Here is a 144,179-nt window from a genome sequence, read left to right as displayed (position 1 = left end):
ATAGCTGATGTTTGTGTGTCTGTTTGCAAGTGTTTGTGTATGGCTGTGTGTTTGCTTTTAAGTGAAAGAGAAAAGGAAAGGTAGGAAGGAAGGAGTGGAAGGGGAAGGTGAATGCGAGAGTATGGTGGCTCTGTGACACAATTTTTTTTCTTTTGTGTGTGTATCAACATTCAGAGTTTGTTGTGATTGTAAACTCATACATGTGTTTAAGTAATGTGTTAGCCTGTGAAATGTGTGTTGTAAGTGAACGTGGGAGTGTGTCGGCTTATGAGTGAAATAGAGGGATAATCCACAGGGGGATGGGCAGGCATCACTCTGTCTTCCGTCCCTCTATACTTACATCCCTCCAACATCCAGGCTTATAGAAAAAAAAGAGGAAACACATTCACTCCATCTCCCCCACTGTCACTCCAGAGGGGAAGGAAAGCCTACTGTAGCTCTCGTTTCTCTCCTTCTCTTTCACTTTTTCTCTCATAACATATAGTGAGTCCCAATACCGCGATTCACAAAAATACACAAACACACACCTGCATTATGCTCTTTCTGCCTGTAGGTAATACTGAATTATAGATTCATATATAAGCGCAGCTAGTTCAGGCAGCGCAAGCGTCATCTGCTCATTACCACACCTGTGTTAGCCAGCACAAGCCCATTGGGCCACGTACGATAAGACAGCATTAAAAGGCCGTGCGGAAACGCACACACTCAGCCCATTTGTTGTATGATCAGTGCTCCTGCCCCCCTCCACCATCCCCCTCTCCCCCATGCTGTCTGTATGTTCTATCCGTCAGGGGGATTATACTATCTCTATTGCTCCCTGCCTCATATGTCATGTATGTATGTGTTGCATCGAGGAGGCAGGGAGTGCTTCCCTTAGATCATCCACTCCGCCAAAGTCAAACCTACATGTCCATGTCATGTAACTATAAATGCTCAAATCTAATACGTGATTGTCTTGACTGAAATATATATACTTTAACGGTTTAGGTTTACTGGGGTGATTTACTGGGTACCCACACAAAAGCCATGGGTGATGTTACTGGGGCGACCTAGCTACAGTAAACCCACACTCCATGGCAATGACTGGATGGATAGTTCAGTCACACACCAATATAATTCCCAGTAAATTAGATTAAGGTGCCGTATATCCTGTGTCCTCTTTCCCTGTTCTATTTAAGTTGGTAGATTTCGGTTTTCATTCCAACTAGTCCACCTAGTCACAGTAGCCTATTGGAGACGTGTTCTACACTCAAGAACTGAAACCAGAAATTTTAAGAACCAGATATTACTCCATGGGCTCAATGGAAGAACCCATCTGGAATCCAATACTAAGAGTCACCCCAAGGGAGCACCCCTCTCATCCCCATAGCAATGCCATAATCCTACTTGAGAAACATAGCATTAAAAATGCAGAGTGGTTAACAGGTTTGAGACAGCGTCAGAGACAAAGGTGTGCTATATAATAACATTCCAAATTAAGCATTACTGTAGTTCTCTCTCACAGTCACACATACACATCCGTTCAATTGAATTGATGTGTGTATGGGAGAGAAAAAGACCTATTAAAAAACTATGAGGTGCATCAGAGATACAGCTTGAGTATGTCTAAAGAGGTGGATTTAAAAGAAGAGATTAAAATGTTGAAAGTGAGACAGAAAGAGTAAGCGGATAGGTTCGCTTTTTTCTTTTTCTAAGGTGAGGGAAAGGGATTTAAATTTGCCTCTGTAAGTCTGGAGGATGTATTGGGGGCGAGGGGGGTGGTATGACGCAGGGATGGAAAGATGCCTGACCAATGGGGACTATTTCTCTGTGCCACTCGTAAACCCACACACTCCCATGCTCACACAACACAAACAATCCCACCTTAACACACTCATCAAATATGTATAATATACACACACACACACTGGAAAACCGTTGTGTTACATTTAGCCACCCTTCTTACAAAGGGAGTCAGGTGGCTTAGCGGTAAGGGAGTCGGGCTAGTAATCCGAAGGTTGCTAGTTCAATTCCCGGCCGTGCCAAATGACGTTGTGTCCTTGGGCAAGGCACTTCACCCTACTTGCCTCGGGGGGGGATGTCCCTGTACTTACTGTAAGTCGCTCTGGATAAGAGCGTCTGCTAAATGACTAAATGTAAAATGTAAATTCTCCCTCTTTCTTCTACACCTCTAAGTCTTTCTCTCTCTTTTTCTCCTCTCTCCATGCAACCCACACCCATCCTTTCCTCTCCACTGTCACCGTACATTTGTTTCCCTCTGCCAGTTGGAAAATTGGTTAACTGTGTTTTGAAGCCTAAGAGAGTGTAAGAGAATGTAAATAATTTCACAATTCACAATACCTAAAAGTTATCTTCATTCCTTGAAATCCCCCTCTTTCTTGTTAACCCCCCCCCCCTAACTTCTCCCACAGACTCTCTTTTCTGTGACTCTTCTTTACCCTTCCTCAACCCTTCTCCAACTGTATTCTCTCAACCTTATATCCCTGCTTATATACATTGATGTGTATGTGGTCGTGTGTGTGTTTGCACATGAGGCTGTGAGAGCACGTTTGTATGTGCTGCCACTCGTGTGTATATGTGTTCCAGGGCGGTGAAAAATTGCGGACAAGCCTGCGAGTCCAGATTACTCTAAATTAATAAGATTAGAGCCAAAATCCCAGATGGTGGAGGTGAAATTTAGCCCAGCCCTTATAGCCATACAAACACGTATGCGCACACACACACTACTCCTGAAGAGGTCTGTCCTTAAACCACTGATTAGTTAACAATTAAAGATAAGGATTACTTTATTATTTCTACACTGTTTTAAATGTTCTGAATATAATATACAATGTTTGATCTATACCTTGCACTATTAAGCTCATGAGCACATAACCCTTGATTATGTTTAGGAGATAAATATGCCTATCTATTAATTATGTTTCTTGTATCATTGATAAACTGTTATTATTCTGTTTTATTATGCCTGCATAGCCATAAGTTGGGTTTTTGTAAGGTGTGACTATGAAAGGCCTGTGTCGCTGATGTAAGTCAGAGGTCACAATATTACCAAAGTGTATAATGCCATGCAACTTTGAATGAGGAAAATAGAAGGAGCGACAAGGCCATTTCTAGGAGCCCTATCTAAAGACCTAAACAAAAGCTATCTGGCATACAGTGTCCTTTTTCAGTGCCGGCAAAGGCAATGTTAATCATCTTGTATCCTCCCATATTGTGATACTATTTAACTCCTGATTTGATTTTGATTTGATTTCCTGTATTCATTGTCCAGTCTTCTGTGATACTCAACTTGAGTGTAGCAGACACCTGCACCATACATTTGTAATAAATACATTGATTTTGTCTTGAAGTTGTCTTGAACTCATCTTAACTATTCCTTTCATTGACTTGGCACTTTCAGAGCAATTGGGTATTATCTAATACGTCTTCACTCCCCAGCGCTCACTCTCACTGCATACAAACACAGACATACACTCAGAGAGAGACCTTATAACATGCAGTGCATATATAAAAGATTCACAAGAGATTGAGACAAGTGGGTTTCGGCTATTTTTCTTGATTTTTGTATCCTTCCCTCTCTTGCTCTGCACGCCCCTTGTCCTACCCTTACCCAATCTTTCCGCTTTTCTCCCCTCTCTCCCACCTTTCTCCTTCCGCCCACCGCTGTTGAACACTGTAATCACAGTGCTAATGGATGCACTGCAATTACCGTCCAGCACTTTCCATTATGAAACGGCTTCTTGGCGACAGCCACATCAGAACACAGAGAAACGGAGAGAGAGCTGCAGGGGTGAGGGTGGAGAAGGTGATAAAGAGAGGAAATGAGAGAGACACATGGACAGAAGCTACAAGCTGATAAGAGGTCAAAAAACCTTTGACCTCTTATTATGGTGTGACAGCTCAAAAACCTTAACCACAAGAGACTTGAATGAGTGTGTGTGTGTGTGTGTGTAAACTTTAGTGTGTCCGTGCCAGGTTACAGAAGTGCAGTGCTTGGTTTACTATAAATAACTGAATGCACAATGCAACAGAGCCCCAAGCCTCAACTACTCCACAGCACTGAGTGGACATTCAGACATGCCAGTCAGGCCATAATTAAAACACACATATGTACACACACACTCAAATACTTATATGAACATGTCCATGAATATATGCACACACACAGAAGGAAGTTTCCCATTCTGATGGCCTGTTCAACCCAAGGCTGTTCCTACTAAGTGCTCCATCAGACACACTGGTACTGGAAGGGATGGATACCCGGGGATGGTAGAATGGTGGTGGGGATGGCAAGAGGGTTGAAGGAGGGCAAAACGGTAGGAGGACAGGAGGGTAGGGTGGCACGAGGGTGTGGTTGGGAGGGCAAGATAGTTGGTGTGGGAGAGCAGGAGGGTGCAGTTAGGTGGGCCATTGTCCCCACAGTTTTTAAGGGCCATTTTACAAAGTAGCTTTAAACATTTGGGTGTAAAACCGAGAAAAAATGGAAGAGAGAGCAAGTGTGTGCTCATGTGTATGCGTGCATGTGTGTGTGATTGAATGAATGTCTGTGTGCACGTGCATGTGTGTGTAGAGAGCCAGTAAGTGCTTGTTCAGCACATCAGGGAACCAGAGTGTGTGCTTCATTACCCCTCAGTGACTGCTAACCAGCCATCTGGCCCCGGGTCCTTACAACTACATACTGCAAACCAGAGCCACATGCACACACACACAAACAACAGACCCTGCACCAATCCCAGGCACCCAGCAATATGTAATCTATCATCATGCATGCATCTTTGTACCACAACCACAAAACCACAGATCCACGGCTGTCTCCAACTAAAAAAATACAAACAAAACTCACTTATTCTATCAAACCATGAACTTGCAGAATGCAGAGCCAGTAATTAACACCGGTAATGCTTGCGTGCACAGGTATCAAAATGATGTATGAAATGTATGATAAAAATTGGCTAGCAATTTCGCCAAGCACATACCAAGAAATAGGATGCAGCAGTTTGTCTTCCGACTACACTTGCAAAATCTGCGATGTAGTGATGGGTCGTTCGCAAATGAGCCGGCTCTGAGAGCTGGCTCGCATATCTGAAGAACCAACTCTATTTTTAATTGATTAATATAGCCTATAGAAATTAAATGATTATGTAATAATGAAATAATGAATTATTTTAATTGTATTAAAAATAATTGACTAATTCAAAAAACAAAAAAATTATTATATCAGAATCAGAATGGGTTTTTATTCGCCATGAAACAAAGAATTTGCTTTGGCAGGAAGGTGCAAACATTAAACATATAGGAATAAAAAAAAAATATATGAGGACTAACTATACTAAGGGTACATAACTAGCAATACTAAGCGGAATTAGAATTTAAATAAACAATAAACTTTACAATATACAAAATATACAATAAAATCTAAAATAAAATATAAGTTGCAGTAATTTACAATATAAAAATACAAATATTACAAAAAATACAAATGGTACAAGATTGTGCAGTGCAAAAAGCAGTGTTTTAAGGACATGAAGTCAGTGTGAACCCTTGGCCTTGTTGAAGAGGCCTACAGAGGAAGGGAAGAAACCTTTTTTGTGGCGTGTGGTATTGGTCCTGATGGACCGCAGCCTTCTGCCGGAGGGGAGTGAATGAAACAGGGAGTGACCAGGGTGGGAGGAGTCGGCCACAATCTTCCTCGCTCGCCTCAGGGTCCTCGAGGTGTGCAGGTTCTCGAGGGTAGGCAGATTGCAGCCAATCACCTTCTCAGCAGTGCGGATGATACGCTGCAGCCTGCTCTTGTCCTTGGCAGTGGCAGCAGCGTACCAGATGGTGATGGAGGAGGTGAGGATGGACTCAACGATGGCTGTGTAGAAGTGCACCATCATTGTCTTTGGTCGGTTGAATTTCTTCAGCTGCCGTGAAAGTACATCCTCTGTTGTGTTTTCTTGGTGAGGGAGCTGATGTTCAGTTCCCACTTGAGGTCCTGGGAGAGGATAGTGCCCAGGAAGCGGAAGGACTCCACAGTGTTGACTGGGGAGTCACACAGGGTGATGGGGATGAGTGGGGCTGTATTCTTCCTGAAGTCCACAACCATCTCCACTGTCTTAACCCTTGTGCTGCCTTCGGGTCACATGACCCAAAGGTTCATAACGAACCATTGTTGTGTTTACCCAATTTTACCCAATACAAAAACAAATAAAAATAATTTTCTTTTAACCTTTGCAATGTGGGGGTCTGAGACAGCCATAGGGTTAAAAGAAAATGCTTCACTTTGTTTTTGTATGCGGTAAAGTTGTCGCAATACGACGGTGGGACACAACGACTGATGGGTCAGAATAACTCGAAGATAACACAAGGGTTAAGAGCATTGAGCTCTAGGTTGTTCTGGCTACACCAGGTCACCAGGTTGGCCGCTTCCCACCTATAATCAGACTCGTCTCAACCAGAGATGACCCCAATGAGGGTGGTGTCGTCCACAAACTTCAGGAGTTTGACGGACGGATTACTAGAGGTCCAGCTGTTGGTGTACAGGGAGAAGAGCAGAGGAGAAAGGACGCAGCCCTGAGGAGATCTGGTGCTGATGGACCGGGAGTCAGAGACTTGTGTTCCCAGCTTAACGCACTGCTTCCTGTCAGACAGGAAGTCTGTGATCCACCTGCAGGTGAAGTCAGGCACGTTCAGCCGGGAAAGCTTGTCCTGAAGCAGGGCGGGGATGATGGTGTTGAAGGCAGAGCTGAAATCCAGAAACAGGATCCTGGCGTAGGATGCTGGGGAGTCCAGGTGCTGTAGGGTGAAGTGGAGGGCCATTTTAACAGCGTCATCCACCGACCTGTTGGCTCTGTAGGCAAACAGGTGGGTCCAGGAAAGGGTTGGTGATGGATTTGAGGTGTGCCAGCACAAGGCGCTCAAAAGACTTCATCACCACAGAGGTCAGGGCGACGGGTCTGTAGTCATTAAGTCCTGTTGGCCTTAGCTTTTGGGCACAGGGATGATGGTGGAGGACTTGAGACAGGCTGGCACATGGCATGTCTCTAGGGAGGTGTTAAAAATGTTTGTAAACACCGGAGACAGCTGGTCAGCGCAGTGCTTGAGGGTGGCAGGAGAGACAGAGTCCGACCCAGCTGCTTTGCGGGGGTTCTGCCTCTAGAAAAGTCTGTTAACTTCACCCTCCTGAATGGAGAGTCGTCACTGTAGAGGGGGGGAGGCGGGAGGCCACATGGGTGGGAGGGGGTAGATCAGGACAGTCCAATTGTCTTTCAAATCTACAGTAGAACTCGTTCAGGTCGTTGGCCAGGCGGGAGTCGTTAGTGGAGTGGGGGGCTCTGGGCTTGTAGTTGGTAATCTGCCTGAGCCCTCTTCAGACAGAAGCAGAGTCGTTAGCAGAGAACTGGCGCTTCAGTCTCTCTGAGTACAGTCGTTTAGCCTCTCTCACCTCCTTGCTAAACCTCTTCTTCTTCGACTCCTTGAATCTGTCTTTATCCCCACTCCTAAATGCTTCCTCTTTCTCTGACCTCAACCTTCTGAGCTCTGCTGAGAACCAGGGCTTGTCATTGTTAACGATTGGTTCACAATCTAGTCCAGCTCCGAAGTGGTGCTATTTGCGAACCACGTACGAACCACGTAGGAACCACTTTTCCGGTTCTCTGCCTGTCGAAAGAGAAAGAACTGGTTCGCGATTAAGCACCGGCTCCAAACCGGCACCCAAAATGCGTTGGTGGAAAAGGGGTATCTGAAGTAGCACAAACAATTTCACCTTGGTGTATCAAAATATGATTGAATTAGAGCAGTTTCAACGTTGGCTGAATCTAACAACGCTTACCACAAGAGAAATAGCTTACTTTTTATACAGTAACTAGGGATAGGTATCGAGAACCGGTTCTTGTTTAGAACTGGTTCCCAGTGAATCGATTCCTTTGAATCGTTAGCAAAATTCCTTAAAGATTCTGTTAACGATTCTCTGTGCCGTTAAACAATTAAAATGCTAAGTTTAATAATGGATTAAAAATCGATATGCTCAGTTTAATAATGGGACACGCGAACGTCTGTCTGAATAAACTATAAAAGTTTGTGCATAGACAGACTGCAGCAAACATGGCAACTAGGAAGAAGCGTTCTAAAGTTTGGTTGTATTTCACACGACAAAATGACAACAACGCCACTTGTAACGCGTGTACAAATTATATTTTGTCAAAGGGAGGAAATACTACAAATATGAAGAAGCATTTGAACACACAGAATGGAATGAAGTTACTGGAACGTCATGTGTTCGATGCGTGCAGCAGCGCAGCTAACGTTTGCGCTTCATCTCTAACTATCTAAGGTAGAGCTAAACTGCTCAAAAGTGATCACAACCACTTGTTACTGTGTGAAGCAATTTGTCTTTATTGTGTGTAGTCGATCTAGTTATCTTCTGTCCCGTCGTTTGAAGCATACATTTTAGCTCCGGCATTCGTCTCCCATTAGTATTGATCTTATTGATCATTTCACGTTATCGGGGCGGCGTGTGTTATCAGCAAACGTTCGCGTGTCGCATTATTAAACTGAGCATATCGATTTTTAATCCATTATTAAACTTAGCATTTTAATTGTTTAACCTTTTAATAGTCCTGTTAAATGTGCCTGAAAACACCTAAACAACATGCCCAAAGTACATTGAAAGCTGTTGTTGAACCATTTGGAGTACTCCGCGACTGTTTGTATTATTCCCCTGCTAGCTAAATTGCACATGTCTGTTGATTCGATAGCGATTGCTGCTTTTGCTTACGTTTGTATTTTCGGTGCATTACAATGCAGAAGTAGTTTTAATTAATAAATAGTGGGTTTATTGTTATTATTTGCTACAGAATGCTTAGCCTATCAAGCTAAAATGAAGCAGACAGTGTACATGCTTTCGAGTAACTTAATCGATAGGCTAGGCTACTGACCAACGTCAATTATTAATACGTCAATTAATAATTGGCAGCATTTATGCCATTTAGAACATACTTTATGAGTGGAAGGTCTCTAAGTAGCCTAACCTTATTGCTTTAGGGGAAATAGAACGAAAATATGTGCAATATTACATTAGTTATTAAACTAGGCTATTACATTAACCTGGGGGGGGGGACAGACAGACAGACTTATGTCGTTGATGTAACATTCATTCATTCTTCTACAAATGAAAACACTGATCAACCATAAAAACAATCGTAATGAAAAATATGAAATATGATATATAAAACTGTACAAAACAGAATAAGGAATAACAAATTAAGGACACTCAGTCCTCAGTGTCAGGACATTTATCTTCCAGTTCCTCAGTTTCTTTTGTGTTGGCACAATTACAACAACGACATAAGTCTGTGCAACACAGTCCTGCAGAAAAACATGAACATCTGCCTGTCTCACACGCACTTTTGCAGCTGCAGTGTATCACATGCAAAACACTGTCAGGGGCCGAATTTCTGTTACGTGCAAGGTCCCATCCTCTATTTGCCAAACATATCCATCCATGTTGACAAAAGGCAGCAACCTTATTGGTGTACAATGATCACGTGTCGAACCGTGCCACCAAAATCCTATTACGCTCTGAAGAAACTAGTTCTGCATAAAACATTGATAATCGACTGGAATTTCAGCGACAAACTTTTTTTTGGTAGGTTAGCACGACTCTTTCTTTTTATGAGCTAAAGATTGTGTAAATGCCAGACTGTGGAGCGGGTTGAAACGAGAAGAGGGAATCATTTTCTAAAATACTTTTCGTGGTTCACCTTGCGGCCTACATGCCTCATGCCTGCGATCACCCCCAGTGGAACTTTGGTGGAACTGCAACCAAATTTGGTACAATGGGGCTTAATAGGGAGTGGACAGGCTCTCCCTATTAAGCCCCATTGTACCAAATTCATCATTCAGTCTCTAGGAGTGACTTACCTGTAATAAATATTTAATGGCAGTTTTGTGATGAAAAGTGCACTGATATAATGTACGTTAGCCAACGTTATAGCTGACCGGTGACGAACGTTACAGACTAGCTAACGCTAACTAGCTATACAAGTTATAACAAAGACTGCATTAACGTTACACATAGCAATTTTTAGCCGGTAGATGTCAAAGCTGAATATTCATCACTAATCCAGCTGATTGCGTCCATTATATCTATCCAGGCTTTTGTAGGCTTTCAAAGACTCTACAGAGTAGTACGAAGGAAAGTTGATCAGATAGTTTTAGCTAAATATCTGGATACTTAAGGTTGGGGAAGCTTTCTGTTTCACTTGTAAAGGTTGTAAAAATAACTCCGGGAGCATTATGATCACTAATGTTTAATCGATCAAGTTTTGCTTTATAGCTGCCTATGTCTTTTGAATTAAAGTGCGCAGTGAACTCGGACGGGTTTAAATCCGTGCTGGCGCCGTTCATTTTTTCCACTACTTTCTTGCCAAAATAGCTCTCCTACCTTATTCCTAGCTCCCATCTATATATATCTATGGCTCCCATGTTCCATCCTGAATTATGGGCGCGACTTCCAGAGCCGGCGATTGTCATGGTAATGCTCATAAACAGTCATTGCGGTAAACTAATTCTGATGCGAAATAAAACATGTGGGAACACATGTGCCTGTTACACCTGAAACAGGATTTTTTTTATCATACCTCTGCCTTCTACTATCGAGGAATGGCAGGAGGACCTGAAAAAGTGGCCTCAAATAACGTACACTAACATATTTAGCTACTTTATTAACTCTGCTGCTACGGACGGTGAAGCGATGAATAACCTGAAAAGCTCTGTCTTATCAGTACCTCCACAGCAATAAAGTTGGTCGCGTTTTAATAAAGGAGGTGGGACACAACCTTGTCTACCTTAAAGCAGACATAGAGCCTAGTCAGAGCCTTACAATCCCACATCACCGGTCCTGGGTTTTAGTTTCATCGTCAGGTGAAATACAAACGGTTGGGTGCTCATGTGTTGCGGATTTCCTCCGTTGGCTTTTTGTCAGTACACATACGATACAGTGTTTTGGGTGGTCTCTTCAAGACTAGGTTTTTCAGCTACATTCTTTTGTATTCATATGTTGGCAGGCGATGGAAACTGTACCGTTTGTCACAAGAACAATCCCTTTTTGTTGTGGGTGTGTGTTCAACACTCTGTAGTTGAAACCACAGATTTAGCTAAGTCTGGTTGTTAGTACAGCCCAGGGTTGCCAGGTCTGTGTGACAAAACAAGCAAAGCTGGTTCATGCAGGGGACGTGAGACCTAGCCCGTCATTAGCAATCGTCATCACGCGTCAAGGCACACCCTCCTACAGGGCAAGGTATATAGCAGGGATCCCGGCACCTGCATTGCTAGTGCGTCACAGACTCTCTCGGTCTCCTGCGGCCTCCGCCGCCCCGGCCTCCTCCTCCTTTCAGGTTATTCATCGCTTCACCGTCCATAGCAGCAGAGTTAATAAAGTAGCTAAATATGCTAGTGTACGTTATTTGAGGCCACTTTTTCAGGTCCTCCTGCCATTCCTCGATAGTAGAAGGCAGAGGTATGATTAAAAAAAATCCCGTTTCAGGTGTAACAGGCTGTGTTCCCACATGTTTTATTTCGCATCAGAATTAGTTTACCGCAATGACTGTTTATGAGCATTACCATGACAATCGCCGGCTCTGGAAGTCGCGCCCATAATTCAGGATGGAACATGGGAGCCATAGATATATATAGATGGGAGCTAGGAATAAGGTAGGAGAGCTATTTTGGCAAGAAAGTAGTGGAAAAAATGAACGGCGCCAGCACGGATTTAAACCCGTCCGAGTTCACTGCGCACTTTAATTCAAAAGACATAGGCAGCTATAAAGCAAAACTTGATCGATTAAACATTAGTGATCATAATGCTCCCGGAGTTATTTTTACAACCTTTACAAGTGAAACAGAAAGCTTCCCCAACCTTAAGTATCCAGATATTTAGCTAAAACTATCTGATCAACTTTCCTTCGTACTACTCTGTAGAGTCTTTGAAAGCCTACAAAAGCCTGGATAGATATAATGGACGCAATCAGCTGGATTAGTGATGAATATTCAGCTTTGACATCTACCGGCTAAAAATTGCTATGTGTAACGTTAATGCAGTCTTTGTTATAACTTGTATAGCTAGTTAGCGTTAGCTAGTCTGTAACGTTCGTCACCGGTCAGCTATAACGTTGGCTAACGTACATTATATCAGTGCACTTTTCATCACAAAACTGCCATTAAATATTTATTTCAGGTAAGTCACTCCTAGAGACTGAATGATGAATTTGGTACAATGGGGCTTAATAGGGAGAGCCTGTCCACTCCCTATAAAGCCCCATTGTACCAAATTTGGTTGCAGTTCCACCAAAGTTCCACTGGGGGTGATCGCAGGCATGAGGCATGTAGGCCGCAAGGTGAACCACGAAAAGTATTTTAGAAAATGATTCCCTCTTCTCGTTTCAACCCGCTCCACAGTCTGGCATTTACACAATCTTTAGCTCATAAAAAGAAAGAGTCGTGATAACCTACCAAAAAAAAGTTTGTCGCTGAAATTCCAGTCGATTATCTATGTTTTATGCAGAACTAGTTTCTTCAGAGCGTAATAGGATTTTGGTGGCACGGTTCGACACGTGATCATTGTACACCAATAAGGTTGCTGCCTTTTGTCAACATGGATGGATATGTTTGGCAAATAGAGGATGGGACCTTGCACGTAACAGAAATTCGGCCCCTGACAGTGTTTTGCATGTGATACACTGCAGCTGCAAAAGTGCGTGTGAGACAGGCAGATGTTCATGTTTTTCTGCAGGACTGTGTTGCACAGACTTATGTCGTTGTTGTAATTGTGCCAACACAAAAGAAACTGAGGAACTGGAAGATAAATGTCCTGACACTGAGGACTGAGTGTCCTTAATTTGTTATTCCTTATTCTGTTTTGTACAGTTTTATATATCATATTTCATATTTTTCATTACGATTGTTTTTATGGTTGATCTGTGTTTTCATTTGTGGAAGAATGAATGAATGTTACATCAACGACATAAGTCTGTCTGTCTGTCCCCCCCCCAGGTTAATGTAATAGCCTAGTTTAATAACTAATGTAATATTGCACATATTTTCGTTCTATTTCCCCTAAAGCAATAAGGTTAGGCTACTTAGAGACCTTCCACTCATAAAGCATGCGTTCGCTGCTCTCTGCCCGGATGTCGAGACGGTGTCCAGGAGACGGTGTCTCCGTTGGGTGCGGCATGGAGCCGCCGCAAGCACAACCATACGCCAAACCAAATATTACAATGATGTATTGTATCATGTGGAATAAAGTATCGGTAACAAAACTACTCAGTCCTCCTGCCTGAACCAGTCCAATGGGCAATCAAAACCAGCCCAAAAGCCAGCCCAATATCAGAACTCAAAATATGCCCCTGCCAAATCATATACACTGCTTTTAAAGTCCAACAGCATTGCTATCATTGCCAAATGTATTGTAATATCTACAAAGTAACACCAAATGTTTAGTATGCCAGCATTAAAAGCAGCTTTCAGGAGGTTTTCTCAGGAGACTGACAGCATTAGGCACACACGCACAGTGCGTGTGTGTATGTGGGCATGTCCCATGTCCATGCGTGTAGGTGCTGATCTGGAGTCAGTTTGGTAGGATTTGGGTATAAATAAATTATTTAATTTAAAATATGGATTTTTATTTAAAGATATTCATGTAATTTGCATGCAAAATAGGTCTACCCGAACCAGCGGACAAAAAATTCAACCAGCAGCAACACTTCAAAAGTAGCCCAATTCCGCGGGAAAACCGCGGACTTGGCAACACTGGTACAGCCGCGAACAGCTTAACAGGTAGCCTACCAGAGGTCTGCAATTACATTTTATAAAAATAATAATAATATACAATATAAATGACAACATATGTTTAAAAACAAAACAGTTTTAGTTCAATTATAGTTGAAATTACTTTAGAAAGAATCATTGTTGACGGCTGGCTTGGACTAACGTATAGCCAGAGCCTGTTTTTTCTATATTAAATATTCTCTGGTATAGCAAACCGCAACTTCCGCTATCTCACCGGAAGTTGCACCCATAATCATTTCTACAGTAGACCCCCTGAGAATAAGGTGGCAGCCATATGCCAACCATCCAAATATACACGTATTTGCATCTAACACTTCATCAAGCTCAAGTAAAGTTAAACACAAGAATATACAGGTATATTAATTATGGTATTTTTTGCCATAAAACACATCTTTATGTAATCGGTTTGACATAGTTTGTTGTGTATCGAGGTGACCGACTGCAGTGGTCGTAGTGATTTAAAGTTACCTAGTTACTGTAGCTCAATAGTTGGGTTGTTGTGTTAGACAACTATACACAAAATGCATTTAGAACTAGAGAGGGTACAATTTCTGGGGAAATTGTAGGGTGTGCTTGCTTGCGTCGGTTGCACAGGGGTCCGTTTTTGAATGACATTTTTACAACTGATATTTCTGTATATGTTATATAAAAATGCATACTTATTATTTATAAAGATTACATAGATTTAAAAGCATATTTTTTTTGCTGCTCATTTACAACTGAAAATACGAGTGAAGTGTAGAATGAAATAGATGTCTTCTCATTTCCCCTGCAAGAGGCAGCCTCATCGTTGAATCAAAACGAATACATTTGGCAGACCGGTGTAAAAATTGACCTAACCTCTATGACTTAAACGTCCTTTTAAGTTTTTCCCTTCTCGTGATATTTTCAAGCATTTAGCCTACTCATATTGCATTCATTCATGAATAAAGAACCCCCTTTGAAGATTATTCTACGACGTTACCGGCAGTAGAAGATTGAATCGCGATTCAAACAGTACCACCTGCTAACTGAAAATATGCCCCCCAAAATGTAAATAAGCTTGACATTTATTTAGTGGAAAATCGCTCATTCATAAAAAGCTCACTGGTAGCGACCATTGTCAGTAACAACGCAAAATGCGATATAGGCCTGTGTGGAGAAGCTGCCCCGGTAAATTGTACTACTACGGTACAGTACTAGACTACTGCTGTGTTCGTCTTGGTAGCGATTGCGTTGGTTGAATTGGATTTAACGTTCCGTTGTACGGTTTAGGCTGAAATTAATTATTTTCATGAACAGATTGACAATGTTTAGGCTGTGGCAATGAAGTTCAGGTTAGTAGTTAGATAGACTTTTGATTTAAGTAAGGAGAGTGCCGAACATGTTCTGTCGCTGTTTGACTTCCTAAACAGCTGTGTAGTGTACATGTTTTTGTAGTGTGTCTCGCGTAAGCTACAGCGTTGCACTGAGCTACACTGGTTTGAAACGACAGGTAATGGTAATTTCACCAACAAATCGTTTACTAATGTCAGAATAAATCCTACAACGAAAATGTATATGTGAGGAATGTTTATTTTAACGATTGAAAACAGATACATCATAGACCACTGTAGTATGTGTTGCCCGGGCAACACAGGCTAATGTCATGATGCTAATACTTCAGTGAAATAGTAGACTACTGTTTCCGAAAGTAGATGTACTTCCTTAATAATATCAGCTTATATTGTACATTACACATCACAATTGTGTGTCATATCACAAAGTAAAATGAGTAAATAGTTATCACCCTGGCCTCTTTTCTTGTGGCGTTTCTGCAGCTGCCTTGCAGTAAAGCTATAGTTAGCCTAGCTATCCCCCAAGTTAACAGATGCGAAACGAATGTTCTGCCAAAGGTAGTCACGCGTGTTTTCGTGACGTTAGTGACGCAGTGACGTTAGTAACGTCAGTGACTGTGGCTAGCAAATTAGCCACCGTTAGCTTCACTTTTCGCCACAAAAACTTAACTTAAGCCTAAACCATGCAACGGAACGTAAATTCCAATAGAAGCAACTCAATCGCTACCAAGACGAAACTTTTGACACCTACGTTGTCTATGTAGGCCAAATATTGACTGAGTTTTAGGGGGGCAAAAATAAATAAGAATAATAATATATATGTGAGAGAACAAAGGTTGTGTCCTTGCCGAAGGCAAAGCACACCCAATTAAATGATTTGGAAGTCCCTTTACACCGATATTCAACTGAATGTAAAACAAAGACAATGTCATACTCATTTGGTCCTTTGTTTTTACACGGCATCCCAACTTTTTGGGAATTGAGGTTCTAATAAGTTAAAAGTTGACTTTCCGTTTGAATAGTTAGCAGTTGTTTAACCCGTTAAGCAGTAGCGTCACACATATGTGATTCTGAACATTCCAACCGACTATTTTCCGATAGACAAAAACTATAGGACAAACGCTATAGTATGGCTTCAAAATTTACAATTAGGAGGCTAAGTAACACTAGCAGGTAGTAGCATTGCTACGAGTATTATGCTAGGTTGCTAGGTAACGGAAGCTAACTAAAACTAGCTAGCTTCCGTTTTGGAAAAATAACTCACTCCTTAAAAGGAGAGAGAGGGGTTACCTAGTTTACACAAATGACATCACATAGTCATCACATATATAAGAACTTTGCGGTTTTTAGGGGCAGAAATACGGCAGCGGGTGCTGTATATGGATTGCAAGTGCCCAACACTTGCAGAATGTGTCCATATCTTTCCTTTTCTTTAGCTAAGAGGTGATCCAAAGAAAAAAAGTAGAGGTGATACAAAGAAAAAAGGTAAATTGGCCGGCTTTTGCTGCGTCTCAACGGTGAGCCGCCATCGCCAGCAGCTTTTTGCCCTCCAGGTCACCGCGGATGTCACGTAACTGAAAACTATGAATAGACGGACTCTGGCTACGCTCTGACCTAACCATAGACAACGCAGTGCATAGCCTACCGGAAAAAAATATTCGCCCTGGCAGAACAGATTGCCTGCATTTTTGCAGTGACATGAAAAAAATAATAATTTAAGACCCATCCAATCTGAATTTACATTACAATGACAATACAATTTAATATGCTAGTCCAAGCACTTGTCCTCTCAAAGTTGGACTACTGCAACTCGCTGCTCGCCGGTCTCCCGGCATGCGCAACCCGCCCTCTCCAGAGGATTCAGAACGCGTCGGCCCGTCTGGTCTTCAATCTACCCAGACACTCCCATGTTACCCCGCTTGCTCTTGTTGGTTAGTTGTAACGGTTTCAAATTCTTGTACTCGCTGTGAAATATTTTACTGTTGATAGTTTTTTCTACAGGTACACTCTTGCACTCTTGTGGGGAGTTTCATGTTGTTCAATTGTAACTTGTTTAACTGCTTGCTCTTATGGTTCTTCCCTTTGGCACTTATTTGGTTTTCCACCATGCTTCATGTTTTGGCTGCTCGCAATGTTTGGGGCTATCTCGTTGTTATGATCAGTGACCTATGCTCTTTTGTAAAGCTCTCTCTTGGAAGTCGCTTTGGATAAAAGCGTCTGCATAAATGTAAATTATATTTACATTTAGCAGACGTAAATGTAATACTTTTTAAGGACCCGCGGCCACCCTGTCCTTTACTGGTACCGTATTTCTTTGAATAAACGCCGCCCTCGAATAAACGCCGCCCTCAAATAAACGGCGCACCAAAAATGAACGCCGCACCAAAAAATCTGAAAACGGTTATTTAATTGGTTAAATTCAACCCAAGTATTTATTACACATGTACATAACTTTCTGTTTGAAAGCTAACGTGTATGAACATTTAGGCATGCTGCTTCAGATTTCTACACAATGTAGAACACCTGTATTTGAGACAGTTGTACTACCTACGCACAACTAATTGATGATGAGAAAGGGAGTTGCCGCACTCATAGACAAACAAAGAATAGACAAGGAGGTCAGCGGTAGTAAATGAAACCTGCGTTTTTAGCAGCATGATTCATTTGTCACAATGCCAGCAACTAAGTTGTCTATGGCTGCACTGCAGCTACAATTCACGAAATCACCCTTACTAATTAAACGCCGCCCTCGAATAAACGCCGCCCTCGAATAAACGCTGCACCAAAAATGAACGTTATTTAATAAACGCTGCAGCGTTTATTTGAAGAAATACGGTAACTTGGAATACATGAGATTACATTAAATTCCACAGTTCCTCATGCAGAATTCACCTGCCATTAAATGAAAATCTCACTGTGTACAGCATCCATGCTCTGTTCAACAGGATCAGAATGTGCAAATCTTTTTCTATTCATTTTTCTTATAATTTCAGTGTAACTGAAAATTCCACACATGCCTGTAAGAAGAATCAGAATCAGAATGGGTTTTTATTCGCCATGAAAGTTTGCACAGACAAGACTCCAGTAGCTACCATACTTAGGCATCTCTTCATCCATCTCTGCGGCAGCAGTCAACGTCTCTTCATCATCTATAATCATCATCATCATCCTGTGATGAAAAGCATTCTGTTGGGGGTTTCTGCTATTGCAAGAAATAGGCACCAACTGATATTTACTTTGTATCATGTCAAATATGATTAAAACCAAAGTGATGTATAGGCTACAATCACAGGCTTATAGGCCTAAGCAAAATATGCCTTACTTGTTTGTAATATGTTTTTTTATTTAATATAACATTTAACATGCTATTTTATTTAGTCCGCCACTATTTAACCAGTAATATTAACGGACAGTGTGGTTAAATGTTCAATGTATGGACTGGCTACTGCATTCAAATGTATGCATTGACTCGGCCAGCAATTGTCTCCCACCCCAATTGTCTCTACGCTGCTACAGCCGTATTGCTTTAAACACGTATAAACACTACTATCTGAAGTGTGGTGTAGGACAACGTTTTTTTTGTTGCCAGGTGCCATGGTGAATCGTAGTATCGGAGCTCCATTGATGATGGCTTTCAATGCCTCATGCCTGCGCTTAATTCAGAGTGGACATACTCCGAGTTGATTTAACAAATTCAAATCAGCTTTTCTGGAACCGAAACGTCGGAGTATCCCATTTTAGGGTAAATCAACTCAGAGTTCCGGGTTAGGTTCACAGTTTGTTGAACCCGATTTCTGGAATACCCCCCTGTTCATTGTTATCGTCCTCCTGTTTATTTAGTGTCTTGTTTCTGTTAGTGCCGATGCGGTATCGTGCTTTTCGTTGTTTCTGTTTTCATTATTAGTTCATTCACACAGAGGATTTGGAACAGGTAACCTGCCCATGGGCATACACCCCATCACGTAGCTAACCTCTGTTAAACACCCTAGGTAAGGAACGTGTGCCACCCATGTCTGTTTAGTATAGGGACGTTCTTGGTTCGGTAGATAGGACACTTTTGTTAATTGCTTTTCTTTTTCACCGTTCATAGTTCCATTGTTCCCTGTGTCTTCTGTTTTGTGTTAATAAATAAATAACTGTACCACAGTGTCCTGGTGTTATAGGCTTTTTGAGCAGTGTTACGGCCTTTCCCTTAGAAGAGGTTCATAACAGGTAAGATAAGACAGAACCCGTGCCCTCGTCCGAGGGAGAATTTTTGTTCTAGTTGAAACCCTCATTTTCATCCCCTCCCTGAGTCACCACCTTACCGCGGTGGAGGGGTTTGCGTGTCCTAGTGGTCCTGGAAGCTATGTTGTCGGGGGCTTTATGCCCCTGGTAGGGTCACCCAAGGCAAACAGGTTCCAGGCTAAGGACCAGACAAAGCGTGGCTCAAAAACCTACCATGAAGAAAACAATGGTTCTCAGTTGCCCCTGCCCGGAAGCGGGTTACCCTTGGAGCCAGGCCCGGGGGTGGGGCTCGATGGCGAGCGCCTGGTGGCCGGGCCTTTTCCCATGGGGCCCGGTCGGGCACAGCCCGAAGAGACAACGTGGGACCCCCTTCCAGTGGGGTCACCATCCGCAGGAGGGGTCATGGGGGTAATATTACTGGTTAAACTTTTCCGAACGGCTTCGAAAAGATTCTGGACCACCATCCGGCGACTCAGGAGAGGGCAGCAGTGCACTGTCAACGCTGTATATGGTGGGGATGGTGCGCTGCTGGGTGGGGGACCTCGATGGGGGACGTCCTGGATCGGTGGAAGGAATACTTTGAAGACCTCCTTAATCCCACCAACACGCGTTCCGACGTGGAGGCAGAGTCTGGGGACATTGGGGGGGGCCCTTCTATCTCTGGGGCTGAGGTTGCCAAGGTGGTTGAAAAGCTCCGCGGTGGCAGGGCCCCTGGGGTGGATGAGGTCCGCCCGGAGTTCTTTAAGGCTCTGGATGTTGTAGGGCTGTCTTGGTTGACACGACTCTGCAACATTGCGTGGACATCAGGGACAGTGCCTCTGGACTGGCAGACCGGGGTGGTGGTTCCCCTCTTTAAAAAGGTGGACCGGAGGGTGTGCTCCAACTTTAGGGGGATCACACTCCTCAGCCTCCCTGGGAAAGTCTATTCAGGGGTTCTGGAGAGGAGGGTCCGTCGGATTGTCGAACCTCGGATTCAGGAGGAGCAATGTGGTTTTCGTCCTGGCCGTGGAACTGTGGACCAGCTCTATACCCTCGGCAGGGTTCTGGAGGGTGCATGGGAGTTTGCCCAACCAGTCTACACATGTTTTGTGGATTTGAAAAAGGCGTTTGACCATGTCCCTCGGGGGCTCATGTGGGGGGTGCTCCGGGAGTACGGGGTACCGGACTCCCTGATCGGGGCTGTTCGGTCCCTGTACGACCGGTGCCAGAGTCTGGTCCGCTTTGCCGGTAGTAAGTCTAACTTATTCCCGGTGAGGGTTGGACTCCGCCAGGGTTGGACTCCACCAGGGCTGCCCTTTGTCACCGATTCTGTTCATAACTTATATGGACAGAATTTCTAGGCGCAGCCAGGGCGTTGAGGGGGTCAGTTTGGTGACCTCAGGATCGGGTCGCTGCTTTTTGCAGATGATGTGGTCCTGTTGGCTTCATCGGGCCGTGACCTTCAGCTCTCACTGGAGCGGTTCGCAACCGAATGTGAAGCGGCTGGGATGGGAATCAGCACCTCCAAATCTGAGGCCATGGTTATCAACCGGAAAAGGGTGGAGTGCAATCTGCGGGCCGGGGAGGAGATCTTGTCCCAAGCGGAGGAGTTCAAGTATCTCGGGGTCTTGTTCACGAGTGAGGGAAGGATGGAGCGTGAGATCGACAGGCGGATCGGTGCGGCGTCCGCAGTGATGCGGGCTCTGCATCGGTCCGTCGTGGTGAAGAAGGAGCTGAGTCGAAAGGCAAAGCTCTCTATTTACCAGTCGATCTACGTTCCTACCCTCACCTATGGTCACGAACTGTGGGTAGTGACCGAAAGAACGAGATTGCGAATACAAGCGGCCTAAATGAGTTTTCTCCGCAGGGTTCCCCCACTGGGAAGAGGCCCCGGGGAAGACCCAGGACACGCTGGAGGGACTATGTCTCTCGGCTGGCCTAGGAACGCCTCGGGGTCCCCCAGGAAGAGCTGGTGGAAGTGGCCGGGGAGAGGGAAGTCTGGGCCTCCCTGCTTAGGTTGCTGCCCCCGCGACCCGACCCCCGGATCCATCCATCGTCTTCCCCGGAAGACGATGGATGGATGGAAGAAACCCTGATCTGAGGAAGACCTTATTTGTTTTCGTTTAAAACTGGAGAATGTCGGTGCAGTGCTGTTGTCCCCCGCGCATGTGGTTGTCACAACCATCATACCATGTTGCCAAGCAACACACCAGAAAGTGCATATATAGCTCCACAACACTCAATGTGAGAAGGCTTGTTCCCATGCCTTATTTGCTGGAATCCCAGTTATGGTAATGTTTGCGGCTTTCCAACTGCTATAGGTTTGTGCCGTGAGAGCAAACTCTCAATTAATGATATCAAACGTTCATTCAGCTAATACCTTTCATTTACAGCTGACCACAAAAGTTCACACTAGGGTGTCTCGTCTTTGAGGTTGGAGCTGACAGGAGACAATTCGCAATCAGCTTTGCAGGAGTTGGTCATTGCAACTACGGAAGAGAGGGGCGGGACAGTTTCGCTTCATGTTGATAGCTCTTGCTGTAATTTTCTTATTGTATGTAAATTTATGTTGTTAATTTATATTGTTAATTAGTAGTGTGGGCCTTTATGTGGGTAACTGTGTAGGGTGTGGGAGATGCTGTGAACATGTGTCTCCTGTACCTTCCTTCCCCCCTTTTTTTATGGGTACATGGTTTGGTCTCCAGGTAGATAGGGAGGTCTGGGGGTATAAAAGTCCTTTGGGATTTGACAAGAGAGAGAAAGAACCGCCCTATGCCAGACTGGTGAGCAGATGTACAGCCAATTTTGTTGAAGTATTTTGCATTGATTCATTTGGACATGTTCTTGGGAAGACCTTCCTGGTTTATTTCTTCATTTTGAGAAAATTAAACATTATTCTTTTGCACCAACCCTGGCATTGGCCTGCCTTCCTTCTCTGCTGGTGCTCCAACAAAGGAGTACACTAGTCCCTCAGGTGGTGGCGCTAACAACGCCTTATTAGATAAAATAACAGTTTGAAATGGCTATCCTGTACATCAAATTAGGCACCTGTTGTGATTGTCAATATTTGGCCATGGAGGCAAAATAGAGAAAATACCTTCTCTTCAAAAAAAACAAATAAGGGATTAAAAGCAACACTGGTTTAATAAGTAATTTAATTAAAATTGTTGAATTTGCTATGCATGAAAATCTATTTTAAACTCGGATTGAAGATTTGAGAGTAGAAAACACCTGTTGAGATTATCCTTCTCTGTAGCATGTAACAGTATATATTTTTTTTTACTAAAGCAATCATTCGATCAGGACACAAGACCTAGCTAGAAGGGTTGGGTGTCGCTTCAATTTTATCGATTCCGATTCTGGTTTTTGAATGTACCAGAAAGTCGGACTGAAATGTCTCAGGGTGATAGAGGAGCTATTTGTTCAATAAGTACGTTTCATGGAACAAATGTAGATGTGTTGTGGTCCATTTGAAACCAGGTCCTTGAAGTCCTTTAGCAGTGCTGTATTGACAGCATGCCATGAAGGGTTCAAACGTGCACACACATGTAGGGAAGCTCTGAAAACCAACCTGGACACACACACACACAGACAGTCTGTGTGCACGCTTCCCCAGCAACATATTCCATTAGAAAAGTTATTTTACATTTGTGTAATAAGTGTATTATCAATGTAAAACTTTCCACCTTTCTATCATTTTTATTCTAATGTTCCCCCTTTCTCTCGCATCCGGTTCAGAGATGAGGCCTACTGTTTACTCTGAAAGAGTGCTGCTGGAAATTATTTAAAAAAATAGTTTTGGTACAGTACATGTACACTATGCTCTGTAGAACACCAATAACACTCAACAACACCAAGATCAATGGTCGGACTAAAAAACATTTTGTTAGAATATACGTTTTTAAGCTCATAGTTTCTGCACACATTTGAAAAACAGGATCACTTCATCCCCCTGTATATTTAGCATTTTAAAGGAGCCAAAGTCATACGGTTTATTGCAGAATTTCTTTATTAAAGCACCGACAGCAGACCTGCCATGCTGGTGACACAGTTAGACCCTTCTTGTGATAAGCGTGTGCCATCAAGCATGCCTTGTAGACCAATAAGCCTCAGTTTTCACAATGGAGCATCAGGAAGTCATAGCGTCACGCATCATCGATGCCCAATCGGGACAGCTCAAGTTAATCCGCAGCTAGCCCTCCACAGTGTGTGTGTGGTAGTGAGCACTTCCAAAGGCTACTGTGTGGAATGTGGAGGTTGGGGGTCAACACAGGGAGGTATTGCTGGAGTATACTGTGGCTATAGACACAGGAGTCTGAAATTCACCTCTGCACTTCGCATGTTTGCGGTAACAAAAGTCTTGGAGCCTGTGCTGATAAACTCTAGGTTTGTGAGCATACAGACTCGCGACCAACTTTTCCTACAGTCCAACATGGAGGATTGCATGTGAAGGGAAACACATTCCTGGTAGCACTATGCTCAGAAGAGTCATACATTCCAAACTCAGAAAACACAAATAGACAGATATTGAGGAAGAATGTGGGGTGAACAGGGCTGTTGTTGTTTGGATGTTCTGTGTGATGAAGCTAGACTGCAGAAGCTGGATAATTGTTCTTCCAAACTGGTTCAGATTCTTAATTAAAAGATTATATTGCTATAAATGAATCTAAATATTATCCTTTATTTTTTGAGTTTGTCATCACAGTATAATTTAGGATCTATACAAAATAAGTAAATTAAAATACATTTAGTGAATACACCATAGGGTTAGGATAGGATCTAAATGATCCATCTCTGCTGCAAATCAACACAATACAACTGTAATGTATTAGTCTATCTGTGTCTGCACCTAGACCTGTAACTCTCAGCCGGTATTAGGGAATTAGTGGAAGCACCACAAGGGCTGTAATCTGCTTTGACAAAGCCTGTTACCAATGTGTCCTGGTTGCTATTCTGGCCCTGTGGCCAGTCAGCTCCTCCCAGTTACATCCCTTCTACACAAGAGTATGGATAGAGAGTGACTGGAGTATAGTAGTGTGGGAGACTTGCGGGAGATTGGGAATAAAGGTTGTTGAAGTGGGGGAAAACTGGTAAAAAGGGAGGAAAGAAGGCAAAAGAGAAGAAAGAGATTTGTTTGTTTGTGGGTATGTGGGTAGATAGTAAAGTTTGATAAGTAAAGTGTATGTCCTTACATGGATTATATTCTGTCACAGCAATGAGAGATGAGAGAGTATTTATTTGTGAAATACTTTTATATCTCCTTTTTAAACACTCACAGTTAGTACATGGAAGCACACACAACCGTCATGGGGTACAGTATGTCACGCTCAAACCTCAGTTTGATTAACAGTATATATGGATGGGAATACCAATAAGAATAGAAAATTACGATCAGACCAACTTGTATAAGACAGATAGCTCAACATTTCATCTACCTCATCTATTTAGTTCTACATTTGTCCCAAAGTAATATTTGTGTTGCTTAGTTTGTTGACATAGCTGTCAACAGAGTGTCACCAGACTCAAACAGGGTGCTATCAGATTCTAGCAACATTGAAGAACACATCTGTCAGATGTGCTGCCAAGCTATTTTGGATGATACCTGACATTGCATCTCAAAGACACCACAGAACATCCCAAGCAGGCTCTAAAACGAGAGAACCCCACCTTACCTGTTCAATATTCAGAGTTTTAATAACCATATTTAGTGTCTATAATATATAGTCTACACAATAGTTTAGCAGTTTATTGTCCCAAGAACTTGACTGTGCTTTCATCAACTCCAGGAGAATGTGTGCTTTGCTATGAAGATAATTGTGTTTTTTTTACTGTATTTTTTGAATACACAAGCTGTCTGGGCACCACCCCCACTCTCTCATGCTGGTAGTCTCCAAGACAGCCACTACTAAGTAACCTCACAGACTACCCATGCAAACCACGCACAAAAACTAGTCTCACAAATAACGTTCACAAACCGTTACCATATTAACCCTGTTTCAGATTCAACAGCGTGGAGTCGAAGACTGTGCTATAACTGGAGTGGAATTCCAGAGTATCTCAGGGACATACACTTAGTTAATGAGATTGATTAAATATGCAGCAGCTTAGAACTGTGATACTGAGCTAGACAGTAACATTGAGTATGAATAACATGGAGTTCTAATTTTCATATGGGCCACTATTACTAAATTGCTAGTTTGACTTCTGGTAAATACTCATCAGGTTAGTGCCACATTCCTCAAACAACTGCCCTGACCTTGCATAGGCTAGTACATAGCCCAAGATACAGTATCTAGAAGCTGTTTTCCCTTGACATTTCTTGCCTGTGTTCTCACACACCTACAGCATTCAAGTATCTACTCATCTACATAAGCAGAGTGCTAGACAGAGGTTTCCTCTCCACACCTATGTCTGACTTGCTGATCTCCTGACCTACAACTGTGGGTTGTCAAGTAGTGAACTCACCACCCCTATAACTGCCGGGTCCTAAACGGGTGTTTCTATAAAAACTGAAAGTTGACTTTTGTTATCATGCAACACTTGTTCCTTGCTACCAGGCTTGCAGTCTTCAAGGTTGCTCAGATCCAATATTTTGGTAGTTTAGTTCAGAAACACGCAAGCAAAAGACACAGAGAGAGAAAGAGAGAGTCAGTTCTCCTGTAGTCAGTAAAATCAGTACAGTACAGAGGGAGTCTTCCCAGCCCTTGCAAAACCCTGTGCCTGAACACAGTTACACTGACAAGCAGGAGCTTCAAATGTCAAAAGAAGCTCTTTAAGTACATTGTGATGCTTTCCCAAAGTAGGTATATAAAGAGAGCAAGAGCAAGGCAGTTTCCAAATAGGGGGTCAGGGTCTGGAGATGGGTGGGGTGCTGGGACAGAGACAGGAAATATGTGATATTGACAGGGGGGCTGGGGCTTCAGAACTGGAGACGAGTGAGGCTGGAAATGTGGAGTCAGGGTCTGCTGTTGTGAGATCCCAAGGCTGGGGCTCAGGGGTGGTGGGGGACAGCGTAGGTCAGGGGGCTGTGGGGGTAAAAGCTTGTGGACCAGGAATGTTTCTCTGTAGCTGGGAGCCACAAAGAAGGTCAGGACTACTGGTGGTCACAGATCGAAGGGGAGGATGCTGGAGAGAGACAGAGAGAAAGATGCAGGGAGAGGAACAGAGCTGATTGCAGGTGTGAAGCATCTACTGGTCCTCTACTGGAGCAGGGAGGGACGTTGGAGAGGGAGGGGCAGTCGATTGGAGATCAGGGTGGACACAGGGAACTGATTATCTCACTCACGGTAGAATACATATTCAGTGTAGCTGGTCCAAATTTTGTCATCCGTCTGCTCATGTGCGAAAGCGCATGTGCCCGTGGAGTTGCAAGCCACCATGTGGAACCCTGCATCAGCCAGCTTGTCGAAGGCCTGCTCCAGGAATGTGAACTTCAGGTAGTAGCGTGAGGTGTAGCGCTCCGGTGGACGGTCAGGGTCACGGCTCTCATTCAGAGTCTCCCCAAACACCTCCTTTGCCAGTGAGGTCTTCCCACACACCATGATGCGTGCCACACGCCGGAATTTGGCGTCAGTTTGGCTATCCCGCCCTAGTGTGTACGAGCCCCGGTAACCAATGGTGATGAAGCCTGAACGTTTCCCGTCCCCTCCCTGTACAAGACTAGCACAGGCAGCGGCGGCAGCACCCACCGAGCCCAGGTTCCGTGAGGAATCGATGCCTGGTGAGGAGTCCTCCGGGTCGCTTTGACATCCTTCCTCCCCTAGAGAGTTCTGCTTGCTGAGTTTGGGTGCCAGGAGTTTGACGAGCTCTGGAAGGTTAAAGAACTCTGCCTCACGCTGCAGCCTGCCTCGCTCTGGGAAGTGGTCTGGCAGCACCAGCTGCTGGTCTCTCATGAAGTCCAGGATGTAACGGAACAGGAAACCGTCACGGTCTACGAAGAAGCGTCCCTTGGTGTCACGGGCCAGCCCTTTAGTGGACTTCCTGCTGAACATATCCCAGAGAAGGGAGTCGGGGACACTGGTGAGGGTGGAGTATCGTGTAATATACACCTGGCCACCCACGTTCAGCTCTACAATCTCTGGAAAAACTAACTCCTCCCCAGGAATACCACTGGTGTTATCTGGCAAAGCCATGCTAGAGTCCAGTCCAAATTATGGGGTTAGCGAGAAAAGCAAGAATAGGCAAAGGATGGGCACAAACAGAAGCGCTTGTTGTTTGATAGCTGATTGGAAAGATTCCTTCTGAATTTAATTTAAATATTGTTGATAGATATAGGTGATAAAATGTAATTAAATAGTTGCTGACATCTAGCGTCAAAATAAGTAATATAAACGTCAGTCCCGTCCTGATGATGCAGACTGATAAGCGGCCTAATGGCTCTGCGGTTATCCTTTAAAAAGCGCTTAACCGTTGTAAAGCACCATCTGTAACGCCGCAAACATTTAACTCATGTTAGAGCATTTCAGCCAACTAATGCGACATGTACGATGTAGTAATATAATACAAGCTATTCTAACTACAAAGGTCGTTCCTACTAACTAAAACATCGTAGGGAACTTCAGATAGCAGTCAAAAGGAAACATGTCTGTTTACGCGTACAAAAGGAAAGGCTACCATGTCCGGATTGTTACAAAGAAGAAATATACGCCCTATTTGTTTTCTGTAAAACTCCGTTCCCTCTATAATTAAGCAATCATGGAGGAGGAATGCTCCCGGTGTCCATAACGGTTTCTCATAATTCTGCACGGTTGTCTTGACGCCCAAAATTTTTTACTTCAGAACAATCCATAGTTCGAGACATTAGTGGGTTTTCCGACCAGGATCAAAATTCCAATATAGCAGCTGGTACCAACAATGTGTGAGCCGATCAACACAGCCAATACAACCAACGACCGTTCCATTTCTGTTCGCTCGATTCCAGTAGGCTGTCAGTCTGTATGTCTCTCCTCTCGACGTAGTATTTTATCAGTCTATTGCCACACTAAACTCTGCTGCGACTGTGCCGTATTATCCATTACCGGTGTAACCCCACCCACTGACTGATGACGTTGCAAGGCTTAGAACCAGCACAATGTTTACAGTTTTTTCCAATTGCTTAAGCACAATTTTGAAAACAGGGCTCACTGTCAAAACACAACACACGATTCACACAACTAGACACACAAGTAGCAGAACACTTCCAATCTTTTGCTAAATGAAACACGTCGTTCAAAACTATACAATCATGTATAAAAAACCATTTCTGTCACCATATCCCACACACATGGTTCATAAAATTGGACTGTTTGAACCAGTTACACACTGTAGTGCAAAATGTAAAACACTTTTACACTAACTATTCTTTTCTAATGATATAACCTGCTTTATTTTGTCAGAGATATTGTTCCAGTAGAGTACGTACAAGTACATGAATATGTTGACCAAACACAACACACAAGACCGGTACTGCACACTGCTGAAAATATTTACTGTATTTTACGTAACGTAATTCTACGTAACGGTTGCATTTTGTGCAGAAAATCAGAACATATTTCGAATCAAATATTGTAGTAGGCTACATATTAGTCTTTAAACACAGCAAATACATTTGTGGAGACAAAAGAATGAATACAGCAAATGAAATACAGTACATTATTTCAATCATGGACTGCAGTAAATATGTACAAAAAAAGTACTGATGTAGTGCATATAGCTGTAGCTACATGTAGCTACATTTTACTGTACTGTACTGTAGACAGTAGAGAATAGTAGTTTTCACCTGTGCTCTTGTCGAAATGTCCAACTTACTGTTGCAACACTAACTGTGTTATTTGACATTTTTGTGTCTAAGTAATTGGAAAAAACTGTATTATATAGCAGTAACAGTTACACCAACACCCCTATTACAGTTTTTTCCGATTGCCTCAAACACTGTGTCAAATAACACACAGTTAGTGAAATCTGACACTCAAGGAGCACAACAGAAGGCTAGACCTGCATAACTATAAGCACATTCTGAGCCTCACACTATTTGCAAAATACTACAGTGTTTTGCAAATCACTAAACACACTTTTCTACCTTAGACACAGAAATATAAGATTATGTCACTTAGTACAAGTTCAAGGAGATGGTGGTGCTGTCTGTCCCGCCGAAAACCATTCAAACAGGTTGACAGCAGTGGGGTTTTTGTTTACAACAGGGAGCTACAGGAACCACGTGACAAAAAAGCTCTAGCCTTTTTCCTGTGTTTCACTGGCAGTGAGTGTTCACAATGTTGTATTTCACTCCATTCTACACCAAACACGTCAGGGAGGACTGCCTTTTGTAGATAGGAGTCTGCTGAAGATAGCCAGAATATCGGATTTCTTTAACCGAGCCTGTTTCATTCATCATTTGCCTGAGAAAGCGACTTCCGTTGGCCAGCTTCATTGAAAACCATTCAAACCGGTTGACAGCAGTGGTTTTTTTTGGAACTACAGCGAGCTACATGAACCACGTGATCACGTGTCGGCGAGATCAAAGCGTGTCGCAACTCTTTTTCTATGGCTCTGGGTCAGATGTGTCGCGAACACTTCCGGTGAATCCTTGCGAAAAAGCCAGGTTTGCTTGTGCGTCAGGGTTGTATAATCCTTGCGAAAGGGGGGTATCCTTTTGGAGGTGAACTCTTTGATTGGTCAGTTACTCCCACCTGGGCGTCTATCCTGAGATTGACGTATGGGTGTGAAGTGGTTGATAACTTTTCAGAGTTCAGCTATTTCAAATGTCCTTCTGACCCCATGCTGGGCCAGAAGCTTTGAAGCTCCTGCTCTGGAGATAGGGACAAGGGGGAAAACCCCCTTTCTCCTTGTCGGGGGTAGGGGAAAGGTGTGATGGTACATGGTTTGTCTGTTGGCTCTGCTACAATCCTTTGTTTCATAAGAGAGAAATAGAAAAAAACTGGAGCAAATGGGAGTTTTTGGAAATACACACAGACGATGTACTACAGATATTTCCTCCCCTGACTTTGGCACCCCCTCTCCGAGCATCATGACATAGCTCTTTCCCAGAGGAATTGGGATTGCTCAGATGGGTTCACATGGATGCCAGCAACACCAATTCATTGGGAATCAATGAAGTATGCAGTCTCTCCTACTCCACTATAATCACTCAATTCCAATGCATCTATTATCATGGATGTATTTTCAAGCTAACTATACTGTTTTACTTTTAACACTATGACCCTTTAGCCCAATGTTGACAGTGATGCATGTTTAACCCTTGTGTTATCTTCGGGTCATTCTGACCCATCAGTCATTGTGACCCACCGTCGTATTGCGACAAATTTACCTCATACAAAAACAAAGTGAAGCATTTTCTTTTAACTGTCGGGCTGTCTCAGACCCCCCAGATTGGAATGGTTAAAAGAAAATTATTTTTATTTGTTTTTGTATTGGGTAAAATTGGGTAAACACAACGATGGTTCGTTATGAACCTTTGGGTCATGTGACCCGAAGGCAGCACGAGGGTTAAGGAGAGAAGACATGCTGCAGTTTTAGGTCTATAAATAGGATAATGCTGATAGCAGCTGTACCTGGTTATAAAGCAAGGGTAAAGTTTGCTTTTGAATCCAGCATTTGAAATATATGCTCCAGCTGCCAGGCTAGAAAAGGGAGGATATTGTTTTTTAACCCTTGTGCTGCCTTCAGGTCACATGACCCAAAGGTTCATAACGAACCATCATTGTGTTTACCCAATTTTACCCAATACAAAAACAAATAAAAATAATTTTCTTTTAACCTTCGCAATGTGGGGGGTCTGAGACAGCCATACGATTAAAAGAAACTGCTTTACTTTGTTTTTTTATGCGGTAAAGTTGTCGCAATACGATGGTGGGTCACAACGACTGTCATTGTAAAGTTGTCGCAATACTTCATCCAGACAGCCGACTCTCTGTAGCTGACAACACACGCACACACACAGCCCTGTCTTTGACTTATCAAGGCCCAGTCAAGATCACACTCTCTCGCAGCCATATTTCCCTCCAGTGTTCTCCAGTTGGTTCCAAAACGGTCTTATCTCTGAACAATCTAGAATTGTCATGAGGTACCACCATTCCCGTGTGAGAATGAGGCTCTGGTAAAAAAAAGCCAAATCAATGGGGGTGACTCGGCTGCCACTGAAGCACTGGCTCCATTTGTCCTACTTGAAATATGCAGGATTAATAAGCGCCAGCCTGGCACACGTCATAGTCTGTTGGCCCTAATAACTCAGTGAGGTAAAGTTGTGACCCACCGTCGTATTGCGACAAATTTACCTCATACAAAAACAAAGTGAAGCATTTTCTTTTAACTGTCGGGCTGTCTCAGACCCCCCACATTGGAATGGTTAAAAGAAAATTATTTTTATTTGTTTGTGTATTGGGTAAAATTGGGTAAACACAATGATGGTTCGTTATGAACCTTTGGGTCATGTGACCCGAAGGCAGCACGAGGGTTAAGGAATGAGTCACACTGAGTTATTAGGGCCAACAGACTATGACGTGTGCCAGGCTGGCGCTTATTAATCCTGCATATTTCAAGTAGGACAAATGGAGCCAGTGCTTCAGTGGCAGCCGAGTCACCCCCATTGATTTGGCTTTTTTTTTACCAGAGCCTCATTCTCACACGGGAATGGTGGTACCTCATGACAATTCTAGATTGTTCAGAGATAAGACCGTTTTGGAACCAACTGGAGAACACTGGAGGGAAATATGGCTGCGAGAGAGTGTGATCTTGACTGGGCCTTGATAAGTCAGAGACAGGGCTGTGTGTGTGCGTGTGTTGTCAGCTACAGAGAGTCGGCTGTCTCACTCATCTGAAGAATAATGATAACTGCTAGAGGAGTCACAATTAAATACACAATTAATGACCTGCAGTATTTAAATGATCACGAGGTACAGTTCAGAAGTGCTGAGGCTCCTGTACTCCACTAGATGTTGCTGTTGTAATAGCGCACAGGGATTATTGTGAGAAGAATACTCTGCAGTCTGCACAAATTCAAACAATTTTTATGTGGCTTTAGTGTTCAACGCAAATATGTTATTAGCAGCGTGTCAATAATTCCAATGAATTGTTCAAATATATTTGTATTAGGCATTGGCCTTCAATAAATCTAACCATTACCTTAAATTCCTGCTTGTCTGTTTTACAGTTTTTTTCCAATTGCTTAAGCACAATTTTGAAAACAGGGCTCACTTAGTCAAAACACAACACACAATTCACACAACCAGACACACAAGTTGCAGAACACCTCCAATCTTTTGCTAAATGAAACATTTCGTTCAAAACTATACAATCATGTATAAAAAAACAATTCTGTCACTGTATGCCACACACATGGTTCATGCAATTTGACTCTGTTTGAACCAGTTACAGACTGTTGTGTTCAATTAAAACACTTTTACAGTAACTATTCTTTTCTAATGATATAACCTGTTTGATTTTGTCAGATATTGTTACAGTAGAGTACGTAAAGTACATGAATATTTGACCCAACACAACACACAAGACCAGTACTACACACTGATTAAAATATGTACTGTACTCTCCACATTGTCTACGTAAAGGTTGCATTTTGTGCAGAAGATCAGAACATATTTCAAATCAAAGATTGTAGTAGGCTACATACTGTAAACACAGCAAATACATTTGTGGAGACAAAAGAAAGAATACAGCAAATGAAATGCAGTACATTGTTTCAATCATGGACGGCAGTGAATGGGTAAAAACAAAATACTGATGTAGTGCATATGGTAGGCTACATTTTACTGTACTGTACTGGAGACAGTAGAGAAAAGTAGTTTTCGCCTGTGCTCTTTGTTCTTTGTTGACAGTACTTTTGTGATGGTTACTGTTATATTTTCAAATCTAATTTACAGTATTTGTATAGCCCTTTTTACAAGCAATGTCATGTTCTATCGGCTTCACATACGGCGATAGAACTGCCCCTCAGCCAACCTCAACCCTCAAGGAAGACAAGGAAAAACTCCCAGATAAACTCACTAGAGGAGAAATAATGGAAGAACCCTTAGGAGGAGCAATTCAGTTAGGGATCCCCTCCTCCAGAGACAGTTGGCAAAAGAGAGGTGCAGAACACAGGCTAAACATAGGCATACATCAGGAAAGTGTCAATGGGTGTTGAAACACCAAAATCCAGGGTTTCAAAATCCAAAATCCATTTTCTTTATTCCTACGTAAAAGCATTTACTGTGTATACATAAACAAATTTGTCTTTACATGTTAGGTTACATACTACTTGGCCTGGATGCTGTGTTCTCCATTTTTTGTGTTGTGTCTAATGATTGCTCCTTAGCGTTTATATATTTGATTTGCTGTGTTTATGATCTGACAGCATTGTTTGATTTTGAGCACAGGGTATGGTTTAGGAGCGAGTGTTTGATTTTGCCAGAAGAGTCAGAGGTTTTGGAAATTGAGTTTGAATATTTGGTTGTGTTTATAGTTTTGAGAAAATGGTTGACTTTTCAAGATTTTTTTTTTAGCAATTGAGAAAAACTGTAAGCACTATGAAAAGACCACACCTGAGCACCTTTCCTTTTACAACAACAATGGAAGACGTTGCAGGAAGAGGGAGGGGGAGAATGAGAGGGGGAGGAAGAATGAGAGTTAGAGCTGGTAGAGTTCATGGTCTAAGAAGACAACAACTTTCAAATGAAATAAGAGCAACCGTAGTTGATCATGTCATCAACTATGGCAGGGGTCACTAATTGGCGGACCGCAGTCCGGGTCCGGACCCAGGCGGTTCCCTATCCGGACCCAGACCTATAACCGATATATTATTATGGAATTAATTCATTTTGACGGAACGTTTCCATTTTAAACCGCACATCTTTTTGTTCCAACTAAATTTGGTTTCTATCTTACTTGTCCAATACAAAGGTCCAATCAGGAGCTTTAATAACTGTAATCACCATGACAACTCACTCACTGAAAGTTGGTTGCAACCTCTGTGGTGTGGGTCAGGTTGTGTGTGTCAATCGCAACAACGCAGGCTAATCGATTTGCTAACAGTACCTGTTTCTTCCTTAGCGAAAAACATGGCGTGCTCTAAACCCGTCGAAAAGTTGATTCCAAAAATACCTAATTTTAGACAAGTATGCATTTGTGCTGCCGGTGGGGCGCACAAACCCGATGTGTTTAATGAGACGGCTGCCCTTGTCAATAGTGGTAGCTAATGTGAAACGTCACTATCATGGCCGTGGGAACTAGGAGTGCTGTAGCACCCCCTGACAGCACGAGAATTTCCAATGATATGACTTGAAAATTCACCACCGCGGCACAGCCCAGCCCCGCAGTAGCGGACTGGCCATCGGGAGCACCGGGAGAAGAATAACAATGGAAAACCAGGCTAAGAAACGTAAGGGTGGGGCTGAAAAATTAAGAGACAAAAAGACATCACCTTCACTAGACAAGGTTTTACCAATTGAAAAACGGCTATGTTCATTTTACTTAAAGCTCCAAAAATTATTTTGTGCTCAAATAAAGGCAAAAAAAGAAAAGATCTTGCGTGCTATGCGCGCTCGCATTAAGTATCCTAGCGTTCTCACGAACTAGCATCACATCAAACAGAATGTGCATGACCTATTTTTACTCCCAGTCCATCCCTACCGCCCCGCAACATTAAGAACCCCCCCCCCCCCCCCCCCCCCCCAGCAGCACCCCCCTGATATAATATCCTATGTCCCCGCGGCCCGGTCCTATGGTCACTATCAGAGCCATAGAAAAAGAGTTGCGACACGCTTTGATCTCGCCGACACGTGATCACGTGGTTCATGTAGCTCGCTGTAGTTCCAAAAAAACCCACTGCTGTCAACCGGTTTGAATGGTTTTCAATGAAGCTGGCCAACGGAAGTCGCTTTCTCGGGCAAATGATGAATGAAACAGGCTCGGTTAAAGAAATCCGATATTCTGGCTATCTTCAGCAGACTCCTATCTACAAAAGGCAGTCCTCCCTGACGTGTTTGGTGTAGAATGGAGTGAAATACAACATTGTGAACTCACTGCCAGTGAAACACAGGAAAAAGGCTAGAGCTTTTTTGTCACGTGGTTCCGGTAGCTCCCTGTAGTTAAACAAAACCCCCACTGCTGTCAACCTGTTTGAATGGTTTTTGGTGGGACAGACAGCAGCACCATCTCGATTCACGGACATTTTCGGTATATTAACACATAATGTCAATTGGTTACTAGTGTGTTGTATCATGTATGTCTGATACTTTATTAACATGTATGTATTACATGAACTTATACATAACGCAATATTGTGAAGCAGAGCTAGAAATGGCTATGCTAGCTACCATACTGTACAAACGGTACTGTACCATACTGTACATACCAAACAGTAGCCTAATGAGGACTATATTGTTCCACTTAACGTTTAACCTTAGACGGTTGAAGTAAATGGGTCTTGTTAAACATTTTTTTATTCATCAGCCCACTTACAATTTAGCCTACCACATTAACAACACTTATATTTGTAGTACTTGATGCAAGTTGAATCTAACCATTATCACCAGCAACTGCTCAATTTAAGACAAGAAAGGAGTTTGGTAAATAGAACATAATAAACAAGGCAACCAACTGCATTCAATAAAACATTTTATTGTACAATATGTCCTGTGTTCTTCCACTCCTTTTGTTTGTAGTGATCCGGTGATCTTCTGGCTATGATACATGCACATAGCCTGACGTTGTCATACTCACAATTCTAGTCAGAATATGAGTCTGAGAACTCTCCGTTGGGCTGTGACTATGGGGCGTGTTTCAAACGAACCTGGAAAACAAATGCCTCTTCGCTCAATTGGATAGATCTACAACCAATCAGAGCAACGTAGTATGTTAACTTTGACCGAATCCCGTAGGAAGGACGGCAAGAACATATTTTCCATCGACAAATGCCTTGATTGCGTTTCTCTGTTCCTCTTTCAAAATTAATGCGCTGTCAATGTCTTCTAAAACAGACTCGATGGCAGAATCATAACATCCCAGATCTCCAGCGGTAGCCATGTTTGTTCAAAACAAATTCAACTTAAGCGCTCTTTTGTGACGTGAGTGATTACGTTACTGTTGATCATCTGTCCATCATCGTATAAAGCCCGCCCTGGCAATTTCATTGTTCAGCCCAGATTCTTGTTTTCTGTAGTTTTCCCCAATACGAGACCCTCCAGACCCAACTTCCCGACCAAATTTTGTTGTGGGCGGGACGAAGTTGGGCTGGCAGCCAGGCTAATAGTGATGGGCATTCCGGCTCTTTTTCATGAGCCGGCTCGTATGGCTCAGCTCACTAAAAAGAGCTGGCTCTTTTGGCTCCCGAACGGCTCTTTAAAAAATACATGTTTTAACTATGAATTTGACTATGATAGGTGTGAAAAAACAATTTGAATTAAATTATGAAATGAAATCATACTCGACCGTAAACACATATCTTAAATAATGCATAAAAAATGCATTCAAAAATTCTTTGAATTAGTCAATTATTTTAAATACAATTAAAATTCATTATATCATAATTATTTAGTTTTCATAGGCTGTATTAATCTATTAAAAATAGAGTCGGCTCTTCAGATATGCGAGCCAGCTCCCGACGTTCACCTTCAAGAGCCGGCTCTTAGAGCCGGATCGTTCGCGAACGACCCATCACTACAGGCTAACATGTACAGCTAGCTAGAGTAAAAGTGTTACTTATGTAGACCTACAGTCTAGCTCCAACTGCATTTAGAATCTAACAAGCCTACGATAAACTTAACTAAAGCTGGTTATATAAAATAATACTAATAACAATTGATATGTGGTGGTCGAAATATGAAAAATGCAGGATTTTCGTGAATTTACCAGCTAACTTGCTTCGGACCACTTAATTTGCAATTCATTGTTGCTAGCTCTACTAACTAGGCTAATAAGAGCTATATATAGAAGACTTACTTTGTATGCCAACGAACACCAATAATTAGAACTAATTTGACAGACTATAAGCCAACTGACTTCTGGTTATGATACACGTGCTCTCTAGCTAGCGTCAGTAAAAGTGTTGCTTATGTTAGATACTAGCTAGACCTAAAGTCTAGCTCTAACTGCGTTTCGAATCAAACAAGCCATAATCTTACGATAAACTGTATCTAAAGCTAGCTATATGAAATACTACTACTAACAATTGATATGTGGTGGTAAAAATATGAAAAAAATGAAGGATTTTCATCAATTTACCAGCTGACTTGCTTCGGAGACACTGAACATGAATGGGGTTGAACAGTGGAAAATGCAATGTTTGGAACTACAGGTCGCATGTGACACGCTTTACTTCCGCATTCCTCGATAACAATGGGAGTCTATGGAAGTGTCGCAACTCTCTTTTTCTATGGGTCTGATCTGACCTATCCTTCTCAATCAGCAACTCACTGGACCATAGGAAGTTGAACGAAAGATTCCTTTGCTCTAACCGTTTGACAACGACGAACGGAACTTTGACTCTTCTTCTTCAAACTGACAACAGTAACTGCGATATTGCTACATTTCTTAATTGTGAACATTGGCATATTGTGATTTAATTTGTTACGTTTGATTTTAGTTTGCAAATGATTTAACCTAACTTTCGTTAGGATTAGTTAACATACTCTCCCATTGTTCTCCAGAAGCCTATCTCTCTCCCTTCCCCACGAGCTCTCAACCTACCATCTTGTACCAACCCTCATCATAGTTTTGGACCTACTGTATACAGTTCAACTCAACTCTCTCAACTAACCTATAACTTCTCTGGTATTTGTTCATTATAATTACATTTCCTTAAATAAATCATTGTTTATAATACTCGCGTTATCCCTCACGTTATCTGATCTGCTCTACTTTCATAGAATTCACTACTTAAGATTAGACTGATTATTACGAAGGCTATTATTCAATAAGGTTTCCTCTGTCCCTTTAACAAATAAGAGGTGGTGCCCCTAAGAACTACATACTTAATTATAAATTAAGTATTGCTAATCTTAAACGAGCAAACCCCGCTACACCTGCTATCAAAAATGTAATGTAAAGTGTCCAACATTACCAGTTGTTCTATGTATCTTATCTTTATACCGATCTTCAGGTAGAGCAGAAGTTGACTTTGGTGTTGTGGTTCTTTATATAACTAAACTGCTGCTTGTCTCCTGGCATTGTCAGGCTTCTTTCTGATTGACTATGGATAGCTCAGGGCTTCAGCAAAAATTACAGACTGTATTTGTTGCATCTCTGCTGTTGGCTGTGATCATACCTGTATAGAGGCCCTACACTTTTTAGCCAGAAGGTAGTGTGGAAGAAATTGGGATTTCCTGTGTGCTTACATTATTCACTAATCAATAGAACTAGTCATTGGATACTAGTTAGTATTTTCTCATGTAAGCTTGCTATTAATAAGAGTAGATTGTGTCTATGTGTCAGGGTTAATAGATGTTTGGGGTCAGGAGAAAGTACTGGCTAAACATCCCTTGTCATGACTACCAGGAGAGCTCCAACTATGATCTCTCTAGTCTGAGAGTGGTCATGTGTTGGGAGCTGTTAATCTCTTTCTCTGAGACTGTTGTAACGTCATTATTGCCTGACTGTCACTATGTTTCCATTCTTGTGCCCTATTAAAGATGTTCCTCCGGCCTTCAGAGCGGAGAGAGACATGATTGAGACCATGATTGAGAAGCCTGGTGTTGTGTTGGCATTTATTGTCAGGGGTCTGGTTTTCTCTCCCAATCTGCAGATTGATAATACTTATTAAAATCCAGGACTCAACTGAATTTAGTCACTCCGTTTATGAAGAGACAGACAACATTCTTCATCAGTAGGAAAGGAGATGATAAAATGTGTTAATATATATTATATATATTTGTATAGTAGAGCAAAATAAGATTAAAATATGTATGGAAAAAGGAGAAACAAGAGCTTGAGCAACTTGATTCATTCTAGCCAAGAAAATGCAGATTACTGGAACAGAGCAAAATATGGCTGCCAACACTACTGAATAAATCCTAGAGGCAGCCTTGGGTTGGTGGGATAGTCATCAAATGTTCTGTAACCTCTTATAAAGTTGGAGGGGAAAGCATGTTGAAGATTGAGTCGAAAACGCTAATATTGTAATTAACATAAAGCCTCCCTTTTAGCTTTGGTCTTCTCAGCCAAACATCTCTTCTAAGGCCTCCTGATATACTTTCCATGGCTACCCTTTAGATTGACTTTCTACCCAGATTAAAACGATGTCACTGACAATGCAACAATGGTTAAGATCTGCAATGACAGATATGAGTGAGACTGGACACTAGGAAATAAAAAGATATTTGTTTATTTTGGTTCCTCCCCACCAGTAGTTTGTCAACAATCATACTGAAAAAAACTTGACAACAGAAGGTACATGAAGAAATGCATTTTGTGGATTTCTTTTCTTCAAACACTAATTGAATTGAATGGAAACAGCATTATGTGGAATACTTAAAAGAAATATACCTCATCAATATATCTTAACCATTCAATGTGTGAGAATGGGTAGTGGTGGAGGTGTGTGGGTTGGGGAAGTGAACAGGAAACTAAACACAAAGCTCAACCATTCACGAGTCAGTTGCATACCAGGGAACAAAACAAGGATGACCAACAGCTTGTTATTAATAAATGAATAATCTTTCCTGCCATCCTGAGGCTGCATCCAAACCAAACACGATCCACTCATGAAAGCCCAGTAATTGTCTTATTACATCCAGGGAATACATATATCGCCCCTTCTTGTAGTGAAGAATAACAGTTAAAGTGCTTCCTACAGACATAAACATATATATATAATCTCACTGAGAATGCTGCTTTCATCACCTGACAGGATTTCATTAAGATGTCAAGCTCAATATTTCGGCTGATTTGAGTTCAGTGCAGGAGAACAGAACGTATGTAAGGCATGACCAACAGATCCCTTGGTTGACTATGGTAAACATGCTTTTTTCATACGTGTTTATACTGCATATGAACACATACACAGAGTACAGTGGCATTCACAAGGGACAGAGGTGAGACTGGTTTGAGTTCGAACCAAACTATAACGTTTTCCAGCCATCAAGCTTACATTGACATCAATACATTGAAGGATTAATAATAATCGGCACCAATATTTTATACATTAAAAAGATTTTCCAGCAGTTTAACACACCTCATCACACCTAATTTTCCACTCACCCTGGTCCTTTGTGATAATTTCCCCAGAAACATCATAGGTCTGTTTTTAACCCTTTTCCATTATATATATATATATATATATATATATATATATATATATATATATATATATATATATATATATATATATATATATATATTAAATAGGCTAATCACTTAGCAAACAAAACAAGACAAGACCTCTTGTCAGACTTCCCCAGGGTCAAACAGAAAATGAGCAGTAATCGTTCAAACTGCTGGAGCATCCCTTCAAGGTGCCTTTGTGTTTGTAAACTTGGTTCCACATTGTTCCTGACCTCACTAACCTCTCCACTGACATGATTGCAATTGCATTTAAAACTAAATGTTAAGGTAAAAGTTAATGGGTGGGGGAGGGGAATAGAGGGATAATGGGGTCATCTTTATCAGTCTTATATCTGGAAAGAGAAAGTGTGAGATGGTCACTAAGCACCACGTCCTGTCTTGAAGGACGTTGTTTTCTCAGCTTCGCAGCCAAGCAGGTCACTCTGTATAAAAATAGACATTTCAAAACCCTGAATAAATGTTCATATGCGATTTCCTCTGCAGCAAAAACAAAACATTAACAACAACGACTAGATATATAGTCGTCCCACCACATGGATAAAGTCTTTACACACCTTGCCTCACCCCATCCCACCCACATATATTCTCCCACTGCTTTTAAGAAGAGGGAGAGGGGGTGTAAGGTGATGTTGGGTTCATTAAGAACTACTTTCACATCACCACAGAACAGAGATTGGTCAGCTAGAATATTGTTCTAATCATGAGCTTCATCGTTTACAATGGTCGAGGTTTTCCATCACCTTGTTTAACTGTCTCGTGAAGCAGATCGACAATAGAGAGGAGCGTCTGTGTGAGCTTCTAGCCTCTGTGGTCTCCTCGCCAGGTCTACATCAGCATGTCCTTGTGGTGGCGAGCTATGTGTTGGCTTTTCTCAGAGGGCCGCCTAAACCCCTTGAGACAGTAGTCACAGCGGTGGGGGTACTCCTTGGTGTGGATGGAGATTACGTGACGTTTGAATCCCGAGGCGTCTGTGCTGTTGTACTCGCAATACTGGCACTGATACACCTTCCTGCCGCTGTGAGTCTTCATGTGCTTCTTCAACTCCACTGGCTGTCTGAAACCACGCCTGCAGCGCTTACACTTGAAGGGGAGGTCCTTTGTGTGCACTGACAAGATGTGCCGGCTTAGGGTGAAGGGGTCAGAGGTGGTGAAGTTGCAGTGCCGACACTGGTGCACCTTGTTGCCCTTGTGGGACTCGGCATGCTTCTTGAGCTCGGAGGGCCTGTGGAAGCCCTTCTCGCAGACATCGCACTGGTGGGGGAAGTCCTTGGTGTGCACAGAGATGATGTGGCGTTTGAGGTCAGAGGAGTTGGTGCTCTTGTGCTCGCAGTGTGGACACTGGTGGGTCTTGTGGCCTTGTACCACCTCCATGTGTCGCTGCAGCTCCAGCTCGTCGGCATAGGCCTGAGGGCAATGGCTGCACTTGTAGGGGAGGTCTGCCCCATGCTTGCTCTTAATGTGAGTCTTTAAGTTGGACTGGTCGGCGCACCGGAACTCACAGTGCGGACAGTGGTAGGGCTTCTCTCCTGTGTGCGTGCGCATGTGCTTCTTTAGCTCTGATGGATGTCGGAAGCCCTTGGCGCACTCCACGCACACGTGTGCAAAGTTCTTGCTGTGCACGGCCAACAGGTGGCGGTTGAGCAGGCCCTGCTCGGCGGTCTCATAGTCACAGTATTTACAGTGGTGGAGTTTGGGCTCCTTATCTCTCAGGATGAGCTTGTTAGATCCTAAAGGACTTGCCTCATGGTAGCGCCGTGTGTACTCTGTATACTCCGGGCTGCGGTCGCCACGCTCGCCTCCACCTCCACTGCTGCCACCTCCTCGATGGATCAGCAACTTGTGGCTCTCCAGGTGGTTGTGGAAGTTGACCTTCTTGTTGGTGGTGAAATCGCAGTCAGTACACTGGTATTTCTTCTTGAGCAGATGGTCTGGGTGGTTTTTCATGTGGCACTTGAGGAAGCCTCGTGAGCGGAACTTCTTGCCGCAAACGTGGCATGGGTAGACGGTGAGAGGCAGGCCGTCGGGACCAATGATCACTGCTGAGAAGCACAGAATGACAGGGAGTTAGAGCACACAGCTTTCTGAGAAATGTTTACGGGTTGCGCAAGCCTGTCATTCATCTATGACCCCATTCACGCCTTGTAACATCAGCTACTTTCATACCGGTCTGGAATTGTCGAGCCTCCCCTTTCTTCTTCTTCTTGGTCTTTTGTTTGAGCATGCGGTTGGCCGCAAGGCTCTCTCTGATCTGGAGGTAGGGTGTGGCTGCGCCGTTCTTCAAGGCGTCTGGGTTGTTTCCTACACCTGTTACACCTGTAACACAGAGATACACACATGCCGTTACCTACAACGGTCACATCAGCAACACAAGCTAAATGATACCTTTGACATAGAGAAAGAGGTTTTCAAATATATATGTCATACATATACAAGACAGTCACACATGTTTATCTGTATACAGGGCACTAAACTGTGACTGAAATGGTCGCATTTGCGACCATTTGAAATGCCATTGCGACCTTAATTTTTTATGGGTTGCAAATGTATCACTGATTATTTTTGTCCTTACCTTAAGTTTTAGGCAATATGCTATGATGTATTATGAGCATTTGTTAAAACAGTAATGTTTATTTTAAGAATAAGTTTTAAAACGTGCTCTGAGCGTTCAACACATCAGGTTAAAATGTTAAAATGAAGCGGACAATTCTCCATGTACAGAGCATGTGAATGAGAATGACATATGAATTTCAACACCAGTGGCTCAAAGAATACCAGTGGTCATAGATGCCATCACCAGCGTATAAATAGTATTGCCAAACTTTTTCCCCAGCGCAAGGCGCAACGTGTAGCCTATTGAAAAGTCAAATGTTTTCGTATCGCTTCAGATTCCTCACTACATAAAATGTGGTTGTCATTACAGTTTACTTAAGTCTTTTAAATTAAATAAACCTTGGTCTGTGAAAAAGTAGTATTGCCAGGCAAATGAGGCAATACTTGTTTCAAAAGTAGTATTGCCATGGCAATACTGGAAATACTGACGGCAGCGGCAATGGTTAAGGTAGCCTACCAAGACGGAGCAATGCACTGTGTCTTCTGTAAATTATGTGGACCTTCAATTGAAGGACTGTCCAAATTTGTAACAGCATCAAAACAATTAAAACACGAAACATAGAAGCTTCACAATGACGGTATGAAGCACGTTAAGTGTAGAGACAGGTCGGGCCTACATATCCCATAACATAGCAGCACTCCCGACTGCATTTCGGCATTATTTTTCCTTAAGAGTTCAGGAGTCTGCCCATATGTGCCCCAACCATAGCATGTTGAAATCTAAAATAAATTCATTTTGCACTTCATAATGTAGGCCGACTGTATTTTCTATTGCAGTAAATCTATCCCAATCAATATTAAAGAAAACAAGAAGGCATGTGGTTTAAAAGATTGCAAGTCATTAAAGGTCTGCTTTTATATAGGCCTTAGTGGTCCCCTAATACTGTATCTGAAGTCTCATTCCCGAAATGTAGCCTTGGTGCATAATTACTTCCCTGGTCCTAACCAGACTCTTGTACATTTCATTTGTACAGAGAGTCTGGCCTCGCTCCATTGACAAGCGTTGACTTCCTTGTAGGCGGGTACTCTGTTGAAGTTTAAAACTATTGGATCTGCCCAGAGCCACTCTGATCTGCCATAACCAATCGCTAGCGTTCGCCTTAGCCAATTCCTTCACCACTACTGTAACAGAGCTAGCTGCCGTAGCTGGAAAATCAAACGGTTCCCGAACCCTGTGGGGAGGAAGGCCACAACATCATGGCCACCAACAAAACATGTTCTTGCTCTGGCTTTACCTTATGGATATTCGGCAAAGTTGCTACAACGGACCGAATGGCTTCGCTCGCATCTTTCTCCGTCGCCATTACGGAAATACAACACAAACTAGCGCACAACATCAACTTCATCGTTCTCAGCCACTCCGTCTGTTCGCTGATTGGCCGGTAGAAAATTAACCGGAGACATCTGACTTACGTACCTCATGGCCAGACAAAATCCAAATTGAGCGTAAGTACGTAGGAGGGCAGAGCCAGGTTACATAATTACAGCCACTAGGAGCAGTCCCACAAAAAGCTTTCTTTAGGACGTGCCATTTCTGTGTCTGTAGCTTAAAATGCTGGAGGAGAGAGGCGGGGCTAACTGCCATTACAAGCCATGATGTCTCTTGAGGAAAAAACAATATCGCGCTCGCATGGTCGTAGCTCATTTTCTCATTGGTGGGCCAAATTCTATGTGCGGGCAAAGCAGAGAAAGGGGAGGTAACCTTTTCCCTTATGATGTCATAAGGGGAAGATTTTCAGATTGGAGAATTGGAGCTTTAATTTTCTCAAAGGCGGAGAAAAATACCCAGGGCTTGGTTTACACCTATCGAAATTTCTATCCACTGGGGGACCAAAGGCAGGCTAGGAAAACTCATATTAATATTAAATAACCTCATAAAGTGACATTTTCATGCCATGGGACCCTTAAAGTGCACATCTGTATGCAATACAGGTTCATTATTGTTCATTATTATCCAGAGCGGCTTACTATAAATAATTTGTGCGACCAAATCATGTTTTGCGCCAGTAACTAAAAAAGTTAGTAGCGCAAGTGCCACCAGTGGAAAAGGTTAGTGTACAGCCCTGATATATTTTTCGGAAATAAAACCGGTTTATAACCCCATTTAAAATTGTTCTTGTGGTGGTGCGGTTTATATTTCAAAGGGGCTTATAGAACGTTTTTATAACAAAACAACAGTAGAAACACTTTTTTCGTGAATGCTTTAACCCGTTAAGGAGTAGCGTTGCACATATGTGATCGTTCGAATGCGGGTCTCACAGCGTAACGTCGCATATATGCGTTGCTGGTGAAGCCACCTCCCTGAAATTACTTTTTGCAGGTTGGGATGTCTGCTAGCATGGTAGTAGCATTGCTACGAGTATTATGCTAGCTAATTTAGCCCGGAAGCTAACTAAAGCTAGCTAGCTACCGTTTGAAAAATAACTCATATGTCATAAAATATTTAGAACTCACGCGTCTAAAAGGTAAATATTAGTTAATTCCCGGGCAATAGAAAACATACATTATGCACTTACTTTCGTTTTCGAAATGGCATGCTGTACTGCCTATGTGCATTGCTTGGTATCATTGTTCCCGTATCAAGTGCGGCATATATTCCAGTGCGGTTTATACTTAGACTTACAAACACAAAGCTCCCATTCTGGTGGGGTGCTGTTTATAGAAAATGCGGCTTATTTTCCCAAAAATACTGTACTAGAAGGTTGGTATTGAAATCTTGAAGACGTAAAAGTATACAAAAAAGGAGTACAGAATACTGCTAGTGCAGCAATGTTGCTAGCTACTCTAATAACAGAGAATGACAGTCTACTACAGTCATTCCAGCTATAGCTACCAGCATATTATAGTCATAACAGCTACAGGCAGGAAAGATTCTTTTTCGACCAATATTAGCTTTCATCTGTGTCTGAAACTAGCTCTTCATGATATCAAAAATGAGCGCTGTGTGTCATCCAAGGAATGTTCTGGATTAATTTACCACAGGCAGCAGCCCAGGACACGGGGACGAACATCTTGTTGTTGGGGGATTCATCCAAGTGGGAGTCCTGGTTGGCAGCCGACTCATCCTCTCCTACTATAACCTCCATGTACACCTGCTCAGCCATGTCTGATACGTCTGCTACACACACACAATCAATCATTTAGATATGTTACCCCCTCCCAAGTCCACAGTTACCCCTTTGGAGATCAATAAAGTATCATGTTTTGATTTGAGCACCATTTTGATCCATACTTACTGAGTTCCTCCTCATCTCCCTGGGCAGTGTCTTTGACAGCCATGTAGACCATCTTCTCTCGTCCCAGCCGGGCCCCAGACCCAGACTCCAGCACTGCATGGCCGTTCTGGAAGTCACACTCTGACACCACCTCTGTGCTCCCTGAAGACCCAGAACAGACACAAACATGGTTACAGATCTTTTTAGATCATTCATTTTAAAGGCAGGGTCGGTAATGTTGTTGAGATGCACTTTTTGTCATATTTGCTGAAATAAACTTCACATAAAGTACAGATTCATTCGTCTGCTTGCCTATCTCCACGTCGTCATCGGCCTCGGCTTTGAAGATGTAGACCTTGATGACCTCAGATCCATCCTGCTTGTTCTCTTCTTCCTCTATTCCTTCTGTGCTGATCTCCAAAGGAGTGTCTCCGATGTCTAGCTTCTCCCCCACATCATCCACTAGAAACACACAGACACACACATTAGCTTCACATGTTAAAATGTCTTTACAAAAAAAAACATGGCATGTTGATGATTTGGTTTATTGCTTTTATACAATGGTTACGTAATATATAGCTTTTAAAAAACAAACAATTAACATTTGAGTGTATAAAAATAAAAAAAAGATTTCGCTTGGTCTTCAAACTAGTCCTTTTAATTGTTGCCTGGTTGCTAGAAATAAACAATAACTTCTGGAGACAAAGGGATTGGTGGACAATAATTTAATAGGCAATTTGTCAAAACTAATTTCCAGAATACTACTCACGTTAACCAGTCGCCCCCCTCCCCACCCCATAGCAGGTGCTTATTTTAATATCACTTTACAGCCAGAAGAGCAGTGCAACTCACAACACTGGGATAGTAGTCTGAATCAACTTGCTTCAATGGTTTCCTTTAGGATGCAAATGCTGGCTAGGCAACCAGCAGCAAGACAATATTAAGTGGATACTTTATTTTCAGTAGAGATGCAGGGTATTTTGGCTATTTGTTATTGAATAAATATTTCACAGTAACATATCTACTAGTACTGCGAAAAGATTTTACCCATGGTATATCATCAATATACCATGACAATCAGTCAATCTGATTGCAAGGTCAGTACTACCCATCACTTAATGAAAATACTACTACTTTTACTCAGTCTAAAACAGAGGTGTCCGTCAAACTCACAGGAGATCATGAGGTAGTCCTCGGAGTTGCTCCTGACATCCTCCTCTTCCTCGTCTGTCTGTAGAGCCACAGCCTCCTCACCCAGCTCTTCCCGATCCTGGGCCTCTTCCTCCTCTTCCCCTAGCACCTCTTCTTCAGCCAGTTCCTGATCTAGCACCCCCTGCTGGTGCTCTGACAGCAGTTCTGCCACAAACACTTGGTCTGGCATGTTGTCATGGTGATGGACAAGTTCAGAGGTCAGGACGTGGTGGTGAGAGTCTAGGGCATCCTCTATCGCAACCTCTGACCCCAGGATGGACTCTGGCATCATCACTCCATCCGAAGATATGTCCTCCTGGTCAAGGTCCTGCTCCTCTTCTTCCACCTCCGTCTGAAGGCCTTCAACCTCTACCTCTGCTTCCAGGCTTTCTATAAACTCTGCCTCCAAACCCTCTTCCTCCACTTCCACCTCCTCCTCCAAGCCATCCACCACTTGTGCCTCAAGCTCCACTACCTCTGTTCCAAGGCCTTCCACCACCTCTGCATTTAAGCCCTCCACTTCCTCTTCCAGGCCATCGACCACGTGTGCCCCCAAGCCATCAACTTCCACTTCCGTCTGTAGACTCTCCACCTCTAGGCCATGCTCAAGGAGGATGCCTTCATCAGTCATCACGTCAGACAGCAGCATGCCCTCGGGCACAGACACTACGATGTGCTCCCCGTCAATGTGAGCCAAGCCTCCCATCCCTGCTACTACAAACACACATGAAAATACATGTAAATGTATTTTTACATGTAGAAGAAAGGGTGGCAGAAATAGAGGTTTCACATGAAGGCCTCCAAAGAAGCAGTATAGCCATAAAGCACACCCTTATCATTCATTACAAACATTCCTGTTAAGGACTAACTGCTATAGAAAACTACATACCAAAATCCTGCATGATCATCGTATGGGGCATCTTCAACTCCTGGGTGTGCAGCTCCAAGACCCCTCCACCGTGGTCCATCTTTAGGGTCTAAAGAAGGCTTTGATAGACAGGCGTTAGATCAACAGTTCACCAGTCAACCATGTTTTTATTTTCATTATTTTATTTGAACATTTCTATTACAAAGATTTTAAGAAAGGATTGGACAAGAGATGCACCGATACTAGTCGTTGGTACTGTATTGGCCCGATATAGCATGGTAAACACTCATACCTGCTATCTGCATCGTTTCCAATTAAATTAAATGTATAATGACATAGCCTGTAGACTTGCCCTGAAACTGGGGCCCTAGCATTGCTCTTGAATACTGGAGAACGAACGCAGTCCGATTCCCTCCTTCGGTTTCCACGGCTAGGAAATTTCAGCAGCTCAAGCTCAAGTTGTTGGCTAGAGAAGAAACTGTGGGTGTGAGAGTGGAGATTCTTCTCTTTATTAAGATTATTCCCCTTACGTTTACTCAAGCGAAAATAAGATGTTTTTTGTCAGTTAGCCAGACTGTTTGTAGCTGGCTACTGGCTTTGTGGAGAAGGCACTTACACACTTCTACATTTCAAATATTAAACAGTTTTGTTTGAGTAACTATAAACACTATCTACGATACTTTCCTCAGTATCGGCCAATTCTCTCAAACTTAACACTTGGTACTCGTACCATACTCGTCTTAGTATCGGGGCACCTCTAGATTGGAGATTTGAAACACAGTGTATGTGATGCGTACCTTCACATTTGATGCAAAGATTAAAATAGCAACAATGTTCTGTCCCTATTCCCTTCTTCCATTGGGATGGATAGTCCTGTGTTCAAAATTTAAATATTGTGTTATGGAACAACAAATCACCCTTGAAACATTTGTCTACATGAACATTGTCACAGTGAGATATTACAGAAGAATGCAATAGTACCATGCATTACACAATGTACTTTGTTGCTGCAGTTAGTAGCTAGCTACACAGTATAAATGTAAAACACTTGTAGCAGCTTGTCTACAGAACAGCCACCCACAGCTGCTGGTAGGCTCAGATGCACCGTCCAACAAGCTGGGAAGTAGTACTGTGGAAGCAGGACATTTTATTTCTTCATTTAGATGAGAAATAGATATCCCCAGTTGCAAATCTACCATAAGATCAACATTTTCACTTAATGACTGAATACGATCCGACCAGGTAGAAATAGTTACAACCGCATTGAGGGAAACAAAGAAAAGACGCGTCGTTGTTTGCGCTTTACTACACGGGTTTAATTTCACATTAACGAATCCCTTGTTTGGATGGATTGCAGACAAAAATGAAAGGATGTCGACCGGTACAGTACTGTTGTGCAATTGTATGATGGCGAACTAGTTGGTTGTGACTGCACACACTCCCTCCTGTCCTTAATAACAAATGCATTAGTAGCTAACATAAAACTAGTCTAACTAAATTGGCAGTTTGGGGCTTTTTAGCTAAACATGCTGAAATTGAGTAGGAGGAGGGACATATATGGACATAACCGTGGTTTGAGCTATCTAGCTAGCTAGTAAGTTCACAATATTCATGCTAGCTAGCTAGAGCTAGCTCTGTCAGGCTTTGTAGAATTATGCGGCAGATTCAGACATCTGGATCCAAAATACATAGGCTGAGCATTTAAGCAATGATGCACACGTCTAGATATGTGAATAATAGAAGATATTGTGCGATTTCCACATTTGCTCTCACTCTGGAACATCTATTTCTATCTGAATCTCTGCGCCCACAAGCAGTAGGGCTAGCAAGTAGGCGAGGTCTTTCTCCGATCTGCCATTTTCATTAGCCAAGTGCTAATACGGCTAGGAATCGTCCACCGATAAAATACTGACGATTTTGCATCAATAGTTGCATTGCACAATAAGTATCAAGTTACAAAATATACACAGACTAAATTGAAAATACTGATTCCGTGCAAAATGCGTTAAAGATGTTGTACGGCGACGATTTAGCTGACTAGTAAGCTAAAAAGCTAATAAGCTAGTGCATGCGGCATAATATTTTTTCGCAAAAGGCCCGCAACGGCCGACTGGGCCCTAGTCTCACGTTCGGTTTACATTTTCAATCAGTCTGAAATGATTTACCTGCTTATGAACTCCTTCAAATATATCGCAGATTTTTATCCTTTCTTGATTTAGTCTGTTATTGTTTTGGTTTATTTTTCGACAGTAAGCTAAATGCGGCCTGTACTTTTGGATCCCCGGGCACTCTTTGCAAGGCCTCGGCCAATCAGGTTCGTCGCTGACAACCAGAGGAAGGCGGGGGGGAGGGATGGGGGGCAGACAAAGCGTGGTCTCGTTTACCGCTTATCCTGGTGAATTTGCGTCACGCAAAGGGAAAAGGGTATGGAGACCCAATTGATGTTTTCAGGTTATTGACAATTTGAACAATGGTATGGACATCGCCGAGCATGATTACAATAGAATTCAGAATTAATGAATGTGAGAGTGCACGTATGCGGTTGGGCGTGGCTGTGCAGTGTGCACCCAGTGGATAAAGAGCTGAAATACAATTCAATTGTGTACTTGAATCTTAAGATAGTGGTGGAAACAAAAATGAATCACATTCAGCATAATGCTAAGCTCAAGTAGGGGATGTGTTAATTGCCTCATAGAATGTTAGACTACATTTAATTAGGCACATTTACATGTATACAAAGGCCAACATCTACATAGCCTAATCCTCAGTATCACAACGATTTGCGTAAAAAATAAAATACAGTAACATTCTTGGTAGTCTTTATTTGTCATTTTACTTCTAATTTCTAGAGGCACCTCTTCAACATAAGAGTGCATAGCTGATTAAAAGCATGTTCATTCTAGCATTGTGCATGAACAATTTCTTTATTGTTACAGTGGTATCCTTAAGCAAGACTCAAGTTTGGCCTATCAATTTGTCATAGAAACAACTGGTAAATGCACACACCATTTAAGTGTACTTTAGAATTTAGAAACATTGGTTCAGCTAGGATTATATTTTAAAGTAGTTGTAAGGGAAGTATGTGGCCCAACAATATTGCATTGCTAAGTCAGCAAAACAATACAACATTAATATATAAACGCAGGTAGCTTGAAGATCAAAAATACTAATCACATTTTAACCGATTAGTACATTTGCATGAGGGGTGAACGACTTAACTATAACAGAACCATGCGACACTCAGATCACCATCATTTGTTAGGGTCACACAGTTAGAGATACAAGACACTTCATCCCATATCTTAATTCCAAGTACAACTACAAGACAACAGCAACAAATGACAACTCTTACAGGCAAATTCCAGCAATCTCCCATTGAAAGAATAATACACAATACACTGGAAATAAACTAGTTTAAAAACACAAGATTCCTTTGGAAACTAAAATTCTGTACGGAAATTTGCAGTGTGTCAGTGAGAGGACTCTGCTGCTGGCCACTGATGGGTGCGCAGTACAGTTCCAGTGTTGTAGCCTGTCTGCGGGGGAGTGTTCTGGCATCCCAGTTACAGTACATTGGTGATTGTTGCTCAGGCTAGGTGAGGTACAGAAGAATATCTGTTGTGCGTTATCACTTTTAGGACTCAGTAACAGCCCTCTTTCCATGACTCGTCTGGCATAGGCCCACGACTGGATATTCCCAAAGACCTGGAAATGACAAATTAGCACTCAAATCAGCACTGAACACAAAATAAATGATGCCTCATTTGTACTTCTCCCCCTAGTATGGGCTGATACTTAACACACCGGTAACATCAATACTGATTAACACTGTTGCAGTGAGTCTTTTAAACAATATCCTGTTCCAAGCTGCCTCACCTGGGTGTCTGTGAGACTCTTCCCCCGGGGGTTGGTGTAGTTCCAACTTGTCCCCGGGCTGTCGTCGGCCTACCTGCCCCAGACATGGCTCTTCCACTTGGGTAGGCTCCACTGTTAGTTTGGCCTGGAGACTGCACCCTCCGCATTCCTCCATTAGGGCCAGCATTCTGCACCATGGGCAGGCCCCTGGAGGGCTGTCGCACCCCTGTCATGGAGTTCACAGGGCCTATGGCCTTGACTGGGGCCCTGAGGGAGAGAGGGGACTGGCCACTGCGGCGTAGCCTGCTGGAATTAATACCTAGACAGCGGGGCACAAGGAAGGCATAGAGCTAAGGTTAAATCTCTGAACAGATTATAGTCCAGGGTATAGTAATGTTTAGAAGTTAGAAAGTAAGCCTTCTCTCCTCCTCACCATCATGGCTGAATGACTTAAAACAACATATTACAAAGAGAGCTGGTAAAAATGTGTGGTTGGTAAAAAATTGGGTATCTGCCAGGAATTTTGTCTGGTGAACTAAGAAGTTCATTTTTATTCCTTGCTTTAGGCTCTGATCCCTGGGTTGGTGGAGATAGGGGGTGATTGAAGGGGTCTGGGGGGTTAAGGGTCAGTAGAGGACTGAGGATATTGTAAGGGGAAGTTCAAGGTGCTAATTGTAGAGGTTAAAGAAGGGGTTACCTAAAGATGGGGAGGAGTGAGGACTGGGTTACGTGTGGAGGGGAGAGTGGGAGGGGTTACCTGAGGAGGGGAGAGTGGGAGGGGTTACCTGAGGAAGGGGAGGAGTGGTTAAGGCGGGACATGCGGCCGCCAGAGCTTTGAAGGTTAGCCTCCATGCTACGGCTGTTCCTGACTGCCTCCAGGGTACGCAGACTGGTACGGGGGGCAAGGTTAGGCATGCTGTGCCTCAACTCCTCTGGAACATCACACAGGCAGACACACACAGAATATTTAAAAGCAGGAATTGAACCCTACACAACCTTGTCAGTAATACCCATGAGTACTAATGTACATATACTGTCCTAAATCATATTTGCTTTCAATCCAGGGTAGCAGATCCAAGCATGTGGCTGCAATGAATATCAGACGAGATTTATGAATGTTTTTTGAAAGTCTTTTTGTGTGTGGAATACATATCTATGGCAAGCTAGAATACTAGAACATATACTATCACTATATAATCCATCATTCATTAATATAACCAAATGTATGTACTATATAGTTTATATACACACTTTATATTTGGACAATACTCTCAAGGTCTGTTCACACCGAGAATGTAAAGAGGTCTGTCATTAACCATTGATCAATTAACAATAATAAAGATTACAAATAATGATGGCTATATTACTTTTGTACTGTTTGTAAATATAATAAACAATGTTTGATCTATACCCTGCTATATTAGCTCATAAGAACATGACACTTGGTAGTCAGTATATGTAATCTTTATTATTGTTAATGACAGACCTCAGAACTATAAAGATAGTTCAAAGAATCGTTCTATATTTAAAACAATAGCAGAGTCCACACACAACGATAACGACAACATATATATCGGAACGATATTATTGGGATCACAAAAAAAAAACAGTTGATTAACTATAAAACACTGACAACCAATCAGAATTAATCAGAATTTAAAGTTCCCGTGCATTTGAAATGGAAAACAACATTGTGAGAAGCTAATGGTCGAGGTTGGTGTGGACGCAATCTAGTTTGACATGTTTATTTCAAAATCTCCATCTACCCTCACTCTTGGCGAACTTCAGCAACTCTGGACTGGGTCCCTGTAGTGAGCGCCGAGGAGCCCTTGTTCTAGTGGCCCCAAGCCGGCTTTGGTGGTATTCCCCCTGCCCCTGTGTAGAGGGGGACAGGCAGCGGGGAGAGCCCAGAGGAGATGGGCTATAGCGGGGCCGACGCTGGGGCAAGGAGCAGCATGCATCCTCCTCGTCTTCTAGACTGTAGCTGTCAAATTCCTGGTCGCTGTAGGTCCCACCCCTACGCAGTGACTGAAGGGAGGCGGAAGAGCTGCGGCGAGACACAGAGGCCGAGCTGGAGGCATAGTCCTGGCGCAGGCCTGGGAAAGCACAAACACACACAAAAGCACATGAAAAAACATACTATTAAAGAGCCCATCTTATGTCGCAACTCTCTTTTTCTATGGCTCTGGCCCAGACCTAGTACAGAAGCAAAATGAAAATTGAGCGTAAGTACGTAGGAGGGCAGAGACACGCTAATGTGTCCCCTGGTGCGAAGCGAATCAAGCAAAGCAAAGCAATGAACGGTGAAGCAATTCAAGTAAACTGAACAGAAATATTTTTTACTTTATTCGAATGAGAATTTGCAAGGCGGTGGCCAAACTGCTGAGGTTTCTACTTCACAAGAAACATTCATCATGATAAACATTTCTAGCTAAGTGCTAACTACAATAAATAAAAACTAAAAACTTATGACTGAAGTCTGCCTGCCTGGCCATCAGTTCGAACAGCCGTGACATCTGTGAGAACCACAACTCTGCAGTCACCTGTCTAGGGCTGTCAAAATTGCTCCAAAATGACGTTCGAATATTCCCTTAAAAAAAACACATTCGAATACGTCAATAACAGGACAAATTAATACAACGAGATACAACTATTTGTATACTGTAGGTAGGCCTAATTTATTTAAGTTTAAACATATTTAACAACATATTACCTACACAAATAGAAGTAAATGAACTAATGGCCAAGACCGCAGACCTTGGCCTCTCGTTCGCACACACGCACTCTTTCTTTCTCTCTCTCTCCCGCACCGTCGCGCTCTGTGCGCATAGCGGTGTAAAATGAACGACAATAATAAACAAATGCTGAGTTCTGATCAAGAGTTTTGTGCAAGCAATTTAAGGTCGCGATTCTTGTCCCAAATATGGCAGGCTACAGGCACCATTAATTGAAGTTTTACAGTATAGAACCGACATTGAACGCTCCGAGCGAGCTGTGCTGTGGTAAACATGGAGATGTAGCCTCAAGTTGCTAGTTGTTGAATGGTAAGCTAACTTTATCTTACATAGTTTACACACTACTTTAGCTGTAGGCTCAACAAGTTTACCATCAACTGACCAAAACCCGAAATATTTCCAGACATCACTCTAGATTTTTTGGGGTTACAATCACTTTCTCTGCTGCGGTCCAGCTGGGTTCTGCACATTCTGCCATCTTCCACGCAAGTCATCTGTCAGCAGTGACGCTGAGGCGCGTGCCCACCCGCAAAGCAGACAGACGCGCCGCTGCTGCCGCGGTGTTTTTTTTTTTTTTACATTCGAATATTAATTTTCACATTTGAATTTCAGTTTTTAACCACTATTCGAATATAGAATATTCGTTGACAGCCCTACACCTGTCTGACACCCCCAGACAAAGAGCATGTCATGGCTCTGGCAAACTGTTAGTGATTTTCTTTGTGCCAGTGGTCACACACCGTAAGGTAGGGGTGGAACGGTACACTGAAGTCACGGTTTGGTTCATACCGCGGTTCCGACATCACGGTTCGGTACGAGTTCGGTACAACGGAGGGAAAAGCAAAACAAACCAGGCTCCTCTACGAGTAAATACGAGGCGCATTGAAGATGACAAGTAAATTCCGATTGCGTCAGTAATGTTTTGGGCCCTATATGTATGTGTATCTAATGGCTGGTTAAGCACTGTAGGGAGGAGAAGTTGGACAGTTTTTTGTCTCATTCCAGTTATTGGCACACCTGGGTGATGGCGTCGGATATTTGTAGTCATTTAGCACACGCCAGATGCATTATATGCGTTAGCATGTTAGATGTACTATTTCCACTCACATACCCCACAACCAGTGACGTGCGGTGATGTCAGTAAGAGGCTAGGCACTGAGTTATGAAAGCCAGATTACCTAATTACCAAATTTTTTGAATAAAATCGAGCTTGGAGAAATTCCACAACTCCGTGATATCGGCAGACACCGCTGCTGTCATTTTGACTTCAATTATGCGAGGATTATGCTTACAATGTAGCTGGTGTAATGACGTTAGCTGCAAAATGTCCAGTAATATTTTGATTTTAATTGGTCCATGTCTGATACGTAACGTAGGTGATTACTAGCATAACATATTTATGTGCAAAGGCACAGCAGAGTTGTGCTTTTCAACATGTTGAAGAATACGGATGGAAGTGCGCAAGTGAGTTTTTTGCTTGTCGTCCGCAGTGAACGGGCAGTAAAAGCACTGCTTATTCTACCATTTTTTTGTATTTGATTATGCGTAACTGCTACATTTGTCATTGTAACGTCTAAACAATTGGAATAACACACATATTGCATATATAAATCACAAGAATAAAACAGTAAAAATACAAATACAAGTTTATTAAATAAAATGATTTAATAAAAATGTTTACGTTTGAATTTTGGCAGGGTAGGCAGTGCCTACCTTGCCTACCCAGACTGCACGTCACTGCCCACAACTGCTGAACAACGCCGACGCCTCGAGGACCTGCACAACTCGAGGACCCTGAGGCGTGCGAGGAAGATTGTGGCCGACCCCTCCCACCCTGGTCACTCCCTGTTCCAGCTACTCCCCTCTGGCAGAAGGCTGCGGTCCATCAGGACCAAAACCTCACGCCATAAGAACAGTTTCTTTCCATCTGCTACTGGCCTGTTCAACAAGGCCAAGGACTCCCATTGACATTCATTCACTATTTAACTATTATAAGTCCATCTAATGGCAATTCAGTATGCATAAGCCACTTTATCTCCGATTGCACTATGTTGACCATTCACGCTGCTCATTCTATTCTTATTTTTATATAATTTATTTTATATTTAAGTTGTTGTATTCTTAGATTGTTTAGTTCTTAGAAATAGTTAAACTAACTTTTGTACTTTTACTTAATTTAAGATCTGTATATGTTTAGTGTTTTGCACCTCCCTGCCACAGTAAATTCTGTGTTTGTATAACATACATGGCGAATAAACCGAATTCTAATTCTGATTCAAGTTTAATTTATTTTTATACCGTGTATTTTCTGTGTAATTTCATGCACCGAACCGTGATGCCTGTACCGTACGGTTCGGTGCGAATACATGTACCGTTCCACCCCTACCGTAAGGCGATAATGTGTAAAGTTGAAGGAGGCTGGAAGCTGTACTCACTTTCTTCCTGCAGACGGGCCATGATCTGGACGTCTGTGAGGTCCTGCAACTTGTAGCCCATGGATATGGAGTCATCAGAGGTGCTTAGCTCACTGTCTATAGAGGACTGGGAGCTCAGGGCCGAATGAATACTCATGTATCCTGCAAATAACACCACAACCACCACCACGAATTAAGTTCAAACCGACAGATCACCTCTGAGAGATGGTAACTGGCCCCACCTTACTCTACGTTTGCTTTCACACCTAGCTCTATGAGTCAATTTGACTGGAACATTTGTCACTTCAGTTCATTTGGTGAGGTTAGAACACAACAATTGCAGCCGGTTGTGAACCAAAGAACCATGGTCCGTTTGAAATGGGTGGTCTGGGGCCACTTCCAAGTGAACCATGGCAGGGGTTCTCATTGAGAGTATAATCAGACCCAGACACATGACAAAAACCCCAAACTCTTTGTTATTGATTAAATATGCTATACTATAGGCCTAGTACTGTACAACTATCAACATTATTTAACTACAGTTAGCAACATACACAGAGTAGTAAAGGAAAAACGCAGCCTGTCTTGACAAGTGTGAAGTCAGTGGTGTCATCAAATGTACCTTGAACATGGCTAATCAAGGTTCCATGATTTCCAGGGATTTGGGTTACATTTTAGCATTGTCAAGGGGATACTTATGCATCTGATGCTTCTCTTTAAGGCTGTATGTGTGAATGTGTGTGTGTGTGTGTGAGATGCATCACTAAGTAGGCGTAATTGAGCCTAGACAAAAGTAAAAGTGTCTTTAACAAATGTATTTGGGCTGTTAAGTAAAGGATCTTGCATTAGATAGTCACCAATTGGAAGCCAAGCATTCACATGCATAAACGGTTACTTAAAATTCAAATCAACAACAGGGCATTGTTGCTTTGCTCTGGGGGTTTGTTGTGTATGGGACACATGGGGGATGGGAGTTACAGTATGACAAAGGTGCAAAGTAGCGTAATTTTAAACCACTGGAAGATGAGCTGGTAAATACTTTATTGCCAAGCCTGTAGATGTCGGACTAAAATTCCTCCATTCCTTTCTCACACATGCCATACAAGATGCAACCCTCTGAAAAGTTATATTGTACAGTTACTCAAGTATTCACCACAACAGTGAAGAATCCTACAGTACAACCCCAATTCCATAAAAGATGGGACACTGTGCAAAATGTAAATATAAACAGAATGCAATGATAAGAAAATCTCAGAAACTCATGTCATTCACAATAGATCTTTGAAAACATATCAAATGTTTAAACTTAGTAAATGTACAATTTTATGGAAAAAATAAGGTAATTTAGAATTTGATGGCAAGTATTACTAAAAAATAAACAGCTGGAGGAACATTTGCAACTAACTAGGTTAATTGCAAACAGGTCAGTAACATGATTGGGTATGTAAAGAGTATCTTAGAGAGGCAGAGTCTCTCAGAAGTAAAGATGGGCAGAGGTTCACCAATCTGCAAAAACCTGTATCTACATACTGTAAAACCATTTCAGAATAATCCTCAACATAAAATTGTGAAGACTTTGAATATCTCATCATCTACAGTACATAATAAAATAATTCTGAGAATCTGGAGAAATCCATGTGTAAGGGACAAGAGAAAATACATTCTGCATGCCTGTGATCTTCAGGCTCTGCATGAAGGCATGATTCTGTAATGGAAATCATTGCATGGGCTCAGGGACACCTCCAGAACTCAGTGAATAGTTTGCCGTGCCATCCACAAACGCAGGTTAAAGCTCTATCATGCAAAGAAGAAGCCATATGTGAACAAGATCCAGGAACACTGCCATCTTATCTGGGCTAAAGCTCATTTAAAATGGACAAAGTGGCAAGAGGCAAAGTGTAAAAACTGTTCTGTGGTCAGACAAATTGAAATGTGAAATTATTTTTGGTCTTCTGCACTAAAGAGGAGAGGGACCATCAGGCTTGTTATGAGCGCTCAGTTCAAAAGCCTGCATTTCTGATGGTATGGGGGTGCATTACCGTATTTTTCTGAAATAAAACCGCGGCTTGCACCCCGATTTTCACTAGTTTTCTTGTGGCTGTACGGCTTATATTAAGAAGCGGCGTGTATCCAGGTTTTAGAACAAAAAAGTTGCTTCGTCCCAAGATCTCTATAGACCATGCAGCTAATTTAATGCTCAACACTGGAACGGGGGCTTATTGAAAGAGGAATTGAAAGAGGAATTATTTACTGTGTCGTCTCAGTTACACGATCAGGGCTTGGAAATACAGTGACTTGTTAAAGTAGGCAAATCGCTAGAAGAACATAACATTTCATAATAATTTCAGTAAATCAAACAGCTGCAAGACCCAGTGAAATGTTATATACAGCTAGCAAACCAACATTAGCTAGCATCGCTAACGACATTGGGTAATTTAATTTCGGTAGGCTATCCTCAGGATTTGCAAGCTAGCTAAACTTATACTATATCTAAAATAATTTTGTGGACATAACAATGGATTTTGCCACGCATGGACATACTATCCACAACCGAAGTGTGTTACGGCATGCTGTAAGATCGCCTATAGCCTACTCGTGCATTGCTTGGTAGCTCTATCATTGTTCCCGTATCAAGTGCAGAATATATTTCAGTGCGGGTTAAAATACGATTTACAAACACAAAGCTCCAATTCTGGTGGGGTGCGGGTCATAGAAAATGCGGCTTGTTTTCCAAAAAATAAGGTAGTGCTTGTAGAATGGGCAACTTGCACATCTGGAAAGCCACCATCAATGCTGACAGGTTTTAGAGCAACATTTGCTTGCATCCAGGCAACATCTTTTTCAGGGAAGGCCTTGCATATTTCAGGAAGACGATTTTAACCACACCCTGCATCTGTTACAACTGCATAGCTTCGTAATAGAAGAGTTCGGTTGCTTAACTGGCCTGCCTGCAGCCCAGACCTTTCACCAGTTAAAAACATTTGGTGGATCATGAAACAAAAAATATGACAAAGAAGACCCAGGACCATTGAGCAGCAAGAATCCTGTATCAGACACAAAAGGGACAACATTCCTCTCCCACAACTCCAGCAACTTGTCTCCTGGTACCCAGACATATACAGACTGTTGTTAAAAGAAGAGGGAATGCTACAGTGGTAAACATGGCCTTGTCCCAACTTTGAGACGTGTTGCAGCCGTCAAATTCTAAATTACCGTTTTTTTTCCTTAAAATTGTACATTTCATCAGTTTAAAAATGTTATGTTTTCTATGTTCTATAGTGAATAACATATGGGTTCATGAGATTTGCAAATCATTGTATTCTGCTTTTTATTTTAAACAACGTCCCAACTTTTTGGGGAACTGGGGTTGTACATACATAGGGGTGTCAATGTCCACCACCACCACCACTGTCTTCTAGAACCCCAAAATACAGAGGAAGAGGAGAAGCAGCAGTGTGAGGTGTGTTAATGTCATCATGCCATACCTGAGCTGCCACACGTTAGTAGAGGTTTGTTAGTGGATTTATGGTACCCAGGAGACAGCAAGCCTGAGGACGCGCAGCCGGCCTCCACCGAGGTCGACGGACTACTGTAGATGTTCTTCCACCTAGAAGCTGGACAGGACATGGGGAGGAAGATTGAGAGGACAGGAGAAAGGAATGATGATTAGGAGTAAAGGAGAAAGGTAGGGGAAGGGAACAGCAGTGAGAGGGAGTAAATAAGAAAGGGGAGGAGGAGGATAGGGACGGAGGAGGAGGATATGGACGGAGGAGGAGGAGAGGAACAAAGGAGAAAATAAGAGAGTAGACAACAGAGCATAACGCCTGGGACACACTGGCTGCGAAGCGCCTGGACGCGCCGCGCAGTGCCACGATCGGCTACGACTGAGCAAAAGCTGTTCGCGCATTTCTCTGTCCTTGTAGGACAACGTAGATACGCAGATACGTTGTAGATACGTTGTCGCTGCAGATCGCAGGCGATCGCAGGCAATCGCGGCGCTTTGCAGCCAGTGTGGTCGGTCCCATTTGATAACATGGGCGCCGAAAGAAAAAAGGAGGCGCTTCCAGGCGCGTCGCAGCAGATCGCAGCCGATCGCAGGCAGTGTGTCCCAGGCGTCAGATTTACATTTACATTTAGTCATTTAGCAGACGCTCTTATCCAGAGAGACTTACAGTAAGTACAGGGACATTCCCCCGAGACAAGTAGGTTGAAGTGCCTTGCCCAAGGACACAACGTCAGTTGACACGGCCGGGAATCGAACTGGCAACCTTTGGATTACTAGCCCGATTCCCTAACCGCTCAGCCACCTGACTCCCCTGGTACAGATACATCTTCAGGACTTCACAAAGCTCATCAAATAGCTGCGTCACATCATAGCACCATAGAAAACTGGCGGGGGGTTGTTATAAGCTGTTACAACCTGACAGAGGAAACAACTGACTGATTGGAGATGAGTTTCAAGATTTGAGTTGCAGGAAAATATCTCTGACTTTTGTATTGTGCCACTTTCTAGGGGCATGGAGGGACACCTCCCCAAAAAGCTTTAGGGAGGGCAGGTTATGCCTCTGAACAAGTACGTGAACATAGCGTCCTATAGGGCTGGGCGGTATGGCCTAAAATGTTTATCACGGTATAATTCGTATGCACTGACGGTATCGGTATACATCACAATATTAGTTGTGTCATGACAATGAAATCCGCACCGCAGCGGCTAATCTAGCGCACTCTGACGGATTTGGATTGGGTAAATTCGGTGTGTCGCATGAGTTGAATTTTCCAAATTTTGCAGTGTTTGCCACGGAAGAGCGACTTCTCAGTAGCCTACGCGTTCAACAGTAGCCTACGTTTATGGGATCGCAAGAAAACTCTAGCTATAATTAGCTCTAGCTATAAACAATTATTACATGGCTGAATACTCGATTCTGTTGGCCTACAATAAACATTTCACTATTCTAACCAACCTGGCATTGGATTTGTCAAACGCATTCTGGTAGATTCATTTTCACGCACATGCATGGCTTTCAGGTGGTGAAAAAGATTGCTAGTGTTTCCACCGTTGGCTAGTGTCAAGGTATCGCATAGGATACCTAATATGCATGCGCCACTTCAGTAGCCAATCAATGAGTGAGCTGCGAGGCAGCCTAGTGGCTAGAAGTAGGAAGTTGCCAGTTGGTATGGAGTTCAGGACATGTGATAAAGTGTATGCATGCTGTTAGCGATCGTTAATAAACGAACATCCAAAGGAGTTCAAATAGACTGTGTTCGCCAGCAGTTTCATTTGACAGCTAGCACAATTCGACGACACAACTTACGGAATAGGCTACTGTTTGTTGGTCGATGTCGGATAACTTGAAACCAATCAATTTCCAAACGACAGAAGAGGCCCCCTTTTTATACCAATTCTTCTTCGTCCGGCAAATCAACCCCATTGGCGTTATTTTCAGACATCATTAATGCTTGCTTACACTTGCCAACAAAAGCAGTGTACTCATATGAATGTTTGCTTCCTCTGGAGTTGCGCTAGCTTGTTTGTTGACTTTATTGGCTGGCACAATGCGTGCAGCGTCCATGCTGCATGTTTTTTTTGTTGTAAAAAATACAAATTTGTGTGTGTGTGCGCACGTGTGTTAGGTCATTTGACCCATGACTTCATTTAATCCTTCAGACCACTGTGAAAGATTCTGTTATTGCAGTTCCGCAGTTGGCAAGATGTGCAAAATCATACCGGAATATTTCTATACCGTTCGTACGGGCCACCCCTAGAAACTTCAAGGTAGTGGTAGAGAGTGACACAATGGACTCCCGACAAAACTATTAAGTGTGTTCTGATCCGGAAATTAGGTTTTCATGACATCCCTAATATGGAATTAGTGTGTGTATAATTCTATGTAGGTGCTTACTCTGATCCAAACGGTTAATCAGGGTTCTGCAGGCCACTTCTGTTTCTGGGCTGGGGTGATCCAGAACCTTTCGGCACCACTTGAGAGGAGACTCTGGACCAGGTTCCGCTATCTGCTTTTTAGGAGACACGTATAACCTGGACATTAAAGAAAGAGATAAAGAGAAATGGAGCCTTAGTGACATGTCAACAAATGAAATCTGTTAAGGAGTCCCTTTGATCAGCTAAATCCTCGTCAAAATAAAATTAAGGGTTATTACAAAAAGATGCACGTAAAAGTGAGTAAATAGGGGAAGAGGTCTAGAAGGAAAAAAAGTGAGAAGAGAACATGGGGAGGGATTTTAAGAGAGAGACAGAGGCAAACAAAGAAGGGAGTGATTTATTTAGCATCCAGATGTCCCATACATGACCCCTGCAAACTACAAACTATCAGGAACTCTCAGGGGACTATGCCATCTTCTGTGCCAGCAAGCCTTACTTTTATTACTAACTTCACTGAGAAAGAAGAGTTCAGTTCACCACCATTACAAATTTGTTATGAGCAAAACATGCCGAAAACATAGTCAGACATGACAGTGGGTTGTTAGAGCATTGATACAGTTATCCTTAAGAAAAGCATATTTATTTGTTTACAGCACCAGCTACGGCTTTTATTGTACTTTGTTGGGTTGATTGGAAACAGGGTGGCCGCGGGTCCTTAAAAAGTCTTAAATTGTCTTAAATTCAGATTGGATGGGTCTTAATTTTTTTTTGGTCATGTCACTGCGAAAATGCGTCCGTTCTGCCAGGTCGAATATTCTTTTCCGGTAGGCTATCCGCTGCGTTGTCTATGGTTACGTCAGAGCGTAGCATGCTGCGCATCTTTTGATGACGTAAAGCATCGGCCATATAGGTGTCTATCAGCCACTGAACTTACAAAACATGGGGAAATGCAAGTTCAACACTAAGTGGCTTGAAAAGAACGAGTATTTAAGGTTCTGGTCGGTGCCTGGAAATGCTTCTGAAGCAAGCTGCATTATGTGTCGGAAAACATACAAACTTGGGACAATGGGGATCAGAGCGGTGGAATCTCACCTGCAGAGCAAGAAGCACAGAGACTACGCAAAGGCACGTCAGCAGCCTGCAATCGCTAGTTTCTGCTCCACCGCTAGCAACGACGTCAACACAACTCTGGATGTCACCATAGTAAATCCAGAGCCAACCGTCTCAACCGTGCCATCTGACCTCCGAGCAATGTGTGGCTCTACGCCAACACTAAAAGCTGAGGTAATTTGGGTGCTGAGGACTGTGACAAGCCACCATTCATGCAGGTCTAATGACGGTATTGAAGAAGTGTTCAAAGCAATGTTCCCAGATTTGGGGCTTGTACAGTCATTTACTTGTGGAAAAGACAAGACAAGATACGTGGCTAAATTTGGATTGGCGCCGTACATAAAAAAAGAGCTCATCACCGAAGTCCAAAAATGCGGTGCATTTGTTCGACGAGACGCTGAACCAGACAACCAAAACCAAACAACTGGACCTGCATGTGCGTTATTGGTTAAATGACCACGTCCAGTCAAGAGTTTATGGATCACAGTTCATGGGCCATGCAACTGCCCAGGACCTACTTCAGCATTTCAAAGTAAGTGTGCCATAAATATATTTATGAACTAACCTCTTCTATATGTTAGTGTAGGGCCTATCATATGGTTAAGATTTACTGATTTGTCAAGTGAATAACAGTTATGGATAGGGCACTACACGTTAATTAGACAAATTATGGTAAGAATGGTAGTAGAGTCTGGTGTTTACCTGCCAATGTGTCTAAATAGTATACACTATGGCTATAGGGATGGCTCACGTAGCTTAATTTGTGAAATGGCATTAATTCATTTTTATCCTATCCAGTCTGACATTAATCTGAAGTGGTGGTGTCAGAAAAGAAATGTGTTGACTGTTGTATGGTTAATGTTTTTTTTCCAGGAGTGTGTGCAGCAGCTTGACCTAAGAAATATGATTTCTATCTCAATGGATGGACCAAATGTCAACTGGAAGTTTTTTACAACGCTCCAACAGGAACATGCAGAGGCATTTGGAAGTGCCCAGCTGATTGTGGTGGGGAGCTGTGGGCTTCACACACTTCACAATGCCTTCAAAAGTGGCTTCAGTGTCTGGCAGCTGGAGAAAGTGCTCAGGGCATTGCATTCACTCTTTCATAATACACCGGCTAGAAGAGAAGATTTCTGCACTTTGACCAAGACATCTGTGTTTCCCCTATCGTTCTGTGGGCATTGCTGGAAAGAAAACCTACCCGTCGTTGACAGGGCTATTACATTATGGCCAATGATCGTGATGTATGTGGATGCAGTGACACAGAAAAAGCTTCCAAACCCTAGAACATCATCCTATGACACTCTTACATTTACAGTTTACATTTACATTTAGCAGACGCTCTTATCCAGAGCGACTTACAGTAAGTACAGGGACATTCCCCCGAGGCAAGCAGGGTGAAGTGCCTTGCCCAAGGACACAACGTCAGTTGGCATGACCGGGAATCGAACTGGCAACCTTCGGATTACTAGTCCGACTCCCTCACCGCTCAGCCACCTGACACTCTTGCAGAGGCACGGAATAACCCTCTCATAATGGCCAAGATGCAGTTATTCATGGCTGTCTCTAGGACCTTCACCACCTTTTTGACTAAATATCAGACAGATGAGCCTGTGATGCCATTCATCAGTAAAGATCTGTCTGTTCTCATGAAGGTAATGTATAACATGCCATGGATGGATAGTGTATGACATTTCAATTTGAATTCAACAACTCCTCTCCAACACTTACATTTGTATTGTTATTTATACATGTTGTACTGTACATGTTCTCAGAGCCTTCTGAAGAGGTTCATCAAGGAAAAAATCCTTAATGACATCACAGCACTGCAAATGGTCAAACTGGACACAACTGCCAAGGAAGCAAGGGTTCACCTAAAGCATGTGGACATTGGATTAGGAGCAGAAGCAGTCCTAAAGGTAAAGGCACAGGTGTTAACTGTCAAACAATGGTTAAGGTACAGGAAATCAAAACTTTATTTTTACATAAAACTTCTCACAGGCCCTCCTCCCCTCTTCCTGTTAGGAATGCAAGAGTAGCCCCAACAGCAGTGTAGGCGAGCTCAGTGTGTTGGCATTTAGAAAGGACTGCATGGACTGTTTGACTAACATTGTCAAGAAAATGCAAGACAAGAGAGCCCACTGAAGTACACCATTGTGAGGCAGATGGCATGTTTGGACCCAACAAACATGTTCTCAGATCCCGACTTGTGCTGTAAAATAATGAAAGGAGTGGTTCAGAGGTTTCTGCATGGTCACCAGCTGTCAGGAGGCATCTCTGCCGGTACTTAAGATTTAGAAGTCTAGCAGAATGGACATTTTCACACTTACTTAATGTGATTTTTGTGTGGTTTGTCTGTCTTTTTCATTTACATGTATTGATTTTTAAATGATTTTTGTGTTAATCTGTTTTGCGACAAGTGATGTGATTGTCCAGCAATTTGGAAATTTCTTGTCTTTGGAGGCAAAAGATGAATCATTCTCCGCTTTCCAACCCATGCGTACAAGACTGGATGTTTTCTTGCATGGATTCCTCCATCAATCCTACCCTGAACTCTGGACTTTTTCCAGGAAACTTCTGCTACTCTCCCATGGCCAAGCAACGGGTGAGGGGCTTTTCTGTCAATAAGGAGATAGAGGCTGATAACATGAAGGAAGACACAGTGGTTGCTCAGAGGATGATATGTGACTACGTCTCTGTCTGTGGGGGGGTTCTCAAAGTACCTCTGACAAAGGAGCTTATGGCAGCTGCAGCTTCAGCTAGGTCTCAGTATCGGCTACACCTGGACCAGGAAAAGAGAAAGCATGCGAGCACTGCACAAAGAGAAAAGCTGCAGAAGACCACCTTGAGCAGCTCAAAAAGAAGAAGACAATACTGATTGAGGTAGCAAACAGCCTGGAAAAAGATGCAGACAAACTGGCAGAGCAAGCTGAGGGTAAATCAGGCACACTCATGGCCCAGCTAATCACCAAGTCAAACATACTCAGAAAAAGATACAAAGAAAAAGTCACAGAACTCAAAGAGGTTGAGAAAGAGCTGGAAGATAAATCAGCAGAACTTAGGCATATGCCTTAAGGCTCATCAGGCATTTTCTCCCTATTCCTTACCTTCCTGCCTCTCTGTTTCAAGTGTTCATATGTGCATGTGTGCATGTATGCACATTGTTATAAGTGCCAAGTCAGTGTTTATTGGGTGTGCTCAAGCCTTCGGCGAGAGCACAACCTTTGTTCTCTCACATATATATTATTATTTTCTTTTTTTCTTTTTGCCCCCCTAAAACTCAGTCAATATTTGGCCTACATAGACAACGTAGGTGTCAAAAGTTACGTCTTGGTAGCGATTGAGTTGCTTCTATTGGAATTTACGTTCCGTTGCATGGTTTAGGCTTAAGTTAAGTTTTTGTGGCGAAAAGTGAAGCTAACGGTGGCTAATTTGCTAGCCACAGTCACTGACGTTACTAACGTCACTGCGTCACTAACGTCACGAAAACACGCGTGACTACCTTTGGCAGAACATTCGTTTCGCATCTGTTAACTTGGGGGATAGCTAGGCTAACTATAGCTTTACTGCAAGGCAGCTGCAGAAACGCCACAAGAAAAGAGGCCAGGGTGATAACTATTTACTCATTTTACTTTGTGATATGACACACAATTGTGATGTGTAATGTACAATATAAGCTGATATTATTAAGGAAGTACATCTACTTTCGGAAACAGTAGTCTACTATTTCACTGAAGTATTAGCATCATGACATTAGCCTGTGTTGCCCGGGCAACACATACTACAGTGGTCTATGATGTAGCGTTATCTGTTTTCAATCGTTAAAATAAACATTCCTCACATATACATTTTCGTTGTAGGATTTATTCTGACATTAGTAAACGATTTGTTGGTGAAATTACCATTACCTGTGGTTTCAAACCAGTGTAGCTCACTGCAACGCTGTAGCTTACGCAAGACACACTACAAAAACATCTAGCTACAGTACACAGCTGTTTAGGAAGTCAAACGGCGACAGAAAATGTTTGGCACTCCCCTTACTTAAATAAAAAGTCTATCTAACTACTTACCTGAACTTCATTGCCACAGCCTAAACGTTGTCAATCTGTTCATGAAAATAATTAATTTCAGCTTAAACCTTACAACGGAACGTTAAATCCAATTCAACCAACGCAATCACTACCAAGACGAACACAGCAGTAGTCTAGTACTGTACCGTAGTAGTACAATTTACCGGGGCAGCTTCTCCACACAGGGCTATATCGCATTTTGCGTTGTTACTGACAATGATCACTACCAGTGATCTTTTTATGAATGAGTGATTTTCCACTAAATAAATGTCAAGCTTATTTACGTTTTTGGGGGCATATTTTCAGTTAGCAGATGGTACTGTTTGAATCGCGATTCCATCTTCTATTGCCGGGTAACGTCGTAGAATAATCTTCAAAGGGGGTTCTTTATTAATGAATGAATGCAAAGAGTAGGCTAAATGCCTGAAAATATCATGAGACGGGAAAAACTTAAAATGACGTTTAAGTAATAGAGATTAGGTCAATTTGTACACCGGTCTGCCAAATTTATTCGTTTTGATTCAACGATGAGGCTGCCTCTTGCAGGGGAAATGAGAAGACATCTATTTCATTCTACACTTCACTCGTATTTTCAGTTGTAAATGAGCAGCAAAAAAAATGTAATCTTTATAAATAATAAGTATGCATTTTTATATAAAATATACAGAAATATCAGTTGTAAAAATGTAATTCAAAAACGGACCCCTGTGCAACCGACGCAAGCAAGCACACCCTACAATTTCCCCAGAAATTGTACCCTCTCTAGTTATTATTATTTTATCTTTTATTTCAGTTGATGATTCAAAGGATGTTGAGGAAAAAAAAATTGATCCATGCAGTATGAAAAGTATTGTTTTCCTAATATTTACAAAAGCTCAGGAGTAGACATGAACTTGTGCACAAAAATCCGTCACAGACACATGATAACACGCACACACACACACACTTATTCCCACACACCTCCACAAAACACTCTTAACCCTCGTGCTGCCTTCGGGTCACATGACCCAAAGGTTCATAACGAACCATCGTTGTGTTTACCCAATTTTACCCAATACAAAAACAAATAAAAATCATTTTCTTTTAACCATCGCAATGTGTGGGGTCTGAGACAGCCCAACGGTTAAAATAAAATGCTTCACTTTGTTTTTGTATGCATTAAAGTTGTCGCAATACGACGGTGGGTCACAATGACTGATGGGTCAGAACGACCCGAAGATAACACAAGGGTTAAACACTCGGCTGTCTACTTTATGTCCATGATGTGTCCTCCACAAACTGCAACCCATCCATCTAGGTTTCTCTCTCTGTCACACATACATACATTCTATTATGTAAATGTATTTGCATTTTAAAAGCAGCTGGAATTGTCATTTTTTTATTTTATTTATTTATTACTTTTTTCAAAGGGAACAGTATAAAAAAAAAAAAAAATACTTGATTTTATAAGCATTTGTTTATGGGACCTAAATGTTCTGAAAATATTGTAATAATAAATATAATTTAGGACAGCAATGACATTTGTGTTATCCTTTCGCATTACACACATTTAGTCAATGTTCTTAAACTCAACCGATTATTGTCATTTTACCATACTGTTCAGTTTGAACAGTATGGTAAACATCACTTCAACATCAGTGTGTTTACTTGGAAAGATTACTGTATATTTCCACTTTTGATTTGTATTTCCATCGTAAGTTTGGTCTTAAATTTAATTTATAAGTGGCATTAAAAAGTCTTAAGTTTAACTTGTTTATACCTGCAGACACCCTGTGACAAACACAGGGCTGCCAACTCTAACGCATTGGCCGTGAGACACGCATTTCAACCATTTCACACGCTCCCACACCACACCTTTTATATCTCAAGCTGAAAAGGCAACGCCAACCAAGTAGCCCTGTTAACGTTGTAAACAATAAGGGATGATGGAGTGAAGCGACACAGACGCCCGAACAGCCGTGAAAACTCACCTTGGGGGGGGGGGGGGGGGGGGGTCATTATGTAATCAGTGGCATAAAACGGACTGAAAATTACAATTGACGTGTGCAATAATATTGCTTATCGCAATTCATTTTGGTGCAATATATCGCACAAGAAAAAGTAATTATCGTGACAGCCCTAGTGAAGGTTGTACATAACTGCTACAGTAGTCAATATCGACTGCTCGTGCAAGTGAAAAACCTTTTTGTCTTTAATTCCTTTGGGAATTTTTGCTCCCTCAATCTAGATGAGTATTGAAAAGTAGTTTCAACAACCTCAGTCTGAGGAGGCAGAAAGACAGTCTAGACCAGAGGTATTAGCTAGCAAAACAGTAATGTTTCCAGTGTAAACTGTGCACATGATTTCTCAACAATGAACAGGGTAAGAACATCACTTTGAAAAGTAAACAAATAATTAGGTGTTATCTTATGTAACTGCAGTTTGTGGTATTTATTTTTGCTTTATCCTCAAGTAGTGACAACTGGTCATTAGGGGCAGGTTGGGCACAGTCCCAACAGAAAGAACTGCAACAAAATTATGTTTATTTTATTTCTCGAAGATTACTTCCTATAATTTATTATCCATGAATATAGCATCTTCTTAAATTGAATATCATTGGTGTTAGGATTTTATTTCATGTTCATTGGTCCCTGCTTTGCTGCTTCAGACTTCGTTCTGCCGATTTGAGTTCGCAGTGGTAAGCCATAGGCTAAGCGTGAATGTGGGGCTAGCCCCTCTCTCACAATGCAATGTACGTGTGAAAATATTAATATGCATGCTCAGAATTAGGGCTGAACGATTAATTGCATTTGCGATAATAACGCGATGTGACAAAACAAGATTTTGTAATTGCAAAGGCTACGATTTTACTTTGGTGACGTGACACGCAAGAGTAACGCAGTTTGCAGACGAAGGATCAACTTTGCACGTTACACTTGGTGTACCTGTACGATGGCCTCAGGTTCGACACTACAGACACTTTGCCAATTTTGCCTTTAAAAAAGATGCTGTGCAGTGTCAAGTATTGTGCAAAACCTGCCTGGCTAACGTTGTTACCTCACGGGGCAACACGAGCAACCTAATTCGGCCCTAAAAAAAACACCATGTACGAAGCATAGCTAAAATGCTGAACACCAGTGTGTCAAATAAGCCAAATAACACTCGACAGTAGTGATGGGAAGTTCGGATCATTTTACTGATTCGGTTCTTTGAATCTCGTTCAGTAAAATGAACGAATCTTTTTTCGAGTCATTCGTTCATTTCAACGGGGGGGGGGGGGCTATCCGTCCACTGCAAACACGTATCATATTCTCATGTAGGTTAGTGCATGACATGTGCACCAGCAGATACTATTTTAAAAGAAATTCCTGCATTAAATAATGTATCATGACAGTTAGTATGATTTGGTCATTTATTATCACACTAGCATTTAATTATCACGGCAAACAATTACACTGCACTAAACTGTAAGTGTAAATGTAAAGTGAAAATAACAAAACCAGTCAGTATGATGACTTGAGCGAATATCATTCACGTCTTACTAAAACAGCGGCCACGCGAAAGGGAATGAGGAAACTGTTTCCTCTACTAAAAAATACAATGCGGGTCATGTGATCCAAAGACTCGTAGAAAGACCGAGTCGGGAAATGAACGAATCGTTCCCTCTAGTGTTTCCTCTAGCTACCACTACAGAGCCAGAAAGAAAAATGATCCAAATACTCGTACCCGAAGACCGAGTCGGGAAATGAACGAATCATTGCTGTTTACTTGGACGAGCCTATGCAACAGTCCCGATGCACGGCCACGAGAAAATGAACTAATCACTCTTTGAGAGGACTCGTTACTCCCGAGTCCTTGTAAGGATTTGTTCAAAATGAACGAATCGTTCATGAACGACACATCACTAGTTTACAATGAGTGAAGCTGTGGAGCAAAGACGCAACACAGCCAACACTCACTGAAACAACAAAGGTGGAGACTTGAAATAAAAACGTACAAATAAATCTATTGTGTCTACACAACACCGTTTTCAACAGATTGACTAGATATCATTTGAAATGATTACGTTAGTTGTTTCCACTTCTGTTGTCGAAGCAAACTGGATCGACTTAGGTGGGAATAACATTACAGCTTAGCAACCAAACTATATCGTGATTCAACTCAGCTTCAATTAGCTAGATAAAAAATAACCTGCCAAAGATCTGGACAAACATGCATTGTGAATTGTAGATTCACATGTACGGGTTATTATTCAAATGAAACAAACTAAAACATCACACATTAGCTTGCTAACGCAAGAGCATTGGTAAACTAGTTTATATCCCTACTCTAGGCGTTTTCACTATCTAGCCGTTCTTGCATTCCTTGCAAATCAGCGTTAACAAAAAGCAGATGAGCTTGAGTCTAGCTAACATTGACTCGACGGGCATGGTAGATGTTTGTCTATAACATAGCTCTAGCATAGAAGATCCCTGTGCAAGCAAACAGGATCGACTTAGATGGGTAACGTTAGCACTAGCTACAGCTTACCAAACAACTCAGTTTCAGTTAGTTCTAGCTATCTTGCTGAAAAATAGATCTGGACAAACATGCATCTTGAATTGTAGATTTACATGACAAGACAGGTTATTTATTTGAATGAAACACAGTCAGGAACAAGAAATAACGTTAGCCCCATTGCCAATAAACTAAATCATCACACATTCTACCGATGCTAGATGCAGGCATGATACGTTAGCATTGCTAGTAACTGTTAGCGACAACATCATACAGCTTGCAGTTGTGATCAACCTAAGGTCGGAACAGCACCTCTTTTCAGCAACAGCTTCATAGCAAATCCTGCTTTACATTGTCCCAGGTGTCCTCGGTGACATGGTCCAAGCAAATTAAAGATCCTGTAAAGTGGACCTGGAAACGAGTTTTAAGTTCGCCACACCACATAATAATGTGTTATTAACTACCCATCCAAATTTGAATGAAAAAATAACACCGACAAGTATGTTAAATTAGACTTTGAAATTGTGAAAAAATCAGCAGTCTTCTCTGCTTGAGACTGGGGGGGCGTGTCGCCTGAAGGAGCTGAAACTCCGCCCCTCGCTGCCTAGTGCCTACCTCCGACCCAGATAATTGACGCTATGTCAAGCCGACAGAACCGTATAGAATTAGAATGTATTTGTTCAATGAGTGAAACATACAGATGCATATAAATGAAATGTTCCCCTGAAAAAAAAAAAGAGCTGTAACAGTAAAAATGGACACCAGAGACAGCAGACAGTGAGCTCTCCAACTAGACTACTTCTAACACATTAGCTATTTCACCAAAATACCATCATTCTACACCGAGTAGCCTAATATCAATTTAGCGGTTTGCACTAACTCATAGCAGAGATACCTCTGGAAAAGTTATGTAGTATAATTATAACAAGCACACGGAACTGAGTGATGAACTGCTGGCGGTGGTGGATGGTCCAGGTGCAACCTGAGAATGAACGGCCGGAGGGGCGATGCTCGGTACGGCTCCGCGTTGGTGAACCCCGTCTGTCTCTGGTCCATGTTAAAACTCTCCGTCGTGAAATGGTCAGTGCAGAGGCGGCTGTTGGAGTTTATCCGAAGCTTTCCATGAGTGTGGCTCTTCACAAAATCTGTCCACCTATTTTTCCTTTCATTATCAATAGGGAACTTAAATGGCGTTGCAGCGCAGCTGGAGTTCTTGCATCCAGGGAAGATACAGTTGCGGGTGGTGGGAGACATCCTGAAGCTAGCTAGCTAGCTGATGTAGGCTACAATAACAGTACAGCAGGAGGAGCCATTCAGTGATCTGACGTAGATAGGGTGAAATGACGTAGTTAGGGCATTTTTGGGCTCCGCCCATTAAAACCTGATCTGAAAACGGAAAAGAAACTGTTCTTAGGTTTAACTCCACATTTCAGTGTGAAAAAGTTTTAGCGCTTTGCACATGCTTTCAGGAATTCATTTCACACGTATATAATGTACTTAGAAGCAAAACATGGAATTTACTTTACAGGATCTTTAATACTTTAGTGTCGTACTAAATAGGGATATTCCCATCGATAAACATCAGCCATGCCTGTTTAGTGTCTTGTTCTTTGGGAAGATAGTGAAAAGGGTCAGGATTCCCTGTACAGCCTGGAACACTGCATTTACGGTGCCCCATTTTCAATATCTTGAAAACTTATGAACTTTCTTATTTGTAATTCCTGTGTAAGTACCGAGCAGCACGCAGTTAGCTAAAAAAGTGTCGGAGATCTGCACGACCTCCGTTTATGTTCCTGGACCAGAAAACCAGAGGGCGTGTAAATGTTAATTTTGGGGCGTGACATAGTTGATGCTGCAAGTTGTGACGTCACAACTTGCACTGTTTCAAAAGCTAGCGTTTGCAAGTTGCAGTTTCAAAAAGTAAAATTTTGATAGGAAAGAGGTTTCAATGGACTTTGAGATTCACTGTGTCTACTTTACACACCAAACTGTCATTTTTCAACTATGACAAGGTAAAATCGGTTTTGCAATCAATCGCCCCTTTAAATCCTACCTACTCTACCATGATCATTGTAAATCAGAGAGAGAGAATGAGGTGAGCAAGGAGTAGGACGTAGGACAAGCCAGAACTGAGGAGAAGGTCTCAGGAGATGAAGAATCCACAGAACAATGCATTACAATTCCCTTTATACACAAGACTAACCAATCAGACCAAATCTTGAATGGGGTGTGAGGGCCATCAAGTTGAGACCGTCCAGAAACTCCAGACTTTAGCATGAGAGGTGGGAGCAGGTTTGACACCCAGCCTTACGATCCTCCCTCTTGGACACAAAAGCACAGGCAAAAGCTGCATTGTTCATCGTGTGATAAACTGCACCCATAGGAAAAAGGAACTTGATTGCAGACAGGTCAGCATTGAGATTCTAATGGTCATGGCTGTTTGCTCAGAGGATCACTTTTGGATCATGGCTATTGCTCAGAGGACCACTTTTGGATCATGGCTATTGCTCAGAGGATCACTTGGAAGAACCTTTGTATTGGCATGCAGACGTGCCCTTGGTTAGCATATTCCTGCTACTTAAGTTATTGTCCTGTTACAGCAGAACACAATTGGAGCACAGCACTTGGTTAACAATGAAAATTGTAAAGTTTGGAGTAACGTTGAGTGGTCTGGGGTCAGAGAGTCGGATTGGATACAAATGGAAATTAGTGAGACAGTGTCCTAAAACTCAAATGGAAAAAATAGGTGAACAGTCCTCCCTTTTGATAGATGAGGGGTACACAAACATATCATCTAGCATAGATGAAAATGGCAATTAAAGCAAAACAGTGTTCTTGGGTCCAAAATAAACAAAACATAAATTAAACAACAATAATAAAATAAAATACAAGTTCTACCAATCTACATTTACAGGTCAGGAACCATTGTGAGTTTAGCTAAAGCCCAGAACATTTACCACCAACTCTAAAACACACAAAGGGTACATACTCATCCACACCAACCAACATAGGAACCCATGGATGAACAAACCATATGCACTGCATATGCTACAGGAACTGGAGCAGCAACAAATAAACTCTCCACAACGAATCTTTGAACTACAACAAAGACTAAACACGGGTAATACAGTAGGAATGTAGCAATATCACAATTTGGCCCTGAATTAAGTAAATGTAAGAGATAGTTAGAATTGCATGTCTTAAGTCAAAGGTATTTTTGCCCGATGTATCCCCAGCGTTTGCTGCATGTAAAATAGAGGAGGCCTACCCCTTCCCAGATCCCAACAGTTTGACTCAGTGTGACCACTTCGTAGACAAGCACGACAAAATCTAACTTTGTTGTTAGAATAAAACAAGCATGTGGGTGGAATAGGCATATTTCTGCCAAGATCCCAACATCGCATTTCGGTATGTCCTTGTCTTTTACAGAAGTTACACTCTTTAGTAGTGGGCTGCTGGGGCTTGGGTTTTACCTCTGTCGCCAACTTCATGGCAGCAATGCGTGGCGGATCAGGAGCACGACGGTTCTTTGTAGAATGCGGTTTGGTGATTTGCGCACCAATTCCACTGTCTGTGACTGAACACTCAGTAGAATGTGAGCCAGCATGGCTGGTCTCTTCACTGCCTTTGTTAGCGGTGTATTGCCTTGTGGCACAAAAAGGTGTCGCTGCTTTGAGGACAGAGTTGAGAAGACATTTGCCAATAAAATGTGCAGTAATCTTCAAAATTAGTTTCCTTCCTGCTTTCTTTTTATAAATCATTCATCATAATCATCAGACGACCATTAACACAGTTCTTGTCTTTCTTGCTCAATTCAAATAACGTTCGGTTGACGCTAACTTTTTCCCATAGGTTAAGTAATTTGTTAACTTCAGTTTCCCATTCCATTTTTGTTCGTTTTATGCAGGAGCTAATATCAGAAACTAGTAATAGGCTTCTACCAACAGAACCAGGCGGAACACAATTAATGTAGGCTACATTTGTAAATGCTTACTCACCGCACCAGATGCCGGTATACCAAACTGTAACTGAATTGCTCGAAACATATCACGTTGGGGTCACCAAAACTACTCTACCATGATCATTGTAAATCAGAGAGCGAGAAAGAGGTGAGCAAGGAGTAAGACAAGCCAGAACTGAGGAGAAGGTCTCAGGAGATGAAGAATCCCCAGAACAATGCATTACAATTCCCTTTATACACAAGACCAACCAATCAGACCAAATCTTGAATGGGGTGTGAGGGCCATCAAGTTGAGACCGTCCAGAAAGTCCAGACTTTAGCATATGAGAGGTGGGGGCAGGTTTGACACCCAGCCTTACACAATTACATCATAAATTTGTTGAAACCACATTATATGACATTAAAGATGATAAACAAAGTATGAAAACATAGGCCTAGCCTACTGTAATAAGCGATAAAACATCCAACGTGGTCACTACTTTACATTTAATTTGATCTGCTACTTTTTGCCACCCTCTTTCTTGGGTTTTGCAGACTTTGAGGTGTTCCCTGGCATTCTGATTAAATCTTCAAATTCGGAGTAACCTTCGAGCAAGCTGTTGCTCTGTTGGCTCTGTTGCGGAAAAAACGGGGCGCTCTTTTTGGCCATGGTGAGCAGCCATAGACTTATGTGAGCTGCCAATGGCAGCGTTGCTGATCAAGGTTTTTACTATCGATACATACCCCCTTTTAGACCAATGCATAACTCAATCCAGCTATACTAATCATAAACATCATGGGTGTTCGAAAAAACGAATTAGCCAGATCATGAATAGCAAGATGATGTCATCTTGGATGTGTCATTTGATCTTGGATGTAATAAGCGACGTACGGAGAACGAGCCCCAGACCAGAGATCAACATTTCAGCTTTTATTTCCAGGTATTTACATCTGGATCTGATGCACAACTTAGAAAATAGCACCTTTTGTTCAAATCCACCCATTTGTCATGTGAGCAAAAGTATTGGAACATGTGACTGACAGGTAGGGCTGTCAAAATTGCTCAAAAATGACGTTCGAATATTCCCTTTAAAAAAACACATATTCGAATTTCTGGTTGTAATATGTTGTTAAACATATTTAACAACATATTACCTACACAAAAAGAAGTAAATTAACTAATGGTCAAGACCGCAAACCTTGGCCTCTCGCTCACACACACGCACTCTTTCTTTCTCTCTCTCTCCCGCACCGTTGCGCTCTCTGCGCATAGCAGTGTAAAATGAACGACAACAATAAACAAATGCTGAGTTCTGATCAAGAGTTTTGTGCAAGCAATTTAAGGTCGCGATTCTTGTCCCAAATATGGCAGGCTTCATTCAGTGATTGAAACAAATATTATTAACATTAAAGTTTTACAGTATAGAACCGACATTGAACGCTCCGAGCAAGCTGTGCTGTGGTAAACATGGAGATGTAGCCTCAAGTTGCTAGTTGTTAAATGGTAAGCTAACTCTAGCTTACACACTACTTTAGCTGTAGGCTCAACAAGTTCAACTGACCAAAATCCGAAATATTTCCAGACATCACTCTTTCGATTTTTTGGGGTTACAATCACTTTCTCTGCTGCGGTCAAGCTGGGTTCTGCACTTTCTGCCATCTTCCACGCAAGTCAACTGTCAGCAGTGACGCTGAGGCGCGCGCCCACCCGCAAAGCAGACAGACGCACCGCTGCTGCCACGGTTGTTTTTTTTAAAAACATTTGAATATTAATTTTTTGAATGTCTACGCTCAGGTTCAGATTGGGTAGGATAGGTTTTGCCTATGCAGACTGTATTCAGAGGTGAAAACAACATGAAAACCAGAGAGCTTTCTATGGGTGAAAAACAAGCAATTGTGAATCTGAGAGAAGATGGAAAATCAATCAGAACCATTGCACAAACATTGGCCATAGCCAGTACAACCATTTGGAATGTCCTGAAGAAGAAAGAAACTACTGGTGTACCAAGTTACAGACGTCAAACAGGTAGACCAAGGAAAACATCAGCAGTTGATGACAGAAACATTGTGAGAGCTGTAAAGAAAGACCCTAAAACAACTGTTAGTGACATCAGCAACGACCTTCAGAGGGCAGGAGTGAAGGTATCACTATCTACTGTTCACAGAAGACATCATGAACAAAAGTACAATGGCTACACCAGAAGATGCAAACCACTCATTAGCAAGAAGAATAGGAAGGCTAGGCTGGAATTTGCCAAAAAGTATAGAGCTGAACCTCAAAGATTCTGGGACAAAGTTTTATGGACTATGAGACAATGATTACCTTTTACCAAAGTGATGGAAAGGCTAAAGTTTGGAGAAAGAAAGGATCTGTTCATGATCCCAAACATACAAGTTCTTCTGTGAAACACGGTGGAGGTAATGTCATGGCTTGGGCTTGCATGGCTTCTTCTGGGACGGGCACATTAATCTTCATTGAAGATGTAACACATGATGGCAGCCGCAAAATGAACTCAGAAGTCTACAGAAACATTTTGTCTGGAAATTTAAGGAAAGATGCAACCAAACTGATTGGCAGAGCCTTCATCATGCAGCAAAATAACAACCCAAAACACACTGCCAAAACATCAAAGGAGTTCATCAGGGACAAGAAATGGAAGGTAGACTGACCAAGTCAATCTCCAGACTTAAACACTATAGAGCATGCAATTTAACCTGCTTAAGAGGAGACTGAAGGGAAGAACCCCACAAAACAAACAACAACTGAAAGAGGCTGCGGTGAAAGCATCACAAAAGAAGATGCAAAAGTTTGGTGATGTCAATGGGTCACAGACTTGCTGCAGTTATTGAAAGCAAAGGATTTGCAACTAAATATTAAGTCTTTCCTTGCATCGCCACAATTTCAAGGTCACCTTTTTATCACGCTCCATATACATTCATATATATTATGTAAATTATCTTAAACAAGAATAAGGTGTAGGTAAATATTTTTTTTATTTGAAGCACAATCATACTGTATATATATATTTAAAAAAACATATTTTAAGTGCTTCACTGAGCTACCAAACTAAAACATTTTAAGCAAAATAAAACATTTCAAAATAGAAAGTGCTACAGTTTAAAAGTGCTTCCCTGAACTGAGACCTAACATTTCATGGCTCAAAGTCTTACAGCGGGTCCCACCTTGCTGTCCCATGCCCTTCAGATGGCCAACACCTGTAATTTGGCCTTCTTGCCCTATGGCCTTGGCTAAATCATCTTGCCACACTCTCCCTAGCATCAAAATCCTAGCTCCATGAGTTAGCTCCATGGCCCAGCTTCGTAACTCAGGGGTCCGCAATTCATTTTTACAAGGGGCCACATGAGAAACCATCAATTTGCTCACTATTCATTTTCTCCCATTGTAAAAAGCAGTAAAGTATATATTTTGATTAGCTGCTACTGGTTATCAGAAGAATAAGGATATTCTGTAAATATTTAAATAAATATTTTAGATTGTGGTGTAGGTCAAATAGGAAAGATTACAGAAGTAATAAACAGTATAAACAACAACAACAACAGTGTTTCATTTTATTTGTAACCAGTTAATCTTCACAAACACTGAAAAGTTGTTTTGCAGTATGTTAAAGATGTGGAATTGATCAACTTTATAAAAAAAGCAATATGTTTTTTCACTTCATTTTGTTCTGTGAGAGAAATCCAGTGGGCTTGAACAAGTGCATCGAAATCTGTCTGAATGTCTGAGGTGGATATGCGAAGGACAGCTGACAGGTAAGGATCAGGGTCTGCAGTTCAACTAGCAAACCATCAGCCTGCACCCACTGAATCAGTCAAGTTCTTATTATGTCCGCGTTAGTTTTTTTTCACTTTCACTTTGACCTCAGTAAACAGATACTTAGAAGTCCATGTCTTGTTAAAAGTTAATCAGTGGCAAAGTTTTTCATTTTCGAGGGCTAACCAACAGCTAACTCTCCTGTCGGTGAGGTTGCGCAAGCGCACATATGTAAATCGCCTGATCACTGTAGTCTTTCAGGACTACATATTTACTACCGCTCAACACATTTATTTATTTTAACCCTTGTGTTATCTTCGGGTCATTCTGACCCATCAGTCATTGTGACCCACCGTCGTATTGCGACAACTTTACCGCATACAAAAACAAAGTGAAGCATTTTCTTTTAACCGTTGGGCTGTCTCAGACCCCCCACATTGCAAAGGTTAAAAGAAAATAATTTTTATTTGTTTTTGTATTGGGTAAAATTGGGTAAACACAACGATGGTTCGTTATGAACCTTTGGGTCATGTGACCCGAAGGCAGCACAAGGGTTACATTTTTGATTTACCTCACGCGGGCCGGATTGAGACAGCCTGTGGCCGGTTATGGCCCGCGGGCCATACAATGCCCAGGTCTGCTAAACTGACTCTCTGGTGCTCAGGGGGGTATTCGTCGTAGCTCGCTAAGCGGTTTAGCGAGCTAATTTTCAGGCTAAGATAAAAAACGCCCCTCTTTTTGGTTCGTGGAAGCAACTTTCGATAAATCACCATAGTAACATATCAATTAGCACTAACCTGCTCCAGAGCAGGCTAACGTAAGTGTAGCTGGATAAGCTTGCCACACCCCCGGAAAATAACATGGCAGCTCCCTTTTTGAGAGACCCAGTTGACCAAGGAGCTATATTTTAGTTCGATTAGCTTTCCATACCAATAGAGTTCTTCGCGATTGCCAAGATCCTTTATTTCACACGGATGACTTCTTGTTTGAGCGATATCGATTCAGCCGACAAGGACTCATTTATTTGCAAGACCTTCTCGGGCCGTACATTGCAAATATCACACGCCGCAGCAAGCTTTATGCTTTATTATGAGCTTATGCTGCTGTATGTGAATATGTAACGCTATGTTTTACGAAATGTCTTGTCTTATCTGTTGTGCCTGTGCTTTTGATATGTTTCACTGTGGGAGAGTGGGAAACGTCATATCGATTCCTTTTTATGTCTTGACATGTGAAGAAATTGACAATAAAGCTACTTGACACTTTAACTGTGCTTCAGACTGCATAGCCTTGAGGTTTTTTGCGTCAGGTAGGCTATAGGCTACATTTTTATACAGTATAGGCGATGCAGAAAACATTGGCAAAGCCGCAGCATGCGTTGCTGTAAGAAAAGTGTACTTGGCGCTTAACCAGCTGATGAATCAATTCATCATATTCCCTGGCCATGTCCCAGTCAATGAAATCAAAGAGGGATTTACACATAGGCCTACATGCATATACAGATAAATAGTACATGATATAAGCGCAGTAGCCTACATATATCCTCATAATTGTCTATGAATTTGTATCAATTAGATACTCGTTGGCCTTGTTTTTATCTAGCCTACTTATTCTGAAAGAGTTGAGATCATTATTTTCGCTAGCAAGATCTCATTCGATTATTAATTTCCATTAAGTCTATACCAGCAGGCACATTTAAAGAAATGTGATCTGATTGATTGGGGTAATGAGGCACTTAAGATGAGCCTATACATTTCCCCAAAACGTTTGCATTTAGCTTATCGGCAATTTTTTGCCAAGCTGCTTGTCTTGCTCTGGCAGCGGTGGCGGTGTTTGACTTAGCCATGATAATATGCTTATTGTCTTCTTAGAGACTCATTATAATAGTTTGCTCGGAGGCGACAATAGCCTATCACCGCTCTCTCTTTCGTCTTTTCCGCCATCATACCGTTAAAAAATCACGGTTTTGGTGATCGACCTTTCCTGCCTTTTGAAGTAGGACGTGCACGTGCAATTTCCCTGATAAGTTTAGCCTGATTGAAATTAACCACATGATTTGGATGCGGATCAGCCGTTGACGAACCGATATTTGCTGTTCTCACTCATCTCGCTAATGTTAACGGGCTAAAGGGACAATTGATTAACTTAGCTTCAACCCTTACGACGAACGGGGCCCTGGTCGTAATTTCAATCACACAGCACGGAGCTACAGGAATATCTGGACCACAGCCAATCAGAGGCAAAGACCCGCCCCATCTCTGTCTCTGATTTGGTTTAGACCAAGATATGATCCAACCATGAGTGTCAATTCCGTTTTAGGATAACAAATGCTTCGTTTGTGGAGAGACAGCGGATGCGAGGAGGTTAGGTGCACCGGTGCGACCTAGGAAAAAATGTAGTCGCACCCGTACACATTTTGGTCGCACTCTAGAGCCCTGTATTTGGCTGTCCTTATTCCAATATCATAGTAAGCATTTCCTCCCATCTACATATTAAAAGACATTAAAAAAGAACACTATAGAATAGTGTCGGTTGTGCTACCTACCAACTATTTACAAAACTCGCAACCTAATTCCCATTACACTACGTAGTAAGGGATACCTCACATCTGTATATTAAAAGAAAATGGAAGTAAAATGCCCCCTGTGAAAACCACAGACACTTAGTGACACTTACCAGCTGTCTTCATCCTCAACCTCCACCCCTTCCTCTTCTAGGTCCAGAACATCCACTTCATCCAGAGCAGACTGGTCCACTCCTGAGGCACTCTCCGCCATGGTCTCTGACTCATAGCTATCCAGAGAAGGGCTGTCTGGGGTTAGGCATCCCTGTTCCAGAATCTGTCCCTGTCCTAGACCTCCATTACAGCAGGACAGGGTTAGGAAGCCCTCGCACGCACTCCCATCCTCCTCGCCGTCATCCTCCTCTAGCCTGTTAGTCTGAGGTAGAGGAGACATATCCTCGCTGCTGCTACTGTCTTGCGGGGGAGACAGCTCAAAGTCACGGCTACTCAGTTCTTCAACTCTGTCCACCAAACTCAAGGGTGAGTTTGTCACCTCATCACAGGAGAGACGCTTGTTGATGTTGCTGCCTACAGGGTGGTTGCTGTTTGTAGCTCCACCATGGTTGATGTTTTTGCCACCCCTGTTGCGGAGACTTTGGTTTTGGACCTCCAGTCTTCGTACAAGCTCCTGCAACTTGCGTACCTCCTCCAGCTCCACCCCTGCAAGCTCCTGCTCCTCCTCTTCATGTCCCGGCGCAGAGTTGTTAATCAGCCCGCTGGTGCTGCTGCCATGGTCGGCCTGCGGCTGGAGTACTCCTGCACTATCCGGCACCACCATGATACCCGCTCTAGATAAGAGAGATAAAAAAGTGAGAAAAGATGCCTACAGGAGTTAAAGATCACCAGTCTAATGCACATAACCAATAATTGTTGAAACAAAAACACCACCATGTACCCGGCGCATTGGCATCACTTGTTAAATGTTATATAAACATATTTGGTAATAAACTGCACTGAAATGGTAGTAGGAAGGCTATTTTGTGGAGCTCACACGGACAAAAACACCACCATGCTTCATGTTTCTATTATTGCTCCATGCTTTCATTAAATACTGTACCCGAGCTGGGTTTATCTATTGTTTGGTTACTTTGCATTCAAACCAATTAGAACTGTCCGAGCAACAGTAGCCTACAGTATTCGTCAAAAATCGCAAGCAACAGTCGATCCACAAACATTAATCAATGTTGCATGATGTGCACGCCAGTTAACATTATAGTATCTCTGCTATTCAAATGATGAAACTGTAAATTATCTCTAGATAAACAAGCTAGCCAACACGCTAAGCAAAACAAACCTACCAGAAGAGCCGGTGTAGTCTTATATTAGTCGCGATGTAAATGTAATTGCTCAATTGCTAACTCGCAAGATTCTACGTCCATAGATCAAGTGCAACCATATACTGAAATGTAATTCAAACAAAAAAGCAACGTGTTAGGGCAAGTCTATAGTTACACCATCTGCTAGATTTTTTCCAAGAAAAGCTACTACCAAATTGTAGCTTCTAGCTAGCTCTAGCTAGTTACAAGAAAACTAGCTGGATGATGGACCGTAGTTAGCCCAATCACATTCACAGGATTACCAGTTCCTCCTCCCCTTGTTTTTGACGCTTCAGTCCCAGACCCCCACCCCTCGCCCCTCGGCTTGGTCTATGGAGGCAACGGCCCCGTTGGATGTACGTGGTATTGCATTTCCGATTTGCTACCCGACTCCTCCGGTCGTTTTTATTCTATTAACTCCAGTCAACATATCTAAAACTATGTCCCCCAATAATGTTTGTTCGATTCTCGAACATGGCTCATACTACTCGCTTTTTAATATATATATTTTCTCAGATTTTTGCTAAGTTTGAAACCAATCCGAAAGGGTAAATTAGCACCAGGGAATTGCGAGAACTGCCACTTTCGGGAAACTTCCGGCTTCTGAACTGGTTGCAATAGGTGCGTTGGACATGAACTGACTTCATGCAGCGCTGCAGCCGGCTGCAAGCGGCTGACTTGAAAACAGTGAATTCTGGTTAGACTTTTTGTTCGACTGGAGACGGCGCCGAGGCTAGGTCACTGTGATGTAGCCATCAAAGTACCGTGAGATCGATCATGAAATAGCTGTGTCGTCATTAGAACCCGTGCAGTTGCTCTTGAGAAAATGCGCTGGGCTACACAGCCGGCAGTTCTCGAATCGATCTCACGGTACTTTGATGGCTACATCACAGTGACCTGCAGCCGCCTGCAGCCGCCTGCATGTCGAACGCACCTAATAACTACTTACTAACCGAGAGTGAGGTCATGCATATCAAACTGAGGCTTGAACGTCCTAGCAGACCCTGTTTAGAGATCCTGTAAAGTATTCCATGTTTTGCTTCTAAGTACATTATATACGTGTGAAATGAGTTCCTGAAAGCATGTGCAAAGCGCTAAAACTTTGTCGCACTGAAATGTGGAGTTAGACCAATGAACAGTTTCTCTTCCGTTTTCAGATCAGGTTTTAATGGGCGGAGCCAAAAAATGCCCTATCTACGTAATTTCGCCCCATCTATGTCAGATCACTGAATGGCTCCTCCTGCTGTACTGTTATTGTAGCTTACATCAGCTAGCTAGCTAGCTTCAGGATGTCTCCAACCACCCGCAACTGCATCTTCCATGAAAGCAAGAACTAGCTGTGCTGCAACGCCATTTAAGTTTCCTGTTGATAATGACAGGAACAATAGGTGGATAGATTTTGTGAAGAGCCACGCTCATGGAAAGCTTTGGATAAACTCAAACAGCCGCCTCTGCGCCACTGACCATTTCATAGCGGACAGTTTTAACATGGACCAGAGACAGACGGGGTTCACCAACACACGGCTTCTCTTGCAGCGCGGAGCCGTACCGAGCATCGCCCCCCCGGCCGTTCATCCTCCGGTCGCACCTGGACCATCCACCACCGCCAGTTCATCACTCAGTTCTGTGTGCTTGTTATAATTATACTAGATAACTTTTCCAGAGGTATCTCTGCTATAATTAGTGCAAACCGCTAACTTGATATTAGGCTACTCGGTGTAGAATGATGGTATTTTGGTGAAATGGTAGCTAATGTGCTAGAAGTAGTTGGAGAGCTCACTGTCTGCTGTCTCTGCTGTAAATGTTTACTCCTGTGTTACAGCTCAGGGGAATATTTCATTTATATGCATCTGTATGTTTCACTCATTGAACAAATACATTCTAATTCTATACTGTTTTGTTCGGCTTGACGTAGCGTCCATTATCTGGGTCGTAGGTAGCTTACTTGAGAGAGGCGGCGCCTTCCAGCAAGGGGGCCGAGCTTCAGCTCCTTCAGGCGACACGCCCCCCCAGTCTCAAACAGAGAAGACTGCTGATTTTCTTACGATTTCAAAGCCTAATTTAACATACTTGTCGGTGTTTTTTTTCATTTGAATTTGGATGGGTAGTTAATAACACATTATTCTGTGGTGTGGTGAACTTGAAACTCGTTTTTAATTCCACTTTACAGGATCTTTAAGGAGGGCCTGGCCACTCCCTATTAAGCCCCATTGTACCGAATATTGTTGCAGTTCCACCAGAGTTCCACTGGGAGTGATTGCGGTCGAGTGCAGAATGAATGGGAGTCTATGGAGCTAAATGGCTAAATTTGTCTCTTTCACCTGATTGTTGTTGAGAAATCTCAGATTTAAAAAAAAAATTATATGTTCAACATGGACTATAGGTCGAAAATTGAATGAACAAGCACTTACAGTTAGGTCCATAAGTATTTGGACATTGACACAATTTTCATCATTTTGGCTCTGTATACCACCACAATGGATTTGAAATGAAATAATCAAGATGTGCTTTAAGTGCAGACTTTCAGCTTTAATTTCAGGGTATTTACATCCAACTCAGGTGAACGGTGTAGGAATTACAATACATTTTATATGTGCCACCCCCCCCCCTTTTAAGGGACCAAAAGTAATTGGACAATTGGCTGCTCAGCTGTTCCATGGCCAGGTGTATGTTATTCCCTCATAAAGGGAGTTCGTTATTTCATTGACAAGGAGCAGATAAAAGGTCTAGAGTTCATTTCAAGTATGGTATTTGTGTTTGGAATCTGTTACTGTCAACTCTCAATATGAAGTCCAAAGAGCTGTCACCATCAGTGAAGCAAGCCATCGTTAGGCTGAAAAATCAAAACAAACCTATCAGAGAGATAGCAAAAACATTAGGTGTGGCCAAATCAACTGTTTGGTACATTCTTAAAAAGAAAGAATGCACTGGTGAGCTCAGCAACACCAAAAGACCCGGAAGACCACGGAAAACAACTGTGGTGGATGACAGAAGAATTCTTTCCCTGGTGAAGAAAAACCCCTTCACAACAGTTGGCCAGATCAAGAACACTCTCCAGGAGGTAGGCGTATCTGTGTCAAAGTCAACAATTAAGAGAAGACTTCGCCAGAGTAAATACAGAGGGTTCACCACAAGATGTAAACCATTGGTGAGTCTCAAAAACAGGAAGACCAGATTAGAGTTTGCCAAAAAACATCTAAAAGAGTACCAGAATGATGGGAAGAGAAGAGTATGGAGAAGGGATAGGAACTGCTCATGATCCAAAGCATACCACCTCATCAGTGAAGCATGGTGGAGGTAATGTTATGGCGTGGGCATGTATGGCTGCCAATGGAACTGGTTCCCTTGTATTTATCGATGATGTGACTGCTGAAAAAAGCAGTAGGATGAATTCTGAAGTGTTTCGGGCAATATTATCTGCTCAGATTCAGCCAAATCCTTCAGAACTCATAGGACGGCGCTTCACAGTGCAGATGGACAATGACCCGAAGCATACTGCGAGAGCAACCAAAGAGTTTTTTAAGGCAAAGAAGTGGAATGTTCTGCAATGGCCAAGTCAATCACCTGACCTAAATCCAATTGAGCATGCATTTCACTTGCTAAAGACAAAACGGAAGGGAAAATGCCCCAAGAACAAGCAGGAACTGAAGACAGTTGCAGTAGAGGCCTGGCAGAGCATCACCAGGGACGAAACCCAGCGTCTGGTGATGTCTATGGGTTCCAGACTTCAGGCTGTCATTGACTGCAAAGGATTTGCAACCAAGTATTAAAAGTGACAATTAGATTTATGATTATGTTAGTTTGTCCAATTATTTTTGGTCCCTTAAAAAGGGGGGGGCCACATATAAAATGTGTTGTAATTCCTACACCGTTCACCTGATTTGGATGTAAATACCCTGAAATTAAAGCTGAAAGTCTGCACTTAAAGCACATCTTGATTGTTTCATTTCAAATATGTGGTAGTATACAGAGCCAAAATGCTGAAAATTGTGTCATTGTCCAAATACTTATGGACCTAACTGTGTGTCCTTTCTATTGCTTACAGGGTGAGTCGTTGTTGCCCATAACACGCTAGCATTCTGCTAATGAATGCTGATTGTTTAGTGAAGGACTGACTACGACCAGAGATCCCGCTTGATGGCATCCGGAGCAGAATCAGAATGTCAGAGCATTAGCAACATTAGCAACAATATTAGCAACACAAAACTCTTTCTAGCATGTGTATTGACAAGGAGAGCCTAACCTGTCAGCTGTGTTGTCGATAGCTCGAGAGAAAAAAGGAAGTGACCAGAGCTTGCCGTAAAACAATATCTCTGGTCGTACGATGTGTATGACGTCAATGACATTTTAAAAGGCTTTTTAGAACAGAAAGGCGAATTCAAAAAAATCTAACACTCAGCAGTGTGTATTTTTGTTGCCTCCCCTCTCGAATTCAAAATTCAAATTACTAGAAAAAAAATATCCTGAGAAAAGTGGATTTTGAGGGGTTATAGCTCCATAGACCTCCATTAATTCTGCACTCGACCGTTAGCGCCTTCATATGGAACTAGAGTGGAACTGCAACCAGTTCAGAACCCGGAAGTTTCCCGAGAGTGGCAGTTCTCTCTAGTGATGGGCATTCCAGCTCTTTTTCGTGAGCCGGCTCGTATGGCTCAGCTCACTAAAAAGAGCCGGCTCTTTTGAATCCCGAACGGCTCTTAAAAAAATACATGTTTTAACTATGAATTTGACTATGATAGGTGTGAAAACAATTAGAATTAAATCATGAAATGAAATCATACTCGACCGTAACCACAAATCTTTAAAAATGCATTGATTTGTCATGGCTCTCATGGCGAGCCAGCTCCCGACGTTCACCTTCAAGAGCCGGCTCTTAGAGCCGGATCGTTCGCGAACGACCCATCACTAGTTCTCTCTATATTAGACATTCTCTGGTACTAGTATTGACCGAGCTATAATCCAATAATCCACGTAGATCATAAACCCTTGAATATATAAATGACTCAATGGAATCGGTTGAGAAATGTAAACGCTAAAGTGCTTTTTAACCAGAAAAGCCGCAGCTCCACCGTTCACTTGCTATGTTTACAGCATAGAGTTAATATAACAAGAGGAAGCAACTTTTGTCTTCCAAGATGGCGTCCCCATTCATTTCTATGAAAAGTGCTCAGTGGCGCAGTGAGGCAAGCGAGAGAGCGAAACTGGACCGCGCCATCTTTCCACTTCTGACTCTTCCGGTCTAGCTTTAAACAGTGGCTCTTTTATTCCCTAGCTCCGAGACCTCGTGCACACTTGCAACTAGCTGTACACGTCATACTTTGCAACAGCCAGTGGCGAGCATAGATTTATATGGTTGCGAGCGTGTGAGCTAAGGCATTGCAGTGGCAGAATGGGATACAAGTCCGATAAGAATCAGAGACATGATGCAAACTCTACGTAAAAACACACATTCTGTGGTGTTGTGAACTTGAAACTCGTTTTTAATTCCACTTTACAGGATCTTTAACTACATGCCATGGGTGCTGTCTGTGTTTTCATTTTTTGGGGGTTGTGTAATGATTGCTACATAGTGTTTTTTTTATTGATTTGCTGTATTCATCATTACCCTGTGCGACTCCCCAGTCAACACTGTGGAGTCCTTCTGCTTCCTGGGCACCATCCTCTCCCAGGACCTCAAGTGGGAACTGAACATCAGCTCCCTCACCAAAAAAGAACAACAGAGGATGTACTTCCTACGGCAGCTGAAGAAATTCAACCTGCCAAAGACAATGATGGTGCACTTCTACACAGCCATCATTGAGTCCATCCTCACCTCCTCCATCACCATCTGGTACGCTGCTGCCACTGACAAGGACAAGAGCAGACTGCAGCGTATCATCAGGCACTGCTGAGAAGGTGATCGGCTAAAATCTGCCTACCCTCGAGGACCTGCACACCTCGAGGAACCTGAGGCGAGCGAGGAAGATTGTGGCCGAGCCCTCCCACCCTGGTCACTCCCTGTTCCAGCTACTCCCCTCCGGCAGAAGGCTGCGGTCCATCAGGACCAAAACCTCACGCCATAAGAACAGTTTCTTTCCATCTGCTGTTGGCCTCTTCAACAAGGCCAAGGGCTCACACTGACTGGCTCACTGTTAAGACTTTAACCACAATCTGCACAATGACACCTTACCACATTGCAATTTGCACTATTTGTATCTTTTGTACTATCTGTATTTTTTTATTGTAAATTATGGTTACTTTATATTTTATTTTTATTCTAAATCCCCTTAGTATTAGCTACACTTTGTTCCTTTTGTATAGTTAGACCACATATTTAAGTTTTAAGATTCCTATATGTTTAATGAATTCACCTTCCTGCCAAAGTAAATTCCTTGTCTGGGCAAACTTTCATGGCGATTACAGTTTTTTCCAATTGCTTAAGCACAATTTAGAAAACAGGGCTCACTTTGTCAAAACACAACACACGATTCACACAACTAGACACACAAGTAGCAGAACACCTCCAATCTTTTGCAAAATGAAACACTTCGTTCAAAACTATACAATCATGTATAAAAACCAATTTCTGTAACCGTATGCCACACACATGGTTCATAAAATTGGACTCTGTTTGAATCAGTAGTAGTGAAAAATGTAAAACACTTTTACACTAACTATTCTTTTCTAATGATAGAACCTGCTTGATTTTGTCAGAGATATAGTTCCAGTAGAGTATGTACAAGTACATGAATATGTTGACCAAACACAACCAACAAGACCACTGTATTTTTCCACATTGTCTACGTAAAGGTTGCATTTTGTGCAGAAAATCTGAACATATTTCAAATCAAATGCTGTTATAGGCTACATAGTAGTCTGTAAACACACCAAATACATTTGTGGAGACAAAAGAAAGAATACAGCAAATGAAATACAGTACATTACTTCAATCATGGACTGCAGTGAATATGTACAAAAAAGTACTGATGTAGTGCATATAGCTGTAGCTACATGGAGCTACATTTTACTGTACTGTACTGTAGACAGTATAGAATAGTAGTTTTCACCTGTGCTCTTGTCAAAATGTCCACATTACTGTTGCAACAGTTTATCTGCTGAGGTTGGGCTGAACTCTCTGTCCAGCCTCTCTCAATGTTGCCCCATGGTTCACAACATGGTCAATCAATGTTCAATGTTGTTTGAATTTCATTAGATACTGTAAATTTGTCCCTATTCTTCCACGGCCTCCAGGTCTACCTCTCCCTCTCCCTACCTTCCTTCACAGGCCCCCCCTCTCATCCTACCTCTTCCTCTTCCTCTACCTGCAACATAGCCTTCTATTTTTGATGAGGACTGGTACACTGATCTGTTGCCTTTTTTATAGTGCTTACACCTGATTGGTATGTTTACAGTTTAGCACATTAGTGCTTGTACACCTGATGCCCGTGTTTGTTCCATCTGTTCACATGTGTGGCATTTTACAAGGCAGTGTCTAAAAAAGGCAATGAAGTGACATAATCTTAAATTTCTGTGTCTAATGTAGAAAAGTGTGTTTAGTGATTTGCAAAACACTGTGTGTTGTATTTTGCAAATAGTGTGAGGATGAGAATGTGCTTATAGTTGTGCAGGTCTGGCCTTCTGTTGTGCTCCTTGAGTGTCAGATTTCACTAACTGTGTGTTATTTGACATTTTTGTGTCTAAGCAATCGGAAAAAACTGTAAAACCGTTTCTGATTCTTATTCTGATGTTCTGAAAGCATTGTTTGATTTTGGGCACAGATTAAATGGTTTAGGGGCGAGTGTTTGATTTTGCCAGAAAAGTCAGTCCTTCGCAACCAGTGTGTTCCAGGCTTACAGTTTTTCACAATTGTTACAGTTTTTTTCAAATGCTTACTTCTTGTCCTCTTTTTTTCAAAACTTGACACACAAATCCAACAACTGTTCACACAAAATGCAAAATGCCTCGCTTCTCTTGCAAAATAAAGCACTGCATTCAAAATATCACAAACACGTCTCAAAAGCAAACATTTGTCTCGTGTTGCAAACAGCAAATGTTTACTCCTCGACAGGTCTGCAAACGCCTTTGTAAACCGAGATTTGTTAAAACGTTTGTTAACCAGGGGGGTGTTCCATCAACGTAGCTAACGCAAGTCGCGCTAACACGAATAAGTCTCACTTGGGTAAACGTCAACTTAGACTTAAGCCTCAAGCCGTTCCACTAACGTTCCGTTCCACTAACAGGCAACGCTAATTCAAGCTAGACCTCAATAAGCTTAGACTGTGCAGCCCAGATCAGGCGATTGTCGAAAAGAGGAGTTATGTCGCAAAAAGTATAGCGTATAGCAGCAGAGCTGTGTTGTTTCAGCAGCGTAAATTGATTTTTTGTCCCCAAAAAGGGCAATGTTGCCGCAATTAACATCGTAAGGGAGACAACTTGTCAAACCATTACGACCGTTAAAAAGGCGTAAATTGTAGACCTACCAAATCTACTTAACATATATATATGCTTTTAGGCCTACTGATAATTAGCGTAATTTGATGAGCTGTCTGAAACCGTTCTGACAGGCTAGCCTATGGTCGATATTCTCAACAGGAGATTGAGAATAATAGCCCAAAAAAGAACGTGGCAGCAATTGAAAATTGTAGGATAAAATTCAAAACACTGAAGAAGGCCATGATTAATTGCACTTGATGTGGGCTAATAATGTTTTTGTCTTCACATCTTGAACAAAATCAAAAAATACTTCAAAATAACTTTGCCACACACATGTATTAACTGATAGGCTAAATGCTGAGCTTTAAGATAAAAGGGAAAGATAACCATGACTTAAATGGGGATTCACTGAAATGACTAGTATTGCACAGATCCAGCACTGACTTTTTAGATCAGAAGGTGACCCAAACTGCACACTTTGTTTGGCAGAACAGTCATTTAAAATTGCTCAGCATGACTATCATTATTATATTACGAGTATTTCCAATTAACATAGTCTGCCTCCACAGATCCAGAGGGGGCTTGGACAGTGACAGACTGTGGCTGTGCCAAGTGTTGTCACAGCCTCACTTTGGGAAAGCATGCCCTACTGGGGACATTAGGGGAGACTGTTGGGCACAGAATCTAATTGCTTTCTTTGGAAAAGGCAACATTTGGGACACTGTCATGTAGGGGCAGCATAAAGGGCTCTTCATAACAGCACCTTTTTCCATTGGAAGTAAGGGCATGGGAACAGTCCAATTTAGGCCATTGTAAGGGCACCTTATAGGGTACTGCATCACATTTTCTATACTAAAAAGGAACTCATAAAGACATGTTATTACATTTATAGAGGGCACACTGTCATTTATTGCATGGTGCATCCTGTGCACTCAAGCATATTTCACAATGTGAATGGCAGACAGTAGGGCACTTGGTCTAATTTTTGCCACTCTAGAGGGCATTTTAGAAACACTTTCAACCATGGGGGCACCAGGCAGTCACCCCCTGAGTCTTCCAGTGGGCCTGGATACACCCATGGGGACAGTATATTGCACCTATAATATTGGGGAAGCCAGAGGAGAGGTAATATAGAGGCTTGTCAACATATAGGCTACTTTAAACAATGAAAATACTTTATACAATTGAATAAAAAGTCTCCTTGATTCTTTGTGTTTCAAGATTACCTGAAAAACTGATGATAATATTCAGGTACTGCTTTGGAGCAAGGTATACCCTTCATATTTCCTGGCATAGTTGCCCGTTCAAGAATGTCCCACATGGCATGGGGACATCTGACATAGACAGATGCAGACAGACTGAACAGTGTCAAGGCTTGGCTACACTCGGTTTGCTTCCTTGTGTGTGATTCCAGCAGACTACATATTCTAGGCCTACCTACATAGACTGCAGTCTACTACCCTCCTTTCTACTATTATAGTCTACTCTCCTTTGTATTACTTTCTACAAAGGATGGTAGGCTGCTCTTATGTGTTCATTGCCATCCTTAAGAGTTGCTAAAGTGTTATTTCATATATATATATATATATATATATATATATATATTGTATTGTATATGTATTTATTTTTTTAAGAATGACAATTAAATGTATCTAGATAAACTATGCTGGGCCTGCTGAACCTATACTTCTTCCACAGATACTGGTCAGGGAAGCATTACTTCTGTCTCTGAAGACCCTTGGGGCTGGTGGGATAAACGCTCTTTGTATAATCTGAGCACCTTCATCCACCACAGGGTTGTCAAAGAACGGATACGCCATAATTGATTGTAACTTGTCTAGACGCTCTGCTTAGTTTCTAAGTCCTTATTTTATGTCAACTAACCAATGGCTTTTGAAAACAGTTAATGTGACATTATTTCTTAACTTGTTTATTTAAATTAATATATTTTTTGGAGATGAAGTAAACATGTAGCAAAATCATTCATGTCTGCACTTCAAAAAGTCTGAATTTACGTTTCCGAACACGGACTAAAGTGGTTTGCGTGCAGGAATTTACTCAACGGAACTGTCTTTTGAGATTCTGTTTCCGCCCGTTTGAAATTATTTGCAACACATTTTAGTTTAGCGTGACTTTTAGCCTGACACGGATCAGGCTAGTTCCGAAGTATAAGTTACCTTGGTTACGTAGCTCGAACTAAAATAAGCCACCTTAATGGTACGGAACTCTCGCTAAAGTAACGCTGCGTTCACACTGCAGCGTTTTTTAATGCTCTGCATTGCTTGCCTTCCCACAGTACACCACGCTCGGGGGCGTGTTAGACAAGTTAATGAGTTGTAGTTCTCTAAGGTCACTGTTGTAGTCATGGCCAAGCATGCAGATTTGGGTTCATGTACTCACAATATCGATCAAAATACCACTTTTACACAACATTTATGTAAGTGCAAGATTACAGTAGAATACATGTTACGCCACCGGTCACTCAACCCGTCGTTTGTAGTCTGGGCTAGCGAGCTAGCAGTGGCACAGAACAGTCACGTAATGTGACGAGACTGAATTTAAAAGTAGGCTATAAAAACACACTAGGAACAATGACGACATCGGCAACCATGCACCATGCATTATTAGTTTAATGTAATCTTTAAATTCAGGCTCGTCACATTAGTAACTTTGTTCTGAACAGAACTGGGTGTGCAGACACATGCGAAAAGTTTCTCCTTCATCTTGAAATTGTGAAACCTAGAAATGTTTATCATGACGGTTGCTACATTACAAGAAACAAGAAACCAATCCAATTGGCCAACGCTAGCGTTTTCACGCTCCTCATTTACATAAAGTTGAGAAAATCCAACTTGCAACGCTCCGCTCCGCTCGCCTTCCCACAATGCCCTACGCGAGCGTCAACGCCTGGTTTCATTGAAAATGAATTGGAAGCCGACGCCGCGCGCCGCCCGCTCCGCTGCAGTGTGAACGCACTAAGTGAGACTTGGCGAAATAAGTCTCGCTTTTCCTTAATCGACGTTGATGGAACACCCCCCGAGACCGTAGGTCGAGGTTTACAAACGATCGTTTTAACAAATCGAGGCGACAAAGCGTTTGCTGACCTGTCGTGGATTAAACATTTGGTTTCGTATATACTACAACAATACGTGGGAAGATCACAAATCAAACACGTCGAATCTGGAGCAGACGCCATGTTGTCAGAGCAATCAGCTGCACTTGCACTGGTGACGTCACTACATCTCCAAGGCAACATCAACAACATCAATTCGTCTTCTGTCTGCTTCAGATACTTCTTTAAAACGGGAAGCGATTGTGGGGCGTTTGCGGACCTGTGTAAAAACTTTTTTTTTTTTTAAACACTGTTCAAACTTCATTTGATAAAGTCTGAACTGCTCTAGTGTGCTATTACTTTTCTCATTGATAACTTTTAAAGTTTTTAAGGTATTAAAGTTTAAAGTGCTAAAAAAAAGAATGGGTTTCAATGGTTCAGAATGTTCAAGTCAAATTCAATTGTGACGTCATGCACTGACAGAACTGTTTCTCACCGCGTCAATTTTTGACACTGTTTAACACTTTCCTGCCTGAATATGCAGACTTTTTCAAATAATATACCTGAACTGTTTATACCATTTTGAAGACAAGATTTAGGGCTTTCTAATGATGTAAATATTTATATGATCATGTTAGGCAAATCATCCTTTATCAAGACGATTTCACGGAGCCATTCTGACAAATATCTTCTCCGTCTGCATTAGTGTTTTAGAAAACCTCATTTTTAACCACTTTCACTACAAGATAGAGGATATGTTAGAGCTTATGAAATGTGCGTACTTTTGTCGTGAATTCAGAACAGCAGACAGATTTAAGATAGACTATGTTGTTTAAAAGTTATGACCACTGAAGTGATGAGTGGGATAACGCAATTCCAAGCTAGCGCCATGGCTCTCCATAACTAAAAACGGTTCTACTTTTTTCCACAATCGACCAAATTGGCCAAACAAGGTATGTACATTGATCTTAAAGTGTACATAATCTAGCTAGATTATTTTTCTTTAAGAAAGTTTCACAGAAATCTGCAAAAATCAAGCCTCAACACTGTCATATCCGACTGTCACGAACAGCCAAACCGGGGTCATGAAAGGTTTACTGCAGCTGGCGTTACTACGAACAAAAGCTTCGTAACTGGAAGGTTTTTACTTTTAGTTGACGATATTGAACACAGACGTTAAGAAACTTGTCTTTACTCTAAATATCTTCTCCGTTTTCAATTTGAAGCAGTAAATCGAACAGTAGGAATTCTCCCACGACATCCGCTCGCTCCGCTTTGACAAATATGTTTTCTCAGTCCACCATACATTAGACGAGCTAATTTTCGAGCACTTTCAATACAAGATACAGGCCATGTTAGAGTTGATATATATATACATAATTGTGTGGGCAATGTAGAACACCAGACAGATTTGAATTATGATCTTTTGTTTTAAAGTTATGGCCATTCTAGTGACGAGTGCTTACAACGCTAGCTACGACTGTCATCATACAGTACTGTAGCTGCCATAGAACGGCGAAACTGGCTACGTCTATCGTTCGTTACCTACAAACAAATGCTTCGTAACAGTATTTACTTTTTATCGGCGATATTGACAACAGAGGTTAAGGAACTTGTCTTTAATCAAAAGATCGTCTCCGTTTTCAATTTGAAGCAGTTTCTAGCTTACTGTAGGACATCTCCCATTGCATCCTCTCTCTAGCTTCTTCGGCTAAAGATGGACGACAATGACGATGCATGCATTATTCACGCCTATGGTGTTAATACAGTCTGTAAAAATACCACTTTGACACACTTGCAAGAAATGATCCGCTGGCTAGATGTAGCATGATCTTATTTACCACCCACAATAGTTCAGTTTTTTGCAGCAGCAGCATTCTGAGTTAGAGTAGCTAGCTTTTCCAGTTGCACAACAAAGTCACACAATGTGACGAGATTGAATTTAAAAAACTCACCAGGGACAACGACAACATCGGCAACCCTGCACTATGGATTATTATTTTGATGTCATCTTTAAATTAAGTGTGTGCAGGCACACATGATTAGTTTCTCCTTCATCTTGAACCTAAAACCTAGATTCTAGGTTAGAAATGTTGACAATGACCAACAGTTGCTACTTTACAAGAAACAAGGAACCAATCCGATTGGCCAACGCTCTTCACTGTTCCACTGTTCAAACTTTTTTCTGTTTCTACATCTTTCAATTATTAATACTTTTCAGAATGGGTTTTATTCGCCAAGAAACATCACACAGACAAGGAATTTACTGTGGCAGGAAGGTGCACACATTAACGTGAGACTCTTATCGGGCGATAAAAAAAATATCGCCGTTAATCTATTCTTAAAGTTGGGTTGGGAGCTGGGTCTGTACTACGCAAGCTATAATGAATTCACCTTGATATTTTAGCGCGGATGTATACCTAGCCGAATTGCACTGTAGAGGGCGAGAACGTCTTTGAACCTGTATGTATGCCTTGTGTATTAGTGATGGGCATTCCGGCTCTTTTTCATGAGCCGGCTCGTATGGCTCAGCTCACTAAAAAGAGCCGGCTCCCGAACGGCTCTTTAAAAAATACATGTTTTAACTATGAATTTGACTATGATAGGTGTGATAAAACAATTTGAATTAAATTATGAAATGAAATCATACTCGACCGTAAACACATATCTTAAATAATGCATAAAAAATGCATTGATTTGTCGTGGCTCTCCTCCGAGTTTTGACTACTCTCTGACTGTGTGAGTTGGCTCGGCCCTCCCTCATGAAGGATTGACAGGAACAGAATGTGAGGATGATCGTGTGCGCCTTTAAGCCTACAAGTATTTTTTTGTTGTTCTTTGAATTAGTCAATTATTTTAAATACAATTAAAATTCATTATATCATAATTATTTAGTTTTCATAGGCTGTATTAATCTATTAAAAATAGAGTCGGCTCTTCAGATATGCGAGCCAGCTCCCGACGTTCACCTTCAAGAGCCGGCTCTTAGACCCTGATCGTTCGCGAACGACCCATCACTATTGTGTATGAAATTATCACATCAAACGTAACGTGCTAACATGGATGCAGCTATGAAGCCGCCTGGTTTGCTTCAGGGAAAATGTATTTTTAAGAAGCTTCCCAATGGAAACCTCGACAAGACTAAGGTTGTTTGCACCTTGTGCTATGCGGAATTAGTTTACTGTAGGAGTTCTTCCAGTCTCAAATACCACCTAAACGCAAAGCATCCCATAGCTAATGCGGAAGATGCCGGGCCAAGCACTGATGTAGCGCAGGGGAAGAGTCGTCTCAAACTACTGTTTGAGTGCAACCGAGGCAAGCCCGTCAGCACAGCTCTATCAGCCAAGCTAACTAATCTAATAAACAGTTAATAAACACAAGTACATCTTATTGAAAATGATTTATTTTCATCACCAATTATATAGAACAGCTTTCTCAAGCAGTTTGTGATTCATTTTGGAAACAGGAGATGAGCCCCTGGTCTAAGGCGCCACCTGGTTTGAGAAACCCGTTCTCAAAGACTTACTTTTAGTCATTATTTGGGTAGCACACATATTCTGAATGCCTTCGGTGGAATTCAAATGAGCCATTTTAATCTAGATTAACGCCAAAATTACAGTGAGATTAACCACTAACTAAATAATTCAGTTTTTTTATATCTATTCAACTTTTTGCAATATCACTGATTATGTTTCATTACTTTTTCAAGCCGTTTCTGAGATTTACATGGGTGTTTACGTGAAACCCTAGAGTGCAGACTGAGTGGAGGGCAGGGATGTCGTTGAAAAAATATTTCTAGTTTGCCAGCATTGCCACAATTTTCGCTCTTCATGCTTCGTTTTTGGATCAATAGATAGCTAATTTTGTGCTGGTCGTAGACAGTTGTCTGTTGAATCCAACAGACGTACACATTTGTTCAGAGCCCCACGAAAGCGAGACAAAGTCCAACTCTAGCCCCATAGAGACCAATGCAAATCTGGTGACAAAATCGTCAGAGAAAGCAAAAAGAACAAGATTTTGAAACTGCAGGTAGAGTCGTATTTCTGACCGCACAGAAATATAAAGGACATCTCTGGTTTCGGCAGAGTCTTGGGTCTCGGAAAATATCCTTATTTTTTGGATTGGACGTATAGTTTTGCGTCAAGGTTAACTTGTTTGAGGTGTGGATGCTAGGTAAATGTTCGTTTTTCTCTCTGCCTAGCTCGTTAGCCATCACAGCTGCGCCATCACCGTGGCAACCAAACAAACACGCACCAGGAAAGCAAAAGGAACACGTTTTCGAAACTGCAGGTAGAGTCGTATTTCTGACCGCACAGAAATATAAAGGACATCTCTGGTTTCGGCAGTCTTGGGTCTCGGAAAATATCCTTATTTTCTGGATTGGACGTATAGTTTTGCGTCTAGGTTAACTTGTTTGAGGTGTGGATTCTAGCTTTCTGTTATTCTCTGGCGTTAGCAATCATAGCTGCACCATCACCGTGGCAACGACACACGCACCACTCAGTCTCACGCAGGTGATTGGTATTAGCTGATTAGTGGAGTCACAAGACAGAGTTTGATAGTATTTCAACCTAATACAATTTACAAGAGGTGACTCTGCAGGTGCTGCTAATATCTCTTTTACTACTATTGCTAATGGAACTGTTTTATTCTACTACGCCACTGCGTTTACTTGACCATGAGAAACCCGATTACTACCATCATCCTTCTGCAACAAAGTGTCGCCGTGTCTTCCTGTATTGGCCCTACTGCTGTATGTTTCATTCAATCAACACATTGAATCCTACTAAGAAAGCCGAGTAAACGCACTCAATGCACACATCTGCTACCGCTATTGTAACTGTTGCCACCATATTACTTTAATATTTTGTAAAGGATTTTCAGAATTGTACATTTTGTATTTGTATGTAGCATTACTGTATTGTATTGACATTATTGTAATAACAGAAGACTTTTATTTTGGAGCCTTGGTGGAGCTGCTAGTTTTTGAGCGCGAAACACAGAGAAGAAAGCTGATGTCCTTGCACACACGTTAGTTAGGTAAAACATTAGTCAAGATAATTACATTAAGATATTAATGCCTTTAAAAGCTGAAAGGGACTGTAAAAGAAGATAAGATTTCCTTTTAGAGCATGCAGCCAACGAGGTATTTTGTCTGTTTGTTATGTACTTTAACTTTGTGTTACTTTTGATGCTGTGTTTGCTAACCAGCTAACGTTATGTCTTATGTGTTTTGATACCATGTATTACATAGTTTTCACGGTTTGATGTGGAGAAGAAGACTTCATTAAAAACCCGTAAAGGAAGCCATTTTCTGTCTGACTGTGCTTGGGAGGGAGTCACAGCTATTACTATCCCAACTATAATTTCAGCTGTTAAGACTAATATTCTTTTTATGACTAGCTAGCCTACCCAGCTAACACAGTTACGTTGCCCTTACGTTGCCGCAACGTCACTCGATGACCAAACATACGTTGCCGCAACGTCTTTGGCGACGTTGCGGGACCGTGCATCTGTGGGACGCCAGAATGTAACCGCAACATAATCTTGTGACGTTCCCAGTCCGTAACCGCGACGTCGTGGCAACGTTATTTACCGACGTTGCCAGTCTGTAACCGCGACCTCCTAGCAACGTAATTTTGTGATGTTGCCAGTCCGTAACTGCAACGTTAACTAAGTAACCTATATTTCTCAATTCTACTGCTTATATTGGGGCGGTTCATATGCAGACCTAATTTCCCCAAAATGCTACTTGTTCTTGTATAATAGGCTACATGGTAGCCAACTTTAGGAGGACTATGTTTGTGTGAAGTGTAGCCTAACTCCAGCTAATCATAAACAAGGCAGCATTTCCATGTAACATTGTCATTTTATTTCAAACAAAGTGCCAAACAGTGAATTAAAATCTTCTGCCAGTCCCCACTACAGGTCCTGTCTGTTGGCCCTGACAATGAAGCACAAAATAAGTTAGTGTTCTATCAACATAATTGCACGTGTAAAAAGGCGCTATACAAGTCATACAAAAAATCACATCTAAAATATACATCATCAAAAAAATGTGATTCTAGATTTTTGTCACATAGCCATGTGAAAGGTTGGATATGGAAGCTGCAATCATGATTCATTCACCTGGCTTGTTTTGAATGGGCTGCCGGGGTGTGTTTGAGTGTCTCCTCTATCAGGAACTCCACAGCTTTCTCTCCCAGTCCCGTCTTCCACTTCATCACAGCGTCTGTAATTAGAAGTCATGAACTTATTGTCAGCACCAATGTGAACGTTGAACGCTGCGTATAAGCCATAGTTGGCATGGCATCTCCAAACACTTACCACTCCCTTTCGCAACTCCAGCACCTTAAGGCGCTCCTCAAGGTCTTGGAGTTCAGCCTGTGTTTGGGCCACCTGTAGGTCCATCACTGGCACCTCTTCAGTGTGTCTGCCCTGTAGTCGCCTGAATAGGAGAGCCTCTCGCTGGTTCTCCTCCAATGTCTCCCATCTTCCGGAGCATAACCTGTAATGTGTCTGTCATTAAAGACAAGTAAAACAAGTTTACAAGAGTTAGCATGATTGGCATACACTGTGGTTATTCTAGATTAGCTGTAACATTGATGTAAATAACAAATGTTACCTTGAATGGTTGTATACAAAGCATATATTTTTTTGAGTGTCTTATATTTGCACTTGCCTGGCTGCCAGATGTTTTCCTGGGCCCCCAATTGGTTCACCTCCACCAGACCAGAGTTGACATCTAGGGGTATGGAATCTGGTGATGCAAAAGTTTTAAGTCATGCTTTTGCTTCAAAACATAGCCTTTAGGTTGCCATGGCTCATACAATTATTGTCACTGTTTTAAACGGTCATTCATTACTTTACCATCATTTCCCAGGGACACAGTGCTAGCTAAAATGGAATGTAGTTTATGTACATAGTTATAGCATATTGATATTAAAGGAGTAGCATTGCACATATGTGATCGTTCGAAAGCAGGGCCCCACATCGTAGCGTCGCACATGTGTGATTCTGAACATTCCAACCGACTGTTTTCCGATAGACAAAAACTATATGACAAACGCTATAGTATGGCTTCAAAATTTACAATTAGTAGGCTAACAAGTAACACTAGCAGGTAGTAGCATTGCTACGAGTATTATGCTAGGTTGCTAGGTAACGGAAGCTAATTAAAGCTACCTAGCTGCCGTTTTGGAAAAATAATTGGTGGAAGCGTCGGAAATATTTAGAACTCACGCATCTAAAGGTTAAAACGAATAAACTTATCCAAAAACAGATGTCATGTACAAATTGGAAAAATTAGTGACATGATAGTTTTATAGACGCCATTGCTGTGCATGCCATGACCGACTGTGATTAAAACGTGATCAGCCACGCTAGCACCACAGTCTTTGAAAATTCTGGGCTAAATTAACTATTTTGGGACAAGGTTTTTTAACAGTTCTGAACATTTATTTTCACTGATTCTTTTGTGGGTGATTTGTGAGACGCTAAACTTTGATAACATATAGGCCTATGCATTTTCAGTATTTCAACATAACTTTCTGGAGGGTTTAACCTCTACTGTACTGTAGCTAGCGAAATCCTAACGGAAACAATGTGAATCTGATAGCACATAAACAGGCTAAATAGCCTAAATTTCAAACATATACGTATTAGCATGCCCCATCCAATTTCTGAAAATATGTTTATATATTTAAACTATTTCTGTAAAGAAACTCACCTTTGAAGTAGATAATTTCCAGTTGAAATCCAATGCGTACAAGACGGTGTTGAACCCCTGCAAAATCTCTTCTGAAACCCCAGTTTCAGCGATGCGTTGAAATGGGCATGCGCAAAGTTGTTGCTCAGGGGCAGACTGAGGGGCAGGTTTGCTAAGGAAGAATTGTAATATTCTGTGATTACTTGTCTTTGGAAATGAAACTCTTAAGAGTCGCTTACCTTTTGGTCACATTTAACAATTTTGTATCACAAAAAATATTGGAGCACAAATTTGCATTGTGTGTCATACAGCTTTGGTGTGCTATACAAAGAATGTTTGCTTAATCATGTTACACATCACACATTGACTGCTTTTGTACATGTTTATAATAAAGATGTACAGAGTACAGTACTAACAATAAAAGCGAATGTGAATGTGAATTTTGTCCAGTCTCTTGCAATCAAACTCCTACATACACTAAGGTGTAACCTACAATTTACAATAATTTTCATCAAAACTTTATCCAGAGTACACTGTTATACTGACAACATGACTAAGCAATTTGACTGTCTTATCCGTACACAATGACACAAGGACTTGTCATTCTGATGGCACTGATGTTCATTGACACAGATATTTACTTTTGAGAGATGAACTAAGGATTTTGAGCAAGAGACTGGCTTTTGCAGGTAATCCATGGTGTTTTGCTATTTGTACGAATTGTTTTGAGAAATGCACTTACTGTTTTGAGAATATCAATTCTGATCTGAGAAATGTACCAAAGCGACTGAGATAAACTGTAATATTTTGCAGTACAATCAAATATTACAATAAAAAGTAACCAATGGCAACCTCTATTGTAAACAGCACATATTAGCCTATGTAATAAATGTGTTCAGTCATCATAGCCCCTAATGTGCGAACAACATGTAGGCCTAGGCCAGTAGCCTCACATTCAGCATTCATTAGAATCTCTCACACACAGTAGGCCTACACAAATCCATGCATAAAATGGGTTTAATGATATGTCCATTTACCAAATATATTATATTAAAATTCAACGATAAGAGGTCATAAGCCCCCCAAAATGAAGTTAAAGACAGTAGCCTATAGTCATCCTAACAGTGACAACTTATAATAAACAAACATAGGCCTATATAACAATTCTTTCAGCAACAATTTGGGCGGGCTACACGCGAACCAAGCCCCAATAAAAATAAAAAAAGGAGTGCGCAACACACACACTCGTGAAGCGCACTGCAGTATGCCACGCTACAATTGAACTAAAATTCCATTATACTATAATCATTTTCTTTTCCGAACTGACATGTATTGGGATATTCAAAACCAGCAAACTCATAGCCTACACACAGGTCAAAACACAAACACATTATTAAACTTTAGTTTTACAAAGGCAGAATACATGCAGACATGAAACATAGGCCACAACAAATGCCCTTGCCTATTTACAGTTTTTCACAATTGTTAACACACGTTTCCAAAAACAATAACGGCTTTCTCAAAACTGCACACACAAAACTGAAAACCTCACACACAAAATGCTAAACCTGACACTCCCTTTGCAAGATGACTCTTTGCCATCAAATCTCTTAACTGTTCACAAAATGGAACTTGTGTTCTCATTTGGTACACACAGCCATATTTTCAAATGACACACACATACCATTCATAACAGTACACACAACTAAGCATTTGCTGCACACTACCAAGCATTCACAGCACACTGTAGTGAAAACACAATTATAGAAATGGAACACACCATATGAATGACAATGACTCTGGAGAATGAGCCATTTCTCATTTTGTAAAATGTCTCAGTGTAGGCCTACTTTTTTCATAGTCCAACATAAAACAGCACACAAATATGCAGCAAAAAAAGTTTATGATGTTCCCACCACGCTGGCTGGGGACCTCAACAATGGCGCACTGGCCAATGACATTTCTGCCTGGGCGCCTCCTCTTCACCGGGTTGAATCCAATTTCATCAATGAATATGTATTTATGTAGGTCATTAGCTGTGTCATGCTCCTGGATCCGCTGAAACAGACAGCATGAGTGTCACGGCCACAGCCGTGCCCCCCTGTTGTTTTTGGTTTTGCCCTGTCTTAGTGTTTCCCTGTCATTGTCTTCACCTGTGTCTCGTTCTCATTAGCGTCATTGTGTCCACCTGTGTGTCGTTTGGTTCTGTGTATTTAGGTTTCTGTTTTGTGTCCAGTCTTTTTCTTGTCATTACTACCTGTGTCGTGTGAGTACCCTTTCTGTATCCCTGGCAGTTTCATGATTAAACCCTTTGTTTTCGACATGGCTGCGTACTCGTGCATTTGGGTCCTACCCCTCCTCACACCGTGACACATGAGAATGCAAGTTATAGTATGGAGACAGATAGGTCAACACAGTGGGCTACAGTGAGACACTGTAGAAAAGGAACAATATTGGATTAAAGGTATAATACATGCATGTGTCAGTGCACAAACTCTCACCGTAACTCCTTGATGTGGTCTGTGTTCCGGTCGAATGGGACCCTGTACACTTGTTTCATCCGCATGGCATTGCTGCGGAGAACACAGTCCAGTGTAGAGAGGCTGACTGTCTGGATGTTTCTGAATGTGGCATGGTCAGCCAGGATCCTGGTTTGTATCTGTCGGAGTGTGAGTGTTGTTTTCACAAACCATATTCACAATGTCAGTCTCCTGTTCGGCTGTGAAAATGCATGTTCTTTCTCCACGGTGTGGTTCTCTTTCAGTCCTGCAAAATACAAATACTGTGAGCACACTGTATTCTATTGATATACAGTATTCATACCTGTTCTCCATTCTAAAGGTTCTAATGTTGGACCCTCTGGCCAGCCTCCCTAATGCTCAAACCATGGTTGAGCACATGGTCAACCAGTGGCCCGAATCTCATTAGAGATCACCTTTCTCCTCCTTCTCCTCTTCCTCCTCCTCCTTGTCATCCTCTCCCTCCTCTTCTTTGTCTTCTTCCTTGTCCTCTTCCTCCTCTCTCTTACCCCTCTCCTTCTCTGGTTGTTGATATGTTCTAAGTTCTCCATTGTTCACCAAACAAAACAGAGGCTCAAGGCCCTTTTTATGCTGCAGTCCTGAGTGTTGAGATTTGAATATTTGTGTGTTGTAGGTTGATGCTTTGAGGCTTTACTTGAGAAGTGTGTGCAACAACATTGTGTGTAGTGTTTTGACAACAAGTTGATGTGTAATTGACATCAGTGAGTAAACAATTGTGAAAAACTATCTAGCGCGCTATGATGCAATTATGGAGCAGCACCTGACAAATCCTGGTAGCCGCGTCACTTATTTAAGTCACCACTCACAGAATGAGTTTATCTCTGGACTGGCAAGCGAAACATTGCCCACTATTACCGAGTATGTCAAAGCTGCCAGACATTTTTCAGTGATGGTTGATAGTTGATTGAACTATTGACATTTCAAACATTGACCAAATGTCATTTTTTGACATCCTGACCAACACACTCCCAAATGAACTGGGTCTTTATGTGAAACTAATCAGAGGGCAGGCATATGATGGTGAACGGACTATGTCAGGTCACTTGTCAGGGCTACAGGCCAGGGTGAAACAGCACTGTTCTGAAAATACGCTAAATGTGCACTGTGCGCACAATTTTAATGTAATCCTTATGGATGCTGTGAGCTCGTTGAACAATGTAAAGATTTCTTTTGAGGCCTTGAAACACTATACACCTTTTTGACCACTAGTTTGCCCAGATATAAGATATTAGAGGAGGAACAGCAGAAAATGCTGGATGGAACTGCTCTGACTTTAAAGAGAATGTCTGACACACGGTGGGCCTCTAGAAAACATGCGACCGATGCAGTCATACAAAGCTTGCCTGCCATTCAAGAGGCATTGGATCGTATAAGGGTGCATCGAGGTAGTTCTCCAAAAGCTGCCTCCGAAGCAGACGGTCTTCTGAAAAAAGTGTGCATGTTTGAGTTTAAGCTAATGCTCACGTTTTGGAACACACTTCTAAAAAAAACATTTGCACGGTCTAATTACCTACAACAGGAATCACTAGATATAAACACAGCCGTCCAGCTTATTGATGCATGCATGCTACAGATCACAGAGTTGCGGTCACAGGAGGCGTTTGTAGCCATGGAGAACAAGTCGTAAGGGAACGACTGACTATCTGCAGGACAGGGTGAGCAAGAAAAAACAATTCTATCCGGATGAGGATGAAATTATAGAGGATTTTACTACATACTCGATGTATTTGTTTCGCAGTTTGAGCATCGCTTTGCTGATTTCTGGAGAATGGCTGAGAAATTAGCTGTGATGAACCCGAAACATTTTTGTCACCCTGATGCTGCTCGGAAAGTTAGAGCGCTTGCGGAGTTCTATTCCGAGGATCTGTCTAAGGCCGATGATGTGGTTGATGAATGTCATAAGTATTTATCAAGCATTGCACAGTCAGTCGGTGAACAAGTTAAGAAAGCTTTATTGCTTGCGGCCGCAAGGAGACAAAACATCACACGCCATTGTGCTACAAAGTTTGTCTGCTAGCATGTTGTGCTAGCTACCTATTTAAACAGACCCGCTCTTTAAAGTCATTGGTTAAAACAATGCATGCAAATGTCCCATGGCTCTTCTTTCATTGGCTCCCTTGCATAGACCTGGCGTGCGTGTGTGCGTGTTTACGACATCAACCCTGATTGAAACACAACAACAGGATCTCCGGTCCTGATGTCGTAAAAGCTTCTTCACATAGGTGTCAAGCAAATGGTCACTAGACCTTGTGTCTCCACCTATAGTCCTTCTCACACAGTATCTCCTTAAAATAACCAAAACACCCCTCTTCTTAGTCCTCAGCCCCAAAATAAGGGTCTTGTATGTTTACCAGAGTTCAGATTTAAGGGTAGGCCTCTCTTTGCACCCAAGGAATACTGAGCTCAGAATCATTCTGATACAGGATAACGGTTACATATTCAATTTTTCCAACAATGAATTTGTTACATTTCGTACAGTGAGCTGAGCATGGAAAAACATTAACTAAACACACACAGCATCCTACCATTTGTCATTGACAACGACATGGACCGTGCTTTCTCCAACCTTGCCATTCTTTATCGCATTTACTTGACAATTCCGATAAGCAGTGCTATGGCGGAGAGGACTTTCAGCCGTCTGAAATTGCTAAAGAGTTTCTTGCGATCAAGCATGGGAGAGGAGCGGCTGTCCAATTTAGCGCTGCTGTGCATCGAGAGGGACATCGAGACAGATGATGATTTACAGTTTTTCACAATTGTTAACACACAAAAAGCAAACATTTGGCACAATTTACACAACCTTCACTTCATGTACCAATTGCTCGACCCAATTTGGCACTACTTTACACTCCCTTATTTGCATTACTCTTACTTTCCTTGTTTACACACTGATGTCAATTACACATCACCTTGTTGTCAAAACACTACACACAATGATTAGTTGTTGCACACATTTCTCAAGTAAAATCTCAAAGCAGCAACCTACAACACACAACTATTCAAATCTCTAAACACTCGGGTCTGGTGAGCAATTTGCGATTAGGACTGTAGCATAAAAAGGGCCTTGAGCCTCTGTTTTGTTTGGTTGTTTGGTGAACAATGGAGAACTTAGAGTAAGAGGGAGAGGAGGACAAAGAAGAGGACAAGGAAGAGGAGGGAGAGGAGGAGGAAGAAGAGGACGACAAGGAGGAGGAAGAGGAGAAAGAAGGAGAACGGTGATCTCTAATGAGATTCGGGCCACCGTGATTGACCATGTGCTCAACCATGGTTTGAGAATGAGGGAGGCTGGCCAGACGGTCCAGCCTAATCTCAGCCGCTTCACAGTTGCTGCCATCATTAGAACCTTTAGAATGGAGAACAGGTATGAATTCTATTTGCCTTGTGTACTGAAATACTGCATATCAATAGAATACAGTGTGCTCACAGTATTTGTATTTTGCAGGACTGAAAGAGAACCACACCGTGGAGGAAGAAAATGCACTTTCACAGCCGAACAGGAGACTGACATTGGCTGGGTTTCCCAGATTCGTTAAGAAGCTCTTAACGCTAAGAGCTTCTTAGGAGCGTTCTAAGAGCGTTCTAGAGCGTTCTTAGAACACAAGAATCTGGGAAACCCGGCCATTGTGAATATGGTTTGTGAAAACAACACACACTCCGACAGATCTAAACCAGGATCCAGGCTGACCATGCCACATTCAGGAACGTCCAGACCGTCAGCCTCTACATTGGACCTCACACACAAAATGTTAAACCTGAGGTTTTCAGTTGTGTGCAGTTGAGAAAGCCGTTATTGTTTTGAGAAACGTGTGTTAACAATTGTGAAAAACTGTAAGGGCCTCATGTACGTACATTTGCAAACGTAGCGTCATTAGCACCATGGCCAACCCGCAGATTGTGCACGCTGTGATACTTCAGTTTACGTAGTATTTACGAAACCTGTAGGTCATCGGGTAATCAGCGCCTTTCTCCGCCCACTATACCGTACATTGCGAGCATTTAAACGCGCAATTGAATGGGCCTCCTTTTAGGCCGTAAGGTGAACCCTGTTATCGTTTCAACCGGCTCCACAGTCTGGCATCTACGCAATCTTTAGCTCATAAAAAAGGACGAGTCCTGCTAAGCTACCAAAAAAAAGTTTTCTCACTGAAATTCCAGTCGATTGTCGATTCGTCTGTTTTATGCAGAACTAGTTTCTTCAGAGCGTAATAGGATTTTGGTGGCACGGTTCGACACGTGATCCTTCTACACCAATAAGGTAGCTGCTTTTTGTCAACATGGATGGATATGGTTGTCAATTAGAGGATGGGACCTTGCACTTTAGTGTTTCCTATGTTTATTTTGCCGTGGCGGCACGCCACGACTACATTTCTGCCGCCATGGTATCAGAAATAGGGCTGTACAAAATTTTAGGACGTCTGTGATTGTTATTGCATGTCGGAGAATAGCATGGATACGCGCTTCACACCGCAGTTGAGATTGTGCGTCTTTGAGAAGTCGTATAGCTAACTTGTCAGTTAATTTAAGCCTGTCATTCTATCAGTCCATATTCTTGCTAATTTAAATTAAGTTAACTGGTGATCTGTATTTTTCCCCTGCTAGCTAAATTGCACATGTCTGTTGATTCGATAGCGATTGCTGCCTTTGCTTACGTTTGTATTTTCGGTGCATTACTATCCAGAAGTAGTTTTAATTAATAAATAGTGGGTTTATTGTTATTATTTGCTACAGCCTAACCTTATTGCTTTAGGGGAAATAGTACGAAAATATGTGTAATATTACATTAGTTATTAAACTAGGCTATTACATTAACCCGGGGGGGGGGGGGGGGGGGAGTAACAGTCATTCATTATTCCACGAATGAAAACACTGATCAACCATAAAAACAATCGTAATGAAATATTTCATTACGATTGTTTTTATGGTTGATCAGTGCTTTCATTCGTGGACTGAGTGTCCTTAATCTGTTATTCATTATTCTGTTTTGTACTGTACAAAACAGAATAATGAATGTACAAAACAGAATAATGAATAACAGATTAAGGACACTCAGTCCTCACTGTCAGTGTCAGGACAGTTATCTCCCAGTTCCTCAGTTTCTTTTGTGTTGGCACAATTACAACAACGACATAAGTCTGTGCAACACAGTAGTGGGCAGGGCTTTTATACTGGTTGATCTCTGATCTCCAACTTAACCTGCTCCCAACCAGGTTAGGCGTTCGGCATGTGTTACCATGGCGATCTACCCCAGTAACAAGTGATCCACCGTCGTGATACAGAAAACCCTGGGTTGAACCTGAAGTTACCTCGTTAATGCCAAATCTTGATTCGTAATACAGGCCCCGGATCTGCACAACTATAAGCACATTCTCAGCCTCACACTATTTGCAAAATACTAAACACAGGGCCTCATGTACTAACGCTTTTGCGCCCACTTCAGGCCTATTTGTTTCGCAACGTGCGCGTAAAAGCATGGCGAGGTATGTACAAATATGCCGCACTGAGGTAAAGGCGCAGACTGCCTGTCACGGGAACTGAAAATGGCAAATTGCGCTTTTCCGTGTCATGCATATGCATTCACGGGAGGGTCAAGGGGAAAGTGGGAGTTTCCCATAAACAGATGGGAGGGGAAAAAACGCCTGTGAAAGCGCCACCCGAAGACCCAGTCAAAATGAACGAATAATTTTTGTTTCCTCTAGCTACCAGTACTGAGGCTATGCAGGTCACTTGAACTGTGATGACAAATACATTAGTAAGTTATCCTTACACATATGCACACACACATGTACACAACAATTTGGATAGTGTCTTTAAGACCTAACAAGAAACCTTTCAAGCCTCATATACGAGTGGCGTGCTCAAACAGGTCCATAACCCTCCTCTTAAATTCCTCTTTTCTGCTACACACTCACACATTTCTGTTCATGAACATGTTTCTTTTGTTTTACATGTATCTGCTTAAATTGGAGTTGTGACAACTCCCTGACAGCCATAAATTTGAACTGATTATTGAGGCTTTGTCCACTTAACACTGATAACCCACTCACATCCTGTCTATCTATACATTCCAACAGACCACTATTTCACAGCTAGTATCAATATGTATGCTGCTTTTAACACATGATTTGTCACTGCAAAATACATCTGCAAATCTTCAGTGGTACAACAATGTTAATTTTGTTTGTGACCAGGTTGACCGAATGTTATGCATATCAGGTTACAGATAATCTTGTCTGATTTTAACTTAACTAGGAGGTTAAAAAAGACCACAAACTCAGTCAACAAAGAACACCATAATGATTTAGTTAGAAAAGAACATGAAGATGAAAGTCCTTATTGGATCCTTATTAGTAAAAGAAATTGCATTCTTAAAGTGGCTGTAAAGCAGAACTGAAAATGAGTTTTAAATTCATCACACCACAGAAGAATGTGTTAACTACCCATCCAAATTCGAACGGAAAAAAAGTATTTTAAATTAGGTTTTGAAATCGTGAGATTTCTTTGCTTGATACTGGGGGGGCTTGTCGCCTGAAGGAGCTGAAGCTCCGCCCCCTCAAATTTATTGAATTTAGCAACAACAGCAACAACTAGCTAAATAAATTGCAGATATCAGAACAGACCTACCAGCAGTCTGAGTGTTTTGTGTTAATTACTTTGTCTTTGCATCGTACCAGCTGAGTAACAGAATGCAGATTATATAAACCGTCTGTGATCTGACGTAGATGGGTGGCTGTGACGTAGATAGGTTGGTTTTGCCCCGCCAACACAAAACTTCAGCTGAAAACTGTTCAACGGTCCAACTCCACATTTCAGTGCGACAGTTTTCGCACTTTGCACATGCTTTCAGCAACTCATTTCACACGTGTATATAATGTACTGAGAGGCAAATCATGGAATTTGCTTTACAGCACCTTTTCGCAAGTGAATGGATTAATAACCACAGGTATTCAATTTAAAACACAGATTTTATTAAAACAAAAATATCTTCTTACATGTCATTTTAAAGAACGTATCCAGAATGGCACCATGTACAGGCAGAATATTGGGCATGGTTGGCAAGGAACAGCAAATGTTTTCAACTGGCATAAACACAATTTTCTCAAACTTGCTCAGATGTGCTTGTAAATCGTATATGAGGTTACCAAGACCCTGTTTCATTCTTCTTTGCATACACTTTGACTGCATGATAAAAGCACAAACTCAATCATTGGAATAAGGGGTCAGGTGGCTGAGCGGTGAGGGAAGCGGGCTAGTAATCAATAAATGAAGGTTGCCAGTTCGATTCCCGGCCGTGCCAAATGACGTTGTGTCCTTGGGCAAGGCACTTCACCCTACTTGCCTCGGGGAGAATGTCCCTGTACTTACTGTAAGTCGCTCTGGATAAGAGCGTCTGCTAAATGACTAAATGTAAATGTAAAATAATTGTACATGGACTGACAAAGTGTCCCTCCCCTGTGGGATCATGCACCCTATGACCCTCAGCAGAAAAGGCTATGCCACTGTGAGTAAGCATGGTGATACAGCAAGCAGAAGTGGAGATGGACCAATTTCCAGTGGGAGAAGAGGAGTAGACAGTGATGCCTGGTGGAGGAGATGCAGGAGAGGTATCATTTTACTTGGAGACCTCTGCTGCTTTCTTTTCCTGTTCAATATCTGTTAGAGAAAGAATGAGAGAGATCAAGTCGAGTAAGTAGTAAACACACAGCATATTTCACAGTAAATGTACAGTACCAGTCAAAAGTTTGCAAATGGTACCAGTCAAAAGTTTGACTGGTACAGTACATATTTATTATATGGTGAGATGCATTCTCTGTTCACGGATACAAATAAATACATTCACTGTAACAGTTCTACTGGCAGGTGTGATTTGAATGTCAAATAATTTTCTGCCAAGAATTCCTAAAAAGGTACCCGGCTGGGAAAGTACCAGTGGATTTGCAATGGGAATAAAAGCAAGGCCTCCAAATAAATTAAGGAAAGGTTATGTATTGCTCAGTCACACAATCATGTGTATCTGCTCTGTTAGGTATAGAACCTTATGGACCAGACTGATATCCAATCCTGACTAGTTTGACAAGTAAAACCAGATGCAAGCTCAGAAGTCAGTATGGTTGATTCCTCTCAGCATGGTCTAGTGTTCCCATTTAGAATTTTAGCTTACATCATTAACCACTTAGAGTTTGATTACCCCATAAGGAGAGGCTATAATTGCAGTTAAAAGCCATGTTCCCTACCCATCATCTTCAGTTCTTATTAGGGGTGCAGGAACCAGTGTGATGCAGGCAGGATTGGAGCAGCTAGATGGTAGGGGTGGGCGGATTGATCCTGATGTTGTATCAAAAGGATCAATCCTCATATAAAATTATATAGATACTAGATGTTTATTTCAGTAATTACATTTATTTAGCATTAAATGTAATGTTTAAAATAAGCTTTGAAGCTAATAAAATGCAGCTCCTTCCAATCTTGTGCGCAAGCCAATCAGCAGAGTAGACACTTCTGGCTGTACGTGAGAGAGATGTTATGATGGCAGAAAAGAAAGGAGCATTGTCTGGAATAATTTTACAGCAGTAAATGAAAACCTTGCAAACTGCGATGTGCGTCGGAAGGCTATTCGCTATTGTGGCAACACCATCAACTTGACACGTACAAATGCATTAACAACACACAAAAAGGAGAACTCTAAGCTGCAAAAGAAATGGAGAGGAGGAGGGAAATCCTTCAGACAGAACCCCGACAGTGCCAGCACTAGGACAAAGGTGACAAGCAGAGTCCTTTCAGAGAGGCAAGGAATATCCAGGTAGCTAATAGTGGTGAAAGTAATATTTTAGTCATATGATCTTCAGCATTAGTTAGTAAGTTCAAATGCATGCTTTTAAAAGCAAAAAGTATCTGTATCGGCGATATTGGCCCTATATTTACTTGGGATTGGACCAATACCAAATTTTGCTGTATCGCCCACCCCTAGCAGATGGTGCTTCTCCTGTCTTCTGGCTGAGTTCAAATCTGCCTGGTAAGACTTCAGCACAGCCAGTCAATGACCAAGTATCTTTCCTCTGCCCTGCTATCAACAGTCTTGCTCCAGCCATAGATCAACAGAGAACACAAGGAAATGCTGATTTAATGAGTCTGTTCAGCCTTACAGTCCTGATATGTTTCTGGGGTTCAATTGAGGGAATCAGGTGGCTGAGCGGTGAGGGAGTCGGGCTAGTAATCTGAAGGTTGCCAGTTCGATTCCCGGCCGTGCCAAATGACGTTGTGTCCTTGGGCAAGGCACTTCACCCTACTTGCCTTGGGGGGAATGTCCCTGTACTTACTATAAGTCGCTCTGGATAAGAGCGTCTGCTAAATGACTAAATGTAAATTGGGAGCTTCTGAAAAGAAAAGGAAACAATTTACCAAAATGAAGTAATATACACAGATTATATTTCCAGTGTACCGGTACCGGGATGAAATTACAGCAAAATAATGTCAATATCAGGTATACATGTCAGTTAACTATTCAGACAAAATGGGCAGTCTTCCATACCCCATTTTGTCTCTATATTGCAAATTGAGTGGGTGGGAGAGAGCGATGGCGGAGGTATTCTCTGGAAGAAGGCAAAAAAGGATGAAGGTAATTCGCCAGCCAGCCTCCTCAAAGGCTTCCTCCTTGACTGGACTGTTCTCTACTCCCTCACTCATCTTGACAGTGAAGGAGTAGAGAACCGTCCAGTCCAGCAGGAACTGGACTGTGAATTGTGTGTGTTTCATGATGAGAAAATGCATTTCTTAGTCATGATAAACAGAATTCACACAGGACAGAAGATTTGGGCACAACTGTATAAAGTCAATATAACTGCCATTTTGATACTGTCCAAAGAGATTGCGCTGCAAAGCAACTGGATAGTACATTTTGGCCACCTGTATTACTGATTTATACTTATGAACATGCAGCATGTTCTCTTCACAGTGCAAATGTGGTGACTGTTCATCTATAGCACCATGAGAACTCTGCTTTGCACTCAGTTAAATGAAAGGACAGGGCAGACTCTCAAAACAAGGCACGACCATATTTCTTTCTCACAAAAAGATACAGATAGAAAAAAATGGGTTCTATTGTTGGCTGCCATGTCACACCACAAGGTGTGCTCCTGGAACGAATCAAAGCTTTATCTCTGAAATGTTTGCGTTCCAGGTACAACAGATACTCAGAAGATACGGCAATCAGATACGGCAACTACACAGGTGGTTTAATCTAAAGGTTAGTCTGCTGGGGTTTGGCCAGACTAACCTTTAGATTAAACCACCTGTATAGTTGCCGTATCTGATTGCCGTTACCTGTGTAGTTGTGATTTAAGAGATGTGTATAAAATAAGGACATATCACAGTTTATATCAATATGCATTTTATATTAGTGGCGGTAAAGAAGTAATTTAATGGTTATAAATTAGTATAAAAACTAATTCTGTGAAACTTTTTCAGGATTCTTTTTGATTCAGGTAGATTTAAATCGGTTTCCCCATGAGTTCTTCAGAGGGTTCTCCAAGACAAAGAAACACATTTTTTAACGGTTTCCATCATTGTTAAAAGGTGCATTGGAGTATGAATAAAAAAGGCTACTTTCCTGAACCTCCACCAGAATCTCCACCAGTGTTGTGGTGTGTGTTGACATACACAGAGTTTTAACCAAGTAGAATAGCTTCTGGACTGATTGAGACACCTACCCTCCTTGGTAGGCAGAGTGTTTTTCTCTGCTGTGTTGGTCTTTTTCAGGCACTTCTTATCGAAGGTCTCCACACCCTGCTTCACTGGATTGTTGTCACTCATTGTGAATGATTGCTTGGAAAGAAGGGGAGAGGGAGAAGGGGTTAGGGAATAAAGTGTCAGGGTGTGAATTAGAGTAAAGTGAGAGTGTGTGTGCGAAAGAGAGAAATAATTTTAAAAAGTATTCTACTGATTTATTTGTATTTTTTACAAGATGTAATGTACCATGTGCAAGACAAGTGTGAGCAGGTAAAGTTCAACCACACCCAACCCCACCGCACCTACAAACTGGCACTTAGGGCTACAATCCAGCCAGGAGAATGGTGGTTATGCAACTCAAGTCTTTTTTAAACGCACATATGGTACACTCCCACAACACTAGAATATGCCAGTGAACAAACAGCTCTGAGAGAGCAGTTTTATTCTGTGAACCTGACTCAGCTCTGTAGTAGAGACGGGTATTGCCCGAACTCAGCCTCAGCTTATTGTAGGCTTTTTTTGGGCTCACTCTTATAACTGAAAGTATAAATTAAATGTCATACATACAGCCGGAGTGTATGGATAATACAAGGCGGTGGAAACATGGGCCAAAGAGTGTAATTAGTCACTAAAACTTTATCCTAGTCTTAAACTAATTTGAATAACCATTTTACTATGTCCTATTGGAAAGCCAAGGGGAAATGGGCACTACAGAACTACATAGGCCTACTGTATATGCAGACTTTATAGGACTGCATACATGACCAATGTTATAGCATTATATGAATGTATGTTTTCAACTTTAATGGAAAATACATTAGTAGCTATGAATGTACCAAACCGGATGTGTAAGAACTGGGGAACAGAAAGATACTTTGTGCAGACTGTGAATGTCATGCAGGTAGCCGGGTATATAATACACTTATCAGAAAGCCACACCCTATACAGAAGCAACCGACGCTAAATGAGAAGCAGAAGGAGCTTGGATGCTGCGCTGTCAGCTCGCGGCACAAATTGGCAAACGCACAGAGCGACGTGTCAGGGAATGTAGTCTATTCGTTGTTGGCCTAGCTAGTGCTGGTCATCTTTATAAACGTCTACCATCTTAAACAATTATAGTAAGCGATGAAATGCCGCAAGTTGCATATCACTCAGCACAATGCAGAGCTACCCAGACCGTAGCAATATCTGACACCTAGCGATGGATGAAACACTCTGGCGTACAAATGGCCAACGACAGTACGAAGAGTTACCAATGATATCCTCGGAGTACCTCATTTACACTTTACTTCACCTGGATTGCCCACATACATTAACTTGTCTGAATTAAAGATAGACTGTCAAATTAAACCGAGGGAGATAACTAACAATGAAACACATTTACCTGATGCCGGGGTATACGTTGACAATCTTCTTACAGGTGAACTACGTATGTGCAATCTGTGCAGAGCAATTGGTTTAAATAGAGATAACACGCCCTTCTCTGTGACAACATAGAAACCAATCCGCTTTCTTGCTCATCGGCCCAATCCCTCTACAGCAAGAATGTGATTGGCTCAAAGAAAGTCACTGCTTCATCTGAAATGGGCTTCATATTCTCAACTGTCACTACATTCAATAAATGTATGAGAAAATAAATTACTGTCAGTACCCCACCACCAATTTCTGTTGTTATATTTTTCTGCATAGGTTGATTATTGGGACACATGCGCTTTGGTAAGGAGCTGAGCACTGCGTCTAGAGTGTGCGCATGATGTCATTTGGATTGGTGCGTCCTGTGTATGTGCAGCTCCATCTCGCGGAGGTAGCACAATGATCCAAGAACGTGAACGGTGTCCGTGTTTGGTCCCGGACTACAAATTAACACACACACTTGAAAAAAGGCAATAATTTATTATTATTGTATTACTGTCCAATCAGTGGTTGCAGTATTATAACTTCAGGCACATAAACAACAACACACACAAACAAGACCCAGCAGAAAATTCAAGTATCTTCCTCATGAGACAGAAGAGAGAGGTATATTGTGGTAGGCATACACTTTCCAGCATGCCTTTCTGAATTGTTTCATTCTATTTTGTACACCTCCATGAGCTCCTTAACAGCAACAGACTATAGCCTCTTGAGATACTCGATCTGCTTCCTTGACAAAAACTCACTCACTGTGTCAATCACTTTCCTCTTTCCCTCATTGTCCTCAAAGGCAAACGTGATGGCAGTAGAGATTCATGTGAAAGTAATATAAGAAAAAGTTGTTTCGAGTATAATTTGCTTGAGGCAGGTAGCTCTGCATGTTACTGAAAAGCCCCAAATCACCAACTGACCTTAAAAGCAACTGACCTTGTCATATTTGCTGAAATAAACTTCACATCCTGACAGCAACTGAAATCAAAAGGTTTGACAGTAAAATTAAATCCAATATCTATGGGCAGCAGGACTGTAATAAACACAATAAATATTTAAGGTCGAACCAACACTAATGATTGGACTGCTACTCTAGTAGTCAGATTTGATGGTTCCTTAGGGTCAGCAGGGTAAATCTGAAGTTACCTTTACTACCGGAGGAGAAGAAGTAGACCTGGATTGATACTTTATAAAATGTATTTACAATTCAAAAGCATTTGTTTGATTTTACCTAGAATGTGGTATTTGCATTTGTAACCCACTGTTTTGTTATGTCAGACAGTCACTGATAAAAACATAAAATGATTCCAGAATGTATTTCAACCTAAGTCTGCAGTGGACATGATTTTAGCAGGCATGCTGGGCCAGCTGGTCATAGACCGCTGTGGTAATGCCCCAGGTAAGACAAGACCGCACAATAACCAGAGAGCCTCCTCGGTAGAGTAGAGTTACACTCCGTTGGCGAGACTCCCACAGAGCGTTCCATGTCTCCATCGCTCCTGCTACTGTCTCTTTTCCCACCCTTGCCTGCATGTTAGCTATCAACACAGAAAGAGGGTATAGGGGCAAACTGATGGCCATAGAGTTTACCATTCCAGACACAAAGGAGGAGGCTAAAGGAGAGAAGCCCTGATCTGCCATAGCTGCCCTCAGTGGGTCCTTCAGGCCAAAGTACAGACTACTCCCCAGGGCGTTGCGTACCAGGGTAGGAAGGAAGGCACAGTAGAGCCCGATGCCCGGCCTTTCGTTGGCCAGCCTTGCCAGCACACTCCTTAGTGTGGGGAGGTACCGGTCGTTCTGACTATTCTGCAAAACGTTCTGCACACGCTCAAATGGTGTAAATACGATGGCTTCCACCCCACCTGCACCCAGCCCCGCCATTGCCGAGAAGCCGGATAGAGGGATGAGGGAGGTAGAGGATGGGGAGGAGAGCTGATGGAGGATGGTGTTCTGGAGACCAAACAGCAAAGTACCATTCAGAGTCTTCATCACTAGAGGCGGTATTATACCTCTGTAGAGTTTCCTAGGTCCTTCCCTATAAAGTTGCTTCACAGCCTGGCGGACAAGGTTGTTGTGCAGCTGCTGCCTAAACACTGTCTTGTAGACTGGGAAGGTGACCATGGTGGTGAGCGTGGAGAACAAGCTGGAGGTCCCTCCATGCAGGTAGCTACGAAGCCAGGCCATGGGGTCCCGGGGTACCACCTCGACCTCAGGATCCAGATCCTGACAGCGTCCCATACTTCTAAAAAAAGAAGAGACCATGAAATATATTTTTTTTTATTGTTTTGTATGTTACTATATTTATCATGATCAAGTCAGTAAAATACAATGTATAATTTAAATTAGGCTACATTTCTAAAGAAATGGCTTCACTGAAAATGTATGACCTCAAAAAGTTTACACTAACACAAATTGTTGATATAAGCAAACTGAATATATAAATATATATTTAAAAAATAGAAAAAAACGCTTTCGCTTACCGATTAATTTTAAATGTTTACAACGAAGCTAAACGGATAATAATAACAATTTTCAGTTTAATCGACTGTGTTATAGGCGCTTAAAGGAAATGCACAGGGCGTCATCCGTATTGCCATACTAACCCGTTCAGTTTCCAATTTACCAATGGCCACAACGCGTGACTGCAAAAGTAACCCGAATATGTTTGTTTTCAATTGTCAGCCCCTCAACCTAATTCAACTATGCTCTCGTGGAAGATTTAAGGAATCACTACACATAACCAGGTAGTCTACTGCGGTGCTTGATTCAAGGCCAGTTACACGTTATCGGTTGATTCCACCCTTGCAGGAATAACCATTGGATAGATTGCATGAAACCAGTCTCAAACGATTGGATAGCGTTAACCGTCGATTGGTGTCGCAACCACTGAAATCTACCATACAAGGTACCACGTCAGCTGTTTTTACGTTTCTTGGGAAACAAACGTCTGTATATTTTCAATAAGTATGCTTACTTAATATTTATGAAAATTGCTTTGATTAAAAAGGATACAACACATTTCTTGCAGCTCACTTCAAAATACTAAGAGAGAAGTGTAGAATGAAACAGGGTTCAGAATCAGTTTTATTCGCCAAGTAGCCTAGGTTTACACACACAAGGAATTTCTCTTCTAATTTCCCTTATAGTCCAGTAATGATGTAATTTGACCTCATACACATTTTCACAAAATATTGTGTTTTGAAATGATTAACGTAGCTGGCTAGACCACATTTATACCATAATCATTGTTTTTGAAAATAAATAGTATATTTTGGGTTTCATTAAGATTCCTATTTTAAACTCAATTGAGTTGAGAGCTGAACTATGGGGCGCCGTTTGTAAAAGGTTGCACGTCCGTTTTTCCTGCTCAGTTTTCGCACATTAGCACAAATAAATGCAGCAGAATTTTCAACGGTCATAAAATAATATTTTATAGAACTGTTAAATGGAAATGTTAAATGGAAATGTTATATCTAAATGTTAAATCTAAATGTTCAATGTGTAATTCACACATCAGCACCAGATCTCCTCAGGGATGCGTTCTTTCTCCTCTGCTCTTCTCCCTGTACACCAACAGCTGCACCTCCAGTCATCCATCAGTCAAACTCCTCAAGTTTGCGGACGACACCACCCTCATTGGGCTCATCTCTGGTGGAGACAAGTCTGATTATAGGTGGGAAGCTGACAACCTGGTGACCTGGTGCAGCCAGAACAACCTAGAGCTCAATGCTCTCAAGACAGTGGAGATGGTTGTGGACTTAAGAAAGAATAAAGCCCCACTCACCCCCATCAACCTGTGCGACTCCCCAGTCAACACTGTGGAGTTCTTCCGCTTCCTGGGCACTATCCTCTCCCAGGACCTCAAGTCGGAACTGAACATCAGCTCCCTCACCAAGAAAGCACAACAGAGAATGTACTTCCTACGGCAGCTGAAGAAATTCAACCTGCCAAAGACAATGGCCGGGTTTCCCAGATTCGTTAAGAAGCTCTTAACGCCAAGAGCTTCTTAGGAGCGTTCTAAGAGCGTTCTAGAGTGTTCTTAGAACGCTCTTAAGAAGCTCTTAGCGTTAAGAGCTTCTTAACGAATCTGGGAAACCCGGCCAATGATGGTGCACTTCTACACAGCCATCATTGAGTCCATCCTCACCTCCTCTATCACCATCTGGTACGCCACTGCCAAGGACAAGAACAGGCTGCAGCGTATCATCCACACGGCAGAGAAAGTGATTGGCTGCAATCTACCTACCCTCGAGGACCTGCACACCTCGAGGAACCTGAGGCGAGCAAGGAAGATTGTGGCCGACTCCTCGGACAGACAATTCCTTGTCTGTGCAAACTTTCATGGCGATTAAAACCCATTCTGATTCTGATTCAATGAGGTTACTAAAAAGGATGCCTACCCCCTTCTGAGGATTGATGATGCGTTAGATAACCTTAGTCAGGCATGCTGGTTTTCCACTCTTGATTTAGCTTGTGGCTACTGGAAGGTGGAAGTAAATCCTAAAGATCGCCTTAAGACTGCTTTTACCATACGCATGGGGCTATTTGAATTTAATGTGTTGAGCTTTGGTCTTTGCAATGCACCCAGTACATTTTAAAGGTTAATGGACCTAACCCTCGCTGATCTGCAGTGGACTACGTGTTTAGTTTACTTGGACGACATAATTGTGTTTGGGGGGACGTTCCAGGAACTTTGGATGCGTCTTGATGGGGTGCTCGAGAAGCTTCGGCAGGCCAACCTTAAAGTAAAACCGTCAAAGTGCGATCTGTTCTCTACAGAAGTTTGATACCTCTGGCATGTCATCTCTACTGGGGGTGGGATGCCAGACCCAACCAAGGTAGAGGCTGTTAGAGAGTGGCCTGTCCCCACCACCCAGACAGAGGTTAAGAGTTACCAAGTTGAACAAATGATTTTGGTGTTTCAACACCCACTGACACTTCCCTGCTGTATGACTATGTTAAGCCTGTGTTTTGCTCCTCTCTTTCTTCAACCGTCTCTGGAGGAGGGGATCCCTCACTGAATTGCTCCTCCCAAGGTTTTTTCAATTTTTTCTCCTCTAGTGAGTTTTTCTGGGAGTTTTTCCTTGTCTTCCTTGAGGGTTTACGTTGGTTGAGGGGCAGTTCTATGGGCGTATGTGAAGCCCTCATGCTTGTGTGTAAAAGGGCTATACAAATACATTTTTATTTGATTTGAAGAGCTTTATTGGGTTAGCCTCTTATTATATATGTTTTGTAAAAAGTTTTGCAGATGTTGCCCGCCCTTTGCACCAGCTAGCAGAACGGGGGAGGCGTTTTAGATGGAGTGAGGACCGCCAAAGAGCTTATGGTAGTCTTAAAACTAGTCTAATTACTGCCCCTGTGTTGGCTTACCCAGACCCCAGTAAACCCTTCATCCTGGACACGGATGCAAGTGATGCAGGGATTGGGGCAGTGTTGTCTCAGGAGGATGGGGGACTGGAGAGAGTTATAGCATACGCTAGCCCTTACAAAACAGGAATGCAAATATGCTACTACCAAAAAAGAACTCTTGAGTATGGTGACCGTCACAAAATAGTTGCAGCATTATTTGTTGGGCAAAGAGTTTGTGCTGCGAACTGACCATAATTCCCTGCGGTGGCTCCACAATTTTAAGGGTTTGAAGGGACAGTTGGCTCGCTGGGTGGAACAGCTGGCAAGTCTTCAGTATAAGATTCTTCATCGTCCAGGCAAATACATAGTAATGCAAATGACCTCTCCGGACTTCCAGCTTTTCTTGAAAATGAGAAGCAGTCTGATCCAAATCCCCCTCAGAAGATGATAGGCAGACCTACTACCAAGGTGAATGCGGTTCAACAGGTGCCGCCTTCTAGGAAACATAGTAAAGAGAAGGAGATGGATGAGCTCTCCCAGGCGCAGATGGCTGACCTGGGGTTACGGCGAATAGTTGAATATAAAGGCCAGGTTGTCGATGCTGGAAGATCCTGACCTGCAATCATATGCCCCTGTTTGGGATCAGCTCCAGGTGCAGGGATCTAGACTGGTTAGAATTCCCCCTGCTTACACCGATGCGGCCGCCCAGGTACAGGTGGTACTGCCTCAGTCGGTGGTGCCTAAAGTTTTAGAACAACTGCATAGTGTCTCTACTGGTGGACATCTGAGGGTACAAAAACTGCAGGCAAAGGTGAAAGACCGGTTCTATTGGCCTGGGTGGTTTCGGGATGTGAAGCAATGGGTCACGGAATGTGTAGATTTAGCTTCTTGCAAGACTCAGGGGAAACAACCATGTGCTCCCTTGCAGCCATCAGTTGTATAGTGGCCTTTTGAACGGGTGGCTCTTGATATTCTCGGGCCCCTCCTGGAGACCCCGGAAAAAATAAGTATATCCTGGTTGTTGGGGACTATTTTTCTAAGTGGACAGAGGCCACTGTTTCCATTGCCTAATCAGGAAGCTGGCACTATTTCTAAGGTTATGACTGAGGAGTGGGTGTGTCAATTTAGGGCGCCACGCAGTATCCACTCTGAACAAGGGCGCAATTTCGAATCAAATCTGTTTAAGGAATTATGTAAGCTCCTGTATATCCACAAATCTCAGACATCCCCTTACCACCCCCAGTCTGATGGGATGATCGAGCGGTTTAATCAGACTGTTGTCCATGTTGTCTCTTTTTGTGGGAGACAACCAGTTGAACTGGGACACACTACTGCCTTATGTCATGGTGGCCTACCACAGTAGTGTTCATGCAAGTACCTCCTTCACTCCCTATAGAGTTTTGTTTGGCCGAGAGATGGTGTTGCCCATTGACATCATGCTAAAAGTAGTAGTTCAGGAGGTATTTGGCTCTGTGGATAATTATGTGTCCAGGCTTAGTGACACACTGTCCACTGTAATTGAAGCACTTAAGAATCACCAGCTGAAGGCCTCAGTACAACAGAAGAAGTCGGATGATTTTAGGGCTAGTTTCCAATACTATTCTGAGGGAGAATTGGTCTGGGCAAGGAACACGGCCAGGAAGCGTGGGGTGTGTCCCAAACTACAGAGGTGGTTTAAGGGTCCCTATAGAGTTTTGGACAGGGTGACAGATGTGCTGTATAGGCTGGTGCTAGTAGGGGGAGGGTGTTGTGCAGATTTTCTATGTAGCCTACATGAAGCATGAGTCTTCGTGAGGTCAAGAGGTCATGCAGTGAGGCCCCACTGAGAGCGAATATAGACATAGGAACGCACTCAGGCCCAGACAGTGAGGAGACAGTAAGAGAGGAAAACACGTACGAATAGGGACTTGCATATGAGTAACGACTTGTTCACCTGTTGTACGTTCTACTGTATCAGTGCACTGACCACTGAGACCCTTTAAGGAAGTGATTCTGTACATTCTATGTTTGAACATTCCCAGTCCCACTACTGTATTTAAGCACTCTTGTAAGAGAGAGTCTTCACTCATGCTAGCCACTCTGTTGTGGATTGGTGGCATGATCTGACGTCGAGCTAATAAAACCGAGTCAACCCTTTTCTAATTGTTGTGACTCTTTCCGGCCTGCCTGGACAGACATCTAATCCTTACAGAGCAAGAGAGTGTTGTACACTTCAATCATCTTAAACCTTTCATTGCTTCTTGGACAGTGTCATCAGATGCCCCGACGCCCTCCAGAGGAGTTGGAAAGAAGGACAACTTGATGCCTTCCGACCAACGGCGAGTTGGGGTCCAGCTTGGTGCCAGTTGGGTCCACCACCACTATCCCGGTCGACATGGCCCTGTTGAAGTGACACCACCAGTGCATTGGACTAATGTGGATCCTGCTTCAGAGGGCGGTGGAGGAGCACAGAGGGCCCCATTAGGGGTCCCACCAGGGGTCCCACCAGCCTCTGAAGTAACATCCCCCCCTAGGAGCAGCCAGCCTGATCCACCATCAGGTAGCAGCCAGCTTTCACCAGGGAGCGGCAAGCAGCTGGGGAGGATGGCTGGAGGAACAAGAAAGAGGCAAGGCAAGAACAACAAGGGTGATGAACAAGCCAGTGACTACGAGAGAGAGACCTCCTCTCCGGCTGAAGAGGAGCTAGTCACCATGGTCTCCGTCAGAAAGCTGATCAACCAAATGCTTACACAGCAGAAAGCCCACTACGTGGAGATACTAGATAGACAAACGGAGACCTTTAATAAGTTTGTCCGGGTGATTCTGGACTCCACCAACGAGTGTCTTGACTCTATGAACAGGAATGTACAGGAGATCAAGGACAGTATTCATTACACCCAGCGAGAAGTAGATGAGATTAAAGCTAATGTAGCCGAAGGGATCTTCTGCCTAAACTTAACCCTCGTGCTGCCTTCGGGTCACATGACCCAAAGGTTCATAACGAACCATCGTTGTGTTTACCCAATTTTACCCAATACAAAAACAAATAAAAATAATTTTCTTTTAACCCTTGTGTTATCTTCGGGTCATTCTGACCCATCAGTCATTGTGACCCACCGTCGTATTGCGACAACTTTACCGCATACAAAAACAAAGTGAAGCATTTTCTTTTAACCGTTGGGCTGTCTCAGACCCCCCACATTGCGAAGGTTAAAAGAAAATTATTTTTATTTGTTTTCGTATTGGGTAAAATTGGGTAAACACAACGATGGTTCGTTATGAACCTTTGGGTCATGTGACCCGAAGGCAGCACAAGGGTTAACCATTCCAATGTGGGGGGTCTGAGACAGCCCGACAGTTAAAAGAAAATGCTTCACTTAGTTTTTGTATGAGGTAAATTTGTCGCAATACGACGGTGGGTCACAATGACTGATGGGTCAGAATGACCCGAAGATAACACAAGGGTTAAGGAGGCATGGGATAGAGGGGACATTGCCTACTTAAGATACGATCGCCTTGTGACCCACCCACCTAGGGAGCGAGGGGCTGTGTCGCCCCAGCACTTGTCCTCCGCACCATCCTGATTGAAGAGTGGTATGTAGGACTCAGAGATGAGGACCTTTAGTTTTTTTCTTTTTTTTCTTTTTTCTTTAAATGTCTATTAAACTAACGAAAAAAGGTTTGAGGTTTGCTCATTTAAATGTCTGTAGTTTTAAAGAACGAGGTTCAAGAGCTATGTACCATTTTACACGAAAATGATATTCATATTATGGCTGTGTCAGAGACTCACTTGGAAGAAGCCATAGAGGATGCAGCTGTTTCAATTCAAGGTTACAATATATTTAGATTGGACAGAGACAGGTATGGGGGGTTACTGCTTTCTACAATCAAAATCATATTCCAGCTAAAATAAGGAAATATCTAGGTATGGTTGGAGTAGAAGCCTTATGGCTCCAAGTTCATATCCCGCAACTGAAACCTATATTGACATGCTGTTGTTATAGGCCACCATGCTCTAATGCTGAATATCTGAATAACATATGCATGATGCTGGAGAATGTAACTGAGAATGACAATGATATTTACATTCTTGGTGATATGAATATAGACTGGTTGTCCAGTAACTGTACATTGAAAAGGAAGTTGAGCAATGCAGCCACATTATGCAACTTATCTCAAGTCATAGGTGTACCCACAAGAATTAATGCCAATAGGGACGGAATGGTCACGTCAACGTGCATTGATCACTTTTTTACAAATTGTTCTGAAAAATGTTCTAAAGCTGTGTCGGTACCTGTGGGCTTTAGTGACCACAATATTGTCGCTTTAACTGTAAAACAAAGGTTCCTAAAGCGGAGCCTAAAGTAATTTATAGAAGAACATATAAAACCTTTTTTGAAAATGATTTTATTGCTGATGTAGAAAATATTGAGTGGGATACTGTGCTTGAGAAGATGCATGTAAATGCTGCACTGGACTACTTTATGAATTTATTTTCTGCAGTGTGTGATAAACATTTCACTGTTTACTGTTAGATCACTTAAAGCACCTTGGCTGGATGAGGAATTGAGAAACTTGATGAGAGAAAGGGACCTAATGAAAAGATCTGCCATTATGTCAGGTAATGTAGCAGATTGGCAAGCTTACCGCTCACTAAGAAATATATATAAAAAAATTTGAGGAGTGCCATGGAGACAGTAAAAACTTTGGAGAGTACTTAATGACGCTATGGGTAGAAGTAAAATGGCCAGAACACCACCATTTATTGAACTGAATGGAGAATGTATTACTAAACCATCTGAGATAGCAAACTACTTCCTCAGTAAAGTGAACACACTAAGAAACCAAATGCTGCCTGTGAGTGGTGGGCTGTCCAAAGCAATAATAAAAAATCATATTATGAGTGGTAAGGGGAGTCAGTTGGCTGAGCGGTGAGGGAGTCGGGCTAGTAATCCGAAGGTTGCCAGTTCGATTCCCGGTCATGCCAACTGACGTTGTGTCCTTGGGCAAGGCACTTCACCCAACTTGCCTCGGGGGAATCTCCCTGTACTTACTGTAAGTCGCTCTGGATAAGAGCGTCTGCTAAATGACTAAATGTAAATGTAAATGTAAGGATTGTGTGTTTGATTTCAAGCCAATCAGTGATGATTCTATGGTTAAGATACTTCAAACAATTCAGTGTGATAAACCTTGGCCGGGTTTCCCAGATTTGTTAAGAAGCTCTTAAGCGCTAAGAGCTTAAGAGCGTTCTAAGAGCGCTGTGAAAGAAGGACGTGTTTCCCAGAGTCGTTCTTAGCTTAAGAAGATCTTTCACTAAGAAGGAAATGTAAGATCAGCCTGACCCACTCTTAACAGCCTTCTTAGCGACCAAACGCTCACTGCAGCCGGGAAAGTTATATCTGACACTCAAAGGAATACCAAAACCATGCGTGATGATAAATGTGCGCCCACAGCTGCAGACCAAGAAAAATAATAGCATAAGAACAAAAATAAAGATATAAAAATAAATAATTGCCCATGTGTTCCTGTAGCACATAAATAAAATGAATCATCATTACTATCACTCATTACGTTTTCACACACATTCGGCATCTGCATATGAGTTTACATTAGCTATAAAAACATCAACAACCCTGTGGTATTTCACAGATATCAGGGAAACTGACAGGTGTAATTGAACTCGGCTGGAACCTCATCAAGAGAGGCTCCACCTGCTAGTCTATATAAAGGCGTTGCTGAAGTCCACGCGTGTGAGACACCATGGCTGCAATACAGCATATTCTCGCTGCTAATCAACAGCGTCGCCGTGCGCGAAGACAGACAGTTTATATAAATGCCTATGTGCGTCAGCACTTCTCCCCACTGAATGTGCTGTCGGACCGGGCTGTCCAGTCCAAGTACCGGCTTCCCCGTGTGGAGATCCAACGCCTCATCACTCTAGTGTCACCACACATCCGGAGAGCAACCCGCAATTTTGCCCTCAGCCCGGAGGTGCAACTCCTGGCCGCGCTGCGTTTTTACGCAGTGGGGAGCTTCCTGGAGGTGGTGGGGGACGGCACCGGCCTCAGCAAAGCATCGGTTTCACGGATTGTGGCAGCCGTGACACCGATCCTCCTGCGCCATGCCCGGACACACATCCGAATGCCCACCACACGGGACGAGGTCCGCCAAGTCCACAGTGGATTTCATGCCATGGCTGGGATCCCCCGGGTAATTGGTGTCGTGGATGGCACACTGATCCCAATCCACAATCCTTCCCTGGTGGATCCGTGCTGGATTGGGAGGAAACATTACGCCGCCATCAACACCCAGGTGGCAGTGGACCACGATGGCCTCATCACGGACATCGTTGCCAGGTGGCCAGGAGGCACACACGACAGCTTCGTGTGGGCCAACTCAGCTGTGGGGCAGAAGGCTGGCAGAGGAGAGTTCGGCAGGAGCATCTTCCTCGGGGACAGTGGCTACCCTCTCCGGAGTTACCTCGTGACACCGATGACATAATACATATTGGGAGGGACACATCCCCCCCAATATGTATTATGATTACGGCCTTGATAGCTAGGAAATGACGCAAAATGATCCACACAACACATGGTTGAAAGGGAAAAGTAGTTTATTTTAAAAAAACAAAGGGAAACAAAAAGCAGTGGCACCGCGGTTTTACTGGGCGTCTGCATCACCTGCAATGAAGGGAGATTGATTAGTGAAATTGAACAGGATACATTGTGCAATGCGGAGGGAAAAAATAGAAATGCCCCTTACCTCCAACCTGGAGGAGGATTATTGGGACCAAGATGGAGGGACGGTTGAATTGCGCCTCGGCAAGTGCCAGCTGTCTATGGTGCAGCTCCAACCTCTGGCGCTTTATCTGCACCATTTCCTCCTGGAGGGCAGTCTGTCTCTCCAGTTGGCCCTCTATCCCCCGCAGCACCATCAGTTTCTCCCTCTCGAGACGCACTAGCGTCTCGCTGCAGGTGCAGGTCGTTATGGGGGGCCGCCATCTTAAGCCTCCCCGCATGCGGACACCGGGCCCTGCTGGTTGGCGCGCGGGGACAGGGCTCGGTTGTGGGGGGTGGTCCTCTCTTGGGGACTTACATGTCGCCGCTCTGCTCCCAGATGGCTCCTCGTCCAGGGACTAGAGGGGGACATCTTTTGGGCTATGGCCTGCCAAATTCGGTTCTTGAGGTTCTTGACGATGTTTTTTTTGCCCTTTGTTCCCCCAAATAGGTCATCGCGGTGCTGGCCGACCTCGTCCACCAATACGGCCATCTCCTCTGGGGTAAACGCGGGTGATCTCTTGCTCCGTTTGCTGGTTGTTTTCTCCATTCTCACATGTGTGTGCCCAGCCACAGGGGGGTATATATGCGTTAATGGACTTGATTACTCCTTGAATACACCTGTTAGCTGTGATCCCACATACACACGCGCGCGCGGAGCCTAATTGCACCTGTGTGTGGGGACCACAGGGTATTGTGTGTGATTTCTGCGTTGATAAAGTGGTGGGTGATCGATTTGCCTGGCATCGATTGATTTAGTTTCAACACCACGGCGGTGGACAGCTCCCACTAAGAGCTTCTTAAGAAGCTTCTTTGGCGGGATCTTAAGAAGGCAGTTAAGAACGCGTCTGGGAAACACCCCTATCTTAGCGCTCCTTCTTAGCCGACCCCTTCTTAAGTCCTTAAGAACGATCAAATCTGGAAAACCCGGCCCTTGTGGGTTTGATAATATTGACAGCAGACTGCTTCAGTTATCAGCTAAATCAATTGCCAAGCTTGTAGGCCATATTTTGAATTTATGTTTTAAGGAATGTGCTTATCCTGATTTGTGGAAAATTGCAAAGGTTACATTTACATTTATATTTAGTAATTTAGCAGACGCTCTTATCCAGAGCGACTTACAGTAAGTACAGGGACATTCCCCCGAGGCAAGTAGGGTGAAGTGCCTTGCCCAAGGACACAACGTCATTTGGCAGAGCCGGGGATCGAACCAGCAACCTTCTGATTACTAGCCCGATTCCTTAACCGCTCAGCCACCTGACTCACTCCGGTTACTCCTCTGTCAAAGAACAGTAGGGAGCCATTTACAGGTCCAAACAGTAGGCCTATCAGTATCTTACCTGTCTTGAGTACACTTCTAGAGGGAACTATATTTAAGCAGATCCAGCAATATCTGTCAGAAAACAACATTAACTCAGATCTACAGCATGCATACAAAGCAGGTTACTCTACAAGCACTGCACTGACATGTCTTACTGACGAGTGGTTCAAACAGATTGACATGAAGTCAGTTGTTGGGGTGGTGCTCTTGGATTTCAGCGCAGCCTTTGACATCATAGATCATGAGCTGCTACTCATGAAACTATCGGCATATGGATTCAAAGATTCTGCTATTGATTTTTTGAAAAGCTATTTAGTGAACAGGCAACAATGTGTTATGTTCAATGGCTCCCTTTCAAATATTGAGACACTTAAGTGAGGAATTACTCCGGGAAGCTGCCTTGGCCCCCTTCTCTATTCCATTTTTGTAAATGACATGCCACATGTATTAAAAAATGCAGGAATGGGGATTTATGCGGATCACACGACTATGTATGTATCGTCGGAGAGCATTGAACATGTTAATGAGGTGCTTCAACTGGAGTTAAAGCTGGTTTCTGATTGGATCTTGGAAAATAAGCTGAAGTTGAATGTTTTAAAAACTAAATGCATGGTAATAGGTTCTAAATATTCTCTCAGGACAGATCAGAAATTAAGCCTCTCTTTAAAGGGTGCTACTATGGAGCAGGTCAAAGAAGTCAAACTGTTCGCCAACTCTGACCTAGACAAAGTAAAATTAGCAAGTCAAATAATGACCCAAATTTACTAAACCAAGATTCTACAATAAAATAACTAATAAAAGTTGGATTACAAGTAACACACATACATTTGGTTCACCCCTGGTCTGTATATATAAAACCATACACTCTGTTAACAGATCCTTTCCCCAGGTCAAGAGTATGGGCCGTATTCTCTGTTAACAGATCCTTTGCCTCAGATCAAAAATACAGATTGTTTTACATATTTGTTTAAATACTTCACGCGACCAGAGTTCTTGTACGCTATTAGAGTTCGCCAACTCTGACCTAGACAAAGTAAAATTAGCAAGTCAAATAATGACCCAAATTTACTAAACCAAGATTCTACAATAAAATAACTAATAAAAGTAGGATTACAAGTAACACACATACATTTGGTTCACCCCTGGTCTGTATATATAAAACCATACACTCTGTTAACAGATCCTTTCCCCAGGTCAAGAGTATGGGCCGTATTCTCTGTTTACGGATCCTTTGCCTCAGATCAAGAATACAGATTGTTTTACATATTTACATTACATTTACTCTTATCCAGAGCGACTTACAACAAGTACAGGGACATTCCCCCGAGGCAAGTAGGGTGAAGTGCCTTGCCCAAGGACACAACGTCAGTTGACATGACCGGGAATCGAACTGGCAACCTTCGGATTACTAGCCCGATTCCCTCACCGCTCAGCCAAGATTGAAAACAGATGCATCATAGATAGGGTTGCCACTTCCAATGTGGTCAAATAAGGGACACCTTGGCAGTGGCCAATGTCGGGGGGAAATATTTAAGCGGGGGTTGTCCCCCAGGAGATTTTGGGTGTTAAATACTTAATTTCCTGCATTCTGGTGATTGTTTTCTTAACCAAATTGTGGTTTTTATGCATCAACTTAAATTCCTCTGCCACTCTAAACATAAAATTAATGCAGAGATGCATCTATTATATTTAAGATGCCCTAAATGGAAAATTTAGTTTTTCTTACATTTATGTTCCTTAAAATGTTTGATCTTGACTACATTTACATTTAGCAGACACTCTTATCCAGAGCGACTTACAGTAAGTACAGGGACATTCTCCCCGAGTAAGTAGGGTGAAGTGCTTTGCCTAAGGACACAACGTCAATTTGCACGGTCTGGAATCGAACCAACGACCTTCTGATTAATAGCCCAACGCCCTAACCGCTCAGCCATCTGACCCCTAGTTTAGTTATGACTAAACATAACTAAACTGGCATCTGTGCAGTTTCAAGAGTTTCCTTTCACAATCCTATACTGAATCCTATACTGGAAGTCTACTCTTGAACAAAATATGAATCACAGTAAAGTATTTTTTTTATTTTTTTGTGGGGGCTTTAAGGATTAAAACATCAGATCCTGGACATGTGCAATATGTTTGGTCTGTCAAAATTAACTATTTAGTTTGGAAGAAGCAATAAACCATTGATAAACTCAGAAATAGCAATTGACCTGGTAGACCACCAAAGACCACTATGATGGATATTTAATTTATTTGTGAAATTAAATTAACAATACAATTAGTTGTGAAGATAAATGCATTAAGTTCAGAATATTTTTTTGCTGTCAAGCCGATCAGAACAATTGTTAAAAGAGCAGGGCTCCTTTAAGAGATCGAGGAAGTTATTAGAATGCCAAGTCATTACAATCATCATCAACCGTCAAATGTTGTTTGGTTGTGACTTGTTTAACTACATGCTCTTATGGTTCTTCCCTTTGGCACTTACTTTGGTTGTTCACAATGTGTGCTTCATGTTTTGGCTACTCGCGATGTTTTTTGGCTATCTTGTTGTTATGATCAGTGACCTATGCACTTTGTAAAGCTCTCTCTTGGAAGTCGCTTTGGATAAAAGCGTCTGCTAAATGAATAAATGTAAATGTAAATGTAAACCGTGCTACACATGGGACTTCTTATTTTGGTTTACCGTATTCAAATGTGTCCATTTAGTTAAATGTTTGCATGCATCCAATCAGTAAGTTAAATGTTATGTATTAAGTGTTCTTAGTAGCTATATGCCACATTGAGTTAAAAAAATACTGTGTTGCATACTGTTTGGAATTAATGGTTGGCTAGTTATCTAATTCATCATACTGGGTTTGTAACTGCACTGGACGTTTACGGTCGCGTTAAATATGGCTTGATATAATAATGCCAAGTTGTAATCGTGCAAGTATGTTTCGTGTTTTGTACAGAAACACAAGAATTTTGTACATTACATATCAGTATATAAGTATTGTAGCGTGCGGGGGAAACAGACAGAACTCAGGACAAAAGAGGCAGGGATCACATTGTCAGTTTGATAGCTCAAGAGCCCAGATATATTTCCTCGTGCGGACACGACAGCTACCCCGGGGTTGAGATGTCCGCCAAAACAAATAACCAGGTTGGTAAGACCCGTTCAGAACCAAACCCAACTGTCTGCCTACTCGTAAGGTTCAAAAGCCCGCATAGTTTAACCCTCCCCTCCCTTTCTTATCCCTTGGTCCCGCCCCTTTCAATCTTTCTACCTATTCCCAAACCAGGCTAGACATCTCCCCCAATTAACCAATAACACTCGAACTAGTGTAAATCATTCCCGTTCTACCCCCAGCATTACTGTATCATTATGTTGGTGTAAATACTAATTCTAACCATAACCTACCCTATCCCCCACCCTCTCTACCTTTTTTTCCACGTGTACTTGTTGTTGCTCCTTGCTGCCTGAAGCAATGCCTTGTCCTTTAAAACCACTGTGTGGAATTCGTTGCAGGACAGGTCGAAGTTCACTGAGACGAGTAGCTCACACTTCATGAGATCCACCGAGCACCGGTTCCGTGCGTCACTCCACTTGCTGTTCTTGGAGAATATTCTCTCCACAAACCCTGTGGAGGCTGGTATGCTCAGAACATATGAGACTATGTTGAGCATATTTGGGAGATCAGCTGCCTGAAATCCAGCCATCCACTTGCCTACCAAACATTTATTGTTCCATTGATCCCCCTCAAGGAACTTCTCCACAACGATGTTCAGTGTGGTGCACTCATCATAGAGGTTGTCCATGTTCACTCTGGCCATGAGGTGAAGCTTCTCACAGATCTTCTCCAGGTCATTGAAGGTGAGCTTGCCATGGAGAGAGAGGGGTAGAAGACAGTGAAGCCAATTGCTGTCAGAGAAGTCGAACCATTTCTCGATGTAGCTGAGGGCAGTGTTGATGAATGCAGTGAACTCCTCCCTTGCCTTGCCTGCATCAACTGGAGAGAGACGTTGCAGCTTTGTTTTTGTGAGGTAACCGTAGAACTAGTCATCCCGCCTCTGCCTCAGTTTGGCATTGAATGAATGCATGATTGGATACAGCTCTACACATGTAGTAGCACTGGTCTCAAGCTTCTTGACAACCTCTTCAAAGAGAGAGAGAACGTTGTTGCAGAAGAGGAGATATACCTCCACAACATCGCCATCATTCTCCTGTACTCCGGACTCAGTGGTGAGCTTCAACAAAGTCCTGATTTGTTTGGGGCACTCATCTCCAAGGCTTATGAAGAAGGACTTCAATGCCGACCAGCTTTGCAGGAGTCGTGAGATGGCAGGGTTGAGGGACAGCCATCTGGTAGTGACATGCCGCAGGACTTCTCTGAACTCAAGGTCACAGAACTCACAAAACTCCTTTAAAGCCTCTCTTCTTTTTGCAGATATGGAGAAGAAGCTGTAAACTTTAAGAACCACATTTTCTACATCTACACTTAGGTTGTCAAGAGCATGCTTGAGCTTATTGTGGACAATGTGTGCATGGCAGTTACCCTGAAGTAAGTGGTTATTTTGTTGTTTCAACATTGTATAGTGAAGGATTTAAAGTCTGTGTGTCTTATTCCAATATGTAATGATGGTATTCAATGACACAAATCTGTGTTCTAGAAAGAGTGGTCTGGAGTCACAGAGGTCTGCTAATATCAGCTTTAATGCAGCAGTTGGAAATCAACAAGTACAGAGCTCTGGGGTTGTCTACGTTTCCCTACCCGCAACAGAGTTTGGGCTGGTTCACGAAGTCCAACTGGCTATCTGTCCCTCCCCAGCATATATTTATACAGTGCAATTGAAACACAAGTATCAAAAAAGGGTTGAGCTTGTTCTCTCGTGCTTCAGGGAGTTGTTCTTGCCTACGCATCCCACCTGCTCGGGTGCCGTCTCCACCCGGTTTCAAGGTTGTTTCTGAAAATGAAGAGATAGAGACACAAAGAACAGCCTGCTTCCCACACTCAGTGTGAGACCCTATGTTTAAGCCTGAGCACTTCTAAGTTTCATAACTTTAATAAGCACAATGCATAACTTTAATAAGCACAATATATTCTTTAATCCCTCTTTTGATCTCTGAAAACACCAGAGATCAATCAACATAGCCCGGACTAACCACCGCCTCCTCGTCCTGGTCAGCCAGCCCCAGCAACTGCATTTGGAACCCCTTCGTCGGGTTCTCCTCAGCCGAGACAATGATCCTGTTACACAGGGACCTGATACATGGGATACAGCAACAGTCATGTTGATATTGATATAGCACACTCTTAAGTAAAATAGCGGAAACCTTCTTAGTCCAGTACAATTCTAGTGTGGTCAAGCAGTATCACTCTTGGCCTAGTCGTAACCCTCTTTTCCGGACTCTCACATTCGTAGCAATAGCAAAAGGTTCACTGGCCCTTCTCCACCAACTCCTGCAACGTACAACTGGATTCTGGAGCAGCACAACACATGCTCCAGTGGTACCACATACTTCCTTTCCCCAGCACCCTTAGGGCATGTGAGGTTCTCTCGATGACCTTGAATGGTCCTGTCCATAAATGTACAACAGGCTTCCCTGAACATCTGATGATGTATTGGAGCAGGTGGGACAGGGTCTTCAAGGGGAAGGGGGGGGGGGCAGATCACTCATAGGTCTGATGAGGCATAGGGGCAGATGGGGCAGGGTCTCCAAGGGGAAGGGGTAGATCATCCAGTGAGAAAAGGGGGGGACATGGTCTCCAGGGGAATGGGGCCTTAGAACAGGGGTTAGGTAGTCAGACCCGCCGGTCTGACTCGTCCTGAAGCAGAAAAGAGTTACAGTCCCAGCATCACCTTATCTCCCATGATCAAGCAGTAACTGAGTCAAATGAGATGCGAACAGTCGAACACCAATGATTAAACACAGATATTGAAATCAAGAACCCATTTAAGGATTTAAAGTGGATATTTTTAAAGTTCAAATAAATCCCTCCTTTCACACTTTAGGGTGTGACAACAAACACAAATATCCCATTACTGATTACACAATGTTGGCATACAAATCAACAATAATGATGAGACTATGCAGCGTTATGGCCAAGTGGTGAGGACACACTGGACACAGTGCGAAAACCCTAATGATGTTATAGGGGAAAACCCACCGTCACTCCACAGAGTGGACATTCGACATCCATGTATCCACGGCAGACCTGGACATGCTCACAGGCCCCCTTCACCACATACATACAACTTTAGCCAAGCTTTTAGAATTGTAATAAAATAAAATAAATTCGAAACAAATAGAAAAACCAGAAATTAGACAGGATATTTTAACGTTTTCATAAGATCCCTCCTTTCATTGATAACTTTAATCAATACCCAATCTCCTCGTTTGACTCCTCCACTCTTTGGTTTACTGCTTCACCTGGAACAGAATTTAGCAGAAGACATCTCTTTTCTTGTGAGCATTAGGTTTAAGTTGTGGAATTATGATCTTCCATAATTCAATTCAAGTGTTGTTAATGCATCTGGTACAGGACTGGGAAATATTTCAATTCACTGTAAACATATCTATATAATTAGCAGGCAGTATTGACCCTTCAGTTTTCTTTTTGTTGAGCAAACACATGAAACAGCATCTAATAAGACAGTATCATCATTTGATATTCAACTCCTATTAGTCATGCCTGTTCTTAATGTAGCTATTAACCAAACATTTTTCCCAAATATATTTTCTATAAAGGTCAGATAGGTAGAACTTCATAACTCGTTTTGCTGCAGTTCAAAACGAGCCAATTAGCTCAAACCATCATAACCACAATTTATCAGACTTGATGAGTGTTCCCAAATTATTTCAGAACTGAATGTTATAATAACCCTCTTCATGCACTAATACCATTTATTAAAACATTATCACAGCCTAACTGTTTATCCCAAACAGTATGCCAGGCTCTGATAAAACTCTCAAATAAAACTTAAAACCAAATTACAATTAAACTCCAAATAAAAGTACATTTAGTTATGTTCTCTTTCTCATTTTTAACCAAATTATATCTAATACCTTCATCAAAACTCTTAAAAACCCTAGATTTTACTATTTTGACTTAAAATGTTATCCCATATACCATCAAAGTATATTCATAGTTTCCTCTTCAAAACATCAGTGTTTAAACCAATCATCTCTTCACATCCACAAAACGTTCTTGTTTTATTTCATAACCTTCCATGATCCTCTCTAAACCAATCCTTTATGTAACTTTCCAATTGCTTCCTCATAATTTTTCACATACATTTCCTCAAACCATTCTTTGACCAACACAGCTGGTTTGCTCTAGTATAACTCTTCCAATTGTATTAGAACCAATTTATAAACCAGGGGTATACCCTCTGGGATCACCTTTGTAAGATCTCAACGTAACTGGACTCTTTTAGCCCCCACCTTTCTCCAACTCTCCTCGGGATTTCTGTAACTTCTTGGTCAAAGAAAAAAAGCACAAGAATGATAAAAGTGAGTGATCTCACAATTTGACAACTTGTTAGATTTTGCACTGAAGGCAATTATGGTCCTTGGAGGACACCTAGTGGATCTTTTTATTTTTTATTTTATTTTTTAAAGAATGACAGATCTGTTTAAAATACCGTTCAACTCAACCCGACTCCACACAAATATAACTTTTTCACATCAATTCAATTCTGTAACCCTCTTGTACCGGAGGGGACAAAGAAAAGACACACCACACTCCTCTCTATTTTTATTAAACTCAATCTGACTCCACACAAATAGACAGTGTTCAGGGATTCTAACCCTTGGAGAGGACTCTAACCTCCCTCTGGACAAAGACAACGAGTTCAGGGACTCTAACCCCTGGAGAGGACTCTAACCTCCCCTTGGACAAAGACAACGAGTTTAGGGACTCCAACCCCTGGAGAGGACTCTAACCTCCCCTTGGACAAAGACAACGAGTTTAGGGACTCCAACCCCTGGAGAGGACTCTAACCTCCCCTTGGACAAAGACAACGAGTTTAGGGACTCTAACCCCTGGAGAGGACTCTAACCTCCCCTTGGACAAAGACAACGAGTTTAGGGACTCTAACCCCTGGAGAGGACTCTAACCTCCCCTTGGACAAAGACAACGAGTTTAGGGACTCTAACCCCTGGAGAGGACTCTAACCTCCCCTTGGACAAAGACAACGAGTTTAGGGACTCTAACCCCTGGAGAGGACTCTAACCTCCCCTTGGACAAAGACAAAACACAAAAACGGTTGATTTCCCACCACTGTTGGTTGGACTAGGTACGATGAAACATAGTAATCGTCTAAATTTGGTTCTCAGTTCCGAATAGCAGTACTTTGAATTAACAGGTGTCTGCTTACCTTTTTTTTATGTTGAGGCGCCTCTGACGATTACGTCTGCCTCCTCGTACCGGTGTATGGGTCTCTCTCCCGATCTGTCGGTCGGGCCGGAACCCTCTGGACTCCCTCTTTTCAGCGTCGGGGTCACCATTTGAAGGATTTAAAGTCTGTGTGTCTTATTCCAATATGTAATGATGGTATTCAATGACACAAATCTGTGTTCTAGAAAGAGTGGTCTGGAGTCGCAGAGGTCCGATAATATCAGCTTTAATGCAGCAGTTGGACATCAACAAGTACAGAGCTCTGGGGTTGTCTACATTTCCCTACCCGCAACAGAGTTTGGGCTGGTTCACGAAGTCCAACTGGCTATCTGTCCCTCCCCAGCATATATTTATACAGTGCAATTGAAACACAAGTATCAAAAAAGGGTTGAGCTTGTTCTCTCGTGCTTCAGGGAGTTGTTCTTACCTGCTCGGGTGCCGTCTCCACCCGGTTTCAAGGTTGTTTCTGAAAATGAAGAGATAGAGACACAAAGAACAGCCTGCTTCCCACACTCAGTGTGAGACCCTATGTTTAAGCCTGAGCACACTTCTAAGTTTCATAACTTTAATAAGCACAATGCATAACTTTAATAAGCACAATATATTCTTTAATAGACAGAGTTGTGGACCCCAAAGTTCACATTTGCGTTGTCTGCGCTGAAAGCAGAAACTTGCTCTATTTTCAAGCCAACAGCTTCCAACGAGTCCAGCAGACACCCCACGATCCCCACTGCTGATTCATCTGGATTTTCGACAAAGTCGATCATCTTATTCACCACACCACATTCTGGTGTGAAGAATTGGACTGCCACTGGGAACATCTTTCTGTTGCCTTTGTTGGAGGCATCTGTCTGGATGGAGAAAGGTAGAGGTGTTTCATCCTTCTTCAACATCCTGACTACGTCTTCCACTGCCTTTGGTGCCAGCACATCCTTTACTAATGACTCTGCCTTGGTTCTCCCACAGGAGATTTCTTTGGCAACCTTTGAGTCTGGCAAAATCTTTGAGGTGAGCTTCTGTGCACAATCGCTACTATTGTAGCTCAGGTTGTGCTTTACAGTGTGGTAAACCTGAGTCAGCTCTGCAGCTGTTACCTGGGAGGAAGGAAGTATGAAAGAAACTAGAGAGGGTACAATTTCTGGGGAAATTGTAGGGTTTGCTTGCTTGCGTCGGTTGCACAGGGGCCCGTTTTTTAATGACATTTTTACAACTAATATTTCTGTATATTTTATATAAAAATGCATAGGGCCTACTTATTATTTATAAAGATTACATAGATTTAAAAGCATCTTTTTTTTGCTGCTCATTTACAACTCAAAATACGAGTTAAGTGTAGAATGAAATATGACGTCTTCTCATTTCCCCTGCAAGAGGCAGCCTCATAGCTGAATCAACGAATACATTTGGCAGACCGGTGTAAAAATTGACCTAATCTCTATGACTTAAACGTTTAAGTTTTCCCTTCTCGTGATATTTTCAGGCATTTAGCCTACTCATATTGCATTCATTCATTAATAAAGAACCCCCTTTGAAGATTATTCTACAACGTTACCGGCAGTAGAAGATGGAATCGCGATTCAAACAGTACCATCGGCTAACTAAAAAATGCCCCCAAAAACATAAATAAGCTTGACATTTATTTAGTGGAAAATTGAAATTAATTATTTTCATGAACAGATTGACAAAGTTTAGGCTGTGGCAATGAAGTTCAGGTTAGTAGTCAGATAGTTTCACCTATTGAAAGACTTTTGATTTAAGTAAGGGGAGTGCCGAACATGTTCTGTCGCCGTTTGACTTCCTAAACAGCTGTGTAGATGTTTTTGTAGTGTGTCTCGTGTAGGCTACAGACTACAGCGTTGCAGTGAGCAACACTGGTTTGAAACCACAGGTAAAGATATTTTCACCAACAAATCGTTTACTTGTAATGTCATAGTAAATCCTACAAAGAAAACAAATGTATTTGTGAGGAATGTTTATTTTAACGATTGAAAACAGATGCATCATAGACCACTGTGGTATGTGTTGCCCGGGCAACAGAGGCTAATGTCATGCTAATGCTTCAGTGAAATAGTAGACTACCGTTTCCGAAAGTAGATGTGGGCCTACTTCCTTAATAATATCAGCTAATATTGTACATTACATTTCATAATTGTGTTTCACATCACAAAGTAAAATGAGTAAATAGTTATCACCCTGGCCTCTTTGCTTGTGGCATTTCTGCAGCTGCCTTGCAGTAAAGCTATAGTTAGCCTAGCTATCCCCCAAGTTAACAGATGCGAAACGAATGTTCTGCTACAGGTAGTCACGCGTGTTTTCGTGACGTTAGTGACGTTAGTAACGTCAGTGACTGTGGCTAGCAAATTAGCCACCGTTAGCTTCACTTTTCACCACAAAAACGCAATTTCTACTTAAACCATGCAACGGAACGTAAATAAAAATACAACCAACGCAATCGCTAACAAGACGAACCTTTTGACACCGCCGTTGTGTATGTAGTCCAAATATTGACTGATCCTTAGGGGGGGCAAAAATAAATAATAAAAATAAAAAATAAATATATATGTGAGAGAACAAAGGTTGTGCCCTTGCCGAAGGCAAAGCACACCCAACAATTAAATATAAAATATATATTTTTAAATAATTGTTTGTACTTATATATGATCATATTTAGGCACAGACTGGAAATTAGGCCATCCTATACCTTAAAATCCTCAAAGTTGACAGTATTAAAAAGTGAATGTACAAGAAAATGTATGCTCATAATATTCAGAGGTTTATGGCTATTGCTGTAACAATATAGGCTTTATTCTAAGACAGCCAGTTTTAATAAATAGCTAATAATAACTGTTTGTTATTCCTCTCTCTGTCTGCTAGAATTAGAATTGTGGGTAGAGGTGAGGAGGGTGTTACTGTGATCTGGCTCTGTGTGTCCCATACACTTTAAGAGAGTGCTGGTCACAGACATCTGGGAGGCCCTTCTCCACACAACATGTTTTTAGTTGTCATGTTGCTGTACTTTCTTCAGTTGTGATTTAATACATTATTTTTGTCAAGTGTTGACTCACCATCCTTCAAATATGAACAACTTTAGGTCGAGCCAGGTGCCCTCTGCTAGCTAGGCCAGTATACTAAAGTAATCTTGTCATTTGTATGCTAGCTTTACAAATTAAATAGAATTTAACTAATGTTATTACATGATGACTAACTAATGTATCTAATAACAGTACACACATTTGCCCACAACTTACCGTATCTATCTCTGGGGAAGTCTGAGGTATCATAAATTGAGCGATTCCTCTCTGCATCCTCTGTCCTTGCGCTGCCCTGACGTGATAGTCCCCTTCTGAGTGCTGTTTCAGGTCTGACAGGCCACCATGGGCGACAGAAAATATCCTGTGGCAAACTTTACAGTTTGCCTTGAATTCGTTTCCCATGACGGGACTCACCCACTCGTTCTCCGTCTGCCATTCAGTTCTATATTTTGAAAGCCTCTTTCGTTTGACAGGCGGACATGGGCAGAAGGTAAGGTTATTAGCCGACATTTTAAAAGCCCCGCGTCCGAGTCTGCGTAACCATGGTAACAATGACGTTGCTTGACTGACTGCATGTCATTCTGATATTCAAGAGTTTCACGAGACAGACGTATCAGAATGACAGGCAGTCACTGTCACTCAACGTCATTGTTACCATGTCTCGTGAAACTCTTGGTTTTATTATTGGGTGTGCTTTGCCTTCGGCAAGGGCACAACCTTTGTTCTCTCACATATATATTATTATTATTATTATTCTTTTTGCCCCCCTAAAACTCAGTCAATATTTGGCCTACATAGACAACGTAGGTGTCAAAAGTTTCGTCTTGGTAGCGATTGAGTTGCTTCTATTGGAATTTACGTTCCGTTG

The 144,179-nt window shown here is 42.3% G+C and overlaps 5 protein-coding genes across 16 annotated transcripts; all 5 read right to left on the bottom strand.

The window, feature by feature from the left end:
* Positions 1 to 24,470: 24,470 nt before the first annotated feature.
* Positions 24,471 to 28,270, bottom strand: kctd12b (potassium channel tetramerisation domain containing 12b). The gene has a single exon (XM_067247207.1). It carries the CDS (start codon positions 27,479 to 27,481, stop codon positions 26,627 to 26,629), a length of 855 nt encoding a protein of 284 aa, XP_067103308.1. The 5' UTR covers positions 27,482 to 28,270; the 3' UTR covers positions 24,471 to 26,626.
* Positions 28,271 to 40,680: 12,410 nt separating this feature from the next.
* Positions 40,681 to 50,789, bottom strand: znf711 (zinc finger protein 711). Of its 10 annotated transcripts, XM_067247993.1 has the most exons (10): positions 50,669 to 50,789; positions 49,301 to 49,376; positions 48,796 to 48,969; positions 48,525 to 48,622; positions 47,618 to 48,349; positions 46,757 to 46,906; positions 46,466 to 46,606; positions 46,207 to 46,347; positions 42,783 to 42,932; positions 40,681 to 42,658 (listed from the first exon to the last, which is right to left on the bottom strand). In XM_067247993.1, the coding sequence occupies exons 4-10, from the start codon at positions 48,601 to 48,603 to the stop codon at positions 41,445 to 41,447; spliced, it is 2,607 nt and encodes an 868-aa protein (XP_067104094.1). In that variant the 5' UTR covers positions 48,604 to 48,622; positions 48,796 to 48,969; positions 49,301 to 49,376; positions 50,669 to 50,789; the 3' UTR covers positions 40,681 to 41,444. The 10 variants fall into 10 exon arrangements, with proteins under 10 accessions (XP_067104094.1, XP_067104091.1, XP_067104100.1 ...); XM_067247990.1 differs by having other exon boundaries at positions 48,525 to 48,981; XM_067247999.1 differs by having other exon boundaries at positions 40,681 to 42,655; positions 48,525 to 48,969.
* Positions 50,790 to 51,305: 516 nt separating this feature from the next.
* Positions 51,306 to 84,771, bottom strand: LOC136953786 (SLAIN motif-containing protein-like). Of its 3 annotated transcripts, none has more exons than XM_067247204.1 (9): positions 84,618 to 84,771; positions 83,433 to 84,107; positions 63,408 to 63,544; positions 60,993 to 61,121; positions 57,529 to 57,669; positions 54,125 to 54,454; positions 53,144 to 53,290; positions 52,380 to 52,677; positions 51,306 to 52,208 (listed from the first exon to the last, which is right to left on the bottom strand). In XM_067247204.1, the coding sequence occupies exons 2-9, from the start codon at positions 84,095 to 84,097 to the stop codon at positions 52,145 to 52,147; spliced, it is 1,911 nt and encodes a 636-aa protein (XP_067103305.1). In that variant the 5' UTR covers positions 84,098 to 84,107; positions 84,618 to 84,771; the 3' UTR covers positions 51,306 to 52,144. The 3 variants fall into 3 exon arrangements, with proteins under 3 accessions (XP_067103305.1, XP_067103306.1, XP_067103307.1); XM_067247205.1 differs by having other exon boundaries at positions 54,131 to 54,454; XM_067247206.1 differs by lacking the exon at positions 60,993 to 61,121.
* Positions 84,772 to 113,694: 28,923 nt separating this feature from the next.
* tmsb1 (thymosin beta 1) lies at positions 113,695 to 118,510 on the bottom strand. Its single transcript, XM_067247208.1, has 4 exons — positions 118,454 to 118,510; positions 117,051 to 117,165; positions 113,908 to 113,997; positions 113,695 to 113,877 (listed from the first exon to the last, which is right to left on the bottom strand). The coding sequence occupies exons 2-3, from the start codon at positions 117,151 to 117,153 to the stop codon at positions 113,957 to 113,959; spliced, it is 144 nt and encodes a 47-aa protein (XP_067103309.1). The 5' UTR covers positions 117,154 to 117,165; positions 118,454 to 118,510; the 3' UTR covers positions 113,695 to 113,877; positions 113,908 to 113,956.
* A 1,310-nt stretch (positions 118,511 to 119,820) lies between these two features.
* On the bottom strand, positions 119,821 to 121,137 carry LOC136954752 (solute carrier family 25 member 53-like). Its single transcript, XM_067248403.1, has 2 exons — positions 121,077 to 121,137; positions 119,821 to 120,715 (listed from the first exon to the last, which is right to left on the bottom strand). The coding sequence occupies exon 2, from the start codon at positions 120,709 to 120,711 to the stop codon at positions 119,821 to 119,823; it is 891 nt and encodes a 296-aa protein (XP_067104504.1). The 5' UTR covers positions 120,712 to 120,715; positions 121,077 to 121,137.
* Between the last annotated feature and the right edge of the window lie 23,042 nt (positions 121,138 to 144,179).

The sequence above is a fragment of the Osmerus mordax genome, chromosome 12 (assembly GCF_038355195.1).
Source record: "Osmerus mordax isolate fOsmMor3 chromosome 12, fOsmMor3.pri, whole genome shotgun sequence".
Lineage (NCBI taxonomy): Eukaryota > Metazoa > Chordata > Actinopteri > Osmeriformes > Osmeridae > Osmerus > Osmerus mordax.
This window is presented reverse-complemented; position numbering and strand designations above follow the sequence as displayed.

Excerpts from the sequence above, each read along its gene's own strand:
- LOC136954752 (XM_067248403.1), bottom strand. The coding sequence starts at position 120,711 with ATGGGACGCTGTCAGGATCTGGATCCTGAGGTCGAGGTGGTACCCCGG.
- znf711 (XM_067247990.1), bottom strand. The coding sequence starts at position 48,603 with ATGGACCACGGTGGAGGGGTCTTGGAGCTGCACACCCAGGAGTTGAAG. Across the intron at positions 46,907-47,617 it reads GGACTACCTCATGATCTCCT|TGGATGATGTGGGGGAGAAG; the intron begins GTGAGTTTGACG and ends GTGTGTTTCTAG. Across the intron at positions 46,348-46,465 it reads GGGAGATGAGGAGGAACTCA|CAGACGTATCAGACATGGCT; the intron begins GTAAGTATGGAT and ends GTGTGTGTGTAG.
- tmsb1 (XM_067247208.1), bottom strand. The coding sequence starts at position 117,153 with ATGAGTGACAACAATCCAGTGAAGCAGGGTGTGGAGACCTTCGATAAG. Across the intron at positions 113,998-117,050 it reads CACTCTGCCTACCAAGGAGG|ATATTGAACAGGAAAAGAAA; the intron begins GTAGGTGTCTCA and ends TTTCTCTAACAG.
- kctd12b (XM_067247207.1), bottom strand. The coding sequence starts at position 27,481 with ATGGCTTTGCCAGATAACACCAGTGGTATTCCTGGGGAGGAGTTAGTT.
- LOC136953786 (XM_067247204.1), bottom strand. The coding sequence starts at position 84,097 with ATGGTGGTGCCGGATAGTGCAGGAGTACTCCAGCCGCAGGCCGACCAT. Across the intron at positions 63,545-83,432 it reads GTTGAGGATGAAGACAGCTG|GTTATACGTGTCTCCTAAAA; the intron begins GTAAGTGTCACT and ends TTTAATGTCCAG. Across the intron at positions 52,209-52,379 it reads AGAGTCTCACAGACACCCAG|GTCTTTGGGAATATCCAGTC; the intron begins GTGAGGCAGCTT and ends TGTCATTTCCAG.